At 39.7% G+C, this 137,012-nt stretch overlaps 3 protein-coding genes across 9 annotated transcripts; all 3 read left to right on the forward strand.

The window, feature by feature from the left end:
- Positions 1–6,924: 6,924 nt before the first annotated feature.
- sh3kbp1 (SH3-domain kinase binding protein 1) lies at positions 6,925–42,585 on the forward strand. Of its 4 annotated transcripts, XM_034214124.1 has the most exons (19): positions 6,926–7,146; positions 20,238–20,395; positions 26,096–26,210; positions 27,232–27,338; positions 28,492–28,630; positions 28,863–28,942; positions 30,478–30,567; positions 35,003–35,072; positions 36,195–36,289; positions 36,516–36,611; positions 36,729–36,780; positions 36,874–36,945; positions 38,349–38,484; positions 38,600–38,655; positions 38,798–38,904; positions 39,433–39,564; positions 40,231–40,442; positions 40,538–40,601; positions 40,994–42,585. In XM_034214124.1, exons 1-19 carry the CDS (start codon positions 7,143–7,145, stop codon positions 41,030–41,032), a joined length of 1,824 nt encoding a protein of 607 aa, XP_034070015.1. In that variant the 5' UTR covers positions 6,926–7,142; the 3' UTR covers positions 41,033–42,585. The 4 variants fall into 4 exon arrangements, with proteins under 4 accessions (XP_034070016.1, XP_034070018.1, XP_034070015.1 ...); XM_034214125.1 differs by lacking the exon at positions 36,874–36,945 and having other exon boundaries at positions 6,925–7,146; XM_034214126.1 differs by lacking the exon at positions 20,238–20,395 and having other exon boundaries at positions 6,929–7,146.
- A 2,182-nt stretch (positions 42,586–44,767) lies between these two features.
- map3k15 (mitogen-activated protein kinase kinase kinase 15) lies at positions 44,768–73,203 on the forward strand. 4 transcript variants are annotated; one of them, XM_034213905.1, is made up of 29 exons: positions 44,768–45,152; positions 47,065–47,204; positions 47,474–47,497; positions 49,090–49,283; positions 50,645–50,813; positions 50,904–51,010; positions 51,633–51,803; positions 51,893–52,005; positions 52,218–52,377; positions 52,998–53,148; positions 53,256–53,363; positions 54,057–54,106; positions 54,270–54,365; positions 54,526–54,613; positions 54,704–54,837; positions 55,116–55,243; positions 55,570–55,700; positions 55,801–55,906; positions 58,357–58,514; positions 58,608–58,791; positions 59,854–60,031; positions 60,753–60,927; positions 61,953–62,138; positions 64,601–64,706; positions 64,814–65,075; positions 68,776–68,888; positions 68,956–69,062; positions 69,151–69,227; positions 72,153–73,203. In XM_034213905.1, exons 1-29 carry the CDS (start codon positions 44,849–44,851, stop codon positions 72,244–72,246), a joined length of 4,014 nt encoding a protein of 1,337 aa, XP_034069796.1. In that variant the 5' UTR covers positions 44,768–44,848; the 3' UTR covers positions 72,247–73,203. The 4 variants fall into 4 exon arrangements, with proteins under 4 accessions (XP_034069796.1, XP_034069794.1, XP_034069795.1 ...); XM_034213903.1 differs by having other exon boundaries at positions 44,769–45,152; positions 60,714–60,927; XM_034213904.1 differs by having other exon boundaries at positions 44,773–45,152; positions 60,714–60,927; positions 64,835–65,075.
- A 19,486-nt stretch (positions 73,204–92,689) lies between these two features.
- Positions 92,690–94,729, forward strand: LOC117544802 (C-C motif chemokine 20-like). The gene is made up of 4 exons (XM_034214232.1): positions 92,690–92,885; positions 93,152–93,254; positions 94,234–94,308; positions 94,398–94,729. Exons 1-4 carry the CDS (start codon positions 92,804–92,806, stop codon positions 94,432–94,434), a joined length of 297 nt encoding a protein of 98 aa, XP_034070123.1. The 5' UTR covers positions 92,690–92,803; the 3' UTR covers positions 94,435–94,729.
- The last annotated feature ends 42,283 nt before the right edge of the window (positions 94,730–137,012 follow it).

Consider the following 137,012-nt stretch of genomic DNA (forward strand, 5'->3'; position numbering starts at 1 on the left):
CACCAGATTGATGCATTTAACTTCAATATTTTAAAAATAATCTTCCCGGGGGAGCATGCCCCAGACCCTCCTAGAGGAGGTTAGGTCCACCCCCACCTAAAACATGTTCACATGGATAGGATACTAAATACATTTGCACACTTTTTTGTATGGTGGCCTATGTCCATATGTTTCTGTTTTGGTGGTCGTGCCACAATCGTGCATGTATGCACAAGTCATAGGTGCGCTATACAATAGCACTACACCCTGCAATGTGTGTGAAAAACAATAGACTTAAGTTTACAGCATGTTTTTTGAAGTTGCGTTGGTGTTTGTGTGTTGGTTGTTGACAGCAGTGTGTGCCCCCCCTTGGTAAATGATTGCCCCCCCATTCGATTTGTTCTAGAGCCGACCCTGAGCAGCACCCTCCTTCAGCAGCAGCACCCTCCTTCAGCAGCAGCAGCAACAGCCATGGCTGACATATGAGGCTGACATATGAGGCTGAATAAAAAAAAAGTGCTAATTATTTTTTGAAAAGTGTTTATTTTGTTAAAAATAAACATTTTGGATGCATGACCATGTTTTAGGCTCATCCTTCATTCACTGCTGTAGAGTAGCCTATTCAGTAGGCTATTATTTTTTTAAGACTGAATAATACCTTCGAAGAACAATCATTAAACTAGTGTGTATATTACAATACAAAGGAATCTATCCTAGCATGCCATCAAGCATTAAAAAGTAGCGCTAGGCTAGTTGTACAGTACAGATGAGTTAACACGGAACAGTACAAAAAAAAACTAAGTACAGTCTAACATGTCACATAATGAAATGTTAGTATATCCCAAAATTCAATGAAATATTTATCACAAACGCCACCTCATTTCTACTAGTGCTAGCAGTTAAGTCATATCATACAGAAAAAGCCGACTAGGGATGGCTGACACGGTCAGGTTCAGCAGATACAAACCAAAATAACAATAAAAACACATAATCAATCTAAATCCTGCTTGTTAGTTACCCAGCATCATTGTCATTGATATATAAGCTGCTAGCGATTCATTACTGAAATCTTACCTTCAAAGCTGACGAAGTCGCGCTAGCTAACTAGCAGGCAATGCTAGCAAAATTGGTTGTAACAACCAAGATAAAATATAGATAATTACGCTGTGCATATACAAATGAAGACCAGTATAAGCATCATAAAGGGCCTCTGATACAATATAGACAGTTGACAATTCAAAAGAGTTCGATATTTCAGCAACTTACCTCTGGAACTAATCGACGCGCCGTAATGTAAGTGAATGAGGTCCAACGCCCAAATGACAATATTTTGAACTATTACGATGTCCATACCCCGGAAGTAGGCGCCGCCATTTTTTACAACGGAGTGTCGTAACTCTTATCTCTCTATGGCTCTGGGAGTGTCGTAACTCTTATCTCTCTGGGGCTCTGCCGCCGGCCCTTCCCTTCCGACCAATCAAATCGTCGGAAGGGAAGGCCTGACGTGCGTGACGCTGCGTCTCAACTGCCGTAGCGACAAGAGGCAGATATGAAATCTCCCTTTTACACAATAATATTTGCAAGTATAGAGTAGTGGCTGATGTTTTTAGTCAGAAACAGGTAACCTGTAGTGTACATTTACTACTAATAAATAACTTTAGTGCCGAGTTATTGAGACTGTATAATATTAACGCAGCAGCATCTGTCGGTCTTTTCACTCTCACTTTCCCGCCACATCTGGCTGAACAATGAAACCTAGCCAAAGTAGCTAGATAGCATTAAACATATAGCTGCTAATGCTATCAATATAATGCCAATTGAAGAATGATGGTCACAGAAAAGAGTGTAAGCTAAATTAAGTTAAAATAAATATAATAAAAAAAGAAGATGGGCCTAAAGGAAAATAATTGTCATCCAGGCAGCTAAACTCAAACAATATTTAGCTGTTCAACATTGGCAAAACATATTTATTTAAGTTAAAAAATATTTATTTAGACCCCTTGCTCACATTATGACAATATCTGCTCACTTTGTTAATATTGTCATATACGTATTGGGATCATTTCTATTAATGTGGACCTGAGGGAGGTGACGAGCATAAGATTCACTTTCCTTTTTTATTTCAATTCCAACTTTGCTCATGAAGAATATGTTTCTCTGTTGTCCATGTTCATAAAGCATAAAACAACAGCATCAGAGCACGGTGCAGAGTCTCTAGATGAGTTTACAGTAGTCCCCAGTTCTTATTATACATCCATGTTGTAGTCCGCTGTATAGAAAACTGTAGTTTCCATAGTTTCCCCACAGCAGCAGACGTACATTTATGACGTCCGCTGGCGCATCATAAACACGTTGGATAGTGAAAGTGCAGTCGGATTCTCTAAAGTACCGCAGTCTCTTCTCCTAAATCCTTTTGAATTCTCCTATCCACTATCCCTTAACCCCGTGACGTTTCACTCAGAGGTCAAGGAATAGACGATAGGGTTAGAACTTAGGATCTGATTTTTGGAGTATTCGACAGCAGCCCCGGTTTCTCCAAAATTACCTACCCCACCTTTAAGTTGAAAAATAATAACTGAATAGTAACATCAATTCATGCTTTTTGTTTGTGTCATTCATCATAAAGATGTAATGTATAATGTGCAGAGAGAGACAAACTGTGACAGTGTTTTCAACTCAGGTTTAAACTTGAAAAAGTAAATTCATCAATTTACTCCCAGATGGCTCAATTTGCCCATTGACGCAGATCAATTTACTCCTTAGATGGGGCAAGTTAAGCTACAAGACCGCTTTTTTCATATCAAGTCATATTTTCATGGCCCTTTGTTATAATGCATTATTTATTTTTTTATTGACAGAGGAGATTCTCAAATAAAGATTGTTGTCATTTGACTTCTATACAATTTGTCTTTGCCTAGGACAACATAAGTACAAATTGACTAATCTTACCCCACTCTCCCCTGTCTGCAAGTCTGAAGTGAAAAGTGTTTATTCCTTTTGTTGTGGATTTTCATTCTGATAAAAAAATCTATGTAAAAAACCCTATTTTTCCATATCTGAAAAAGATACAACCAAATCAATGCAAACAGTCAGGATTTAAGTAAAAACCACATTCTTTTACATATTTTATGAATAATCTCTCTTTATTTAATCCATTGTCAGTCGCCTTTACTGGTCTCGGTCAAATTGATAAAGGAATCATCAACACGGCAGAAATCAACAATGTTTATAGTTAGTATGGATTTAACATTATCTTAAAAAGCATGCCATTTCTTCACAGTCCCACAGTCACCTTCTTTTTGTTCCTCACTTTATCTGACCTAGAGTAAAGTTAAATGTATCAAGTAGAGTGTAAAAGTATTGTCCTGATAAAGCTTGATGTCATTGTTTTTTGGAGAATTTATTGAGAGGGTGTTGCAAGTCAGGGGCAGTGTCTTAACCAAATATTAAAAACCATGTCATTGCGCTAATAATTTTCATACAATCCACAAAATAACTTAAATGTAATGTTTCAGATGCTATCAAACAACTACTATTTCCAAGGGAGGATTATAGGTGTTAGAAATAGTGTCAGCACTGCTGAGACTTCTCACTGTGAGCGTGGTTGTGTGTTTCCACATGCACAGTAAGTGGCAACAATTTATTGGGACTTACTGTAGAACATTGTGCAATAGCAACACTGTCCCAGATGGTGTCACCTTAGTACTTTGTGTTAAATGTACCTCTCATCTCTGGATACATCAACCTCCATCTCTGGATGACGAAACAAGCTGCAAATACAGCAGCACAGATGGTATCTAGGCTAAATAGGAGAATGTTTATTATTTATTATCACTGCAACCAAATGGTGCAAAAATCATTAACAAAACAACCATAGACCTTACAAGGATGTAGTCAACATGACATTACCCATTTGACTAAAGTCTTTAGTTTGGCATCTTGGTCAACACTGTTTTTTAGTGTGTGTGAGTGGAGACTGGGTAGATAAATACAACCAAATGCGTTTAGGAATCAAATATTTGAGAATAACTGTTCATGAACTGAAAAGAGTGTACATGGATTAAAGTTCTAAGACCAAAACAAGGACAACACCAAAGTTAGATGTCCAGAACGTTGTCAACCTGTCAACCAATGTACCCCCACCTTTAAGTAAATACAAATGTTTACAATATGGGAAAGTAGCAATTAAGATATTAACTCAATGTTAATAAATTGAGTAGGGTCATTTTCTCATTTAGACTAAATTAGGAATGCACATAATATCTATGGGGGGAGTAAGTCTTCTTCGTGGAGTTTGTCATCATTCACCTCCATGTTGTTGCATGAACATGTTGATAATACAATTGTGGGCATTTTGCATTTCTATGTTAAAGTGGCAGCTCAGCACGAAAAGCGGTGTTTCAAGATTGCACTTTGAAGAAAAACAAATACCTTTTTTCTCAGCCGCAGGATATTGTTATAACCACAAATAACAATAATGATGCATTTTATTTAGAGGCACCTTTCAAAGCACCCATCTTACAATTCATACAATATTCCTAAAAACGTTACAAAAGGGCAGTAATATGTAGGGAGACGGGACAGGTAGCACAACAGTGAGTAGGCTCATCTGAACAGGTGGGTTTTGAGGAGGGGCTTGAATGCCGTGATTGTGTCAGACTGTTGGATGTGTTTGGGGAGGGAATTCCAGAGTCTTGGAGCAGTGCAGCTAAAAGCCCGAGCACACATGGTGCACCTATGGTGATGATTTGGAGTTTATTGAGGAGTTTGATGGGAAGGCCAGAGAGGACAGCATTGCAGACATCTGGACAAAATTGCAGATTTAACATGAAGTAGTTCTTCAGGAAAAAAGCAACTTACTGCAAGAGAAGAGAAAAATCTTGTAAAGCTTTCCATACATAAAGACTATAAAGTTTGGTAACCATAGCCATAGTGACAGCACATACAAATGCGGGATAGAGCAGTAGCCCTAAAACATCTTGTGATAAACTGTGTAGGAAACGTAAAATAGTGAACTATAAACAATTTCACATCCTACATTTCAGGTTTTGCAGCTGTGCAAAGTGGTATACTCCACCATTTGTTTCTTGTTAAAACAACCCTATCATTGTAGATGATTTTAGCCAAAAACTCTTACTTAATTAACTTAACTCAACTATATCTTTAAGAAAAATATTTTTGATTCAGTTCAATTTGTTGCTTTGTGTTAGGTGAGTGGTTACTTAATTCCATGGACACACAACACTTTGATGTGAGATGCTGAAACTAAACCTGTTTAACTTCAGGGCTTTTGCACACCCTTTTTTACTTACACAAAACAAGGAATACTTTAGATACTTGATACATCAACTTGCAGTATAGGCTACTGTCACAGTCCTCTACACATTCAAGGTTAGGCATGTATTATCTCTTTTACGTCACAGATGCATACAGGAATATAGACTACATCCGCTCAAATGAATTTTTTCTGCTCTCTGCTATATTTTATTATATCAGATCTCCTTTGTTGTCTATACAGCAGCTTGTTAGTGACTGTATTCTACCCAAGTGACAACTGATTGTGAAAATTATCTACATTTCTCATCTCTTTCTTTCTCTATAATCACTGCATCATTTCATCTCCCTCTTTTGCAGCTGCCAGCATAATCATTCTCGCCTGCATGTTAAATCCAGAGTGTAAAACAACACTGCAGCAGTGCTTGGAGTGAGTATGTGTGTGTGATGGAGATTGTGTGTGTGTGTGTGTGTGTGTGTGTGTGTGTGTGTGTGTGTATCTCTATTGCTGTTTGATAATGTGACTAAAATGTTAGCAATGTGCATCTGGAACCATTCGTTTTAAACTAAATAAACACTTCATTGCCAATTTGAGGTCGTCAAGTGAGATAACTTCAAGAATGTGTTATCGTGAGATCTTAGCTAGACAGGTGCGAGTATTTGATCTTGAAAGCATGCTACCTTCAAAGGCTGTTGGAAATAATAATATTGTTAGTGAAACACACATGATTAAGCTTGAAAAAAAGTTAAAGACACTGAATGAACTTGTTTCTTTTACTAATTTCAACAACAGAGAGCAGAACAAATTGCAATTCAATTAACATTAATTAGAAGCTTTGTAACATGTACTCTTAAGTATACGTTTAACTCCTGTTAATTTTGTACCCTATGTTTTGCATTTAAAAAAATAAAAACATAAATGTGATAGTTCACTATTAACTTGGACGCATTACAAGACCTCATTTCCTCATGTAGCCTACCTGCATACCTCTTTCATATCCGCATATGACGAACATGTAGGTAACCACCATTATGTGTATATGTTATTACACCGATTCATTCATTCATGTTCAAGAGGTCTGACAAAAATAAAGGCACTTATTAGAGCAAACATGTCGGAAAAGATCAAGGTTGAATATTTTATGAATAATATATCTTGAAGAATATCTTTGGGATTTAGTCTGTTGTTCAGTCAAAACAATAGATTTGTGGAAATGTTGTATCATTAGATGCAGCTCTATTCCAAATACATAGAACTACAAATAGGCCTACATAATTAACACATTAGAATGGCATTGTCATTTGTCCTCACCTGGGGCCAAGACAAAAATGTGGAATGATGTAGGACATACATTTACTTCTTTGTATAGGTTTTTCAGGGTTGGATTACAATTAACAGACTTTTTTTTCTTAAGAAACAGAAGATGTGCGAGTAATTGTTTCACCACCATTTGTGCTCTTGTGGAGACCGACATTTACGCAGTGCACGTGAAGGCAACGAGAGAGAGAGAGAGAGAGAGAGAGAGAGAGAGAGAGAGAGAGAGAGAGAGAGAGAGAGAGAGAGAGAGAGAGAGAGATAGAGAGCCTAAGAGAGACGAGAGAGAGAGAGAGAGAGAGAGAGAGAGAGAGAGAGAGAGAGAGAGAGAGAGATTTGTTAATCAGCGCTTTTCCGTTTTCTAGGTCCTCGCTCTGCCTCCTCTGCCGTGTCACCGGAGAGAAAAGGGGAAGGAACATGGTTTCATCAGACGCTCCTCCCGTTTCAGCACGGCTGTAGCGGATCTATAGCACGAGCAGGAGACTGGGTCTCGGTCCGGCTCAAACCTCACACGACCACCTTCCCCGTTTCCAACCAGCCTGCAGGAGCACTACTAGCACACCGGGACACATAAATGGGTGAGTTGCAACGCAGTTTTCTGCTTCCAATTGAGAGAATGCCCCCAAAATAGCCTCCAGCGCCTCTGCGCATCTGGATGGGCAGGAATAAACGCCCGGTCCAGATGCGCGCTGGGTTCAACCTCTTTCCTTCCTTCTTACCCCCTCTCCTCTACTCCCCACCCCAACTCACCTCCACTCCTCTGACGTCGCTTCATACATGGCCGAGCTGTTCGTTAGTGTCCGCGCGGCTTTGGCGTTTCTCCGCGTTTCCGATGCTTTATTCATGATTAGAAAGCTGCGCGTGGGTGTGAATGCGCGGGCGTGCGGATGCGTTTTGAGGAAAGCAGCGGGTCACAGTGATGAGTTGCAGATGTTGACACGTTTACATTCACTAGCTGTCTGCCCATTGTGTTGCACAGTGTTTGACTCTCTCCAGCCCCCTGTCCCTGTGGAGGAAACAGGCCTGTCTGTGACATTCCTCTCATCATCGCCATCAATTCCCACGGCACCGTGCTCTTCCACACCTGAAACGCATGGGAATTAATTGATTGCCGATATTGTGGGCGATTAATAACTTAATTAAGTGTATATACACATTTGCTAATTAGCCACAGATGCCATGCAGGGGTGAAGGTGTTACTTCATTTTTATTTTCATTTTATTTGGTAGGCTAATCTGTAGATCTACTGTATTAGACATTCCTATGGATATCTTGACAGTGTGTTATTATAAGATTGTATGAGCTCTGCTGCATGTAAACAAGAAATTCACAGCTGGCCTCAGGGGGAACACTCACATGTACATTTATACACAACCGTCAAGGCTGGATGACCAATTTGGAAAATCAGGACATTTCCCCATGGGCCTAGGCCAGATTCACTGTGTGGTGTGTAGTTTAATTAATTGCAAAATTGTCTCTAATATGCACCACTAATTCAACTATTAGCTTAGATGGAATTACAAGGGCCTTTAAATAGGTCCGGCATATTAGCTCAACACTGTATCTAAAAGTAGTGTTCAGTATGTTCCATGTTGAACACAGGGGGTTTATACCTTTTACGAATATAAAGAGGTTATAGGATGCATATGGGAAGTATGATGGTGATGGTGGTTGGGATGTGTCTCAATAAGTGAAGGTAATCCCGCCATAAATTGCCACATTTTCCACTACTGTTTATTCATCATTTGTAACCAATTCAGCTCTGCCATCAATGTATAACGTTTTTGGTGACATTGTTGTTGTTGTGTAAATTCAATCATATGTTCATTATGTAGTTCATAAAGGTTGTAGGCTACATCATTTCGACTTTCTATGCTTTTCCAATTTCCAAACATTAGGCGGACAGATTATTAAAAATCATTGCAGACAAACAATGCTGTCCAGGACAACACAAACACTATCATTTTAATACACAGATTGAAAAATCACTTGCTAATTATAAAGGAATACCTTATTGCAAAACAGTAAAAATGTATTGTTGTATCAATACAAAAATATCAACTTTGGGTCACTTGACTTGAACCTGCCTGAAAATGAAAAACTATACTTCAGGGGTGCCCAACCAGTCGATCGCGATCGACCGGTCGATCGTGGGGAGATTCCCAGTCGATCGCGAGATGTGTCTAAAAATAGAACAACAATATTCTGTTTTATCGTTAATGTCCTGTAACATAACTTCCTGTGCCAGAATAATGCACTTGAACGCATCAAAGCTTTGTGATTGGCCGGCGTGACCCCATGTGTGGCTGGCCGGCGTGGCTGGTGAGCAGTGGGCAAAGTGCACTAGTTTGCTAACGTTGTTCGTGTCAACAGGAGTGACAGTCCGCACACACACAAGACCGCAATTATGGCAGAAGCAAAACATATATAGGCCTAATTCTCACTCCGAGTGGGAGGATGATTATTTTTGTATCTATTCCAATTCAAAGTCCATCTGTCTCATCTGCAATGCGAGCGTGACTTTATCGAAGAAGGGTAATTTAGGAGCGGCATTTCAAAACAGTGCACAAACGCTCCGAGACGGAATTCCCTCCTAATTCTGCCCTACGCTTCAAAAGGGGAGGGGCCTGAAAGGACAGCTACATGCACAGCAGTCCGTTTTCACCAGGCCCAACAACAAGAGCAAGGCTGCTACCATAGCATCTTATCGTGTCAGTCACGTTCTTGCGAAACACATGAAGTCTTTCAAAGACGGCGAAGTTGTGAAAGAAGCATTCATGGAGGCTGCCGATGAGCTTTTTGGGGACAGTAAAAATAACAGTAGCATTTCAACAGGTTTTTGATATAATAAAAACTCAAGTTAGATACCGTTATTAATCTGCTGTAAGTTTTAGTTTGTTTGAATTTATTCATTATAATTATTGTACAAAATGGTAGAAGAATGCAAACTTAAATTGATTATAGTCTATTATCAATTCAGGTTAAGAAACTAGTGTTGCTTGCATCCTATTTTAAAGGCATTTCTTTTTATAATCTACTAAAATGCAACAAAAAAAGGGTTTGATTATATTAATTTTGTCTTTTTTATTGCACGTTGGCAGCAGATTCCTGTGTAGCTTCAGATCTGAGTTGTCTTATTAGTAAGCCTCATTTATACTTTTGTAGCAACACTATTTTTATATAATGGCAAAGAAAGGGTTCAGAGTATTTTCTTTTTTTCCAGTATCATATGTGGCAGCACTGTTCAATGTTTCTTGAAAACATTACCCACTGTAGTGTGACGTGTGAATACACTCCAACTCTGTATCAACAACACTGTCGTGTAACTTCAGTTAAATACTTGTATGTGTGTAGATTAGAAAGAGGTAAGATAAAGTATCTGCAGTATTTTATGAAGTATTAATCGTACAAAGGTCAGTTTTATACAAGTAGAAGTGTGTATTTACCTGGTAGTCGGCTGTCAGTAATGGCTACGCCTCTCTATTTGGACTGGTAGATCTCGGCAGACTGGCAACTTTAAAAGTAGCTCTCGGTTCAAAAAAGGTTGGGCACCCCTGCTGTACATATTGTTGTAATGCATTTAGCAATCCTGGGCCCATTTTAATCTAGTCTAGTCTAAAACTCAGAATTTAAGTCTAAGGATTCATTTTGCAGTGACTCAAATATACACACACATTAAAGAGGCAACCTTTTGCTATCATAGGTAGTCTAACAGTCACAAATACATGTGTTCAAAAGATCTGACTTCTCTGACCCGTGCTTAAAAAATGTTGGTTTGCTGTCACTGGCACTGTCTCTCTCCAGCTACATTGAAAATATAAAGCTGAATACTCAGACTTTGTATCTGGGGGTTGTCCAAAACTTTCCTGGAAAGAGGAATGCTGGAAATTTGAAACATTCAAAACATGTTAAGGGAGTTCAAAGACTGTGTCACAAAACAATTTCCTGCAATGCAACAGAATGATGAGTTGGGCAGAGAACAGTTGGAATTTGACTTTAAATGTGGGGGAATTTGCTGAAGTCTGTGATCTGATCCACAGTTGGAGTGGGTGGCTTTGACTCCCAGTGGGCTTATGTCCAGCGTGAATGTTTTACAGACTGAAAACACGCAGCTGCTCTTGAAATCATCAGCGACAGTACTGAAGCATACGCACAACTAAACACAGGTCTGCAGTAAACCAGCAAACTGCAGCATGGAATTGCAGAGTTCAGTGTGTTTGTATGTAGTTCAGTCTTATCTAAACTGACTGCAGCTGTTCAGTGGACACTACAGATCAACATGGTTCCTATATGGCAGTGTGTTTCTTACTTGACCACTTGAGTGGGAGTTTTGTTTTGTCTGCAGGCTTCAGATAATCTGTCTCTTGTGTTCTCAAGGCCTCCTGTCTATCAGAACACGGCAAACGGAAGACACAACCATGACACAAGTCCTTTGACATTTCAGTTGCAGTTTTGATCTCAAGTTTCAGGACCAATACACTGCTAACTCAATGCAGCTATTTAATATGAAAGGATGGTTAAGTTTAGCAAGTATGTTTGAAATTAGTAATTTAATTATATTAGTATAAGTAGACACAGACCTCGTTGAATCTGATTGTTAAAACAGACCATATTGACAAATCTAAGCTAGCTATAGCTGTGAAGGTACAATTGGATGTGATGGTGGGAAAGTTGGTTAGGGAGCGAATATAAAGCGTGTTTTTATCACACCAATTAGAGCTAGAACATTAAGGTTATGTTACAGTCCAGTCCTGTTAGACCGTTAATTTCGTTCACATGCTTGATCTAAACTAATGTTATTTACTAACGCATTTCTTATCATTTTAGCAACTACATTATGCAGCCATCAGGCAACACCATTCATTATATGTTTTGTTTGTTTCTGCCTGATGATTGTATGCTAAGACAATGCTAATGTTTACCCAGTTTCAAAATAAAAAAAATGTTTATCTGGCTTTTAAGATAATAATTGGATACTTTCTGTTAAAGCTCTATCAGTAATGTTGAGCAGCAGAGGTACTGCAGAGTGAGAGCCTTGTATAGCCTAAAACACACTGTGTTGCTACTGAAAAAAACGGGTGATTTCCAACATTGAGCTTAAAGAGGCCCATTATAGCTTCTGACTTCTGTCTATTCTGTTTCCCCTTTCAAAACGTCTAACTACATTCAAAATGTATTTGAAAAGGTGGGTTCCCATTTTGTTTTTAAACTTTACTTAAACAAGATTATCACACTTGTTGGAGGCTGACTTCAGCTTTAAATGATTAAAATGGGTATAAGCACTGACTGTATAAAAGAAGTGTACGTAGTCACCGTGACGTAGCGTAGCACATTGGCTTTGTACAAAGGTTATAAGACCTTGACTTTTGCATTTTGGCATTTTGGCTAGAATATTAGGAGAGGAGTAGCAAGACCCGATATAATTAGCTTACTAAACGGCTACTGTAGTTACTAGCTAGTGCTGGCCTGGTTAGCAAAGTGCTATTAAAGTTTACGTGATAATAATTGGGATTTTAATTTTTGAAGTTTGCTTGGTCCAAACCAACCTTGCTTTACAATCCAATTTATCTCAATGGGTCCATCATTTTGTATGTTTTGTGTCCATTTGTATGTCCATATCTGTATCGAAGGAGACATAAACACTAGTGATTCAGACCATAAACCTGTTTGCTTACTACAGTTATAGATTAAGTGAGAAGTAGGGTTGTTTTCTAAATACCATCATACTATTAGTCACATTGACTTGGCTTTTTCAACCTGGAGGTTGCCCCTTGGTATTTACAGCAGCAGGATAGAGTGTGTGTTGAGATAATGAAGGAACAGGACACCCAGTTAAACAGTCTGTTTTTAAAATAGTTTTTGGACTAGAATTGAGGTACAAGTTATATCAGGCTTTGGATACAAGGACATGTCTTTTCCTGGGAATAATTGTGTAAGAAAACAAAAATAATTCACCAGACTTACGCAGAGGCGGATTTAGGATTGGAGGAGATCCGGGGCTTAGCCCAGGAGTCGTTGGGTTGGGGGGGGTGCAGGGGTACAGTGCAATTTTTTATAAGTGGGGGGTGGACCGAACATCCTTTAGGGGGGGTCGTCGCCTCCTGTCGGGGGGTCCGGGGGCATGTTCCCCCGGGAGGATTTTTTTTTAAATATTGAAGTTGAAAGCACTTGAGAGCAACATTAACCCTACCTTAATAACACCTTAAAGCAGACAAAAGGCACTGGATAACACTCATTAACACCCTTTAATGAAGCAAACTAATGCCTTAACTCACTCAAATAGTCGTTTACTTATTAAGGTGAAACGAATGTGCGTAGAGTTTTAAACGATGCGGATAGTCTCACCTTGATTCTGGCGCATTGCTTATCGTTTTATAGATCTATTCTCATCCACCATCTTTGTTTGTGACGTAAAGAGTGTAAGAGTCACGTTTCTGAATCGGACACTCTGAGTGGATGCAGTCACAGCCAATCGGAGTCTGATTCAGAGGGTTGCCTGTCAGTTCTGTTGTTATGTGTACTGAAACGAGAGCCGGTATAATTCCACGCGTGAAAACAAAATAAAAATTGGAATACGTTATTTTAGTGTCTTAAAAGTAGACTGAGTTATGAAGGGTTAACGTTACATCTTAGGATAATTTTTAGTCATGTTCTGTATACATACTAACATATAAGGGTATACTTAGTGTGGTTACTCCATGTTTACTAGCTATAACATTAACGTTACATCACTCTTTTTCACTTCTTACTCAGTCAGCCAGAGTGCAGATATCACCATTAGATTAACAAACCTGAAACATCATCCATTTCTTGACTGCTGGTGATGACATTGTTGTCAGCTGCTGATACTGCTGCTGCTGCTGCAGCTTGTGGCGCCGGCTGCTTCAATGACAATAACTTTCTAATATCCATAACTGTATAGGCTCAGGGTCGGCTCTAGAACAACTTGAATGGGGGGGCAATCATTTACCAAGGGGGGGCACACACTGCCGTCAACAACCAACACACAAACACCAACGCAACTTTAATTTAAAAAAACATGCTGTAAAGTCTATTGTCTTTCACACACATTGCAGGGGTGTAGTGCTATTGTACAGCGCACCTATGACTTGTGCATACATGCACGGTTGTGGCACGACCACCAAAACAGAGACATATAAGGACAGAGGGTGTCGTTTTCTCATACTGATATTCTGCACAAACTGTGCTGTTGTATTTGCTGTAAAGTGTCTTTACTGTAGGTTATTTTTGTATTATACTGTATATACAGCACTTTGTCTCGACCAAAAATCGTTGAAAAACGTGCTATATAAATAAAACTTGATTTGATTTGATATGGACATAGGCCATCATATAAAAAGTGTGCAAATGTATTTAGTATCCTATCCATGTGAACATGTTTTAGGTGGGGGTGGACCTAACCTCCTCTAGGAGGGTCTGGGGGCATGCTCCCCCGGGAAGATTATTTTTAAAATATTGAAGTTAAATGCATCAATCTGGTGCACTTTGAGAGCAAAGTGAAGAGATCTATGGATAGCCTACATCTCTCAGCATCCATATGAAACAGAACTGTACACAGATTTACTTTTCTTTATGGATATTTCACTAATCATTCCCCTTTTAAACTGTATTCTTGTGTTACTGTCCTATAGTATTTCATACCCGTTTTTCATTTATTCTCTCTTTAATAACTATAATGATCATATAAAGGTATTCCTCGAAAATACTTACATAAATGGTGACCAAACCGTTTGAGACCCACTGAGATAACTTACACTAAGTGAACTATCTAAACACTGAGAGAGTCCTTACCTCACTGAGCTGACGTTATAAGATCCTCTCAGTCTGACAGGAGAGGACTGTCCTCCACCTTGGTGTAGAAACAGCCCTTTATATCCGTTAGCATAGCTAGCTAACCAGATGCTAACCACAACATTCCACGTTACCGCTCGCGCACTCACAAAATGCGCTCGTGCCACACACACACAGAGCTTGAATGAAACACAGAGACCCATGTACTTGTACTGTACTGTATATCATATTATTTTTGATGGCTTTACTGTATAATCAGTTTAACAGATGAACAGATCGCCACTGGGCTTTCATCTAAACACTCAGCCACGTAATGATAACAAAAAAAAGGTCGGGGGGGTCATTGGTCAAGCAACACACCAATCAGAGAGCAGCAGTGAGCACACCTCAGGCTGTGTTTTATATTTGTATTATTTATTTCTGATGTATTTCACACAAAAAACCTTTAGTGGAAACGTTTTCACTTAGCCTATATGATAAAAAAAAGAAAAAATCGGCAAAGTGACAAGGCTTGCCCACCCTGCGTTGGGGGGGGCACAGTGACTCATTTGGGGGGGCATGGCCCGCGAATGACCCCCCATGACGCCGACGCTGTATAGGCTATTAGCTTAAAACTCGTCAGGCACTAGGAAGGATCACTTCTTCTTCAGGGCAGGCTACGCAGTACGCAGGCTAATGTCCCACAGTGGCTGCCTCTCTGGTGGACTCCGGTACTGCACATTACTCCCGAGACGTTTTCAAAAAATAAATTTATTTTTTATTTTTCAAGTTAAACATCCGGGGCTTTTCAGAAAACATCCGGGGCTTGAGCCCAAGTAGCCACCCCCTAGCGCCGCCACTAGACTTACGTGTACTTAAAAAAAAACAAAAAACGTATGCACCCCTACTGACGTGTTTGCTCTACATTCATAATGCTTTGAAGAGCATTTCATTATTTTCAAATGTTCTTGAATGCATTGTGTGTTTGTATTTATTCCATCATGTTGTGTTGTACATCATACGAATAAATTAAGGCTGCTTCCTTTGTAAAATCATATCCAGTATATATTTGAAGGCTGGGTTTGCCCTCTTCAGGCACAGCTTCACACCAGACTGTGCTCCGCTCCAGAGCCTATTTGGCGTTTACGTTGTGTAACTTGCACCCGTCTTTGCACTCAGTGGTGTAAGTTATGTGGAAAGCCACGAGCTGTGGTCTTCTTCAGTGGTGTATGTGTTGTGTTGAGTGACGTGGATGGGTGGGTGGACTGCAGCGTGTGGTTCTGTTCTGCCACTCAGATGCACTGTAATGTGATTTGCAAGACAACTGCCACAAGCTATCAATTCACCGAGATACTTCTCCTAACTGGTGAGCCTTGTACTTCCACTCTCATGATATGTGCTACTTCCCCTAGACCAGGGGTGTCAAACTCAAATACACAGTGGGCCAAAATATTTTTTTTTAGTCATTTCTAATGATTACATTTTTCCACAGGCCAACAACAGCTTCAAAAAAACAATTCCCCTCAAAGAAAAAACCAAACATGCCCTGTTGTCACAAGACAAAAGTGCAGAAGGAAACATCCATTGAAACTCAGTTTGCTGCTCTGTGAGCCAGATACTTGGCATCTCATCTTGGGTGCAAGTTCATCAATGTTTGGGGTCAGGCTCTGAGCTGAGGAAATCCTCAGGATTGAGTGAAGGTGTGTGTGCAATATAGCGGCGGGCCAGATCTAATAGTAATTCGAAATGATCCTGCGGGCCGAAATTAAATCCACCAAGGGCCTGATTTGGCCCCTGGGCCTTGAGTTTGACACATGTGCCCTAGACACATCAGAACTGTGAGCAAAATGGTATTTGTGCCACGTCACTGTGTCATCTGCAGCTAATCTCTCTTAGTTATGTCACGCCAGAATCATATCCTCCCCATCTGAGCACCAGGCCAACTTGAACTACAGTCGTCTGCTTTGTCTTCTTAATATTGATGTCTTGTGAAAGTCCTGTTCCTTCTTGAATATGTAAAGTATTTTTGGTTGTGGTGGTGTTTACATCAGTATTGGCATATCCAGCCATGCAGTGGGGTGGTTTGTGAACTACCTCTCTGAAAGGTCCCAATGTGTTCAATTTGATGGGCTCACTTCTGAGTGGTTAAACATTACAAATGATGTTTTAGGTCCACTATTATTCTCCATCTATATCAACAGTTTAGGTCAAAATGTGGTTGGAGCAATTTTACATTTGTATGCGGACGATACCGTGATGTATTGTGTAAGTCCCTCCATTAAGGAGGCTGTTGTTAAATTGCAGGCTGTTTTTACTGTAATATTATTCAGACTCAGTTCTCTGAACTAAAGCTTCTTTTAAATGTTGATAAAAACTAAGGTAATGCTATTTTCAAAAGCCAAAAAGACACCAGAGACCGCTTTGGATATTGTTACCGTGCAAGAAAAAAATACTTGAAGTGGTTGCCTGTTATAAATACCTTGGTATCTGGCTTGATGATTGTCTCTCTTTTAAACTTCAGGTCAATAATCTGCTTAAAAAGCTGAGGGTTACCCCTAGTTTCCACCGGTCCGTCTGCGTCGCGTAACGGCTGCGCCGCGGTTTTGGTCCGGCCTCCTCCGGCGTCATACCCTACCGGGCGCATTTCAGAAGCATTTCAGAAGCGGAGCGTCTTGCCTGCCGGCTCGCAGTTTCAGTTGATTTGATCATATTTCCTGGACAGACTACTTTGTACAGACAAAGTTAATAATAATTGTAATATCACAGTTATAAACGACATGAATCAAAGATGTGTTGCTGTATTTTAGTGGTAAAATCATCATAATTATTCTATATATATAATTTACACAGTGCCTGTAAACCGGAGGAGAACGCTGGCATTTCTCCTCCTACTTGAAAGACTACGGAGGGATAGGGTCTGCAAAATGAGTTTGTGTGTGTGTATATGCTCTGAACGTGCCACTTCCTGCCTGCCCGACATTACCTTATGGCTGCGTCGCGTCGAAAAATAGACTTCAATCCTATTTCGAGCGGAGCCCAGCGGCGAGACGCTTCTGAGCCGTAACGCGGCGCGTCTGGTGGAATAGCACCCATTGACTAGAGTGGCCGCGATCCTTGCGGACGCCGCGGCGCGGCCGTAACGCGCCGCAGACGGACCCGGTGAAAACTAGGGGTTACAGCCCGTCTACACTACAGGCGTCAAAAAAGCTTGAAGCTGGGCGTGTCTGAAGCTTGGCGATTTTTTGCGAGACATACAAAGCAATAGCAATGTTAAAACGAAGTAAACTGGATATAAACTCCCCAAATAGGCGAAAACCTACCAGTTTCACCCACTGTCTCTGCCACCTCCCTCCATGCCTGGTTCCTCCGGTTTGTATCCCGGTAAATAGTTCTGGTCGTAAAGAACCGGGTGATTTGCTACCGTAATTTCTCTTTTGGAATATGAGGAAATGAACTGCGGTCTGGCTCTCCCAGCTTGCACGCGGTTTGATTGGCTAGCGTTTGCCTTGTACTGGCGGGATTTGCATAAACGGGATTTGATTGGCTGACGCCAGCTTCGAGCAAGCATCGAGCCTCAAAAGTTGAACATTGTTCAACTTTTGACGCCGATAGACGCTCGCGATGCTTGCAACGCCTTGCCATGCTACCCACAATGCAGTTCGGCGAAGTTTGAAAATATCCTACGTCACCCCATTCAAATGAATGGGCGAAGCGTTGAAAGCATTTTTTGACGCCTGTAGTGTAGACGGGCCGTTAGGCTAGGTTTCTTTTTCAGAAACAAGTCCTGTTTCTCGCTTGAGGCCAGGAAAAGGCTAGTCACTGTGACCTTTTTACCTGTGCTGGACTATGGTGATCTGATTTATATGAATGCACCTGCCCGTATACCTGAACAAGTTAGATGCCGCCTATCACAGTGCACTGAGATGTGTTACTAATTGTAAAGCACTTACTCATCACTGTACCCTGTATGCCAAGGCAGGTTTGCCTTCACTTACTGTACGGAGTCATGTAGGCTACATGTTCATATGCCATGTTGGGTAAACTCCCATCTGCTCTCTGATCACACAGAGAGTTACAGGTAGCTATTGCCTGAGATCACATGACGTGGTCTTGTTACATGTGTCAAGTGCAAGGACTGACTTAGGTAGGAAAGCTTTTATGTGCGCAGCTCCTCTTGCTTGGAACAGTCTTCAAAAAATTATTGAAACAGAGCAATTTTGAAAGCTGGATAGCTTGAATGCTATTTGATACAGTTGGTACTTGTAAATGTCGATAGGTATGTAAATGTGGCCCTGTAAATATGATGTATGATGTCCTTTATTGTTTTATGTTGTTTTATGTTTCATGTGTAACCTACTTGCTGCAGGTCTCCCTTGAAAAAGAGATCAATGATCTCAATGGGACCTACCTGGTTAAATAAAGGTTTGAAATGAAATGAAAACACATTTTGTCTGTTTGTATATTGGTGTGTTGCTCTTTGTGCACGTCATACAATATATGAACAAATGATTTTTGGAAGGAAACCACTGTGTCTGAGTCATAGCTACCCCTTTCATACTGTAGTTCCCATGGTTACCCCACCCCCTAAAACTCCCCCGCCCCCCCTTTAGCTGCCTTCACCGTTTAGACAAGGATCAGGCCTCTGCAGCCAATATGAGTGTTTGCAAGTTTGTGTGTGTGTGTGTGTGTGTGTGTGTGTGTGTGTGTGTGTGTGTGTGTGTGTGTGTGTGTGTGTGTGTGTGTCCAGTGTAAAGGGGTTAGAGTTAAGAAAGCTATATGCGATATCATGACACATTTGTGACAGTACATTTCTACAAGTATTAGCAGCTGCTCGTGCGGCCACGAGGTGTTTTTGTGTCTGTGAATATATGAGTTGGTGTGTGTGAGATCATTTTAATAGATTTTCTTTACAAATAATCCTTGTTTTATTCACCAAAGTGTATTTGACAACATTTCAGTAAGGCGTATTCCGGTTTTATTTCTATGTTTTGTCTTTATAAATTCAGCAACATTTACATTTTCACAGCAAAGAAGCAGCTTTCACTCTTTCAATTATTTAAGCACATCTATTTTTCCTTTAAAAAAAAGATGTATTAAGCTACTGTTAATGAGTCAGCACTCAAGTTCCAGCTGCTCAAAGGGCTTTACACTTCTCTTTTCTTGTAAATATTTACATGAGAGAGTACTCTTCTGTGTTTATCAACCTCATATTCAGCCTTTTGCTGCATAAACAATACAGTTGTACTTTTTTTATCGTCTATCATTAGCACTGTATGGATCAATAGCACACTATAGTTTGCATCAGAGATGTCAAGATGCTTATTTATATAGCTACTTTTATTAGTGTATTTTTTATTCTTATTTTCACTTTCACATGGTTCCACTCATCTACAGTTTGTGACAATAACTCATTATGATTTGTAAGTAGTTTGTTGACTAACAGCAACAAAATACAATATTACAAGGGTTGTTTACTAGGGTAATTTATTACATTACAGGGTTGGGACAGTTAATTTAAAAATGTATTCCTTTACTATTGCTAGTTGCATGTAAGATAATGTAATCAGTAATTGTTCTGGCCTTTATTTGTTTGTGTGCATTTGAAAGGATGGGAAATGAGAAAACCAAAGAGAAATAACAGTTTACGTTATCTCTGTATTGCAGGCCAGAGTAAATTGCATTTAAAACAGACAATCAATTGTTTTAAATGGCTGTGTATGTTCAGCTGTGAGTGTATTTCTCTTTCACTTTCAGTTTTGCATCACTTTATAAGACCAGCAGAATCATTTCATTGAAAACCACGGTCCTAGAGAGTAAAAGTAAAACACATTGTTGTTAACCGACTAATTTTCTGTTCCTCATTCTCTATGTCTCCCAGTGGAGGCCGTAGTGGAGTTCGACTATGAGGCTCAGCAGGACGATGAGTTGAGCCTGACGGTGGGCGAGATCATCGTAAACATACGGCGGGACGATGGAGGCTGGTGGGAGGGGGAGCTGGGTGGACGCAGGGGCCTGTTCCCGGATAACTTTGTCAGGGTGAGTTCATAAAATACCACCTCGTTTTCTCTACTGATTCTTAGTCTCCTACACACTCCATAAGCCCACAATAGGCCCCCCATAAAAACAGCAGAGTAAACTTGCAGTTTCTAGTGTGTCACTGCAGCGTGGGATGTTTCAAAGGTGAGAGTTCAACATGTTTTAACACTTTTTTAAGTGGGAGAGTAAAGGTTGGAAATAGAGGTTGCATTTCGATCATTCAAAGAGATAATGTTATGCTGAAGTTTATTTTGTGGACTTTAGATCAAGGTTAAGAGCACTGCATCAAATGTGTGCGAATAATACTAATAATAACTTTATTTATACAGCACTTTTCAAAACAACGTCACAAAGTGCTTTACATGGATTAAGAACAGGGCGTTCAGGCACTAACAAAGCATGTGGTCAAAAAATCCCCAAATCCCCCCAATAAAATATATAGAATTTCAAAGATAGCAGTAGTAATACAAAAAAAAGAAAGTAAAACAAATAATACATGGATGTCGAGTAAAACAGAGTGGTGTTATCATTAGTTAAAAGCTTTAATAAAAAGGTGAGTTTTGGGGCACTCGTAAGGGCACACCAAGTTAGTGAGGTAACCAGGAGCCAAACCGTCAAGAGCTTTAAAAGTAATCAGTAAAATCTTAAAATCAATTCTAAAACAGACAGGTAGCCAGTGAAGAGAGATTAACACAGGGGTGATGTGGTCTACTCTTCTGGTGTTTGTTAAAAGTCTTGCTGTGGCATTTTACACAAGTTAAAGACGAGATATTGATTTTTGGCCTTATCCAGAGTATAGGGAGTTACAGTAATCGAGACGAGAAGAGATAAAGCATGGATGACTGTCTCCAAATCAGACCGGGAGATGTGAGGGTGAAAGGAAACTTTCAAAAGTACTCCCAGCCTTTCCGAAAGGTCTGTGGAGAACGGATTTCAGAAGCTGTTTAACTATCCAACATGAATTTTTGATAAAATGTTGTTGGCACCTGGTACACAATTTGAGAGATTCCAGGAGATACTGTAGAATGCCATCCCTTTTCTAGCCATGTCCGGTAGACTTGATAATTCAGCCCATTTTATGACTTCCTTTTTCTTCTTTCCTCCTAATTTACTTTGCGTGTCATTCGTATACCATGCTGACTTGTCAGATGAATATGGTTTGCTTTAACTCGGACTGCGCTATACCCTTTCAGTTACAGTTACAAGATGAGAAAAAAAAAACACATCAGATTAAAACACCTTGGTGTTTTCTACCCCCAAAGCGGCAAAGATGTAAATGTAAAATGACTAGGTTATTTATAAGCCATATTTTATGGATCGATTTATAATGTAAGTCATTATGTAAGCAACAATGTAACATGTAAGTGTGAGAGTATAATGATACGGTTTATGGAGTAATTTAACCGTGTGTTTGTGGTGATGAAAAACAGGGAAGTAAGTTTACTGTATCATAGGGGGAAGTAGAAATGTGTCAAAATCATGAGCAGAGAGTACGGTTACATTTAGACTGTAGAAGTCAGTCTATTGTCAGGTGGTACGCCATACAGCCAGGCTTTATTACGGCTGACTGAATATCACGGCTCATTCATTGTTAGGGAGCCGGACAATGGGCCTGTGAAGTCCCACTGGTGATGGAGTGGACGTATGTGTGTGTGTTTGTGTGTTTGTGTGTGTGTGTGCGTGCGTGTGTGTGTGTGCGTGTGTGTGTGTGTGTGTGTGTGTGTGTGTGTGTGTGTGTGTGTGTGTGTGTGTGTGTGTGTGTGTGTGTGTGTGTGTGTGTGTGTGAGAGAGAGAGACAGAGGAAGGCTGTGAGTAATGCAGTAATACCAGACTGGTCTGTCACAAGACAGTAGTTATGGGAATCAGTGACATTAAGCTTTGCAATGCTGATGAATGTGTGTGTGTATGCATGTGTGTTTTTAGGAAGTGGGGGATGTGGACAGACAGGTTTAGAAGGGGACAGGAAGTGATGGTATGCAAGCAAACCCCCTCTGGTGCCGTCATGGCTGCCAGCCAGCTAATAAGATTATTAAATTGAAGGTCATTGACTATAGTTTTTTTACTCGAAGACAGTTTAAAATGTGTTTTTTATTTGCATATTTGGAACAGCTTAAGAGCTATTTTCTGATGGTGAGCTCAGGTAAACAAAATGCTTATTATGTAAGCTAAGCATGGGTGGTATACTTTATAACACATAGTAATGCTGCATGCTACTAATGCTAACTAACGCAAGGTGCATTAACCAGTGTGCAGATACATTGTCAAACCCTAAAGCAGTTAGAAACATTTTTATCTTGCATTTCTATTGCAAACGAATTGCCTAATTGGGAAATGTCAAAAACCACGCAGCACATCATCTCAAATCTGTCAAGTGCATTTAGACACACAATCAGCTGCCCTTGACTACAGTCTGTCACGATAAGGTGCCAACGTATTGCTTCATTTTTGATTAACCAGCTAGATATTCTCTAATTGATTCATACAGTATATGGAAACATCTTAAAGTCAGTGCTATTTGACAAGGTTTTGCAAATCAGAATCCCATGCTCTGAACGGACAGAATGCTAAACACTGAACTTCATTGTTAAAACAATCAGCCGGATTTTTCTTGGTAGTCACTTTTGAGCAATAAAGTCACTGCAAACGTCAAAAAAGTTGAAAACTTTAGCGCAAAGTTGACAGTTTCATTTGGAAGTACACTTTTTAACTACTAATCTATAATGGAAATGGATGGCTCCTAGTTTACTGTAACCCGTCTTTTAATCTATTGTTAAAATTATAGTTTACCATAAAGACAATTTAGTTTTCAAGAGCCAAGAATATTTTTGACTTACTAATGCCAAAGAAAAATAAGATTTACAAGAAGTAAAAGCAGATAATAAATATAATATATATATTATCAAATGGCTGCAGATATGTTCTGTTGAGCATCTTATTAATCAATGTTTCAATAATTGTATCTTTATTAGAAATCTTTATCTGTTATCTTTATAACAGCTTGTTTAAAGCTTTTCTTACTCTGCCAGAGTGACCAGTGGTGGAGTTGCGCAACAAGGATAAGGTTTATAAGAGGGGAAATAAGAGTTTGCGTAATATTTCCTCTGCATTTCAGAATGATTTCTACATTCAAAGCTCTCTCTGTTTGTCTCTAAGTTACATATTATTTTGTAGGGCAGTGGATTAGCTGCTACACTGCATTGTTTTGCTTTATCTCTGACTGGAAGACAAAGGTGAGAGGTCTGGTTAGAGAGGATGCACGAAGCAGAGTTTAGCATTAAAGCAGTGCAGTGTAAACAACATACTTTTACACATTACACAGACAAACACTACCAACCCTGCAGTGGACATTATGCAGGTGTTTCCTGTGCAGATATGATGTATCACGTCATCTTCCTCTCCTCTTTTCAGCTGGGTTTCCTTTGACTGGGTCCCCTCAGGAGGAATTGTAGTAACAAAGTAGTAACAAAGGCATCCAGGAACATTAACAGTTAGCTTTGTTCCTGGTTTTCTTTCTTTATTTTTGCATTACACTCAAACATTTTAATTATTTAAAACAATCAGACTCAATAGATAACAGATGGATTTTAGAATTTATGTTTTACTGCTTTACACAAGGCATAAACAACTAAACACCACCTCTGTTGCACTATAAGGGAATCTGTAGGCTAAACAATGGCTGCTATGCATTTGTGTGTAGGTTGGCTTGTGTCTCTAAGTTAAAAGTGTTGTCTGTGCAAGAAAGTGTCTTAATACAAATGTGTGTCACTTGTTTGCAGTACATAAGGGCATGTAGAGTCTGAGCAAGTCCATCTGCACTCAAACTGCCAACAAATAAATGTTTACTTTTCTTTCCAACTCCACATTATCACTACATTAGCCTACTTAACAAACTACCAAAAGCAAAGTCATGGAATATTTTACTGCAAGCAGAAAGCAGCCAAAAAAAGAAAAAGCTATTTTTAATTTAAATTCAGCTATGTTAATATGGAGGAGAAATGCAAGAAGTCATGTGAATACAGTCATCTTTTAAGTGCTCACATGTTGTGGTTGTAGAGGAACATTTTATATCTTTGGCTTATAATTCATTCATTCCGGTTAGAAGAGGATGCACACGCCCTCTTCGCTATCGAGAATCCTTTCTATGCCAAGTGAAAAATGTGTTTACTTTCCAACACAAACATCTATTTTACTTCACTGTTATGTCAATTCTCCACCTTTGAAGCCTTAAAATGGCTCTTAACCTAAGATAAGCTTCTCCTGTTGTCTAGGAAATGTCTTCCCTTGTCGATATCTTTGGATCTCGGAGGCTCATTAAGGCTTTCACGCCATACCAGGTCATTCAGATACAGAGTGAGGGGTTAGATTATGTGAGTCAGTATACCATTATGCTTCAGTGAGCTGCGTTTACCACAAGGCCAGGGCGTGTGAAACAGTGTCATGATGAATGTGGTGGGGAGATGTGAACCGTCATGTCTATTTTCTTGGTTTCCCTCTCCGTGTGAGTCTCCCTGTTTGTTGTCTCCCCATCTGCCTCCTTGTTGATTCTTCTGTCACTCGGCACATTTGTTTGCCTGTCTCTCTTCAGTTCTCTTGATCAGTTTCACATGCTATCTTGTGATGTGAGTGAAAGTCATGTGGACAGAAGGGAAGATTTCAGCAGTGAGGGAGAGGGTGGTGCTCTGTTTGTGTGTTTGTATTTGGACAAGCTTTACGAGATCTGGCCGGTAGTCTGAAGGTAAACATTGAGGGTCACCTGGGTTACTGACATGTAATACTGGAGCTCAGTACAGGGACACTCATAAACAGTTGTCAAACACCTTGACAATCTTAGGTGTATGCACAAATTATTTATTGGACACTAGACATGTTTTTTCCAAAACTAAATCATTTTTGTCCATTTCCACATTTGTTGTTTACATGTCATTACATCATTTTATTCCTTTGGGAGTCACATGTTTAAGTACATTTTTTTTGTATGTGGGATTAATTTATACCTAATATTAGTGGTCTAATATTACAAGCAGAATCACATTTTTACAAATAAACATTGTCCCTCCCTTTCTTAGGCAATAATGCAACCTAATAGGCCATTGCATTTCAAGCCAGTTACAAGATGTAATACTATTCTTCATTTAAATGTCTATGTTGTTCCACTGTGTTCTTTTTCCAAATAATTTTGTGATCTATTTTTTCATTTTTGTTATTTTGTTTTCAGATAATCACTAAATCAATATATAATATATAAATTACATATTATCATCACGTTAATGTTTTCAGACAATGTCAATGTATTTCATGATTGACCGTGACACCATTGTCAACATTCATCTGAATTAAGAGTTTAAACAAGCAGATTGTCCTGTAAACATATTTTTTTGTTTATTTATTATTTTCAAGTTGAATACCACATTGAAAGATATTATCATTTTAGTTGATCATTACAATGACCTTTTTTCATATTTGTGATTGAATTTTATCGCCCTTTTCATAGTAGCTGTGCTTTTTGTCAAGCTTTCCTCTTATATGTTTGTATATTAATGTTGCTCTATATATTAATAGTATATTAATATATTAATTAGTATATTAATGTTGACTTGGAGATATCTTTACTTTAACATCTAAACTGAATTTTTTTTTTCACCGGAGCACAGTTTTTTTCCTTAAACTCACTCCTCATCTCCTGTTCCTCTCTTATTATAGGAGATCAAGAAAGATGGGAAGAGGGACGGAGGACAGACCAGCATGATCAGATCAGAACTGTCCAATGGGAGGTCCAGCCCTGTGTCGGACCCCAGCGTACGACCGGGCAGGAGAGGTACTCACACACACATTCTGTCACACACACTCATACATGTTAATCTCAAACATAGATCCTATTAGTGTAAGGAAGGATTTGGGTCAAGCATTATCCGTGCACACACTTTTCTCAAGTGCTGTACTTAAGTTCACATTTGAGTTGCTTTTCATGCCACCTACAACTTATAATGTTACTCTGGGCTCTGTGAACTTTTGCTATTTCTTTATGTTTACAAACCAATCAATCCAATTATAGTGAAAATAAGTTCTTAATCCATAGTGAAAGTAATCACCAGCTGCAAACACAAAATATATATTTAGAAAAAACAATTGATCCACCTTTAACACCTTCCAAATAAAAATTATTATTGTAGATAATGCATGAATTATAATAATGTGATTGTATAATATAGACTACAACAGGTGCATTGTGTATTCTCTGCATGAGTACCACTATAAATACTTTAAGTACATCTATATTGAATACATGCATACTTTTCAACACAGGAGTTTTACTTGTAATGGAGAGTTTTGACTCTTGTAATACTGTTTGTTTAGTAAAGGATCTTAATACTTCCTCCACCACCAAATGCACTCTCACTTTAGTAGCAGTGACACTATGTGGACAAAAGAGGAATCACAGGGCTTTTTATCGCCCAGCTGGAGGAATGAGTGAAGAGTAATGAGCAGGCTAATGAGTGTTAGACAAACAACTGCAAGACAAGTGGGGAGAGTTTGGTGTTGGAGACAGTTAGTACTGTAAGCATGTCTCCTAATTCAATGGGCAAATGTCACCTGTCTGTCTTCAGCCAGGAGATATTTTAATAAGTCAGTAAACACCTGCTCACTCACTGTAAGTCATGGATTATGGATAAGTGCGGGAGCCAATCATGATGCATGTAAGGCTTAAATATGTTTGTATGTACTCTTGTTGTGTGTGTGTGTGTGTGTGTGTGTGTGTGTGTGTGTGTGTGTGTGTGTGTGTGTGTGTGTGTGTGTGTATGTGTGCGGTGTGTGTGTGTGTGTGTGTGTGTTTGCAGTAGAGCAAATCCGTAAGCGGAGATGTAAAGCGTCGTTCAGCTACGTGCCTCAGCATGAAGACGAGCTAGGGTTGAAAATAGGAGACATCATTGAGATCATAGCAGAGGTAAGACTCATCACATTTTACTGGAGTCATAATGGAGTTATTCATTTTGAAATCAGCCCATTAGCCTCTAACGGTTCATTCTGCAGGATTTAGTGGCATCTAGCAGTGAGGCAGCAGATTGCAACCAATTATACCACTTTGCTAACCCCTCCCTATCCAACGTGTTAAGGCCCTCTCTAGAAGTTTAGTTTTTTCCTTTCTGGGCCTCTTTAAATACATGGCCGTGCAAAGAGGTAGAGGAACATCATATTATATTTCTGCTAATAGATCTAATGCTCGTTAGACATTTAAGATAAATGTTGAAGAAAAACAAAAAGACACATAAACAGATTTAAGATTTAAAGTGCGATATAAGTTCTACATTTTATTTTAGTTATGTTTTCTGGGAGTTTGTAGAAAATGAATACTGCTTCTTCATATCTTGTTTTATGTCCGGGGACAGAAAACACCAGTCACAGACACCTGAGGTCATTATGTAGCAACACATCAGAAATGTATTTTTTATTTTATGTAATGTATTAAATTCAAATATGTGAGGAACAGAAAGCCATTGCAAAGGTTAGAGAACTGGAGAGATGTGATCTGCCTTAGTAAGGGCTCCAATAGCTGCCTGATTGACTTTTAGCAAGACGTGTGTAGGCACCAACACAGTAATCAAGCCTTGTAAGGATATCGACATCCTCAAAGGATGCACACAAGTCAAATAAACTGGATGTGTGGCCATTATTAATAAAAAAAATGTAAGGCTCTACCGAAATGACCTTTCTCATGACTTCCTGGTCAGCCTGACAAGCTGTTTTCATAGCAGACATTTTGACATGTCATTGAAGGCAAATGTGTTAGTAATAACATGTGATTCAGCTCAAGTTCCTGGTATTGTGCATGCTTGCTCACTGTGATTGTTCACTGGGATGTAATGGAGCCATTGTTACCACAATTAGTTCCACCTTTGCTTTTCCTGCTACGAAAAGTCAAAATGTCTGCTATGATAAATGTATTGTGCTGTTAGTTTGCTCAACGGCCACCTTAAAGCTTAACCTTAAACCTGAACACAAACTATTTAGAAAGTCAGTACGCATATAGGTATCTGTTTAAAGCTCTGTCTTTTGTTTACATCTTTGCTTGTGTTCTGTTTTGTGTCGTGTGTGTTTAGGTAGAGGAAGGCTGGTGGGAGGGACTTCTAAATGGGAAGTCCGGAATGTTTCCCTCAAATTTCACCAAAGTGATCCCGACAGATTCTGAAACTCAATCTGTAGACACCTCGCAGGAGGAGCTGCGCAGCTCCCGCACCAGTAAATACAAAAAATAAGAAAATAATTCAACTAATATTACATTGGCAGCAGCACTGCAGCAAATTAATGTTTTGTTTTCTCTGTGTGTGTGTGTGTGTGTGTGTGTGGTGTGTGTGTGTGTGTGTGTGTGTGTGTGTGTGTGTGTGGTGTGTGTGTGTGTGTGTGTGTGTGTGTGTGTGTGTGTGTGTGTGTGTGTGTGTGTGTGTGTGTGTGTGTGTGTTTGTGTGTGTAGGTAAGGACAGCCCAGGCAGTGAAAGTGATGGAGGGGACAGTCGGTCAGAAACAGGGTCAGGAGAAATCCAGCCTAAGAAGGTAATCTAAAATGTATGATGATTAACAAATGATGATTTTCATTACTGATATTATGGAGAAATCTGAGTCTGTCCTCTTCTTTATTTCTCTGCACTGTATTTTTTGCAAACAACAAAACATTGGAATTATTCAAACGAGTCATGACCATCATCAACATAAAAGTTTGTTTAGGTCTGCTAAAAATGTATTCACTCTATCGTACAGTGTGAACCTCACAGGAAGCGATTTAGTTGGAAATCTAGCCATTTTATTTTATTACAATAGACTATATGAGAAGTTGACAAAGTCATCACCACCCATTGGTTTGTCGGCTATCGTTTTGAATCCTCTAGTTTGGCATTTGGCCATTGCCATCTTTATTTTATGGCTGCTATGTTAGTGATTAATGGAGCAATGTATTACATTGCGCAGTGTGTTGTTTTATCAAGTTTACTGTAGTTAAATAAATAAAGTTGATACTGAATAAATAATACTTCCTCATATGTTTCACTTTTCAGAACTTTTCATTGTTAAGCACATTGAAACTGTGTTGTTGAACACTCGATACAAATAAAGTAATCATTATTATGCTGTGCGCCAAGACGTGATACTTTGCTTGAAGGGTCAGGGTTGAATACAATTAGTTTACTGTTATTTATAAAAAGGGAAGTGAAAGGACGTTATCTGCGTCATCCAGTGTGTTTTGCACACCTGTGTCCTTTTTTTAAGCCAACCATGCCCACAAAGGGTGAACCACGTATTGAGTTGATTGTGATTTATAAGGAAAACCAGCGTAGAACATGTGTGCAAACTGTTTAATAAATCAGAGTATCTTTCTTTCAACCATACTCAACCTTTACACATGAATGCTATGGACAATTTTATGAATGAAGCCCCTGGAGTTTAAGGCTTTTTGATGAGACAAAACAGGAAGATTGCAGCACATGACTAAAAAAAAGAACAAAGGCACTTACTGGTATGAGAGAATACCACCCAACTTTACTAATGTCATATGTTCTTACCGCTATAATTGCCACGTTTCTCGATTATTTGTAATGCTCTTTTATCAGAGGATAATTTAGTTTTGAAGAAATAATAAAAATCGATGTTTTATGTGTCAAACACTTTAAACGTGTAAGCCTGAACAGTGGCGAACAGCAGATGTGGTCAGGTTGAATTCAAAGCGGATAGAACTTTGAATCCAAGCTAATTCTAGTGAAAAGTAGGAATATGTAAAGGTCCATACATAGTCACTTCCAACCTGTTATAATGCACTTCTCTCCAATTGATGGAACTGTTTTTGGAAATATACGTATGGAAATAATGATTTCTTTGATTGCAACTGTATTTGGCTATGACAACTATTTTGGATGTTTTGATCCCATTTAAATCAACTAAAACTGTTGTGAATATAAGCCACCCACAAAGCAGGCTACAGCACAAACGTTCAGGGCCACCAGGGGTCATTGTTTGAAACTGAAACCACAGATTTTTGGTGAAGTGTTCCTTTTTCATACTGCGTTAGCTTTCATTTCATTTCCTTGTGTCACCCGTAGGTCCGTGGATTTGGCTTTGGCGACATCTTCAAAGATCAACCTGTCAAGCTCAGACCACGCTCTATGGATGTGGACTCAGAGGTGGACAAGGTGAGACAAATACAAACACACACACACACACACACACACACACACACACACACACACACACACACACACACACACACACACACACACACACACACACACTTACTTCATACATGTTTTGATACTGTGATCATTGTATTGTTAGCATTGAAGGAAGGAAGTCCAAGCCTTGGCTCCTCCCCTTCCTTTCTTTTAGTTTAACAGCACAGGAAGCGGTTTTATGTTGACACACACATGCACAATCACACTCTAACCCACATACAGACGCCCCCCACACACACACACACACACACACACACACACACACACACACACACACACACACACACACACACACACACACACACACACACACACACACACACACACACACACACACACACACACACACACACACACACACACACACACACACACACACACACATCCTGCAGGGATTTGACAAGCAAAGCAGAAGTGAGAGCTTCACAGGGCAGAGAGAGAGGGAGAGGGAGACAGGAGGGGAGGTTATACAGTTTTTCACTAACATTTACATATTCACACACACTGTCTCCTGCTGCTACCGGAGCTGATGTAGCAAAGCTCTGTCTGCCTGTGGGGGACTGGAAGCAGAGGAGAGGACGGTAGGGTCAAGTTTTATCCATTCCTGTTCCTCTCTTTTGCCTTCTTCACATATTTGAATCGAAATTATTTTTCTCTGATGTTCTTCTCTCATCCTCTGCTTTTCTTTCTGGCTGAAATTAAGCAGTGTTTCAAATGTTGTGCTTTAGCCTCAGTGCTCTCGAGTTAGATTTGGTGTAGTACAAATGGAAGATAAGGAGACAGGAAAGCTAGTATTTGGTGATAAGGATTACAACATGTATGTGTGTGTTCAAAGTCAAAATGCAAAGAGTCTGTCACCCTGCCAAAAAACATGCTGGTGGGGAACACACAAAATACTTCTTGACATATTTCTCATAAAGTTTATGATTATATCATTCAAGGGTCAAAATTACAAAGAAAACAACTAAACGTATTCCGAGGTAATCTGGCAATGCAGAAACACTTTGTTTTATTTGATCTCTTTTTTTTTTTAATCTGCCTTTTTAGAGGTCAGTTAACTCCAATGTTAAGATGTTTACAATTCAGATATCTGAAAAGATTATAAAACTAAAATACTTGTATCCGAACACACGAGAAAGCAGAATAACTTTTGGTGTATATTTGACTATTTTCACAAGAACATATATTAAAAAGTATTAAAAACCCTTTGGTCATCAGAAGACATGACATTTTTTTACAAATCCAGACGTATCCTTTTCTAAACCTTCATTAAAAACCTGCTTTTCTGCATGATGCATAAGGACAACCGAAACTCATCAACTAACTGACTACATGTCATGTTCAGCCAAATGAAACTGAGGCTTAACCAGAACACTTTATGCTGCTTAATGTCAAGCAGATGCAGAAAGTAAGAAAGACAGAATAGACCGAATTATTTATGTAGATGAAAAAAACTATTCGTATTAATACTTTTAAAAGCCCATATTGGTTCACCTGTGGTTCCTGCAGTTATATACAGTACGAGTGTGTGTGTTTGTTCTGAAGGATGTGTGTCAGCCTGTCCTGCTGAGTGGGGGGCTGTGATGTTTATGGTGGGACGAGTCTCTGTGCTCTCTAATGAGGCTCTGGAGGAGGTGACAGTGAACACCTCCATCCGGGACAGAGGCTGACGCTGAGTCATGCCAAGCCATGTCCATTTGATAATTGCATTGATAAGTCAACCGCTTGAGAATTGGGTGTAGATTATGTATATTTTAATCAGAACTTGGATTATTTCAACATATTTCAGCTCTCATTCTGGAATAAGGGATGTTGTAATAAAGGTATTCTGATTCAGTGTTTCCTCCTGATTTCTTTCTATGAGATGAGTCAAAGTCACTCAGTCTTGTGATCAGCTGAGTCTTGTAAAAGAAGTCTATAGTGTGAAATTTAGGAGGGGGAGTCATTCCCTAAGGCAGGATCCTCCACCAGGCCTATTCAATGGTAGGACTATATAAAGAATGTTCCTACATACAAACTGAATAATTATAACAAATAAATAACATTCTTTATTTTTCAAGGTTTTGCTATTCTTTGAGCTGGGTGTTGACATGGTTTTACTTGGATAATAACAGTGGACTGGCTATTTTGTAATTTGTAATTCATCAGCCTGTTACTGTATCTCCCTTAGTAACAGTCCCCCCCCTCACAAACTTCTTGATTTTCTAGTGTACAATAACCATCAAATATATATATATATATATTTTGGTTGCTGTATTCATTATAGTGAATTCAAAATATCCTCTCAGTCTTTAATTAGAATTAGAGTTTGAACTGTGGCTCAAATTACTGTGCAATTATGAATATATATAAGCAATGGAACAAATAACCTGTATTTGATTGGCCAATAAAAGGTTAGCTTAATGTGTGGAGAAATGTGTTGTGTCTTTTAGTATTTGTTATTTGAATTGACTGTGAAAGTTGAATGAGGTTGCTTGGAGTGAAAATCCAAAGAATTGTCACCCTGCTCTTAATAACTTTTTTATTCTCCTTTAGTTTCTTTTATCTCGTTGTGTTGGTTTCAAACTCATTGAGTTTACCGTTTTCGTTTAACCTCACCACTCTTATCAGCATTGTTTCATGGGTGCAGGCAGAAGTATACCTTCTGCTCAGCACTAAAACAGCTGACAAAGTGTAAATATGCAACCGTTTGCTATCACCTTAGCCATGATTTTACAGTCATGTTGTTTTACAATTTGTGGGCAAAAAAAACTTTTCTTGGCTCTGGAAACACTTTGGTTTACAATAATGCCACTCTGAAACAGACAGAATATAAAGTACAGTCAGTTCAGCTGTCGGATCATGTGTGATTTCTATTGCACTAAATGAGACCATTGTTCCCTTTTTCCCTTTGAAACTAAAAGTGTTAATTTATAAAGCCTGTCTGAAAAACTGTCTGGGTCTTTCCAAAAATAGCTGTATCTCTATCTGTGGCATCAAGAAATTCTATTGGTCAGTTCCTACTTCCTATAAGACACCATGAAAATGTGATAGTCGGACATGGAAACATCTCTGTGACGTTGTAATGATGTCTCATTGCTTGTGGCACCACATGGGTCTCATTAGAGAGGAGGAGAAGGGGAAGGGTGTAGCGAGAGGAGAGAAGCTGGCGGGGGAGGTGCTCTGTTTTTTTTTTTTCTCGGGCCGAACAGAACAGAGCACAGCTGTGTCTTCGGGACAGACTGGGTCTTGTGAGTGTGTGTGTGTTTTCCTGTGGAAGAGCCACCCTGGTTCCACAAACAGCGTCAAGGGATCCACTCCAGCCTGAAAACAACGGATCCTTTAACAACCTGCACCACCACACACACACACACACCCACACACACACACACACACACACACACACACACACACACACACACACACACACACACACACACACACACACACACACCCTTCACTACGAAGTCAGCTCTGGGTTTTTTGTGTACTGAATCCAATCTAATTAGCTAGTTAGGTTTGAGCTTTGGGACAGTGCTGTTCACTGGAGTAAAGTGGATGTATCAAATTAATTATTTATCTTTGTCAGTCTATCGTTTTTATGTTTCAGGGGCAATGTTGGTCGCTCTGTTGGTCCACTACTTTGGTTGATATTGAAATGCCTCAACAACAATTCGACTGATTGCATGACATTTTTTATAGAAATGTATGGTCCCTATGAGTCTTACAAACTTTGGTGATACACTGACTTCTCTTTTAGTGCCATTATAAGGTTGATGTTTTCTTTTAAGTGAGATTTGTCATGAGCTTTTGAATTACTATGAAATGTGGTCCAGACAAATATGTATCCTTTAATTTTTCATCTGTTTAGCAACATATTTATAGCTGCACACCTATTTCCTACTCTGCTTCCTAACAATTTCCCTCTAGATCAATAAACATTTATCTTATCCTAATAGTTTAATCTGTCCAATACTTCAATTTAGGAACACACTACCTCCAGGTATACTTTTGTTTAACCAATTAGCACTTGTTTGCATAATAATGATCCAAACTAAGATGTTTGTCATTATCTTGTGTTGTCATTGTCAACTAAAAGAGACATAGGAGCAGCTAACGTGGCTAACACTACTATTTATTGATTATACAGGAAAGACAAATGTCAGTTTTGCACCAATGCTAGTGAGCAAACTCTGCTCTTTCACACCAACCACAGCTGAATCAAACCAGGTCACGATATCCCCAAGAGACCTCTAAGAAAATCATCATGGCAGGCACAGGAAGTCCCAAACTGAAACAGAGTGGTTTACATTTTTTTCAATTGCACCGTTGGTTGCAAAAGCAGCTCTAGTTGTAAGTGCATGAGGATGAGATTTGTTTGTGAAACTAAAGATGTTCTTCCAACTGTCCCTCACAGGCCAACGAGGGCAAAGCAGCAAGTGTTGCCTCGGAAACCATGAAGACTGAACCTGAGGGCAAAGCCAAAGGTGATGTTATAACTTTACTTGTATATATTAATAATTGTAATAAAAACTACAATACAAATCGGCTACATTTCAGTAAGGCATTGTGAGGAAACAAAGGAACTTGTATACTGTAACCTTTATTTTAAGGCATACCTAAGCTATTAGATCACTATACCTTTCATGCAAAAGCTTCCCTTTGTCACAGCATTGTGTTGTTGTGCGCTTATGAAAAGCTATGATGACGGAAACTGAAATCCAGATGCCAAACAATGAGTAAATGTCAAAGTTGAAAGAAAATAATGTGATTGTTTGCTGTTTTATCAGGAAATAGTTTCATGGTCTTCCTTTTTGTATTTATTGCACACAAATACATTGTAAACCAGTGTGTTCAAGCAATGCTTTCAGAAAAGAACATATAAGGGTTGTATTTCATCCTTTCTGCATTTTACAATAACAAAAAAAACAATGGTTAGTTTTGTTCATTCACATATTTTAGTTTTCAAATTAAAATATTGGATTGATTGATCTTTATTTTTATTAATGATGCAGAAATGTGGCTGAAATGGTCAAATATTAGAAGGTTCAGGGGTCAACTTTATTACTATTGAACATTCCAAGTTCGAACAATGTGGTGCGGTTGTATATATCATATCATATTTAAATATTTAAATGAGAAAAAACGAAGAAATGGAAAGAATTAGAACAAAATATGTCAAACTAGCTCTAAAGGCATGAAGAAAATACCAATTAAAACTAAATTATGTTTACATAGAAGATATAGTTATGTATGAAGATAAATAAACACAAGCAAATAATGTACACAGTATGTACAATATTGGTGTACTTTGTGATTTAATGTGCATGAATATTCATTTAAGAAGTGGGAATGAGGGAAGTGAAATGGTAAAACTTCCTATTCCAACTCAAGAAGTATTTGATGTTTATTCATTTATTCAGGGCCATTCTTCCCTCTTTCCTACTTTCTGTTGCTGGAAAATTCTCTAGGTTGTTATTCTCACAAGTTGAAATTGTTTACTTTAAAATATGGGTGTCATTGTGGACAAATCTGTGAAAAACTCCTACTCTCTTGTTTCCGGTTCTTTAGCCGTTTTTGTTTGACTTTATCTTGAAATGGATTTGCAGGGCGGGAGCTATGTAAGGTGCTGTTTCCATATGAAGGACAAAATGGAGATGAGTTGTCGCTCAAAGAGGGGGAAATCATCAACATTGTCACCAAGGTAAATCCATGCGGGGGAGTTTTTTCTTTTTTGTGTATGCCCATACCCACACAATGGTTTTTTTGTGTATTTGGGTAATCACTTTTTTATGCAGGTGTGTCTGCTTTGATTTTTACGTCATTTGGTTGGCTAGATTTGTTTGCAAGAAGAATTTGCATCCAGGTGCACATTAAATACGCTTAGCAAATCTAATTCAGACCAAACTATTTCCTGTCTTTTCGTGCAGGAGTGTGCTGATGCAGGCTGGTGGAAGGGGGAAATCGGAGGACGGCAAGGTGTTTTCCCAGATAACTTTGTAAAGCTGCTAGAAGCGGAGAAAGAGGTAATTTTGTGCACAAATGCAAAAGTTGTCTGTTTACCGTAAGATACAAAGCCTTGAAGTTCTCAGAGACATGACACATTCTTAAAGGTTTGAGAATGTTTCTCTGTGTTTTTCCAGAGACCAAAGAAACCACCTCCTCCCAGTGCTCCATCAGCCAAACACACCACAGGTACAGTAACACAGTACACTTTCCTCTCTTGTATTTGTTGGACTGCAAAGAAAAAAGAAAATCAAAAAAATCTGTAAAAACTCTGACCTATAGATAGAAAGTCAGAGGTCAGGAAAGTTCCTCCTGAGCGACCGGAACATCTACCGCAGAGGGACCAGGATCGAGGTACAGTCTACTGAGACCCTGCTCACTTTCAGCTCATCTGTTCAGCTGGCAATGAACAGATCGCTAACTAACATGCTTAATATGACTAATTACTAAGTTAGCTTCACAGTATAAAAAAAGGATATAATTTAAGGGTTGGAATGTAAGCTTTTCAGTTGTACAGTAAAATAAAAAAATCCGTAGCAGTGTTCTGTTGTAACAATAGCAGCAGAAAAATAACTTGCAACATGTCAACATCTATTTATGTGCAATGAAAACTTTCAGCACTATGGTTTTGGATCTTTCCAAACAATGGGACCCAAACACAAACTTCAGGTTGTTTTATCATACCGAATTATCACAAAACAAAAATAATTTATGGCACTACACAATATTTAACCCCAGTAAGTGCTTATATCTTTACTTTACTTTGCTTTGCAGGGTTGTAAAAAGTACTTACTGTTTAGATTCTTTACTTAATTTAAAGTGCAATAGTCCAGCCTAAATGCAGATAAGTATTATCAGCAACAATGTAGTTTTGACCAACAAAATACATACATAGTTTTAAGTGTTGACGCTGGTCGAGTGGGAGCTAATTTCAAAGGGCCCAAAACAAAAACACTTTTTCAATACTGAGCAACATTTTTGTGGGCTTTAGTGGTCAGAAAATCTGAGATTCTACAAATCATTCAGATCTGGCTCTCCTTCCTGTCCCGGTCATTAGAAAACACTCCCCTCATCTGAGTATCTCCATCAACGGCTTGAAAACGGCTTTTGCAAAGCTGCACCATAATTTTCACAAGTGAATCAGAGCAGACTAGATTTTTGTAAGGAACATAACATATTTAAAAAGAGATTACTCTCCTTGTTTCATTATTGATGAGGCGTTTTACAGATTTTCTTCCAAGGTGACTTTACGGGGATGGCTGTAAAATGAATTGTTAAAAAGGAGCACGCTCTGGAAAACATATTGGCTGTCATTTCTTTAAATATAACTAACTAACTAAGATCAAATATGGTGTATCAACCAAAAACAACATACATAAATATAACTGCCACCGCCCTGACCTGCTCTTTCTGATCCTTTGTGGTCTTCGTCGCCTTCCAATTTCTTTCCTCTTTTTCCTTCCTTTGCTTCTTGTTTAGTTCTTTTAACTCCTGTTTTTGCCTTCTTGGGTGACTCCAGACGTCTATTATACTTCTTTTATCTTTCTTTAAGAACCTCCTTGGTTTGCTTTAGTCCTCCTTGGTCAGATGCAGCTGCATTCTTAATTTCTACTCATCCAATCTCCTCACCTTATCACGCATGCCTGTGTATGAGTGTTTGAGTCGCCATTTTGGCTATTTATGTTCAGTATGTCTTGTAAGTTATTTTTCCCTTTGAACATCCATGTGTGTTTTTATAATTTTGTATGTATGTATAGGTGAAGAGGTGAAGCTTGGAGACATCCCCAAACCCGCCCTCCCATCCCTTCTTCCCAAGAAACCCCTCCCCCCAAAGACAAGCACCTCCTCTTCCTCCCAACCCCCGCGGCGTCCAGAGAGACCGCCCAATCTAGCGTCAGTACACACACACACACTTACACACTCAAACAAAGGCTCTTACCAGAACAAAAAAAAACATTTACTTCTAAGCGTACACAGCCTAATGTTGTTGTATGGTTTACCTGCTCAGGTGTGAAAGCCCCAAATCTGAGGGAGATTCTGCCACTGACAGGTCATATGACACTGGTGAGTTTGACTGACAGGAGTATCTCCCAATCAGATCAAGATATGGTGCCTCAGCAACTGTCAGAGCGCTCTCTTTGTATCATGTGCAACTTTAGCTGCTGGTTATCAGGTGTGTTTGTGTTTCTGATGTGTGTTTGTTCAGATGTGGACCTGGATGTAGTGGTGGCTTCAACAGAGAAGCTGAGTCATCCGACAGCATCGCGGCCTCGAGTCTCAGACCGCCGGCCTCGCTCACAGATCATCTCAGCTGTGAGTGTGTTCAGTCAGCCTATTATTAAATATTGAATTGTATAATATGTGGTTTGTATACACCATTGTGTCACAATCAGAGAGTACTCAGAACATCTTCTCAGGTAAAAGTAGCAAGCAGCAGTATTATTTATACCAACGTTCTTGCAATCAAACTTTGACTTAGTACAACATTATTAACATGCATACGGAAAAATACACAGTGGCCCATTTGCGATAACCTTTAAATAGTTGGTTTATAATTATTGATGCTTCAATGTGATCTTCCCTTTCTGTTTAATATTGAGCTCATGTTAAATACTTAACAGACAGAATATTTGTAAATGAATGACAAAAATGATTCATTTTCACCCCTGAAACAGTTCCAACAACAGGTTTCAATCTCAGAAAACAAAACATTAATGTAACAATTTAATGTTTCTCTATGGGAAATGAAGTCAGCCAATATGATAGATTATGATTGGTCAAACAGGATCTTTAGCCTCAGACAATACACTGAATAAATAAGACCTTCTCCATCTCTTGCAGTCTTCCATGTCCAGTATGGATCAGGAACCCCCTGCAGTGGAGGAGAGGAAGGAAAGAGTGAAGGAGGAGCTGGAATCTGTCCCCTCCAGACCTGTAGAGGTTTTCCTGAGAAAAGGAGTCCCAGCTGTCTCTGTAAGATCACATTTGAGTATTTATTTCCTCCAGCAGAGGGCACCCAACCACAGATTTTCTTGAACCGCTGTCTTTTTATTTTCCTCATTAACAATTTACACCATGTTTTTTTTGCTGGGTGAAAAGTTAATCTATGGAAGGGGATGAGGGCCAAGTGTGAAAAAGCTTTTGAGATCTGCCCAAAAGAGAATTTTTGTTTAGGAGTTTTGGGGAAAAAGTCTCAACGTCTAAATATCTGAATTGTGACTTTAATAACAGAACGTCAAAAGATTATCAGAAAGGTAAAATAATAAATACACATCATAAAAAAAATGTAATAGGCAAGCAAGATTTATTTCACAAATATAGCAACAATGTTAGTTTAAAAAAGTCTTTGTTTTTCAGTTAGGAAAACAAAAACATTTCTTTCAATCATTTCAGAAAATATTAATAAAAACATGGAGTTTAACCATTTAAGAATGCTTTAAACATTTGATTTGCTACAACTTTAAATATCATCTTTGCTGTAATTTGGATTTCTAACTTTAATGGGATCTCTCCCGATTCATTTAGCTAAAGTAGAACCACCGGGTTAGTTTAATTGTATGGGTAAAATTGGACACATCCTACATTCTTAATCACTGATATTAATTAATCAATAATATCTCTGTTGACCTTTGCTTTCAGGGACCTGACAGTAAAGCACCACAGCCCACCAGGCCCTCTGTCCTGATCCCACCAAGCGCCAGCCATCGCCCCACATCCCCGTCTTCCTCCTTGGGTCTCAGCCCCTCTCCCGAGCTTCGGCATTCACCTCTGACCCCCCCGACACTGGAGGAACTCAGGAACCAGCTGAGAGACCTGAGGGCCTCCGTAGAACTGCTCAAGAGCCAGCATAGGTACACCATATGTACAGCATATACCTATCTTTGTGTCTTTCTGAGGACACATGAGTATTTCAGACTCACCCTGCTGGTGTTTGTGTGTATTTCAGGCAGGAAATGAAGCAATTGACCAACGCGCTAGATGAAGAGAAGAAGATTCGTGTTAGTTTACAGGTGAGATTCATGAAAACGTGTTGATAGAACACACACCTAAAACAGATGTATGTGTTCTCTCTTAAGTTTTGTATGACTGTCTGACTCTTTTTCAGGAAATGTATTATTGTATTGTAATGTATTATTATTGAATAATCATGGACTGTTTGGTCTTGAAAAAAGAAGCAACAACAGGATGTTACTTTGGGGACTGCATGGACAATTCTGAGATTTTTAAGAGAAATTGCTTGTTAATTAATTAAAGTTGATTAACAGGTTAATTGAACATGACAATTATGAATTCTCTGGTAAGTCTGCTGTATTCTCATTCAGAAAGGATTTTAAGAGCAGCGGCTCAATGTCTTTAACTGTAAAATCTATGAATTCACGATACTTGTGTCTTTGTTTGACAGATGGAAGTAGATCACATAAAGAAGAGCCTGTCGAAATGAAGATTAAAGCATCACCTTATCACCACATTGGAGGCCAACATTTTTTAAACATTCTCACTGTTGGCCGAGACACTTCAGGCAAAACAAAGTTTGTGCCAAATGGTCATCACGATCAACATCAGCAACTATACAAACCATGGAATCAGCCACCTAGCCCCTACACCGCCTTATCCTGTGTTTACTTCTTAATTATTCTTTTAAAGAGGCTTCTCTTGTTAAGTTTACTGCTATCATGTCAAAGCTTGCTGTGCCACAGGTACTGAATGACTGTATGTTGTAACGGTTACGGAATGATGACAAAGGGGCCCTGTCAGCCTTGCTGATGCTTTTTGTTTCTTATTGTGAAGGAAATTTGGAACTTGACCTTTGTAGCCAGGTTGGTTCATACAACCTCTGTGCTCTGTGTCTACTCTGCGGCCTTCACTCCTATAAATGTGTATTTGGTGTGTGTGTGTGTGTGTGTGTGCGTGCGTGTGTGTGCGTGCGTGTGTGTGCGTGCGTGTGTGTTTGTTTACCATCCATGTAAGATCTGCAGTTTTAGACCTTAAGAGTATAGACTTTTTTTGTAATGTGAGGTTGTTTTGGCCGGATCAAGATTTCTTTAATGGCAAGATTCTCGTTAAGATTTGTGTTGATCACATACAGTTCTCGTCATCATTAGAGTTACATTGTTTGACACTGAGCTCGATGTTTCTATGAAAACATCAGCCATAAACAGCACTGGCATTTGGATACATTTCCCTGACCGTTCTCTTCTTAGTATGATTATCGTAAAAAATCTAGTTTAATACTCCACCTGCTGGAAAGATACAATTATAAGCACATCCTGATTCCTACCCACAATCAATCTAATTAAGTATAATCAACAAGTACTGATACTATAGGTGCTATATAAAGGAATCATTTCACACTTTGGGAAATGTGCTTATTTGCTTTATTGCTGGGAGAAGAAAAGCACATCTCACTGCATGAACACACCTATGATATCGTAATTATCATGTCAAGATTGCCTTCTGGACCAAAACATATTATTACCTTATTTTGCTTTTGCACTTTTGCACCACAACTCCAGAAACCTCAAACCCCACCCCCTCCACAGAAAAAAAGAATCTAAAACCAATCTAAAAAAAGATCAATGTGTATCTGATGTTTCTGGTGCTCTTTTGTCAAATGAAGGGTAAAACACAGGGTTTGAGGAATGTAGTGAGTGAAAGGACTTCACAGGTTAGAGATGAACATGTGAGTGTGCATGTACAGTATGTGTGATAGCATGTACGGCTGTTTGCCTCCCTTCCTTATGCGTGCACAGAATCTATGGCAACCCGTCACTGTGGCCTTCCTGTTTTTGACTCCAAATCTTTCTTTTTCTCTTTCTGTCTTTCTTTCTATTCTTTTCTCCCTGTCTTTCTTTCTTTGTTTCTTATGACAATGAGAAAAACTGCTACAACTGAGTCTTCTAATTGTTTTCTTGACTTGGTCCTTTCTCTCCAGGATAGTGATAAATATATATACTTTTATATTTCAGTGGAATAAAGACGCTATTATGTACTGTATGTGAGCATATGTCATTTTTAAACAATATGTTGGATTTGTCTGCTGGTAAAATATGTTATTTACAGTTATATACGAAGGAGCATTGTGTTCGATTCTGTCTCTCTTCACTGTTTGAGAAACTAGTTCTCCCTATATATAAATATACAAATAACTGTTAGATCAGCATATGTGTGTTTGCTTTAACAAGCACTGAAACCACGACAGAATTTCTTATGAGGTTGTAAACAGTTAAAATCCCTGAAAATGTGTTAAAAAAATGCCATATCAATCAATTTCACTATTTGTAATTCAAAAACATGTTTGTGTTGTCATGTTGTAGTAAAAAAAGCAAACAATTTGAATATTGGCAAGGAATAAACAAAAGAAAAAGGACTGAAAAAGAGGCAGTCAGACATTAAAAATTGGTAAAGTTAATCAGAAACACAAAACAATTGATAAAAAACATATTAAAAGACTTTAACTTAATTGAGGAGTTTGGCTATTAGACTGTTCCAGATGTGTAAACCCTACACGGCCAGACCCATTTCCATCATGTAAGGTTATTAGTATACATTGTTCCCAGGTTGTGACCCAAGTAGTTTTTAAAATATCATGAACAGGATACAACCATCAGTGATGAATTGGTTATATTAACAAAAGAAGGATCTAAAATGGATTGGATAACCCCAGTAAAACCCTGGTCATTCGTGTGAACGAGATGTTAAGGACCATAGTCAGGGGGATACTGATCATTTGGCATACCGGGACAAATTTGAAGTGGGGCCCTTTATCGGTGGGACAGTGGATGGTTAAACAAAACATGTTTTTGTTCTGCCAATCCAGCCCTGTCCTTCTCTTTGCTGGCCTTTAAAGTGTCCCTGTCATACAATCTTTTGCATGCACACTCTCGAAGCTAAAGTAGTGTGCATGCACCACTCTCTAAGCATCTATAAGGCAGATGTTTTCAGTCATCAAACCCACTCTACACTACTTGCTCAGCACACAATAGGATATAGACACAGTTAACATAGGTGAACATACTGGAGCGTGTATCAGATGAAGTGCCTTGTATTTTAAAACAGAGCTAAAAGGAGAGTGAATATGGATCTAACTTTTTCATGTAGACAGAACAAATACAACTCCAAATATGTGTTTTGTCCACTTGATGTGTAAACAATCTTTTGTCCACTGGATGTTTAAACAATTTTTTGTCCACTGGATGTGTCAACAATCTTTTTTGTGGTTGTTGACAATTCCCGACATCAACTTAAAAGCTGATAGTATGTGTTCACAACCTGATTATGTTGCCAATTTAAAGAGATGTAAGAAGCGTGGTCATATCAAATATAAAAGACCAGTAGCTTGTTTGATTGTCATGATACATACGACTAAGGTCGGCAGCTAGTCTTCCTTTGCTTAATCTAATATAATATACATTTAGTGCATTTCCACTATTGTAGAAGCTGCTGTTTATGTCCAGTCCATTTCTAACAAAATACCAGGAACAGCATCAGTTGTAATAACTTGAGAAATATTCGAGTGGTTAACATTAAAGTAACACTGACTGTAAACCTTCTGTGCACCAACATATATATGATAATAATAGCAATATGGTTCTGAGGAAGCAGTTAAACCACTCCAGAAGTTACCAAGGAAGGACCAATGGCACTCAGCCCATTTCAGTAACACGTGGACCTTGTGTCCCATCTGCCAGAGTGTAATATATTGGATTCTGGCCGTCAGTACTGTCTGTCCGGTATTCACGTTCCACCAGTGCGTAAACGATCCTGACCAAAAAATGGATTGGGTTTCCAAAAATACTTGATGAACAACGATAAATACCTGATGAGAAAAAACTGAAATCACGTAGAAACCATGTGCTGATTATTAGTGTGGACAGGAAAATAACTTGGCTGCGAGTAGAGGAGACCAGAAGGACACTACTTGCAGTAAAAACAATCTCAGTCGTCAATACGATCTGCAAAGCCAAAGGAGTATGCTGACTTTTGTATGCATATGTCTCTCCCCGCTTTTTTGCATTTCCTCTCGGATCTAGTCGGATCCAGTCCGGGTGAAGCGGAATTCATGGTGCGAGATAATCGGCAGATGATGTGAGTTAATCAGGCGGAGATGCGGGGGGACACACTCAGACGCGCTCGACAGGTGAGCAACAAGTGATCAAGAGGGAGGACGACACGGAGGGCACAGACAAAATAAAGGAAGTAGCGGGAGGGACAGTAACCTGAGAAGGAAAGGAGATAAAGCAGCTCGTTGGTTCTCGGTATGGACACGGGGCAGAGCGCACAGGTCACCGACATGGGAGGAGAGCACTCCGCCGGGGTAAGTGCGGTGGAGCGGGAGAGGGGCGATGTGCCCAGCCCCTGTCCACCGGCCAAGCAGCGCTCCTTGCGGGTGGTGTACGTCCTGAACGACGGTCTGAAGTCGGTGATGGCCAGCAGCCCGGAGTCTGGAGCTCTTCAGTGTCTGCAGAGAGCCTGCGACTCGGAGAGCGCGCTGCTCACTACCGTCACCTTCGGCCGGCTGGACTTTGGAGAAACATCCGTGCTCGATAGTTTCTACGATGCAGGTGTGTGGTAAAGAAACAGAATGGGTTTGTTTATTTGCAAGTACATTGATGAAGTTGTCTAAGTTACAACTGGGGTAATTTATAATGCAAGAAAAATAAAGGTACTTTTGGGTTAGGCCTATCTGTCGCCAGCTTTTTGTTTTTTTTCAGACACTCTAAATAGGCACTTTTTTTTTCAGACTCTTAATAACCCTAACATCTAGGATTAATGTTTGTTATTTTGAGAAATGAAAAAGTTAATGTGGAGGAGCCAGCTACCCGCTATTAAAAAGTGGCGACAGATAATCCACAAGTACCAACATTAATCACTTTTTTGAGCACATGCACAAAGAAATGCTGGGTTATTTTATCTACCCAACACTGGGTATATTGGGTCATTTTGTTGGGTTAAATCCACAGTGCTGGTTAGTTAAGTGCCAGGCTAAGTTTCAGAGTGCGGGTAAAATGTTCTTTGTGAGAGATCTTATGTCTCCAAAAAGAGAAGTTCTCAACATCCAGCACTGTCAATTGAATGTTAAAATAGTCAAGGCTGTTGAATCAGCAGATATTATTATTATGTATGTGCAACCTGTATCTCTTTTGAGCAGAAAATCAGCAAAGTCCTGTTCGAACATTTCAAGAGACAATATGTGCAATATGTTGGTTTTGTTATTACTATCATGGACAGAAATGAGTGATAGCCTACTTTAATTTCAACATGTGTCATATTATTAAACTCACACCATCACCATATCATGATATTTTCTATAACAACAACAACAACAACAACAACAACAACAACAACAACAACAACAACAACAACAAGAACAACTTAAAATCAAAGCTTCTCATGTTTAGGACATTACAATATCAATTGAGAGTAAACAAAGAGCAACAACATTTATTTTGTTTCTCTTAAGATATGTTTAAGTTGTTGTTTGGTTTAATATGCCCAGAAAAAAGCATGTGATATGTGTGAGAACAAATAAAAGCCTGGTCAGGGGAATAGTCAAAACATTTGACTAGTCGTGGCAGGTTGAACACAGTTGTAATTAATACAATAATGACAGTTTAGCAACATTCCAGTCAGACAGGAGGTTGATCTGCCGTGACATGTTAGATATGAATCTACAGTAACATCTGAAAATTAGATTGCCTCATGAAATAAATGTTTATCACCAGGTTCAAATGTATTACCAAATAGCTGCAAAACTAATGACCTGCCCATTAGCCACAGCTAATAAGTACATTTTAGCATGTTTACACGCTAAACTAGGATGGTGAACATTAGCATGTTAGCAATAGACTCTGTAAGTATGTCAACATGCAGACTTGACATTTTGCCCTGAACAACACTTTATAACTTATCATATAAGTCTCAATATGCTGTTATCAAAATACATATGACTACATTCACAATATTATAATTAATAGTTTCAAGAATTGCTTGAGCCTTTCTTTTTTGTTTGAATTGATAAGTGAAATCAAAGTATGCAAAAGTAATCAGGTGAAATTTCATTCAGTCCTTTTTAGATTCTAGGTATTGATGAAAGCTTTTTCTTCATGTCTGCACACATCTCAGGAATTGAGAATGCTTGAAGCATTACTCCAGCACAGGAAGGAAACAACAAAGACTCCCTGTACTTTTCTTTGCATGTTCATGTAAGATCAGAAAGCTTTAACAACATTTTGCAAGCTTTCTGTGTTTTTGTGGTTTTAACCTTTAACCTCCAATAGGGTCATGAGTCAGACACTCCTAAAGCTTGTGGTGGCTTAGTCTTAAGATCTGATGGATTTTAGAATGGGAATTGAATCCAAGTGTATGTGGTTGAAGAGAAAGGGAATGTTCTGTATTCTCATTAAATTATGTGAGAGATTTGAGTCATGTTTTCATTGTTTTCTTACTACTTTCACATCTCTTCACTTCTCCCAGACATCGCCGTGGTGGATATGAGTGATGTGTTTCGGCAGCCGTCCTTGTTTTATCATCTGGGTGTGAGGGAGAGCTTCGATATGGCCAACAACGTCATCCTGTACAACGACACTGACCCGGACACTGCCCAATCACTGAAGGTACTCACATACATTCAATTCTTGTCATCTCCAGACGGTGTATTTAGAGTTAAATTCTTGTCATCTCCTTAAAACAATGTCATCCACTTTGTTATTTACAGGCTATTGTGCAGGTGTATGTGTTTGTGTGTGCATTTATATTGGTCAATGTATGTGTGTATGTAGCAGACTATAAGCAATGCTGCAAGTGGCAAACAGCTTATTAAAGTAATGATGCAGTGTACATTAACAAGAACACACAACATGCTCTATGTTTTATCTCCTTACAGGACATGGTCGCACAAAAAAACACAGTAAGTTTCTTGGTGTGTGTGTGTGTGTTTAACAGAGTGATTTATGTACGTGCTATTTGTGGAATAATATTTGTGCCGTTCGACCCTCACACACAACTGCATCTATCTACATGCTTTAATTTTCCACCCTCCTATCTCTCTCTCTGTCTCTCTTTCTCTCTATATTCCTCACACAGAGACATACAGTACACCAAAACCCACAATTATCCTGATAATTGATTGTAACCTATGTATTGTGTCTATCTTTGAATGAAGAAGGCCAACCGTTCTCCAGCATTAGGCTTTCCCTGGGTTCAGTTGCCACCAGAATACAGAGGCTCTGGACTGTGCAATAAAGTAGGTACTATGCTGCACCAAGGCATGCTGGGAGATTTCCTCACATGCTAATAATAATAATAACAAACATGGACGAGGGGCTTTAAAACACTGACCTCCCCATGGACTGTTGGGTGAATAACAAGTTGAATGCCTAAACAGTAGTGTGTACAAAACCAAAGAAAGATAAAATGAGTTTCTAGCTCGATGGGTACTAACTATCTCTTCTTAGATGAGATACTTTCTGGTGCTTTGTTCTGCAGAGGACTATGTTAAATTCACAAATCTTGAATTCAGAATGGGCCTTAACTTCAAAGTTATGCGAAATGTTTTTTTTGGGCGCAGAAGGCAGCTGCTTTCATCAGAAAAGCTGTAAGACCCTTTGAAAACCACTGTACATTAACTGAGATCCAGCTGCTATTTTCGAAATAAGAAAATAGTTGATGGTGTTTTGTTGGTGTTTTATTTGCCAATGCTTTTAACATTATTTAAATGTCAGAAAACTATCAAATAACACAACAACAATACTATCAAACAGTTTGACTATCCCCTTTGTTCCTCAGCTCAGGGGGAAGGAAGTAGTTGATATTCATACAAATATAAATATATAATATATATAAAATAATTTAAGGGATTATAGGCATAGTTGCTCCAACACTTGGATTAAGAATTACAGGTAGTTTGAAAATAATGCTGCATGAGTGGTTGAAAATAAATATGTACAAACTGTGCCCAATTGGAATTTTACAATGATCTTAAATTATTGCGACCACTGAAGTTGCTCAGCCAGTCCAAAGAGAGTGAACCAGAAAAAGAAAGATATTGTTCTGCACAAAAGAAAAATTAGGAGTAAAAACCAAGGGGCCATACAAATAGTTGGAAAAATAAATAAACTAATATGACCGATATAAAAGAGAGATATGGTGTTGCAGTGTGTATTCATTGCATTGGTTCTTGCTGTATTGGATAATTAACAGCCTTTTCAGCCTAATTACTTGACCAAACCTATGCTGATGTTGTTATGATATTGACAAAACAAATCCCACGAGTACACTGATCCTCTACCCCTACTGATCCTTCTCATTAATCACTCTTTAATCCCCAATCCCTAAAACCCTTCCCCTTGAGGACTCTATTCACACCTGTCATTAGCATCTGGCATGATTATTATCCGATAATGATCTCTGTTACATTTAAAGCTACTTTGTTAGGCTTAGTGATACTCAAATCTGAATCCTCTTCTCTTTGACAAACATGTTTCCCTTTTCTCCTTCCAGGCATCCAGTGGTAACTACTACTTCATCCCCTACATAGTGACTCCTAACCATGAATACATGTGCTGTGAGAGTGACGCCCAGCGCAGGGCCAGTGAGTACATGCAGCCAAGCTGGGACAACCTGCTGAGCCCCCTCTGCGTCCCCCTGACGGACCGCTTCACCAGCCTGCTGAAGGACATCCACGTCACATCCTGGTGAGACACATTTAAAGGTCTCCTATTATAAAATATTTAGGCATATATTATAGGTCTCAGATATATAAAAATATATTAAAAACATGTCTATGAAGTGTTTTGCTCAAAATACCGAACAGATCACCCATTCTCGCCATGCCTCATACCCCTCTATGTCAGCCCTGTTAGAGAAGTGCTGATTCTGGGTTCGTAGCTTTAAAAAAAGAAATTGAAAAAAGGGGATTATTTCTGAAACAGTATGGAGCTCAAATGCTTTTTTTCTTGCGGGTTTACCTCAAGGTGAGTTCCTTTTTATATCCAGCTTTTTTACACATACTCTCTCAAGTACAGTGTTAGCTCTGACTGTTAGCGATGCTTGCTAATGTAAACAAAGACCATATTACTTCCAAAACACGTTGCGCATTGTTTCTGATAGCAACGTTTCTGATAGGGCCGTGGGTTTGAAGCGAGCCCACATTTCCGATATTACGTCATATCCGTTGTACAACCGTTTTCAGAGATGTGGGTACGGAGGAAAAGAAAGAGGGTTTTGTTTTCTGACACTCTGTGAGTTCCCTTACACACCGGGGACACATATTTATGTATTATATACATCAAAAAGTGCATTTTGCATGATAGGAGACCTTTAAAACCTAAAAGCAATCATACAAAAGAATACGTTTTGTTATTTGGTCAAGTTGCTTCAATGGCCCTAACATGCAGACTCATGACCCTCTCTTGTATCATCCAAAGAGCACAGGATGTTTGATGAGTGAAAATCAGATCAAACATGAACAAGACAAAATTATACAGAAACAATGGAGTTGGCACAGGTCTGCAGGGGACATCGAGTGCAATTTAAGACTTTCCAATACCTAATTAATAACTCTTGCAATGGGAAACCAGTAACAACATGGTGTGCAATTATTTATTTTTATGTAAATTGTATTTGTAGTTATGCAGACACCCTTTTGAATACCCTGATTCTTTTAAAGTACCAAAAGTAAAATTACTCATTCTGTAGATTGGCCCATTTCAGAATAATATATATTATATGTTTTTATTATAATTATTGAATTACATTGTTTATCAAAGCTGGTAAAGGTGATGCTAGTTTTAATTACTTTGTATACTACAGGTACAGGGTAGCTTGTGAATTTACTCCAGGTGTAACTAAAGTCTGATTTAAGTGTTGATTATATTTCACATCATTAATCCAAATCTTTCCAAAAGTAACTAAAGGTTTACATTAAATGTAATGGAGTAAAAGTACCATATATACCTCTGAATGAATCTGAGTAGAAGTACAAAATAGCACAACATTTAAATAATCAAGTAAAGTCCAAGTATCTCAAGTATCTTGTTTATTCTTTTCTGTGCAGTGCTTCATTTAAGGACACCCTGCTAAATGACATCAGGAAGGCCAGAGAGAAATACCAGGGAGAGGAGCTGGCCAAGGAGCTTTCTCGCATTAAACTTCGAATCGACAACACTGAAGTCCTCACCCAGGACATCGTGATGAACTTGCTCTTTTCTTACAGAGACATACAGGTACAATACACACAAGTTAGAGAAACAACACATACATGAATCATATTAAAGTTAAGGGCAAGTGATAATTTCACCTTATCCGACTTTAAGGACTATGATGCTATGGTGAAGCTGGTGGAGACTCTAGAGATGCTGCCGACTTGTGATCTAGCCACCCAGCCCATGATCCAGTTCCACTATGCCTTCGCCCTAAACAGGTACACAGGGGCTGCATTCATCTCACTCAAACACTCAAACCTTTCAAAATATATATCATCATTTTTTATTTTGGTCCTGTGATTTTAATGTATATTTCTTCTTTTTTGTCTGTAATGTCAATTTCACAACTACTAATATGTTATTCCCCCCCATCAAATATTATACAGACATTAAGGTTTTTTATTCTCTTGTCAATAACCTTTTTGAAAACTTGGGATACAATCATTGCAAGGTTTTAGAAAGGAGGTTGTTGTTTTTTATTTTCTTATTTTGCTCTTTACACTTTAACCACATGTTATTATCCTGAAATGTACAGTATATATATATATATATATAAAAAACAAAACACCATAGTTGGCTACATTTTTATACCAGATGTCAGTTTTTTTGAAAATATAAATGTTATTGAACTAAGATCTTCATAATTCAATGTATTATTCCTTATAACTAAAAAGGCAGTGGAAAAGTTATCTAGCAGTAGCAGAAACTGCCATTCCAGCTTTTGACTCAGGTGGAATTCATGTGATTAGGTGTGGTTACATTTGAAATCACAATTGTGGATTTTATTTTCGTATTATTTATTAACATTAATAATGAAGCTATACATCTGTATGTATGCAGGAGGAACACTCCTGGCGACAGGGAGCAGGCTCTCGAAGTGATGCTACAGGTTTTGCAGTCGTGTGAACATCCAGCACCGGACATGTTCTGCCTCTGTGGACGGATATACAAAGACATATTCCTGGACTCCGACTGCAAAGACACTATAAACAGGGACAACGCTATACAGTGGTGAGAACATGAATGCTATAAATGCTGATATTCCTTTCTACATGCTATCAGAATAGTTTTTTTGCATCTAATAATTTACATTTGTGTAGGTACAGAAAGGGTTTTGAGCTGCAGCCAACTCTCTACTCTGGTATCAACCTTGCTGTTCTACTCATAGTCGCGGGCCAACAGTTTGAGAGCTCCATTGAACTGAGAAAAATAGGTAAAAAAAGTGTACTGCATAAACTGCCAAACATGTCCTTCATGGTATAAAGATGTATTTTGGGTTCACTTAAGCTATTTTAAGTAAAACTTGTTCGCTTAAACGGTACACTAAATATATATCATTCAGATTGAATGTAAACAAGATAGCTAGTCTGATGAAATGATCTATATACTATAATATTTTCACACTTATAATTCTAATGTCTTTAGGTGTGCGGTTGAACAGTCTGCTGGGTCGCAAAGGTTCCCTGGAGAAAATGAATAACTACTGGGACGTGGGCCAGTTCTTCACTGTTGGCATGCTAGCTAACGACATCCCTAAAGCTACTCAGGCCGCAGAGAAGCTCTTCAAACTCAAGCCGCCTATCTGGTAAAAACATTCACATTCATAAAAAAAATGTTTTCAGTAGTGTTATGAAACCGTTACAAGTTTGTTATCAGTGTTTTATCTCTGAAAAAATGACTTTTATATGTTTAAAGCTAATATGTTTACCTGTCATGAAATAGACTTTATTTGTCAATAAAATACATGTAATTATGAAAATATTTTGTGTAAGCCATTGTTACATTTTTCATTTTAAAACATTTGTGACAAGGTGACTACAGGAGGACTAAAAGTAAGCTTATATCGGCTAGCTGGTCTAACCATAGACTGTATGGGAAAATGATTACAAAAAAATGTTCCCATTGACTGAGAAAATCTGTTTTAAAATTGTAAATCTAATTCCCAGTAATGGACACTTAAATAGCCCTTCTATACAACATAAGGTCATACAAGGTGTAAAATGAACTTCTAAAGCTGTATCTAGTTCTCTTTATACTGTCCATCCATAAGCCCATCCCTAATGAAAGAAGTCCACAATTTTGACTCTGAAAGAAATGGTTTCTACTTCCTTATATTTACAGGGCAATGAAACCCTCTTGTATCTTTGTTGATGGTCCAATTGGGATGGAGACATTGATCACAGTTAGTGTAATTTGTTCTTCCAGGTATTTGCGCTCTGTGGTGCAGAACCTGCAGCTGATCCAGAGGTTTAAGAAGCAGACAGTGGAACACTCTCCTCAGAGGGAAAGACTCAACTTTTGGATGGACATCATAGTGGAGGCAACGCAGGGCACCACCGAACGACTGCGCTTTCCAGTAATAACCAATATAAGCAAACGCACAAACAAGCTTGATCCGACATTCAGAGACTCATACTGTAACAACCTGTATGGGAACCTTTTTTCTTATTCTTTGTTTTACAGGTGTTGATTCTAGAGCCAACTAAGGTTTACCAGCCATCCTATGTGTCCATCAACAATGAGGCTGAAGAGAAAAATGTCTCTATCTGGCATGTTTCTCCCGCTGAAACGGTAACATACCCTTCCTAACGACTCGGTTTTATCTTTTTACATAATTGACAATTAACTGTCGCTAAGTACCTACACCGGTTATCATGCACATTTTCAATATGAGTACACAACGATATCACAAAGTTATTAGCCTGGATGAGGAAAAAAGGTCGGTCTATCGAGGAAAAAAAAGGTAAATATGCCAGGTGCATTGATATCAGATTTAAATAGAATCAATAAATCATGACGTACATGAAACATGTGACTTGATTGTCAAGCTTCTACTGATGAGACAACACATATTTACTATGCTTCATTACATGTTTTCCCTCTGTGTATTGACTGGTTTTCTTTTAATTACATTTCCTGGCCGTGTCTTTTTCTTGTTGTTTAATGGATCCCGACTGTTTAATCTAAATAAATCCACATTGTGATATGTGCATACTTTAACAGAATGAAAATCTGGATTAATTTGAATTTTCTTTTGCAGATTTAATAAAAATGATAACATTAACATTTGCACTACATTTGCTCAGAGACCAGGCTACTCATCTCAAGAAGGGACCTCACACAGGAGGCTTTCTCCTTATCCATTTTTTCAATAAGACTATGAGTTAGTCCTTAATACTGTACTGTATGTCTCTGTGTTAATTGATAATTATGTCCGAATTTGAACAATGTGAAATGTTAAAACCTTATTCCCTTTGATCACAGAAAGGGATCCATGAGTGGACCTTCACTGCAATGTCAATTAAAGGCATAAGGTATGAATGTTAAGTTGGATGTGAATACACTTCAAAAGTTCTATTTTACATGTTGGACAACTCTGTTAAGCTAAAACCCAATTTGTCAATGTTTATTTGGACTAATTACTATTACAGGTAAACATTTCTAAGCTTTCATCTTCTCTAACTCTTCTGTCTGCAGCATCAGTAAGTTTGATGAGCGCTGCTGCTTCCTGTACGTCCATGATAACTCAGATGACTTCCAGATTTACTTTTCCACTGAGGAACAGTGCGGTCGGTGAGGACACACACCTCTAGATGTGTCTGTGTAGGTGTGTGTGTGTGTGTGTGTGTGTGTGGGTGTTTGTCTGTGCTTGGAACGTATGTATGTGCAACTGTATTGTATTGCCATGTGATGGCCGTGAATTGGAAATACAAATGTTAAAATGCTGTTTCAGGTTCTGCTCAATGGTGAAAGAGATGATATCAGATGGTACGGGGAATGCTGTGGAGCTGGAGGGGGAAGGAGATGGAGATACACTGGAGGTCATAAATATAGCTTATATTAAATAAATATATTAGTCTTTAGTTTTATAGTTTATTATTACTGATTGTGTGTGAATGCATGTGTTACAGTATGAATATGACACCGATGAGACAGGAGACAGGGTGGTGTTGGGGCGTGGCACCTATGGAGTGGTGTATGCTGGGAGAGACGTCAGCAACCAGGTCCGAATCGCCATCAAAGAGATCCCTGAGAGAGACAGCAGGTAGGTGGGTTTGTGTAGAAAAGCTGTAGTGACCCTGATAATTGTTGTTGTTGGGTGGGGGGTTAGTGAGCTTTCAACTGAATTATAGGATTTTTTACTCAGCCCCTTTTACATACATTTTTAAAAACCAAAAGCTAACCTAAGACAAGGGTTACACAATTAACACTGCACTTCTACTACCCAAACTATGACGTAAATTCCATATTTTGCTTTTGCTGGGTACATATAGGGAGAAAAGTATTATTTTTATGGTTTGTAATCTCTCTCTGTGAATGTAGGTACTCCCAGCCACTTCATGAAGAGATTGCCCTTCACAAATACCTGAAACACAGGAACATTGTTCAGTATTTGGGCTCCGTTTCTGAAAATGGGTACATCAAGATCTTCATGGAACAAGTGCCTGGAGGTATGTTTTGTGCGAGAGAGAGGTAGTAAACAATTACACAGTTGTGTTAACTAGTTGTTTTTGCTTTGGAAACCATCAATCCTTAAAAACTGTAACCATACAGTTATATAGGTGATCCCAAATAGAGAGCCAACATTTTTTTAAAGAATAACTTTGTGATAACTTTATCCTGTGAAGGTAGGCAGATATTCTTTATTAATAATGGACAAATTAACATTTCAGAGACCGATGCTTGTGACCTCGGTTACTGAGCGGTCTCTCTAACTGCTTGGTCATCTCCCCGTCTCATGATAGGTTTTGGACACTCCTTCTCTTCCTTTCTCCAGGAAGCCTGTCTGCCTTGCTGCGGTCTAAATGGGGTCCACTGAAGGAGGCGACTATAATCTTCTACACCAGACAGATCCTGGAGGGTCTCCGATACCTGCACGAGAACCAGATCGTCCACCGAGATATTAAGGTAAAAGGAAGCATCCTTTTGAACGAAACCTTTGTATGACAACAGTCAGTGTGTGGTGGTGATTTGAATGTAAACAGCGGCTGTTTTTGTTTGTTTGCAGGGTGATAATGTGTTGGTGAACACCTACAGTGGTGTCCTGAAAATCTCAGACTTTGGTACATCAAAGCGGTTGGCAGGAGTCAACCCCTGTACTGAGACATTCACCGGTAACTTCTTCTTCTTATACAATGACATTTATTGTTGGCCCCTTAGATTTTTTTATTCCTGAGGCAAGATAAAACAAGTTTATTTATATAGCACCTTGCAACACAAGGCAATTCAAAGTACTTTACAAAAATGAAAGACATTAAGATCATTGAGAAATAGTGCAGCAGAAACATATTATAAAATGGCATTTAAAAACACTAATTTAAAAGCAAAGATAATAAAACATGAATATCACAGGTACATGAATAAAAGTGACAGTGCCGAGTGAGATATGAATATATCAATTAAAAGCAGCAGCAAAAAGAAAAGTCTTCAGCCTGGATTTAAAAGTAGTAAGAGTTGCAGCGGACCTGCAGGTTTCTGGTAGTTTGTTCTAGATATTTGGAGCATAATAACTGAACGCTGCTTCTCCATGGTTAGTTCTGACTCTGGGGACAGAAAGTTGACCAGTCCCAGAAGACCTGAGAGTTCTGGATGGTTCATAATCTAGCAGTAGATCAGAAATGTATTTTGGGCCTAAACCATTCAGTGCTTTATAAACCAGCAGCAGTGTTTTGAAATCTATTATTTGACAGACAGGAAGCCAGTGTAAAGACTTCAGAACAGGAGTGATGTGATCCATTTTCTTAGTGTTAGTGAGGACTCGCCAAGCCCCTACAGGCTGAATTACCGCCACCTAAATCTGGTGCACAAAATACATGCATTTATTAGAAAATTGCACACATCTTTAGATAACCAAAAAATACTACTATACAGTACTCTACACTATAGTCTATCAGCAAATAAAGCTTTGTCTTATACAGAATGTAATACAAATAATAAACTTCTCCACTAATGGCTTGAAGAGAAAGAAGCTGCATGCATCATAATACAGTCATTCCGTGTAGACTGTAGAAAATGGAGTCCTTGATGTTGCAGGTCTATAAGTGTTAATATCAAATGACCCTCAAAATGTCAAGAGCCACTATCAGCCTCTATGGAAACACTCATACGCACAAGTGTGTACGAATGTGCGTGTACACGGTTAGTACACATTCATTGGCCATCTGTCCTTCTCCAGGAGCCAGCAAGGTGTGTAATTAAATTAGCTAATCAAGCAGATGCAGAAGGGTGTTTACCTTTCATTAGCAGATGTGTGTGTGTGTGTGTGTGTGTATGTGTGTCTCTTTGTGTGTCTCTCCTCCAACTTGATCTTTTTATAGTTTACATCAGCATTTAGAGCAGATCACAAATCGTCTTTTTTTTGTAACTAGCTGATGCTCAATCTCATCCTCTTCTTCAAAGTCACTGTCAGACTCAGACTTCTCAGAAATGTGATCATCACATTCTAAAACCTCTTCCTCTTCCTCTCTACATCATCATCAAATGGTTCTCTGAGCAGAGAATCTTTTGGCCATCAGTTGTGATAAGGACCCAAACTGGCAGCTTTATTTATTGTGTCCTGCCCCAAATTTGCAGCTGGGATAGAGTGTGACAAAAACAAACAAAAAACACACACACACACACACACACACACACACACACACACACACACAACACACACACACACACACACACACACACACACACACACACACACACACACACACACACACACACACACACACACACACACACACACACACAGAAGGCCCAGACAGGTGCACACACAGGACTTACAATTTCCACACTTTTGTTAGCCCCGGGACCCAAACATCCTGCATGTAATATAAATGTGTAGGGGGGGTGTACAGTGGGTGGTCATTGAAAATGTGTTCTGATATATGTTCTTCACAGAAAATTAGCCAAGGTCATTGAGTGTGAGTTTGAAAAAATTATTTATCATCTAATTTTTCTTTAGATAAATAATGAAAACCCACAGACCCAAACACCATACAAGGGATGATAAGATAAGATAAGATGTACTTTATTGATCCCAAATTGGGAAATGTATTCGTTGCAGCAGCATAAAAAAAAGGCATTGCACATAACTCGAAATTAAAAGAGTAGAAATAAACAATTCTAAAATAGAAACATCTCAAAATAGAAATGAACCGGCATTAGAGAGTAGAAAAATATACAGTTGACCGTGAATAAAAATAATCTATAAACTATCTGACAAATAAAAGACTATTGAAGGTCCAATTTTCAGTTAACACAGGTCAGTTGTTTTGTTATGCAGCAATTTGTCTACAAAGTTACTTTATCTAAATCTGTAGTTCAAGCACAGATGAATAGTTTTGTTTTCAAATGCAAACTTTTTAAAGATCCATACTTTCCGCAATAACTCCAATGACGTTAAATCTGGGTTTGTAACTTTAGATTGGATCCAGCTTTTTTTACCACGTGTCCAAAAACGTTAATTTCCCAAACTATTTTTTTGAGTCTATTTGTTGAGACTAATTGACTGGCCCTCCTTATATTTTGGAAAATAATTGTTTCATGTTGCCATCTGCCTCTCTTTCTGCAGGTACTCTGCAGTACATGGCTCCAGAAATCATTGATAAGGGCCCTCGAGGGTATGGGGCCCCGGCTGACATCTGGTCCCTGGGATGCACCATAATTGAAATGGCTACTGGGAAACCACCCTTTCATGAACTGGGAGAACCACAGGCGGCCATGTTTAAGGCAGGAATTGACTCGTTTACATAATGAGGTTGTCTTTGCAAGTTTTAGGTCATGCTTCTTTTGTGTAACTGTGGCTGTGGTTTTATGTTTCAGGTTGGCATGTTTAAGATCCACCCAGAGATTCCTGAGTCCTTGTCATTGGAGGCCAAGTCGTTTATTTTGCGCTGCTTTGAGCCTGACCCTAATAAAAGAGCCATCACCTCGGACCTCCTCAGAGATACTTTTGTCAGACACAACGCAAAGGGCAAGAAGAGTAAGATCGCCTTCAAACCATTAGGTTAGCACACACATACACACACACACAACCTGTTCAACAGAGCACAGCATGTTGTTTCGTTGAAACTCTGAGAATACAATATATAGTCACTTAAGTCTATCAGATAACCCATTTCTAGAGGATGTTCCCACAGATAAATAGATAACTTAATTAATCCCAAAGGAGAAACTTATTTAGTTATCCCAGTTAATGGTCGGTAAAATAGTCCATGTCTGGTCCAACCTTTGATGATAACTGGAACTGAGAATGGATGGCATAAAGACATTATTCTGGCAATGAAATTACAAGTCACAGCAGCACAGAAGGTAACAGATTTTATATTTAAAAATATTTTTAAGGGCTATCTCCATTTATTTAAAGGGAGCGTAAGAATTATAGGAAAGGGGGGGGCAACGGAGGTGATGATGTGCACCAAAGGGCATCCTGTTTCAAAAGTGCTGATTCTGTGTCTGTAGCTTTAGCTGCGAGGGAGTGCGGTCGTCTTTCAACCAGAAGGTTGTCGGTTCGATCCCAGCCTGTGCAGCCAACATGTCGATGTATCCTTGGGCAATATACTTAACCCTAAGTTGCTCCCGATGGCATGGTGTGAATGTTAGTTCCTAGAGTAACTGCTCTGTATGAATGGGTAAATGACATGTAGCAAGTAAAGCGCTTTGAGGGGTCTTAAAGACTGGATAAAGCTCTATATAATTACAGTCCATTTACTCCCAACACCCCTCTGAGTGATATTTGGTTAAAAATAACACAATGGTGCTCTAGGAGGAGATTCAGGTGATAAGGTGTTACCTTGGTTACTTATTGGCTTATGGTTACACAAGCCAAAAACTCGTTAAGACATCATAAAGTGGCCACAATCTGATCAGCTCATTTTCAGAGAATATTTTCTATAAATGGATCAGGACAAAAAGAGAACCAATCTTTTTTTCTGACACTTTCAGAATCTCTTTACACAGAGCGGACACATATTTATGTATGAAAGACGTGAACATTTGGATTTTACATAATAGGGACCTTTAATGTTTACAATCTACCCTAACCTTTTCTTAATTAATGTTTCTACAGACTACATCCAAAACGTTTCCCTGCCGGTGCAGTTGCAGTGCGAGGCCACCGGGAGCAGCAGCAGTGAACCCGGCTCCGTGAGCCCAGACTGTGACTCAAAGCATGATGGTTTCTTTGATAAGAAGAAGAGCTCCGGCTCTGATAACCTGCTCAAACCACCCATCTCCAACTACTTGAGGTCTGTACGTTTGTTTGTTCGTTTGTATGCAACCATGGTTGTGTGTTCATTTATGTGGGCTCGGTCAAGTTAGATTTCACAAGAGATCCAAACAACCAAAGTTGGGTTTAAGTTTTTAAATATCTTGGATCTTTGTTGTGCCAGCTGCTACTTATTTTCGGAATTTGCATACATAATTAGCTGCTACCATGGCAAATTCCATTTTGTTGGCCTCAGACTTCTTTAACGGTTATGTTTATCTTCAAGATAAAATATACTCTTAACAATATCTACAATATTAAAACTATGTTACTGCATATAAGATCGTTCTCAGACAGTACAGATCATGTGATAAGATGTGAATGAATGTGCATTAGTGTGTATCTCTGTGTGTGTATGTTTTGGTGGCAGGTGGCCTTATTGTGCCCACAGTGTGCTCTGCTGCCTTTTACAGCACTGATATAATGAGGTCTGGTCATTTTACAGCTGGCAGCTGAGCACACAGGCTCCATCACACACGCTTCTTCACGTGCACAGAGATACCAGTGTGTGTACGTACGTGCACAACCTGCCGCACTGAGTCATGCTGCTTCTGCACTTTCCTGGGCACACATAGTAGCCAGGAGAGGATTGTATCTGTAAATAAACCGGACAGCTTGTAACACTGTTGTAAACACTTTTTACATGTAATATTATATTGCAGGGAGATCAGAGAGTGTGTGTGTGTGTGTGTGTGTTGTAGTGTTCCGGATGAGGGTTCTGTCTCAGAGGACCGCAGTGCCCCCCCTTCCCCTGAGGACAGGGACAGCGGTCTTTTCCTGCTTAAGAAGGACAGCGAGAGACGGTCCATTCTCTTCAAGGTCCTCAATGACGACCAGGCAAAAGTCATCTCCAACCTCAGAGAGAACCACATGCAGGTGTGTTTCTGTGTCTGTGACTAAGATAAACACCTAACCACTCTAGGAGCCAGATTCCTAAAATGAAGTGAGGAGATCTTAAATTGCACACAAGATGTTTTTTGATCTGCAATGAAAGAATGAAAGCAACAAAGAACAACAAAAGTTTTAGTAAGAATACAAACTAACCTACAGTTCTCTCTCAATTAAAAATGGGTACATTCGTTCATGTTGTGGTAGTTTATAATGCTTTTTGTCTTGTGTTGCATTATGTTGATGATCTATTGGAAAACGTGTAGTTACTTTACAGTTATTGAAAGTAAAAGAAAAAAGAAAAGCACAACAAAAGACTCCCACACACTTCATTACTTCATAACTTGCAGAGATTATTATCAATGTTCCGGTACACAAACCTTGATTGGGTTATTTTGATATTTAAATAACCTGATAAAGGATGTGGTATGGAAACGTTTCCAATTATATTTTATTGCAAATGATGAAGCAAGTTTGAGGGACTATTTAGCTCTGCATTTTTGACCAATAATATTCTCTTAGACAGCTGTCAAACAAATAGAAAAGGTGCTATTTAATATAACTATGAGCTTTTTTTTGGTGTCAATTTCTCAATTAAGCTCAGTAGAAGGTTGATGAAACTTTTACCAACTCGGGAACAAACAAACAAAGTCAATGATGACAAAATCTCATTAACAATGCTTAAAAAAAAATGCATTTATTAACGTATAATAGTTTCAATTGTTTTAATTATATTTTTTGTTTTATTTTACTTTATATCTTTTTTAACTGTGTTTATGTATGCACCATGTACACCAAGACAAATTTCTTGTATGTGTTAACCTACAATAAAACTGATTCTGATTAAATTTTGACAAGGCAGTGTAAAGCAACATAAAACACAACTTCAAACAGTAATCCTGAAAAGGTGTAAACCGATTAAATTGCAACAATCTGGCCCATACACACTAAAAGACTTGTATTTTTCTGTGTTAATAAGTGTGTCATGTGTATGTATTTATATATTTGTGTAGGGCAGCGAGGAGCTCCAGCTGTCCGTGGAACACATAAAGCGGATCATATGCATCCTTCGAGACTTCATCCATTCCCCAGAGAGGCATGTCATGGCGGCCACCATCTCCAAGCTCAAGCTGGATCTGGACTTCGACTCCACCTCCATCAACCAGATCCAACTGGTGCTCTTTGGCTTCCAGGACTCTGTAAGCAGCGCACACATTCACATCTGAAATGCAAGCTCATACAGTTATCACTGATACAGTATGCTTAAATAAACTGTATTTTTTTTACATTTATCTCAATTTTATTTTATATTCAAAGTGGAGGCGTGTGGCGCAGTGGGTTGTGAGTTGGTGTTCGGATCAGGGGGTCACAGGTTCAAACCCCATGTCGTTGTATCCCTGGGCAAGACACGTCACCCCAAATTGCTCCTGTGGGGATTGCCCACAGTATTGAGTATGTAAGTCGCTTTGGATAAAAGCGTCTAACAAGTGACATGTAATGTAATATTCAGAGAAATTAAGCCCATCAACTAAATTTAAGAAGATAACATTGACATTATTAAATACAAATGTAGATCACTTTCAACAAAATCTCTAAAGAAATGTAAATACCTTGTTTCTAAAGTCTCCAGATTACATGTAAAAAATTGAAGGAAAACATTTATTTTTAAGAAGAAAAATTGTCGCACCACAAGGACATGGCCTTTTCATCTAGAATAAAAACACTTTTCCCCCTAATATTATTTTTAATATGAATTGATGCATACTCAACATTCTGAATGTTATGAAAATGTTAATACGTATTCTTAATTTAGCATTTTAAAAATGCAACATTGAAAATTCTCTAAACATCATTGACGCATATACAATGTAGAAGGGATTTAGCCTGTTTATCTGGTACAAATTAGAAGAAAAAAACAACACCATGCAGCAATGCACATAGATGACAGGATGTTAAAAGACACAATAAAAGGTTTAGTAAAAATATTTTGTTGTAAAACTATAATATTATATAATAGTTTACTTATACATATATTTATATTACTAATCTATCAGCCTTTGCTAAGCTGGTATAGAGTGGTGCAGTGACGAGTCCTAAAACCCGGAAGTGAGTTAGCATTTTACCACTACCGGTTCCCTCCTCTCAGAGTCAATGGGATTTCTCCATAGGATTTTGGAAAATAGCTCGAAATAAGGTCTGTGGTTGACACAAATTTAAGAGACGGATCACGTTTTGTTCTACGACATTACATACATCAGCAGTGACCCCACTGGTGATTTTTGAAGAGTTTACGTGTCTGAAAAACGATGGTTGTTAACAAGTGGCTGAATAGGACTATAGAAGTTGTCGAGGACGTTGTACGTCATTACGCCGAACACGTAAACACTCCCGCTAAGTTTGTTTTCCCTGTTCTGCTTGAAAGCAAGTACCTGGCTCCTGCAAACTGTTAAAACAAAAGCTTCAACTTGTACAATTTTGAATCTGTATTTTTGAATATCGATCTTAAGTTGGCATGACGTTGAAGTCGTACTCGGCTGTAGTTCGTTTATAGCATAATGTTAGCCTTTTGTTTCTGGCGATTAGATTTATGATTTGAAAATGATAAAAGTAGGGTAGACATGTGGATATTATCCGGTTGAACAAAACGTGCATTTATCTAAACAGGTTCGCTTTCCACAGACGATTTTCAAAATTCTATGGTGAAATCCCATTGCTTTTTTGTCGAGGGAACCAATGCGCAGCTTATTTTCAGCTAAATACATTATCCCTGCACCACTCTATTGCAGATGAGAATAATACACAGGAAAATATTTGACATGTGGAAACTAATGAAGGCTGGAATAAATCAATTATGGTAAATGGACTGTACTTATATAGCACTTTTTCCAGTCTTTACGACCCCTCAAAGCGCTTTACATACTACATGTGATTCACCCATTCACACCCATTCATACAGAGCAGTGCCACTTGCTCTAGGACCTAACATTCACACACATTCACACACCGTTGGCCACCGGGAACAACTCAGGGTTAAGTATCTTGCCTAAGGATACATTGACATGTTGGCCGCACGGGCTGGGATTGAACTCACAACCTTCTGGTTGAAAGACGACCGCACTCCCTCACATCCAGAGTCGCCCTGTTCGACCAAATGAAGGAAACAACAACATTGTTAAACGTCAGCTCTTTTCGCTGTAGTAAGGCAATATTTCAGTAACATTTGTGAAATTAGCTTGGTTGAGAAACTTCTGATTATTAAGCAAAAATGTATATGCAGAGTTTTGAGCAAATAATGTAAATGCTGTTTTAAATGAATATGTTGTTCATCAAATACAGAAAACTAATTAAAATAATTATCTTTCTCAATTTAATAATATGAAAACAGCACTTCCTATGAACTTGGCAGTTCATCCAAAATGACCATACATCACATTTAACTCTAACAATAAATTCTGAACATTGATACATATTTTAATATTTTCTAAATGTTGTTTACGATAAGATAATACTTTAATGGTCAGATCAAGTCTGAAATTTGACTTGCATCACAGCAGCTCCATGTGTAACATCAACATAGACAAATATCCTTTTCTATGATTATGGATCATTTGAGTCTAAAAAGTATGTTGTTAGATAACTGTCTGTCTTCGTGATATTCTAGGTTAACAAAGTCTTAAGGAATCATCACATTAAACCCCACTGGATGTTTGCCATGGATAACATCATCCGCCGAGCGGTGCAGGCTGCAATAACCATCCTCATACCAGGTCAGAAGCCTGGCCTGAGCCTCTGCTGCCACCTAGTGGACACATACAGAATATTACATCTCATAACTTTCTGTCTTCATATAATATTCCAATAACTGAATTTACAGTACCACACATGCCTTTGACAGAGCTGCAGACCCACTTCGGTCCAGCGTCAGAGTGCGATGGAGCAGAGAAGGAAGATGAAGTGGATGAAGAGGAGGCAGAGTTTGGTCCCGTTTTAGCTTCTCTGACTGAAGACCCCGTGACGACAGCTGACCCCACACAGTCTGCTGCCAGCACCATAAACACCACCCACTCCCAGGAGCCTCAGCGCTCACACCATCAGCTGGGTGCACAGCTGGGCCGACTCAAACAGGAGACCAACCGGTACATGCTAAAACACACAACATACACTAGGTTGTAGATGGGTGCAGAGATGGCAAAAGTACACACATCCTTTACTCAAGTAGAAGTACAGATACTCGTGTTTAAAAATACTGACAACATTTATTTTCTCAAGTAAAGTAAAGAAGTATGGGCTTCGAAATGTACTTAAGTAAAAAGTACCCACAACTACCAACTGTTTTGTAGAGTAACTGACCTCACTTTATATTATACTGTTTTTCATCAATATATTATAGGTCTCAGATATATACGAAACATGTCTCTGAAGTGTTTGGCTTGAGATACCAAACAGATCATGCATTTTAGCATCCCATAAACCCTTCTGTTTCAGCCCTGTTTCAAAAGTGCTGATTCTCTGTCTGTTACTTTAGATGACAATAAGGGGCCACTCCCCACGCCCCTCTGAGAGATATTTGGTTAAAAAGAACACAATGGAGCTCTAGGAGGAGGCGTGTGGCGCAGTGGATAAAGCCTTGGTGTTGGGGTCAGGGGGTCACAGGTTCAAACCCCACTGCAGTCAGCATGTCGTTGTGTCCCTGGGCAAGACACTTCACCCCAAATTGCTCCTGTGGGGATTGCCCACAGTATTGAGTAGTCGCTTTGGATAAAAGCGTATAATAAGTAACATGTAATGTAATCTAGGAGGAGATTCAGGTGATAAGGTGGGTGGGTGTTACCTTGGTTGGTGATTGGCTAATGGTTACACAAGCCCAAAAAACATTATGACATCATAAAGTGGCCAAAATCTGATCAGCTCATTTTCAGACAGGTTTTTATATAAATCGATCAGGACAAAACGAGAGGGGTCTTTGTTCCTGAAACTTTCAGAATCTCTTTACACAGAGGGGACACATGTTTATGTATAAAAGACTAGAAAAAGTGGATTTTGCACAATAGGTGATCTTTAATATAACAATAATGTCATTGTTAGCTAATGAATGTTTCGCTGCTGAACATTACGTTCTCATTGGTCCCTCTTCTCTAGAGAAGACCAGGAAATGATGGATACACGGATCGTGTTAAAATCTATAGGCACGCAATGATCACACCACCAAACGCAGATTAAAACTAATGTAACACGCCTGTTTTGAACATGTAAGAAGTAGAAAGTACAGGTATTTGTGTTAAAAATGTAAGAAGTAAAAGTAAAAAATTGTCAGAAAAATAAGTAGTGGATTAAAGTACTGATACTAGAATATGTTACAGTAACAAAGTATTTGTACTCCACTACTTCCCACCTCTGACATTAGGTTGTAGATGGGTGAAATAATACAAGTTGTTTTATACACAATCAAAAACAAGGTAAATAAAGTGGTATGGTGCAGTTTTCTTTTTTTAAAACAAGATAAAATACAATGTACTTTATTAATCCTAATTTAAGAAAAAAACGTGTTTTAGCAAAACAATTAATTGCACATAATAACAAATTAAGAGTAGGAGTAAACAATTCTAAAATATAAACATCTCAAAATAGAAATAGTAATAAACCAGCATTAGGGAGTAAGAAAACAATATATAGATGACCAAGATCAAAAATCTATAAATCTATAAACTGACTGACAGATAAAAACAAACTATTGAAGGGCTAATTTCCTTTGATGTTGTAACTTGCGTGTTCCCTTCAGATATTTGAACACCTACGGATTTTCCGACTCACGCAAACACACAAGGGAAAACGGCAGTTGTTTGTAAAGCATTTCATGATGATGCAACCCAACTAGTATCAATCATGTGACAAGAAGTTTATGTAGAGAATGTGCACCAGCCAGCAGCACCGCCCACTTATACATGGGGTGACACTTACACACATTCATGTACAGTACATGCAAATAAAGGCTGGAGTGATGATGACACAGCAGGAACGTGTCAGTAGAAGTTAAAACAAAAGAAAACCTGACCTTTACCCTATTTAACCATTTATAAAGTATACATTTTACCATTAATTAGAAAAAATGAATTACAATTTTTTTATTTTATGGTATAATATGACATATTGATTGTTTAAGCCTGACTGTAATTCCATTTAATTTTGTATGACAAAATTGGCAAAGAGTGCTGGATAAAAGTGTTGATAAAACAATGATGCAGTACAATGCTAAGGCTCATAGAGATTGTTTAACATTAAGAAATGATGATGTTGTCTTTGCAAAAAGTAAAACTGAAAAAGGATATTTTTTCATTTGAAATACATGATGTTATTATCAGCAATGCATTACTTAAGATTCTCATTCATGTTCGAGACCCAAAAGTGCCCTTTAATTTCTTGTTTGGAGATCCCATGAAGGATGTTGCTGCTTTTGTAAAAACATGTATACGTCTGTTTAATTCTTTTTTTGTTTTAACATACCTACCTGGTTTCTAGCTCAGTGGTTCTCAACTGGTCAGGCCTCGGGACCCACCTTTTCCTTTGTCAATAAATCGCGACCGGAAATGTTGAAACACTCAAATCTATTCAACAAAATATCGTGCTGTGATATATACGCTTTTCAGCATACAATATTCATTAAAGTGAAGTACAGTGCATATATCCCTTATCCCTTCACAGAACTAAAGCATGCTTTTAAAAAAGGTTTAATGAGATGATGCAAAGCTGAACTATGCTAACACATGCTGAAAACCCAACCCCAGCAGGGGGGTCTGGAGATTTTTAGAAATACTAACATATAAACTACGCATTCTTGTACACTCTGAGAAGAAAACAAATAAATGTATTACTACCCGACATATTAATAATATTTGATGCCATTGTTTGTTTTTCACTTTGTTCTGACAGCTTGCTGCTCCACACAGAGAGAAGAGTAAAGAGGAGATAGTCTGTGTAAATTACTTTAAATTGTGGGTAAGGGTAGATAGCTCACATTGTTCTGTGACCAGTCAATCATCAAACCGGGGGTCATATTTCATTATGTGTTCATTTGTATCTGAAGTTGTACCCATGGATGTATAAAGAATAGTTCTACCGCAAAGTTATTCTCCGTGGGGACTTCCGGCAACAATCTTGATTCTGATTGGCCAGAAGAAAACTCGAAAAAAACATCAGCAAAGAGGTTTTATTGAGAAGATGATCACTACGTGACAGAAGTTTTCAAAACCGTTTATGGTCTCCGGTACTTCCAGTCCAACGCCGACTGCATGCACAGCGTTAGAAAATCGGGCCTTCAAAAATAAAAGTTAGATTTTTTTTCCAAAAAGGAAATTTCTATAAAAATCTATTTTTTTCATCACACACATCTGCAACCCACTCGAAACGGGTCCGCGATCCATTTTTGGGTCACGACCCACCAGTTGAGAACCACTGTTCTAGCCTTTTTTATTGCGACATGTTCAGTTCTTATTTCCTGGTTGCAGTAGTTTTCCATTTTATTTATACTCTGAGATCATGGTGAATGTTGCTCTCCTTATTCACAGTCAACATCTTTTACAATGTGGAATATTCTACAAAGATACTTTTTTTCTCTTATACGTGTGTAGATATTATTATTGTGGCCAGTGGATTGAATTTTTTCATTAGCTTGTTTTTACGTACAGGGCCTCACCAATTGTAGTGTAATTTTGCTTCTCTAGTAATACAGTATGATTAGCAAGTTTTTATCTTTTTGACAGTTATTTGATGTATCTCAGCCTTTCATACTGCCTGTGAGATCTACTGTAGATCATAATACATGTCTTTTTGTTGCTGCAGGCTGCTGGATGAGCTGCTGCAGAAGGAGAAGGAGTACCAGCAGGTCCTGAAGGCCACACTGCAGCAGAGAGCACACGACCTGGAGATGGTCCGAGTCAGACACAGACCTCCAGGTAAACACGTTGATATATTATCCTTCTGTTTGTTTTTCTTCCTCTCTAACTCTCTGTTTCCTTACAGACATTTCACCTCCCTCCATATTCCACATCCCAGCGGACCACAAGCCGGACAAGGAGCTCACTGATTGGCTGAAAGAGAAGGAGGCAGACGCTGACACCATAGATAAGGTTGATGACGTGACTCTTGAACATCTTTCTATGAGCCACAGCCGTCATTTTTAGCATGGTTTTTAACTTGATGGCTTATGTGTTGCAGTTTGTGCTGGAAGAATACAAACTGACTGACATTCTCAATGACGTTTCCAAAGATGACCTCCACTGTCTACGTCTACGGTATCTACTGCCGTCACAATACAACATGAAAGAAAGGAACATCATATCAAGCTATTTTTGGCAGCCGATTCTTACTAAAAAAGTAGTGGGAATAAATGAAAAGCCTTATCAAACATATAAGTCTTTAAAAGGAAATGACGGTATGTGTACAGAATCTAGTTTGAAACGGTCACATGGAATTTAGGGGCGTTCTTCTCAAGTCTACAAGGCTTTAGGCCATCTGAATGTACATGCTTTAGGGATAAGTCATTCCTTTTCGCAGCACAGGTGCACATTTTTAGGATTGCTGCAATATGGAAGGTGTCTAGGTTGAAAACTGTCCAGAATTTGCACCATCTAAAAAGAAAACCACAAAATACAACAATGGTGGGAAAATGTATATTAAACTTGTTACACAATGCTACATTACTAAAGAGACTTCTGTACCAATCTGTATTCTTTGTGACATCAATACGTTTTAAATCAACAGCCAAATTGGTGATATCTTATATATGGCCTCATTGCCATTTTCATCAAACTAAGGGGAAAAACCACGAAATAATAAAATCTAATTAATAATAGGAGTTTGAATCAGCTTACCAAGAGTTACTCAAGTAGGTTTTCTGATCTGAAAGACAACATATAGAGCATTGTATAATAATCTATCATTATCAACAAACCTCTTTTCTTCAGGCACGCAATGACTCTAAATAATAATGATCACGCCACCAAATGCAGATTAAAACTAAAGTAACTAACCTGTTTTGAAAATGTAAGAAGTAGAAAGTTCGGGTATTTTTGTTGCAATGTAAGAAGTAAAAGTTAAAAGTCGTCAGAAAAATAAGTAGTGGAGTAAAGTACTGATACCAGAAAAATGTACTTAAAGGTCCCATGTCATGCTTTCCGGTTATTACCCATCCCCTTGTGTGTTACAGTATGTAGCTTTTACTGCATGTAAACGGTCTGCAGAGTCAAAAACCCTCAAAGTACACCCTGTAACGAGAAAAACTCTAACACAGAAAATACCTGTCTATGCTGCCCCAGAACGCCTCGTTGGAGATTTTTCTTTTTCCATTTTTTTCTTCCTGAGTATGACGTAATCTTACCCAGGTCCAAATGGACCAATCCGTGGAGCTCCTCACACACACACACACACTCCCTTATCTTTTCTCAGCCGTGATACTCCGCGGAGTTTCTCCGGCACACTTATCTTTTCTCAGCCGCAGCTGCGTGGATCTCCACTCACAGTTCGCCACACACTCACGTGTGTGTGCTCAGGCTGAGTTCAGGCTGAGTTTCGCCGTGTGTCGCAGACCCCATGCAGCAACCAGGAAACGACACCAGTAATACAGCTCATAAACCTGCAAGAGAAAAAGCATTTGAGCTCCATACTATTTCAGAAATAATCCTTGACGTGGTTTAAACAGGATGGCGTTTTTTCACAACCGAATTTAACTGTATCTCTGGTAGAATTCTGATCAGGCATTAGCTCCGCCTCCTCTTCTTTCTTTTTTTTCAAGCTAAGGACCCAAGATCTGCGTTTCTCTAACAGGGCTGCAAAAGAGGGGTTTGAGCAGTATGAGGCATGGCTACAATGGGTGATCTATTTGGTATTTTGAAAAAAAAACTTCACAGAAATGTTTTATATAGCTTTGGCCCTACAATATGTTTTTCAAATATAGCATGATAGGTCCACTTTAAGTAAATGTACTTTGTTACTGTCCACAATCTGCCTAGAAGTATTTTAATGTTGAGCTGTTCAAGATGGTCATTTTAAAATGTTTTAAAAATATACTGTTAGTAGGCTAGTTAAACCAATAATAATGCTACGGCTGCAACTGACAGTTATGTAGGCACATTTTTTCTTAACGCTGTGTGATTAAAAGAATAAACACAAAAAGGATAGGCACACATATATGCTATATCTTGCCCCACTGAAAAGGCACTGCACCGATACTGTTAAAATATTGGCATAGTTCATCCCTGTTCTGCTTGGCTCGAGCTGTAGCATCCATGTAGCTATTTATTGTTTGTATACGCAGTCTGTCTTCTGGTTGTCTCTTTTGAATGACGAATACACACTACCGCCGCCTGCTGGTAAGGAGAGTTATTGCCACTCACGCATGCACAGTTCGTACGTGCTACTTGGCCGTCGGCTGAAGTCTTTGCGGTGTGTTCCGATGAGACTGTTGGTCAAGACGCAGGAGACGTGAGGCGACACAACAGTCGTGTTCCGTCGGGACGTGTTCTTTGGTGTCAGTTTGGTTAGTCTGGGCCTTTAGGACAGAGAGTGAATACACATACTATACAGTATGAGAAAACCAATGTGATTTTGGAACATTGAACAATGTAAATCTATTCTAGTAGACCTCAACAATGGAATTATGATCAGTAGAAATGGCCATGACATGGGACCTTTAAGAACAGTAACGAAGTATTTGTACTCCACTACTTCCCACCTCTGGATGGGTGAAATAATACAAGTTATTATAGTCAAAAACAAGGTAAATGAAGTGGTATCGTGCAGTTTTCTTTTTTAAGATAAGATAAGATGTACTTTATTAATCCCAATTTAGGAAAGAAACATGTTGCAGCAGCATAAAACAAAACAAGGAATTGGATATAATAACAAATTAAAAGAGTAGAAATAAGCAATTCTAAAATATAAACATCTCAAAATATAAATGGTAATAAACCAGCATTAAGGAGTAAGAAAAATACATATATGACCGTGAAGATAACAAATCTATAAACTATAAATCTATAAACTGACTGATAAAAACATACTATTGAAGGGCCAATTTTGTTTGATGTTGTAACTTGTGAATGCCTTCAGATATTTGAACACCTACGGATTTTCCACTCACGCAAACACACAAGGGAAAACGGCAGTTGTTGGGAATGCTTTTGATGATGATGCAACCTCAACAAACCTCTTTTCTCCAGGGGTGGAGTCCTCTGCCGCATCTGGCGGGCCATCCAGTGGCACAGAGAGCGAGAGAGGCTGAGGGGTGACGAACGCTCGGAAGATGATGCATGATGGGATACGTAGATTACAACTCTGGAGGACTCTGTTTGGCAGAAACACGCACACATCAACACTACCAGTCTTGCTTGCATTCTGTTTTTTTTTTCTCTCTCCCCAGTGCCTTATCATGTTGTAGTCTGAAGGTTTTATGTACTGAATCTTAGTTTGATTGTACATCTCTATAGTCACAGACTGGACCACACCAAAGCCCTTTAGTGCAGCCAGAACTCTATATATCTGTTCATGCATTTAAATATGTATTGATGCTCATGCTTGAGAACTTTGAGAAGAAAATCCATTATAGCAATCAGAAATATGTGACACTCCATGCAGTATCTTTTTAGTAAGAAAATGTCATCCCCCCAGTAAACGTTTTGTGTTCAGATTATTCACAGAGAATCACAATGTCCATACAAATCTTTTAAACTGCCCCTGTGGCATAATATATTCAGTGTGATCCACTGAAAACCTCAATACAGAAACTGAATTCAACATGTTAATTGGTTTCAGTCTTACCCCTCCCGATTTCTGTTGACTTGTATTGTTCCTCTATCCGTCATAACAGCATACAGTTGGACAAAAGATAAACCATTATGCTGCAGGACTAGATTCACACGCCTTCTGTTTTGAATAATGATTCCAAGTACAGGCATTGTTCTCTGAAAAAAACCACATGCATAGTATTTTAACAACCACATCTGTAATGTCACATAATCATCAATAATACAAACATGTAGGCAAATTCAATCGAGATAAACCATTTGTTTCTTTTCCTGCCTTCAGAATGATTGGTCAGTATGTAAACACTATGTAAAACGAGAAAAAGGGCTCCAAATGTTCTACTTTTAGGTTGAATACTTTAATAATTCAGTGGATAATTGTTCCAAAACTGTGCAAAGATGGAACAAACAAAGCTAATCTGCTTTTCCTCTTCTGTAAAACCTTATTTAATAAACATATATGTTCTTCTCTCTGAGTACCTCTCTTTAAATGTTGTTTTTTATTCCAGCTCTTATGTGTATGTGCTGTGTATTTCATTGAATACTTAAAAACTACAATAAACCTGAAATAAATACAAAATGTTGCCCCTTTGATGTTAACTTTTAGTGCCAGATTGTATTTGCCAATGTGTGTAAAGTACATTTACTGACCATGCGTTCAGCTTTTCAACACTCTTTTTTCTGTTCTCACGGTCATGGCCTTTCTCCATGGAGATATTTTCTTGCCAGTCACTTCCTTTACCTTAGTTGGAGCAATGGCATCTATAACATTTTTAAATTTTGAATAAAATGATCTACTAGCTCATTTACTGAGATGTTAGCAGGGGCAAGTGTGGAAGAAAAATTCTGAGTAAACATTTCCCTAGTATTTTCAGTTAAATATTGCCTTGTGAACAGAAATAGAGCTCTCAAAGAAAACACAGGAATGATCAGAGAGTGCAACATCAGTCACCACAACCTTAGAGATATTCAGACCCTTTGAGATAATTAAGTCCAGAGTGTGCCCCTTACAGTGTGCAACTCGATTTTGACAGGAAAGCTACTGGAGACTTCTAGAATTGTGAAAGCTACTGGAGACTTCTAGAATTGTGTGAGTATCATTCTGTTTTTAGACTTCTCTGTTTCAGTGTGTGTACTCTGTATCAATGCTCTGTAGTTGATCTGACTGAAATTGTGATTTTAAATCTCAAAACCGCTACAGTATCTGTCAGGCAGAAACTTGGGAACAAGTAATTTGACTGAAACCTTAAAAGTGAACTAACTGACTGCTAGGGTTAACTTTGATTTAAATATTTGTAGAATACTAAGAGCTTTATTGAGTAGGTGTAACTGTATTAAGGGTTAAACTCATAACTTTATAACTTAGGGTTTAATGTAATTGACTTAAAAGACAATCGCAAATCAGGAGGAAGCCAGTCTAGGTTTCCTTTTGAGGGCCACCAGCTGCAGAGAGTTAAGACTGGCAAAGACATTAGAGTCCTGCAGGAGTCACGAGGGAGGCAAAGAGGAGGCAAATCCTACTCTGATTGAGCTAAGTATCGCTGGTGTTTTATTTTCTTTGGTTGTTTAGCCCCTCATGCTATAATCATGTGTATTTTCTCCATTCCTGTTTATGTGTCTTCTCGCAATTATCACTGGCCCCGTGTATCTCGTAATCGATATAACCGGCCTGCTCTCGTCTATCCCACATGCTCCACTGAGATCCAACATCTAGTTTCAGGCGGCCTGTGGAACTGCCAGTCAGCTGTTCCTAAGGCTGACTTCATCTCTGGCTATGCTTCCCTGCAGTCTCTGGATTTCCTTGCTCTCACTGAGACGTGGATTACTCCATCCAACACATCCACCCCAGCAGCTCTCTCCACAGCATATTCCTTCTCCCATACACCTAGACCCACTGGCAGAGGAGGTGGCACTGGTCTCCTGCTCTCTCCCAAATGGAGCTTTTCCCTCTTCAAACTACCTAACTTCACTCCTTCCACCTTTGAATTCCATGTCGTCACAGTAACCCATCCTATACAATTAACCATTGTTGTTCTCTACCGTCCACCAGGCGCCTTGGGGGACTTCTTGGAGGAATTAGATCATCTCCTCCCACACATCCCTGAAACTGGTCCTCCCGCTGTACTTCTCGGAGACTTCAACCTCCAGACGGGGAAGATAGACGAACTAACATCTCTGTTAACTGCCTTTGCTTTCTCACTGTCTCCGTCCCCACCAACTCATAAAGCTGGCAATGTCCTTGATCTCATATTCTCAAGGAACTGCTCTACTTCTAACCTCTTTGTAAACCCGCTCCACACATCCGATCACTTCTTCATTTAATTCTCTCTACCCCTTTCCAAACATAACAAACTAATCTCTTCCCACCCTGCACCTGTGCGCCGTAACCTTCATTCCCTCTCCCCCTCTACCTTTGCCTCATCGTTGCTCTCAGCCCTCCCTTCCTCTGACTCGTTCCAACTCCTACCTCCAAACTCTGCTGCAGAAACTCTCCTCTCTACTCTCTCATCCTCTCTGGACTCTCTCTGTCCTCTCACATCTCGGCAGGCTCGTCAGTCCCCTCCTGCTCCCTGGCTAAATGATGCACTGCGTGCTAATAGAACCGTCCTTCGGGCAGCAGAGCGGAAATGGTGGAAATCCAAACACCGTGACGACCTCCTAACCTATCAGGCTCTCCTCTCCTCTTTCTCTGCTTCGATCTCTCAGGCAAAAAGCACGTTCTTTCAAGATAAGATCCAATCTTCCTATTCCAATCCCAAAAAACTATTTTCCATCTTCTCCTCCCTCCTGGACCCCCCCAAAGCCCCTTCCCCCCTCCTCCCTTCTGTCAAGCGACTTTGTTAACCACTTTGAAAAAAAGGTTGAGGATATTCGCTCTTCTTTTTCTGACTCACCTCTACTCACCGCTGGGTCACCAGACCCTCCTTTCACCCACACACTGACCTCCTTTTCCCCTCTCTCTCCAAGTGAGGTTATTACCCTCATTACCTCTGCCCGCCCTACCACCTGTCCTCTGGACCCTATTCCTTCAAACCTCCTTCAGACTATCGCTCCTGATATTCTACCGTTTCTCACCCATTTCATCAACACTTCTCTAACTTCTGGTCACTTTCCAAACAGTCTCAAGGAGGCAAGAGTAAACCCTCTCCTAAAGAAACCCACTCTCAACCCGTCAGATGATATAAACTACAGGCCTGTCTCTCTCCTCCCGTTCCCATCTAAAACACTTGAACGCGCTGTCTTTAGACAACTCTCCTGCTATCTCCATCAGAACAACCTTCTGGCTCCGCACCAGTCTGGTTTCAAGGTAGGTCACTCCACAGAAACTGCCCTCCTTGCTGTCACTGAGGAACTGCACACTGCTAAAGCAGCCTCCCTCTCCTCTGTCATCATCCTTTTGGACCTGTCTGCTGCATTCGACACGGTGAATCATCAGATCCTCCTTCGCACCAGTGGCGCCGGATTCATTTCAGAAGTGGGGGGGGCCAAAAAGTGCGTGTGTATGTGACATAGCCTACTTGCCAACCCTCCCGATTTTCGCGGGAGACTCCCGTTTTCCTCCCGGGGTCATATTTATCCCGCATTTCTCCCTATTTCTGACTAAATCTGATTTGTTTCATTCTAACATAACGCACCAAATGTTACTGTTTCCACTCGGACTTCAATACAGCTACACCATTGTTTGGTTTCCATGGTAACTTGTCTCTTTAGTATCGCGAGCAAATGAAAGTCTGAGAGGGTATTCAGGAGGAAGATAGTCAGAGAAAACAGAACAAGAATGGACAACTCAACCCTCTGCTCACTCCTTTCCTGTAAATTAAACTATACAGACCAGCCCACACATATGACAGCGCAGTTGCTCATTCCATCTCTTCCTTTTTCCTGCTACGCTCTTGTTTGACAAGCTGAATGTTGACTGGTGTTTGACTGAAGTAAGCTCTGTGAAAAGTTCCAGTTATTAACTCGGTATTTACAAAGCTGTCATCTCCACATTTGGAGAAAGTTACGAGCCGTTTGACAGCAGCACATCTGCATATTTCACAGAAGGCTCGTTTAGTGGTTTTGCAAATAATTAACCACTCTCTGTTTTTGTACCATTCTGCATTGAAGTACCTTTCTCTTTGCCCAAATAAGCTTTTATTTGCCCGTCACAATGTCCCGACAACAAACCTCCATGCAGTCGGAACCAGCCTGTTTCGGTTCAACGATGCCGGCGGCAGCGGTTTTGACAGCCTCTGCGGCCGCAGAGCTGCTGCTGGGGTTCATCTGGCTGCGCTGGTTCTATGGTTGAAGGGCCAGGCTCCGGAGTTGTGGATGTCAGGGATGTGACATTCAAGTTGTTGAATTTCAGCTTAGTTTGACTGTATTTTGTTTTCTTATGCGCCGGTTCTTCTGACATGTTTGCAAGTTTATCTATCTAGGTTAACAGCTGACACACACTGAACAACGTAACACATAACGTAAACAACGTAACAAATAAACACATCTAAGCTTTGTTATTGGTTGTAATGTACATGGATACATTTGAATGGTGTGACAATGTCCTATTTGATTGGATTAAAATGTACATATTCTTCCTGTTATGTCTGCCTGCTGTATTTTACCTAATGCAAAGTGACCTGCTGCTCCATCGAAGTCAGTCGCATTGATCCGAAGACAGATTTTGAGTGGTATACACTGTTGGAAAGAGGAGATTCCTAGCTTTCTAATGATATCAGGATTGTTTTTTGTACTATATTAAGCAAAATATGTCACATTATATAATGACTGTCACCGAGTCATCATTTTGAGAAAAAGGCCTTTAAAGTTTCCTCTTCTCTGGATCGATCTGATTGATTATTAGCGGAGCAAATGATCAATAGTACGGAGGGAAGATATTTTCGTTTGGATTACTGGTCTGGGGGAAGCTCGCGAGTGTGTGTGTGTGTTGGTGTATTGTTGCGTTTGTTTCCCGGGGAAAACTCTCAGGAGAAACACCGGCTGTTGTTATGCTTGCTGTGACGTCAAGTTACTCCGTTCTCCGCTTGTAATTATGCCGTTACAAGCTTCAAAGCTGTATTTATTATCTGAATTTGCCGAAACAAGTTTAACATTCTGAAAGCCAAGACTTTGTTTATTTGAAATCAGATGAAAACAAACTGTAACGGACCCTGCGGTGTTATCTATGATTACTATATGCCTTACATTCATAATGTCAGTGGAGGGAGGGGAAGCGGCGCTGTGGAAGAGCAGAGTGGCGAGTGAGAGGCGATCTTTGTTCTTCCCTTTACAAGCTTAAAAAATGCCTGTAGCTAATAAGATTGAATATAACAATCAAAAATAACAAAATATACACAGCTAGATCAGATGGCGTTCTTTTTAGATGCAACTTTAGAGTAGAGGGGAATTATTGAAACGGGATGTGTACAGTGTTCCGCGGCATCCGCTGCTGCGAAAATGTGGGGCAGGGCCGTAAAGTGGGGGGGCCAATGCCCCCCTGGCCCCCCCGCTTCCGGCGCCCTTGCTTCGCACTCTCCAAGCACTTGGAGTTTCAGGCTCTGCACTTTCCCTCCTCACCTCATACCTCAAAGACCGCACCTACAGGGTTACTTGGAGAGGGTCCGAGTCCGACCCTTGTCAATTAACCTCTTAAGCCCTGAGCCTGTTTTTCAGGTTTCAGGCTCGAAAATGCCACTAACACAACAAAGACTATATCTTCACTTCTAAAAGGGGTAAATTAATAATATTTTCTCTCAAAGCAAGGTTACATCTGTGAGTTGGATTTAGAAGTGTCAGAATCAATATAGATGTTTTTATTTTAAAGTAAATTCAGATGGAACACAGTAAAAACATGTAAATTCTAATGTCCCCATTACTTATAGTGAAAACAACCCTTGAATGATGGGCTAGTAGACTAAAAGCTTTAGGAATCCAAACTATAACATATAATAAGTACCCTGTATCAAGATTGATGCAAAATAAGTGAAATTTGACCTTTTTAGAGAGGTTTAGAAAAATAAAGTCCAAGCGGACTCACCTCTGGGTAATTTGGGAACCATCAGTTCCATTTGAACTTTTTCACTGTAAAAATCATTTTATTACTTTGAATTATCACTATAGGTATTCATACCATCCAAATAAAACTGTTGTGAAAAAAAAATAAAAAAAATAAAACATAGGCCTACTCTGTTATCCTCTGAGCCTCTGAATTAGCCCGAGCCAAAAATGCTAACCCATTACTGCACCGAAAATCACTCCTAGCTCCCTTATTACTTATCCTAGCTGCACATCCAACACATTGTTTATGATCGTAAAGACACAGAATCTAACGGTGCCCACCTCAACACTGAAAGATACAAACTCGCGACGTTAATAAACAAAAACGTACATCAAAACAAATGGCGCTGGCGCTAATGCGTTAGGCTAACATGGTTTACCTTCCTCTTTCTCTGGTCTAAACTGGTCTTCAATGGCATTAAAACGATAAAAACGATGATGTAGTTAATCCATAGGTTAATATCCAATGTGGCTGTGTCCCCTTTGAAATGTTCTGATAATCTATAAGCAATAAAACTGCAATTCCGTTATCTGCTGTCCGCTCCGTGCTCAGAGCGGGTCCTGCTGCAATTCCTGCTTCCTTACGTAGTAAACAATAAGTAAAGTCTCCTGTGTAATGTACTTAAGCTGGCTGGCATTCTTTATACTTTACGCAGGACCATATCTCTGGAACCCATTGGTCGATTTGGGTGATTTACACCTTTTTCTTAACCATTACATCCAATAGAATCGATGGGCAGTTCCCAAATCCACGTAAACATTACCATTGCGGACGTAATAGAGAAGCAAACGAAACATATCTGAAAGTACAAGCCTGGACGGCAAAACTTTATACCCAGTATATTGCCATAAATATGATGATGGATTATCAGTAACAATTTCTACGTGACACAAAGACATTGGATTAACCTTGAGCGGCGTTTTTATTCCATTGAACACAACTTTTGATCACAAATCAAAAAAGGCAAGACGTAATTATTGTAATATTTTTGAAACTGGATGTTGTTTACTTTCTTTTTTCTGGCTGATAGCTCCAGGAATTCGAGGTCGGACAGTGATGACATTACATGTGTGGAATCTGTGGAGTCTCAGCTTTAAATCGTATATCTTGTTTGTGCAGTTAAGATAGTAATAAGGGCATTTCTACCGTGAGTTCTGTGTAAAAAAGCGTTAGCATTAGTTAGCATTTTTTCACTCAATGCTAATTCAAAGGCTTGGTATTACTCTTGTGGTTTTTTTAGCTGACAATTGTTCTTATTGTCAGTTAGCGGAGTTTCTTACCTTTAAAAGGGTATGAAACATTAATAGTTTCATACATGTTAAGAAGCCCTGAGACATATTCTCGTAAAAAAACGGTGGGAGGGGTCCACTGGGGGGACCTTCGGGCTTAAGAGGTTAACTACAGGGGTCCCTCAGGGCTCTGTTCTTGGTCCCCTCCTCTTCTCCTTGTACACAAATTCGCTCGGATCAGTCATTAGCCCGCATGGTTTTTCATACCACTGCTACGCTGACGACATCCAATTAATTCTGTACTTTCCCCGCTCAGAGACCCAGGTCGTCGCACGCATCTCTGCTTGTCTAGCTGACATCTCTCAGTGGATGTCTGATCATCACCTCAAGCTCAACCTTGACAAGACTGAACTGCTCTTCCTTCCGGGGAAATATTGTCCCACTCTTGACCTATCAATCAACATTGGCACCTCTGTTGTTTCCCCGACTCAGACTGCAAGGAATCTGGGTGTGACCATAGATAACAACCTGTCCTTCACTGCAAACATAGCTGCTACAACCCGCTGCTGCAGATACACGCTTTACAACATCAGGAGGATGCGTCCCCAGCTGACCCAGAAAGCGACGCAGGTTCTGGTCCAAGCTCTCGTCATCTCACGCCTAGACTACTGTAACTCTCTCCTGGCTGGTCTACCTGCATGTGCCATCCGACCTCTGCAGCTCATCCAGAATGCAGCTGAGTGCCTGGTCTTCAACCTTCCTAAATTCTCCCACACCACGCCGCTCCTCCGCTGCCTTCACTGGCTTCCGAATACTGCTAGAATCCATTTTAAGACAATGGTACTTGCGTACCATGCTGTGAATGGATCTGGCCCTTCCTACATCCAGGACATGGTTAAACCGTACACCCCAGCACGTGCACTCCGCTCTGCATCAACCAAACGGCTCGCTGCACCCTCGCTGCGAAGGGGACCCAAGTTCCCATCAGCAAAAACACGTGGGTTTGCTATCCTGGCTCCTAAATGGTGGAATGAGCTCCCCATTGACATCAGGACAGCAGATAGCTTACACACCTTCCGGCGCAGACTGAAAACTCATCTCTTTCGACTCCACTTCGAGCGATAGAACTATTAACAAAGCACTTATATACTAATAAAGGGCTGGCTTATCTAAAGCCAGTTGAGTAGCACTTGAAATGTTTTTGCTCTATGAAGCCTGATGTACTTATATGATTCTGTTTTCTTCAAGTTTGTATTTTGTTGGTCGAACGCACTTATTGTAAGTCGCTTTGGATAAAAGCGTCAGCTAAATGCAATGTAATGTAATTATTGTGTGTCACATGCTGAGTCAGTCCATAGTTATCAAGAACACAAAACAGTTCTTTATTCCCTCTGTCCTGGGGGTTGTCAACATGGATGTTAAAATCACCAACAATGACTAGACGGTCAAAGTCAATACACACTATAGACAGCAGTTCAGTAAAGTCATCAAAAAAGCTTGCACAGTATTTGGGTGGTCTATAGATATTTAGGAACAGAGCTCGAGAGCAGCATTTCAGCTGAAGGGCCACATATTCAAAAGAAGCAAAGTTCCCATCAGATGTCTTCCTGTATTGAAGGGAATCATTGAACAAAATAGCAACTCCACCTTCTCTCTTATGCATTCTTTCCTGACTCATAAAACTAAAGTTGGGAGGGGTTGATTCGATAAGAACAGCTGCACTGTTATTTTTGTTCAATCCAAGTTTCCGTTAAAACATACAATTGAGATTGTGCTCAGTGATAAAATCATTGATTAAAAATGTTTTTCCTGCCAAAGACCTAACATTTAATAAATCTAGTTTAAGTTGGTTAAATACACTATCAGTCAGATTTTTTGTGACAAGCTGTGGCTGACATGGAATCACTGCTAAATTTGATAAACTCACACAAACGTTTGAGCGTTTCCGGTTTCTAAGCTGATTCACCGCTCTTAATCTATTACATATCAACACAGATATCGGCAAAGCTACTGGCAGGCAGGGCCCCGGCTTGTCCTGGAAAGAGTTGAGAGTGTCATACGCCCTTGAGCCTGGACCCAGCACATATCAGTTAGAGTTTGCTGCGTTTTGTACATACACATCCTTATCAGGCTTCGGAGACAGCAGATGCTTTCTTGAAGGGGGGGAGGTGGTTGACGTAGGCATGGTGATGAAGACGGGGGAGATAGTGCGTGTCTCTGCTTCGGTGATTGTGGTGGGCGTCGTTGAGGGGCCATGCTGCCAACCCTGTGTGTTGCCTTCAGGCAGTCATTTAACCAAGAGTTAAATGATTTGTGGTCATTGAACTCCAGTAAGGTGGGCGAGGGTGAAAGGGTGAGCGGAGAGTAGAGAGAGCTGGGGGGTGAAGGAAGAGTATCCTCAACGGTGTTGATATGGGGGAAGAAAGGCGGTGGAGACTCCTCCATTTGTGTCATAGGTCTCCCATAATCAAAACATTCCTCAGGCGGATGCAGTGATACTTTTGCGCGATGTGTTGTGTCTTTCTCCTGTTTTGATTCCTCTTGTCGCTTGTCCTTGGCAGAGGGAACAGATTAATGACGCATGCAGTTAAATATGTTAAGAGATAAAACAATTTTACTCCTGACTTGTTCAGGCAAAGTCCATCTGCCTTAAAAAGATGTCTGCGGTCCCTGAAAAAGTTTAAATGGTCAATAAAATGGAGAATGGTCAGTACAGGCAGTTGAAAAGACTGGATATACAATTAATTTGTTTGAACAGTGTCAGTATCTCTCACTATATTAAGGCACATCATTTATTTTTTGAAATGTTGTTTGTAAGGCAGGACTCAAAATAGCAATTTAACTCAAAGCCCACAGTATTACAGAAACATTAAGGAAAGGAAAGCTATTATTGTAAAGTTTAAACAATGTACTATTTTAAGCCAAATGCTATATGCAAATCGCCACCTAGAAACCTCAAGATGAAAAGCATGGATTATTCCTGAAATATTAAGTGACACAGTTTAGCATGCTCACTTTAACCAACTTCTTCATGGAACAAGGAAATAAAATAACTATTGCAGAGCTTTCGTTATCTCGTGTATTCCCTGTTTAATTCTTCCTCAATTAACTTGCCACTGTCTGCAGATGGTGGTAAGATTCTATTTCATCATCACCACGTGCATTATGGGTAAACATGATACTGGCAAAAGGGAAACCACCTGATTAAAAACCTGCTCTACAGTGTAAAACACGAGAGGCCTTTTCATGTGTCAATCATCATTTCACACTGCCTTAAGACATATAATTACTAATAACTCTCTCATACAATGCTTTTTTAATTTTCTTTGTCTCCACTCATGTATGTCATTCGGTTTGTGCGTCAAACATTGTTAAAGTATACATATATCACCTGAATGACGACAGTAGAATATTTAAAGACGTACGGCATGTTTTAAAGATGTGCTTAGGACAGCTTTTGAACTAGTCACACAAGGGTGAGAAACCTGTGTTGACATTTCAAATTACTCACTTACTGTAGGTGAACACAGCATAATGACAGGTTTAAATTAATTTGTGTGGAATATATAATAAGCTGAAAATGACCGTTTGTACTAACTGTGTAATGATGTCCACCTTTGGAATGATCATGGGAATAAATAACTGTGCTGGGGAGAAGACACAATGTCAGAATAGATTATGGATAAAATATGGAGTAGCTTGCTTTTAACCAATTCAGCTCACCATTGTTAAAACAAAAACATGTGTGAATGTGTATGCAGCACCTGTCCCAAACATTTTGTGATAAAGACCTTACGTTGAGACATATGAATGTAATGTGTAATTAATGTATGTCATGTTAAGTTACTGATGGTTTATGTTATATGTTTCATGATTAGTTTATATAATCATGCACTGTCTGTCATTGCCCTTCCTGTGTCCCTTTACCTCTTGTGTAAAACTACAACGGACTATATAGTCCTTTGTCCTGTGCCAGTTCGCTTTGTGTCTTTCGTCGTCAATAGAGTCATCGTTTTAAACCAAGAATCTTTGGACAGTAGTTGTATTCAACAATCAAGTATTTAGTTTCATGTTCTTGCAGTGTGCTTTTCTAAGTTTTGCCTCTATCTAAGTAAAGACTTTTTGAATTTTGAACCTTGTGTTGAGTAGTCCAAGTGTTATGTATGAGTCACGTTCCTAACAATGAAACCAAAATTAGTGATTTGGGCTGTTAGCTCTCGAGGGATTTGGAGAAACATTTCATTAATTATAATTAATCACAAAGAACAAAGGTCAAAAAGAAAAGAGTTATGACAAGTTTCCAGTTTTCTCTGCTCTTGCCTCCCTGAATCAGCTAGCTGATACCCAATCTCTGATCTTATGGCGCGTTTCCACTGCAGGCCTCGCTCGGTTTGGTTAGGCCTTATTAGGCCCGGCTCACTTTAATGCTGCGCTTCCATTACAGTTTAGGAACTGGGGTAGTTACTATAGTAACGCAGTGTAGGCGGAGCCGTGACGTCATCTTCAATGAGCGCCCCAAATAACAACACAGCCGTTAGCTCTTAGCACTCAGAGCTCACAGCTCCTCATATCTGTTCAGAAACTAGACACAAGTTAAACAAGTACAAACCACATACTGCCTGTGTCATGGCGAATACAGTCGCTGGTTTATTTATGTCTGTATAGGCCGTTGTTGTGAGTGTGGACGGTCGGAGCATATATAACGTTAGCTTAGCCAAGCTCCATTTAGAAAACACGCATTTTAAAAGGGTTTTTCGCCTGCCGATTGTCTGCAGACTTGTCAAAGCATTAATTCATGGTTTTTACTAACCGGTATCAGTATGTTGTTACTTCGGCATCCTTTTGAAACGTGTATTACAATTAAATCACGGTAAAATATGTTCATCTTGTTGTAGTTGTAGCCCCTTTGCCAGCGATTCTCTCTCTAGTTTAGCATACTCAGCCTGGTTTCCTGGCCCTCGAACCACGATTCGAGGGCCAGAAAAAAGGTGAAAAAGTAGTCCCGGGCCAAAACTAGGCCAAGTGGAAACGCAACCAAAAACGGGCCCGCACGGCTCGGCACGCTTAAAGCGAGCTACCCGCTGCAGTGGAAACGCGCCATAACAGTCAGGGCTGCTGGTTATAGGCTTCACTATGGGCAGTGTTTTCTTTTCATAAAGTCTATAGCTCTAGCTAACTCATGTCACACATTCATTTCCAGTCGCTAGCAGTAATAACACTTACCAAATGACACAAATGTAAGTTATTCAAAAGAGAAGCAAATGAGGTTTGAATACTTTTAAACTAAAGTTCCAGGAGTTTGCTTTTGGTTTACTTGTATGTGAGAGATATATTTATTTTACCTAAGCTTTATTTTACCTAAGCTTCCATTACCAATACCGACCACAAAGTATTTGGGCTTACACTTTATCTTTAGATAAACATTGAAGATATGAAAAACAAACAGACAAGAGGAAGACAAAGTAAAATAGCAGGAAGATGACAAAAAACTAAATCAACCAAGTAGTTGGATAATCCTAGATTAATTAACATATTGAGAATCATAGTCTTTTATAGCAGAAATAGGAAAAACACCGTGACGCATACCTTCTCCTTAGTCATTATTGAAACTGGAAAAACAAAACCTTCAATCATTCATCTCCTCCTATTGTTCCGATCCCAGTGCTTGGATAATAATCCACATATAATAACAACCACATAACTGCATTATCGTAAACTTGCGTGTGAGAGAATAGTCCCACATTAAGATGTCTGTTTTACAGGAATCAAGAGTCATCATCTCCCTTTGGCATCTCCCTTTGGCATGTTTCACAAATGTCACTAATTATTTTTTTTACAGTTATGACTGCTGAAAGATAGTTTATGATAGTGTATACATTATATCATTTTTGATTTTATTGGTAAAAAGATTATATCTATCAATGATAATTAATTCTAACATTAATCTCAGATCTATTATTATTATCAGTGAAAATAATGTTGTCAAGTAATGGATAATGTGCAGCAAGTCGGTCATTAGCTATTAGGTCATTTCATTTCAAAGTTAAACATTGCCATTTTTCCAAACCATTTTTGTCAGTGTTTAATTAATGTCTGCCTTCTATAATTGTTGTTGATTTCCCTGTCATCCAGCCCTTTTTTTTATGTTTATTGACTTTTCTGCACTTTTGTCTAGGCCTTTCTGTCTTTTACTTGTATTTACTAGTGACAATTCAGTCATTATCCAAGCATCCAAAGTTCCATGCTCCTTAAATATATTCAAAACATTGTAAGAAAATATGTTATTTTCAAGTTTGATTGTTTTTTCACCACAGATGACATTTTGCATTTGACCAGCATTTCTTCAGATTTATATGATTGGATGTGTCCACATGATCAGAGCTAAGCAATATTGTGATATAATTAGTGGTGGCCTGCTATCCATATTCAAATTGACCAATCAGAATCAAATACCTAACCCTAACCCTTCATCCCAGAGTTACAAGACCTTCTCACTACGCTATGCACAACCTCTGCCAATATTATCATACTTGGAGATATTAATATTCACGTCGACTGCCACTTTGCCACTGAGTTTCTGCTACTTCTGGACTGCCTCAATCTCACACAGAATGTTGATGTCCCCACACACGCCATGGGCCACACGCTCGACCTGGTCATCACAAACTCCGCCCTCATCAGCAATCTGCTAGTGTATGACCTGGGGGTGTCTGACCACAAGACCATCTCTATGGAGCTGTCTTTCCAGTCCCCACTCAGCAAGCCCAAATGCTAAATCCGCTTCAGGAACCTGAGGAACATCAACCGGGACACCATGACCCTGGACCTCCAGCATTTCTCTTCCACCAACTTCTCATCAGTAAATGAGTCAGTGGAATATTACAACCAGTCCCTTAACAGTCTCATTGAAATGCACGCCCCCCTCAAAACCAGGATGGTCACCTTCTCGCGCTCAGCCCCTTGGTACACCGGCGTGCTGCGGAGAATGAAGACAGCTGGGCGTGTCCTTGACGTGTCCTTGACTTCCTGAAACTCAACAGCTCCAAGACCGAAGCCATTATAGTTGGCACCCCACACCAGGTTCGGTCATCCACCAACACCACCATCACCTTCTCCGGCCAGGACATTACCCTCTCCTCAATAGTCACCAACCTGGGTGTGAAAATGGACGCCCATCTGACCTTTGAGGCTCACATTAAACAGCTGTGCAAGAACTCCTTTAATCAACTCAGGAACATCGCCAAACTCCGCCCCACACTCTGACGCCGAAAAGCTAGTCCACGCCTTTGTCTCCTCCAGGCTGGACTACTGCAATGCACTCCTCATCGGGATCCCTAACAAAGGCATCCAGAAGCTCCAGTACATTCAGAACAGCTCTGCTAGGATCCTGATGAGGGTGTGCAAATATGATCACATCACCCCCATCCTTAAAGCACTACACTGGCTCCCCGTGGAACTGAGGATCGAATTCAAGGTCTCCGTCCTCACCCACCAGTGTGTCCATGGAACCGCCCCTCCCTACCTCAAGGAACTCCTCACCCCCCATGCCTCCTTGCGGACCACCCGCTCCAGCAACTCCAACCTCCTCAGACCACACAGGACCAAGCTCCGTACTATGGGAGACCGGGCCTTCTGCTCGGCTGCTCCCAGTCTGTGGAATGCTCTCCCTGAACACATGAGAGCACCACAGACCATGGAAGCTTTTAAAAAAGGCCTCAAAACCCATATATTCAATAGAGCCTTTCCCTAGACCTTTCATTTATTACCACCCTTTTATTTTATTTCTTTTTTATTGTTTGTTTTTTATTGCTTTTTATTCATTCTACCGTGTTGTGTACTGTTTGTATACTGTTCATGCTCACTGCTTGTAGCACTTCGGGATTTGAAGTCAAATATGAAGTGCTTTATAAATTAAACCCATTATTATTATTATTATTAATGGCCTTTTGCAGAGTCTCTGATAGACCGGAAACTATACTAAATAATTAATTAATTGGCAGCAGGGTGTTATGTTTCCTCCTCAGTCTCAGAAACTGACACAGGGAGACAAAAGGGATTTAAAGATAATTTCCCCTAGAGTCAAACTCAAAATATTTTAATTATTAACACATAGATAAACAATCTGGCAACATTTGGTAGTAAGACAGGACATTTGAAACAAATAGGCCAAAGTATGGAAGTGGGCCGAAGGAAAGATAAGAAACAAATACCTACAATGACTGCCAAGTTGAGGATTTCTTATTATATGTCACGTACACAAAGAAATAATGAACAAAGCAGGAAAGAATCTTACAGTGCAATAATCTGACCTCTTTGGTGATGCCCTGTCACGGACATTACTGTAAAGAGATATCATCAACACAGGCCAAATAGTCAATTGATACTCTAATGAAACATTGTTTGTAAAGTAAAGGTAACTTCCAATGCTTGAGTAACATCTTGAGTGATTGCTGGCTCATACAACTTTTGTTGGATTTTGTCATTAGGCCTATAAACAATTTGTATACAGCCTATTAACCCCTGGCAACCTTGATGCGAGTCATAAAGCCAGATTTGTACAACAAATGACAAAATCTTGCATAGGGCCTCACGTTTTAGATGGGCAGCCCAAAGACGGGTGTACAACAGAGCTGATCCAGATTTGCTGCCGATGTGACGTAATATCGGGAATGTGGGCTGGCTTAACACCCATGGCCCAATCAGAAACGTTGCTTTATCAGAAACACGTGACGTGATATGGTCTTTGTGTACATTAGCACTCAGAGCTAAGCTGTACTGGAGAGAGTATATGTAAAAAAGCAGGAAATAAAAAAGGAACTCACCTTGTACTAAACCTGCAAGAAAACAAGCATTTGTGCTCCATACTGTTTCAGAAATAATCCTTGAAGTGGTTTGGAACATGATATGGCGTTTAATCACGGCAGCATTTAGACAAGAAGTTGTGGATGTTGCTAAATGATCACAGAAAGAGGTGTGAAGGTGAAGTGGCTGAGTATTGTTTGGGAAACCGTGGGATTCACTGCTGGGTATAGTGATCTCGAACGGATGGTTTGAAGTTTATTTTCTTATGTGAGTTCCTATTAAGTTACACAACAGGTGCTCTCTGAACATGTGACTGCATTGTTTTTCATTGTTTAGAAATGTTGACTTGTGTGGATCTAGCAGGTTACATTTCCTCCCCAAGATCCCTAGATGTTGATGCAAACACAGAAATCATACTTTTAAATTGCCAAATAGGAAACAAATAGACAAACATTTTCACAACACCCTGTATTTAGTCAGTTGTCATAACCTGTTATTCTGGAGCCACAGTGGAGGATAGTTAGCAATATTGGGTTTCATTTGGCACCTCCTAATAAATAATCCCTGTGATGTTTTCAGATTTAGCAACAAATAAAACACAGAAGGGAAATGATGAAAGTATATTTGTGTGTAGCAACAATGGAATGTTGAGCAGAAATCCCACAAAGTCAATCACTAACCAAGCTAAACATTTGCCTGGTCACATTTCAGTGACACGGTAATTATTACCTCCCAAACAAACTATTACCCCCGACTTTTCTACAGTCATTTAATCCTGTGTTGATAAAAAAAATGTTTAGGGCAGCTTTTAATATATTTTTTTCAATCTTGTTTTTAAAGTAAATGAAGCATGAAGTTGATCTTGACGAAAAACAGTACAGGGTCAAACAAGATGTTGTACTCACTGTTCAAACATTCACTGCTGATAGCTTTCATTGCCATTACACTAACACAACAAAGATAAGGTTGCAGCCACTGTTGAATGAAACCTTGGGGCTACTACTACTTGTGTCATTTTGTCACAAATATATACTTAACAGGACTTTTTTTTGGAGAAGGTTATAGATTCTTCAACTCATTCACTGTGAAACATGGACCCATACAGTTAACTGAGGGCATGTTAACACCTGTTGCATAACAGCACTGTAATCTCAACCTGAATTTATTGAACACGTCATAGATACGAATTGTAAAAAAGCTCTTACGGCAGTATTGATAACATACATTCACATTCCTGGACAATCAAACTTTCATGAGCTGTTTCTATTTTAGGCACATTTGCTATTTTTAGCTCCGAAAAGCTGCAGTTTAAAAACCCTAGGTAACATTTTGCAAAATCAGTTCAAATGAGAACATTAGGACATAATGACATGCAGTCAACATGCCGTTGTGTCCTTGGACAAGTGCTCCTGTGGGTATTGTCCACAGATTTTATGTATTACATGCACGTTTTGTTCAGCCGGATAATATCCACATGTCTACCCTACTTTTATTATATTCGACTCATAAATCTAATCGATAGATTTATGATCGATAGATTTATGTTTAGCATAAGTTCGTTCATGATGGCTCACTTCAGTGATAGTGATGACATCGTTTGCAAAATTATTAACCGAGTCATTTTCAAGATTGAGTTCCAATGATAAACTGGAGTGGCAAAGGATCAGCTGCATGACCCGCCATGAAGTGCTTCATCCAAAAGGACAGGAGGATGGACTTTGTGTTTAAGTGATTTGATCATCAAAGGTAGGCCTAAGTCATTTTCAATATGGGCCGCCATGCCGACTTAATTCATTTGTAATTGTTACTTGGCTGTGGGTGCCCTGTCATGAGAGGTGTTTATTCAAACAGAGTTCCTATCACCATTCATTTATATAAATGGTGTTGTTTTGTGTCATTGATGCATTTGTTTTGATATTTCGCTGAAGTATACGCTGAGACGTAATATCTCTTCTTTTTTTTTTCGAGGGGGGGGGGTCAGAGGGCCTAGGTATAAAAGTCACGGCTCGCCACTGCTCAAACTGTTTTTGAATTTGTCAAAGTAAGGTATCAAAAAAAGTATTGTTTGGTGCCAAAACATAAGGTTTAAGCAAAAGCATGAGCAGTCTCTGAATTCCTTCTGTGTTTAACTGTAAAATATGGTTCTCTAAATGCATGGAAATGTAGCTGGTTGCGGTGTGGTTAAAACATAAAAACGATGTATGTTTTAAGGTTGACTGATAAGGGCTTGAATAGTCATCATTAAGTTTGGGATACATTGTATATAAAAACATGTCGCACCCACGTCCAACTGGCTACCTCATTGTAAAAATGCATCACTTAAAATACATTTAGCCACTTTTTGTGTGGATGTTAAATTAATGTTAATTGGTAATGTTGTTGATTGAAGGAAAATATCTCAAAGACAGTATGGGCCAGGGGTGTCCAAACTACGGCAAGGGGGCCAAATGCGGCACGCGGACCATTTTGAATCGGCCCTCAGCAAATTAAAAAAATATGATGTAATACATGAAAAACCATGGGCAGCGAAGGCAAAACCAGACAACACACAACGTAGCTTTACGGAGCCAAAACGGCAAATACGTCTTATCTTTGCTGTTTTCTGATAAAAAGTTGTGTTCAATGGCATTAAAACGATGAAAACGTTGCTGAAGGTTAATCCAATGTGTCTGTGTCACTTTGAAATGATTACTGATAATCCATCATTCCATTTTTGTCAAAAACGGAGATTTCATATAGTGTGTGAGAGCTACAACCCAGCTTCCGGTTTGGGGCATTTTGGCTGCGCATCACTCTATTCACCAATGGTATTGTTTAGATGGATTTTAGGAACTTCGCCTCGATTATTTTGGCTCTAACGGTTCAAAACAGGTGTCAATCATCCAAATCGACTGATGGGTTCCGGAGATATGGCAAATTCAAATCATACATGTAATGGTCATCTACTGTGGACAATACCCACAGGAGCAAATTCGGGTGAAGTGTCTTGCCCAAGGACACAACGGCCTGACGCAGTGGGGCGGGAGCGGGTTTCGAACTGGAGTTCCCCAACGCCCCCTTGATCTGATGACCAAACGCACAGACCACTGCGCCACCCGTCCCCAATCTTGATACAGGGTACTTATTATATGTTATAGTTGGGATTCCTAAAGCTTTTAGTCTACTATCCCATCATTCAAGGGTGGTTTTCACTATAAGTAAGGTTTTTATTTTGGACGGACACTACAATTTACATTTTTTTACTATGTTCAATCTGAATTTACTTTAAAATAAAAAAAATCTGTATTGATTCTGACTTTTCTACATCCAACTCACAGGTTTATCATTGCTTTGAGAAAAAAGGTTATAAATGTACGCATTTTAGAAGTGAAGATATAGCCATTTGTTCTGGGAATGTCATTTTTCGAGCCTGAGACCTGAAAAACAGGATTGGGGCTTAACAGGTTAACTCCCTAGTTTCCCTAGATTGTGTTTCCATAAACACCACAGTAATGTCAGAGTTATCTTGAGGTTATCTTTCTCTCAAATGCCACTCTTTTATTTATTTTGGTTAATTAAATCCGATGATCACTTTTGCAAAGGCTCATTTTACATTATAATTATTTACATTGCAATTATACAGCACATTTCCTAATAAAACGTAGAAGTGTCAAGGAGGCCTAATTAAACTAGCTGTGAGTAATGCCAACTAAACTATGATTATGCAACTTTTGGAGCTAGGGCTGCTAACAACTCTCATTGTAGAAGTCTTTAAAAGTTTTAATCTAGTTTACTGGCTTCTGTTCAATATTTAACCTCGCTCCATTTCCTGGCTCATTTCCACATTCTTAACAATGGCATGGCATTGCACAATCCTGCCGAGCACGGGAAAATCCCAGACACGTCCTAAACTAGTTAAAAGGAATGAGACGTGAAGACTCAGTCACACTCTCACTGGATTCCTCCAGGTATTTTACGCAGGCTCTAAAAGCACTACCCGAATAAGCACTCTATAGGAAACCATGGCAAGCGGTAAAGTGTGTTTCATGGCAACTCTGTGCTCCATGGTCATCATGTCAACCTTTATCGGCAGCACACAGTCAGGTGAGTTCTACAGATCAAGCTACAGATAATACATGTGCAGTTTTTTTTGTGTCATCTCTGGCAAGTGTAGATGCATTTATGAAAGGATAAGGAAACAAGTCCTGTAATTTAATTAGCTTGTGTTACATGAAGTACCTGCAAATTCTAAAGCTCTGAAAACAGGCAGATTTACCATTATATGTTTCAGGGTAAAATCAAGGTTAAAAAGCAAATTATTTAACTTGAAAAATGTTTATAATGTATTTTTGTTCACAATGTGTTTGCAGCGAGCTGCTGCCTGAGGTACACCAGTCGTCGATTGCCATGCCAACGGCTGCTCGACTACACCGTCCAGACCATTAACAGGTCCTGTGACATCAACGCTATTATGTGAGTAAATGATTAAATCTCTTTTCAGACTACAATTCTGCACTTCAGTAGTAACTGCAGAACAGGGAGTAAGTCAGTGACAACAGTCTCACATGGATATTACAAAATAATGTAATTGCACTTACATAAACAATAAGTATTATTATTAATTAATCTGCAGACATGTTTCTAAATTGAATTATCCCTATGACATTATACTACATGATGTGTCAAATAACGTAACATATGTAATTGCTTTCTTGAGTTGTTAATGGTTGGCTTGTTTGCTTTATGACCAAAAATTATTTTTTATTTCATCTGATAATCAGTTAATTGACAAATCATTGTGGCCCTACTTATAAATAGTGACAGTGGGCCTAAGATAAACAAGTTTGGGTGTCTGACATTTTTTAGAAAAGGAGATGTTAGGAAGATATAAACAAGCAAACACTCCGGATAGTGGCATTTTAAATGGTATATATTATATCTTGAATATCTTGTGTATTCCTTTTTTTTCATTAAACATATCCTTCTGTCAGAAGAGCAATGTATGTTACATTCAAACTGCAGTTAACATGGTCATTGATTTTGCTTTCTTTATTAATTATTTTGACCACTAAACAACCTAACAGTATGTGTTCAGATTTTTGACCTTGTTCAAAATGAGCTTTATTGAAGAGTAAAACAGTTTAATCAAATACATCCTGGTTATTTAAGGTCACACATTAGAGGGCAGGCCCCAGACGTGACTTAACAAAGCATTAGCGGGTTAGCTTGTGAATCCCAAGTGCACCGACTTCTCGCTTGTCTTTCCAGTCCAGTTAGATGACTCAAAATCAATCATTATGCGTTGCAGGATTCACCCCCATATGTAACTGTTGCAATATGTAGAGTATAGAGACACTAACAGATTAATATACAACCTGGAAAGGACCTGTTTTTCTGGTGAACTGCATTCATGTTTCTCGTGTTTGATGAAGTCTTCACTTTTTTTCCACAGATTCCACCTCCCAGTAAGGTTTGTGTGTGCTGACCCTTCAAGCATCCGCACTCAGAGACAGATGAAATGTGTGGAGTGAGTATACTCATTCGTCTCTAACTTCAATAAGTACTCTTCCCGAATATTGAACTAAAATAATATTGTGTTTTCATTCTTCTCTGCAGTGAAAGGAGGAAGAAGATCATAGCAAACCGAACCTGAGGGCACGACACATGAGCTGTATACGGAAGTTACTGTATGAAGGATATAACTAATATTTAAAAGCCTTCGTACACCGAAGTAAATTATCATGTCATTTTGTTAAATTATTATATTACATCTTATTATATAAGATTGTGTGTTTTATAAACAGGTAGTAAATTGTACACTGAAGGTGCAGAGCATAATTGAAATATATTTTTGTAAATACATTTTTGTAAAGAGGAATGGAGAGTAAAAGTTTGAATTGTAATTTATATTGTCAAAGGATTAATAAAAATAGAGATGTTTAATAATGCATTTGTCTGAGTTTCATAACATTCATATATGTTACATATATCTGCTGCACATTCTAAATGTTATCCTAGTTTATAGTGTTAAATGACTAAACCAAAGGTCATAATTTGAAATAGGGTGCAAAGAATCAAGATGAACACAATACAGTAGACATAATATAACAGTAGATAAATCACAACGACAAGAGAATAGGGTTGAAAATCAGTTTTCTGATCATTAATAAAGTAAATAGGCATAAACGACAAAAACCCATTTGAAATATAAGATTTAATTTTGTTTTAATAGAATAGATTTAAAATCATCTTATTCCACACTGTTTGATTGTATCATATTTGTTCTACACATTGTTCTAGCTTTTCATTGATATTTAATTCAACAATATCCTAGTGTTTCGCTCCATTAAAGGTCACTTATTATGCACACATATCTGTGTAAAGAGAGTCTGAAAATGAGTGGATCAGTTTTTGGCCATTTTATGATGTCATAATTTGTTGGCTTGTGTAACCATTAGCCAATAACCAACCAACGTAACACCCGCCCACCTTATCACCTGGATCTCATCTAATCGAATCTTATCTTCATCTAAAGTAAAAGACAGAGAATCAGCACTTTTGAAACAGGGGGTTTATGGGATGCTACCCTGCATGATGCGTTTGGTATTTTGAGCCAAACTCTTCAGAGACATGTTTTGAATATATCAGAGACCCATAATATATTGATGAAAAACAGTATATTAGGGGACCTTTAACATTTCCCATAATTTGAAGTCTACAGTTTTTGTATCTCTTGAAACTTTAGGAGAAGTAAAGTCCTGTAGGTTTGAATAAAGCTTGACTGTAAAACATGCATTTTTAAGCGTTATGGGATGAACAAAAACGTAGAAAAGTAGAGAGCTCATTTCGTGCTAACTGCTTTTAAGATAAAATCAAAGAAGTTAAAATAAAGGTTTAAATTCAATATATACATTTTTACAAGAGACAGTTTTCCAAGTGTTGCGGAAAACTGTCAAAGAGTGAAATCAAACTGTGGCATCCTAAAAGATGATCATAATCATGACTATCTGTTCACCGCCCCATTCTAGAAGTGAAAGGTAGGGCTCACCTGCTTATGGAAAAAACTAATTTCACTCATACTTAGTCATAACTTGGTCTTCCAGTTTGTGTGTATGGAAACTATTGAAATTAATTTCCATTTCAGTTAAACCAGTAAGAGCAGCTGATCCACAGTAGTTGGTAGGTAAATGTAATCCCAGAAACCTTCTTCAGGTATACTTTGTTACATTTTTGAACAAACCAACAAATTCCAATACGACTACAAATCTCACATAAAGAGGATTGTATTTCCTTTCCATCATGGTCTGTCCCCCACAGTGAGGAGTAATCTGTCCTCGTTGATATCTTCTCTGTTCTTCAGAGCCTGGTAGAGTTTCACCCAGAACAGCTCGGAATGCTCCTCAGCTTGAGGCCAGCTCAGGTAGGTCTGCCTCTTCAGCAGCTTCCTTATGCAGTGGTAAGCAGACAGCTGAGAGGTGGGAATATCCTCCAGAAACACCAGAACCAGCACGTCCTTCTGCTCATCAAACAGGCGGAAACTACACAGAGGAAACAGACGGATGGAACAAATGTATTGTAATAACCTTTTAATACAAATGTTATGTCAGTAACATATCAGACATTTCTAAAATTTCATTTCATAAAAAGATGAATCAAAAGCAATTATTTTTGATTCTTTCAAAGTTTCAGACTTGGTTTAGGTTTAAGATTATGACACTGTTCATGGTAAACATGGTGTTTGAAATTATGTTTTGCTTGCAGAGATTTGAATGTTTCTGTCATTTTAATAGAGACCCCAACAGTAAGGGAGGCTTTGGACTGCCATGTGTCTTAGCTCAGATATGTTTAGAGTCAGCTTGCATGTTACCTGGCCACCTGGATCTCTCTGGATATATAAGTGTGGAGAGAGTGGATATTATTATCTTAGACAGCTGTCAAACAAATAGAAAAGGTGCTATTTAATAAAACTATATGAGTTTTTTTCTTGTGTTAATTTCTCAATTAAGCTAATTATTTAGTATAACTCAGTATAACTTTTTTTTCATTTATTTATTTTAATAGTTTCAACTGTTTTTATTATATCCATCCATCCATCCATCTTCTCCCGCTTATCCGTGGTCGGGTCGCGGGGGTAGCAGTTCCAGCAGAGAGCCCCACACTTTCTTTTCCCTGGTGACATCAACCAGCTCTGACTGGGGGATCCCAAGGCGCTCCCAGGCCAGCGAAGAGATATAATCCCTCCACCTGGTCCTAGGTCTACCCCTTGGTCTCTTCCCAGCTGGACGTGCCTGGAACACCTCCCTAGGGAGGCGCCCAGGTGGCATCCTAACTAGGTGCCCGAACCACCTCAACTGGCTTCTTTCGACGCGAAGGAGGAGCGGCTCAACTCCGAGTCCCTCCCTGATGACCAAACTTCTCACCTTATCCCTAAGGGAGACACCAGCCACCCTGCGGAGAAAACCCATCTCGGCCGCTTGTATCCGTGATCTCGTTCTTTCGGTCATGACCCATCCTTCATGACCATAGGTGAGGGTAGGAACGAAAATGGCCCGGAAGACAGAGAGTTTTGCCTTCTGGCTCAGCTCCCTTTTCGTCACAACGTTCACAACGCTCCCGCTGCTCCGATTCTCCGGCCCATCTCACGCTCCATTGTTCCCTCACTCGAGAACAAGACCCCGAGATACTTGAACTCCTTCACTTGGGGTAAGGACTCATTCCCTACTTGGAGTGGACAGTCCATCGGTTTCCTGCTGAGAACCATGGCCTCAGATTTGGAGGTGCTGATCCTCATCCCAGCCGCTTCACACTCGGTTGCGAACCGATCCAGTGAGTGCTGAAGGTCACAGACCGATGAAGCCATTAGAACCACATCATCTGCAAAAAGCAGTGGTGCAATCCTTAGTCCACCGAACTGCAGACCCCCTCCCCCATGACTACGCCTCGAAATCCGATCCATATATATTACAAACAGGATTGGTGACAAAGCGCAGCCCTGGCGGAGGCCAACCTTCACCGGAAATGGGTCCGACTTACTGCCGAGGACCCGGACACAGCTCTCGCTTTGGGAGTACAGAGATTGGATGGCCCTGAGTAGAGACCCCCTCACCCCATTATACCCGTTTTTATTATATTTTTTGTTTTATTTTACTTTATGTCTTTTTTAACTGTGTTTATGTATGCACCATGTACCAAGACAAATTCCTCGTATGTGTACATACAACAGTACAATAAAACTGTTTCTGATTCTGATTAAAGTTTGACAAGGCAGTGTAAAGCAGCATAAAAACACAACTTCAAACAGTAATCCTGAAAAGGTGTAAACCGATTAAGTTGCAACAATCTGGCCCATACACACTAAAAGACTTGTATTTTTCTGTGTTAATAAGTGTGTCATGTGTATGTATTTATATATTTGTGTAGGGCAGCGAGGAGCTCCAGCTGTCCGTGGAACACATAAAGCGGATCATATACATCCTTCGAGACTTCATCCATTCCCCAGAGAGGCGTGTCATGGCGGGCCACCATCTCCAAGCTCAAGCTGGACCTGGACTTCGACTCCACCTCCCAGGCCCGGTTCCAGAACAAAATGACTCAGGGTGTATCTGAGATTAGAGAGGGTGCAGTGGTAAAGTGCTACTTTTATAAGTGGGGAGTGGACATAACACCCTCGAAGGGGGTCTTCACCTCCTCTAGGGGGGTCCGGGGGCATGCTCCCCCGGGAAGATTTGTTTTTAAATATTGAAGTTAAAAGCATCAATCTGGTGCACTTTGAGAGCAAAATGAAGAGATCTATGGATACATCTCTCAACACCCATATGAAACAGAACTGTAAACAGATTTATTTTTTCTTTATGGATATTTTACAAATCACTCCCCTTTTAAGACCGAAATGTCTACATGCATAGCAGAAAATGGCATCTTTTTTAATATTCCAGCCAATCTCTGTTTTGAAACCATGAGCTGCAAAATGAGCGCCTTACCCCACTGTACAGGCGAGTTGGGTACTTTTTTAAATATACCTGGGCAGGCTCTGTTTTGCCGAGGTCCTCTGGCACTTGCGGGCCGCCGAGGGGTGGCGGTGTTTGGTGCAACGAAGATGGCTGTGGCTGCTCCTCCTCCGTGGGCGAGGCGGGCAAATCCGCGAGTCGGGCAGGAGGACGTTAGTATCCATGACAGTGGCCGCGGGTAACGTAATGTCCCCATGATCTGAACTGTTATTACCTATCTGTCCGATGGTGTATTGGAGGCGCTGAAGGAGGATGTTATGGCCGACAGTGTCGAATACTGCAGAGATATCCAGGAGGATGAAGAGAGATGGGGAACCAGTGTCAGCCGCCATCAGCAGGTCGTTTGTGACCCTGACCAGAGCTGTTTCAGTGCTGTGGGTGGAACGGAAACCGGACTGGAATTTCTCAAAGAGGCAGTTTAGTTGGAGATGGTCCTGAAGTTGGGCGGCAACTACAATGATGTCTACCAGCATGTCATGCACTCACTGGCTGTGGCACAACAAGTAGTTTGTACAGAATAGGAAAGACAACAGCATTCACCAAACTCAAGACCCATCTCAGCGAGCTCAAAGATCTGGCCCATTTTGGACTCTCTGCCAGCTTGGAAGAGTCTTTGCCAGTCGCAAGAGAATTTGCGCTTCTGCTATATGGAAAAAAGAAAAAGGAAATTGGACTGATGTGCACAAACTTGGATGAACTGAAGTTCATAATTGCATCAACAACAGATGCAGCCTCGGAAAATCTGCCGCCAACAGAGGATGCATTTCAACAACATGTACAAAGAGCAATGTTTCAGAGAGCGATATGGTGCCCAAACCCAAACCCTTGTTATGGAGTCCTGTTGGCAAGGGGTGGATTGTCAGAGATGGGGCCATTCAACCACTGCTATTTACAAAACCCCCAGCACCTACAGAAGTGATAGACATTACTCACTTGTATTGCAAAGATGCAAAGTGTGGAGAGAGTGGAAAGTGCCAGTGCCTCTCTGTTGGCCTTCCCTGTACGGAGTTCTGCACCTGCTGTGCAGAATGTCAAAATGTGTCCCCTAACGTTTCCGAGGAACCTGACGTTTAACATTATATTCTAGTATCTATATACTTGACCTCTCACAGAATTATTTGATGATTTGTATACTGTACTTTGAATTAAGGATCCAGTTTCAATAAATCCTTTACAATTTACACCTATGTTTTAGAGGCTTGCAATTTAGAACTAATACACTTTATTTTATTGGGTAACTCTTATTTTGACTATTTGGTGATGTAGTTCAGCCACCTGGTATTTCCCTCTCCAAATATGATGACCATCAGAGTGAGCATTCTTAACTTATAGGCTATTATGCCACTTATCCCCCATTCGGAATTTGTCTGTATCAGAGAAGAGGTAGGCCTATGTCTAAATAAATCTCATTTGCAATAGAACTGTACCAGATATTTCCATACAACTACTGGTTAGTGTTCAATAGCACCCTAGACAATTCAGTAATGGTTTATTTTTTAGGGATTTCTGTTTTTCTGATAAATGAGAGAAAAGTGATTGAGTCCTATGTTCCTATCACCAAAAGTACAATTTCCGTCTAAACTAAAGCTAAGTTTACAGAACTATAATTCAGTATTTCTTTATTTAAATCATTGTCTGACTATTGGGTGATGTAGGACAGCCACCTGATTCATACCTCAGCAAATCTGAAGAGGAAAAGAGTGGTCATTCTCAAGTTATGTTTTTTTTGTTGTCACCTTTCCCACATTCGACTAAAAAGATACAGATATTTTAGTTAACATCGTGAGGGATTTTAGTTCAGCATCGGCAGCGAGGGTGAATTGGAGGAAAAGTGAGGCCCTCGCGGAGTGGCGGTCTCCCAGTTCTTCCCCAGAACATGATATGGAAGAAAGATGGGCTAAAGTACCTGGGTGTGTTCCTGGGTAATAAAAGCATAGTCCTGAGGAACTGGGAGGACGTCATAGGAAAGATAGAGGGAAAGCTGTCCAAGTGGAAGTGGCTGCTCCCTCAGATGTCTTTTAAAGTAGAGTGTTGGTTTTAAACAACCTTGTGGCATCCCAACTGTGGCACCGCCTTACCTGTGTGGACCCTCCCTCAGGCTTACTAGCCCAAATACAAAAGAAGTTGGTGGATTTCTTTTGGGAAGGTCTACACTGGGTGCCACAGGGGGTGCTGTTTTTATCTAGAGAGGAGGGGGGACAGGGCCTTATCCACCTGGCCAGCCGAACAGCCACTTTTAGGATACAGTTTTTACAGAGGTATCTGACTGGCCCGGCTGATTTGGTGTGGAGAGATGTGAGCAGCTGCATTCTCCGACGCGTGAGTAACCTGGGGCTGGATGCTGCTCTGTTTTTAACTGATTTAAACATTTTAAAGTTAAGTGGGCTACCTCCTTTTTATCAGGGTGTTTTTAAATCTTGGGCCCTTTTTAACCACAAAAGGTGTCCAAAGACTGACTCTCTGTACTGGTTGTTGAAGGAGCCTCTGATTCACAAAGCCAGGTTGGACGTCAGCAGCAGCGAAACACCCGGCCTGACGGTGGCGCTGTGCCGATCCAAGACCCTGTGCCTTCAGCAGCTGGTGGATGCAGTGGGGCCGGAGCTGAGCGAGGCCCGGGCCTTGGGCTCTCTGCTGGGTCTGCACTCTGTCCGGGTGGCCGAGAGGATCCTGCAACTCTGGAGCCAGATCCTCTCCCCTGATGACAAAATACTTTTAAGGAGGACAGGGAAGAGCCAAGCCGGACCCAGCAGACCCTTTCCCGGAGATCTACCTGAGCCCAGGGCTCGGAGAACTGACCGGCCCCCTGCTCAAGGTCGCAAACCAAGGACAAATGACCATCCACACAGTTGACAAGAAAACAATATACATGAACATTGTAAAGACGACCAACAAAAATGCACTGAAGGACAGGGCCTCCACTGTGTGGAGCACCAGACTGGGTGCAGGAGGCGGACTAGGCCCACAGTGGAGGATTTTATACAAACCTCCCATTAAAAAACGTACTGCCGACCTCCAGTGGAGAATTTTACACGGTGCCATCGCCTGTAATTCTTTTATCTCCATTATTAATCCTGCTGTTTTTAACAAGTGTCCATTTTGTGGTTTTAGAGAGACTGTTTTCCATGTTTTTACAGAGTGCAAGAGACTCACGGGTTTCTTCTCTCTTTTAACATTGGTTTTTAGTCTTTTTAGTATAGCTTTTACCGAGAGTGTTTTTATCATGGGGGCTCCATATAAAAAGACGAACAAGGAAAAGTGGCAGCTCCTGAATTACCTCTCTGCCGAAGCAAAAATGGCCATTTATTTAATTAGGAAAAACAGGGTTGAAAATAAGAAAGGGGAAGAGGCAAAAGCGATCTGGCTGTGTAACATCAGAGCCAGACTCTGGCTGGAGCATCGTTTTTATAAACATATTGGAGACTTGGATGCTTTTAAACAGCGTTGGTGTTATGAGGATATTGTGTGTTCTGTGGTGGATGAGGATTTGCACTTTGCACAAGTTTTTAAGACATAGGTTTTAATGTATTCAGTGATTCGTTTATTTTATTGCACAATGAAGCACTTTATTGATCGAATGTATAATTGATCGTATGTAAATAAAGTGTTTTTGCAAATGTCAAAAAAAAAAAAAGTCTTCTTCTTCTTCTTACTATTATTATTATTATTATTGTTATTATATATGTAATATTTTTGACTTTTCATTTTTTTGACTTTTTTTTTCCTTGTACTTTTCATTTTTCAAATGAGATGGCATAACGACTTGACTGAGGGTGCAATGCACCCTTATGAACCCCCGTAGAACCGGGCCTGATTAAAAGTAAGCAGAGGGAACCAAACCAACTGAGACCTGTCTGTCCGCTGCATCTACGCACACACTGTACCACACACACACCAGCGACGTGCAGTCAGGGGAGGCAGAGCCTCACCTGTCATACTCCAATGTAACGGAAAAACAACTAAAGAAAGACTAAATAGTAATAATAATAAAATGTCTCCACTGATCTGTGTTGTAAATGTGATTTATGCATGATTCCAATCGCTTTTTATAGTCAAAATCAGCAAATTTGACGAGCTCCGCTACAACTACGGGTAGCGATGAGAAGTGAGGCAGGGACGAGCTCTGCCTCTCGTAAGCCCACAGTAACTGGCTGGAGCGTGGGCAGTAATTTAAGCGGGCACTTATTTTGTGAGCGCGCTCAAGCCAGTTACTGTGGGGTAAGGTGAGGCACAGATGAGCTCTGCCTCACCTCAAAATGCGTCACCCCACAGAAACTGGCTGGAAAGCGGGCCCTAAGCGCATGCCTGCACCATCTCACTGTATGTCACCAATGTAATGTTTGTAGATCCCTTTATTACATTTATCCTCACCATCCATAGTCTCTAAATAACTTATTTCACGTATATATGATATTTAGGCCCGCTGGTCTCATCATACAACGGCAATGAAAAAAGCACCAGGGGAGGCAGCCATAACCTCTGCCGCACTGAAGCAAGTGAGGCCACAGGTTCTTGTTGCTACTGTTATTATACGCAGGGACGGTAGCGGTAGACACGAACAACATACTAGACTTTTGAAACTACAGGAAGATAAGGAGGACTTTTACAAACAAGTAATAGAGATTGTTGTCCAGAAGGATAGCATGGATTTCATCTTCAAGTCAAGGTAAGACCCCAATTGTAATGAACATGGGATCTTACTAAGAAAGAACAATCCAATATTTAGATTGTGGGTATCCTTTTGTTGAACAGTCTGTTTAAAATGAATCGAAGCATCAGACTAAAAAAGCTTTTGAAAATAACCGAATATTTCGATTAAGAAAAAAACAGCCTAGATAGTTTCATTTATTTTGTTGGCAGCTCATCCCTCAGTTTGCTTATAAGGGGAAATATGAAGGGTATATTTCAAGCTTGTTAGGTATATAAGTTATTGGGCCTTTTTTTTATCAACTAAGATGTGTTAGAAAATGTTTCCAACTTTAATTGACTGAATTTATTTGAAAAGTGGGCTTATTAACACATGAATACTACTGTGTAATATATATTTACATATATATTTAAGAAGTACAATATAAGACAAGCACAAGTTTCATTCTTGGGCCGTATTACATTATATATTTTTAATTTGCTGAGGGCCGATTCAAAATGGTCCGTTTGCCGCATTTGGCCCCCTTGCCGTAGTTTGGACACCCCTGGCCTAGACTGTCTTTGAGATATGTTCCTTCAATCAACAACATTACCAATTAACATTAATTGAACATCCACAAAAAAAGTGACTAAATGTATTTTAAGTGATGCATTTTTACAAAGAGGGAGCCAGTGGGTTTTATAGACGATTTATCCCAAACTTAATGATGACTATTCAAGCCCTTATCAGTCAACCTTAAAACATAACTACATCGTTTTTATGTTTTAACCACACCGCAACCAGCTACTGTACATTTCCATGCATTTAGAGAACCATATTTTACAGTTAAACACTTAGGGGCCTCTCTTACACCTCTCTCTTGCTAGTTTAAGACCAACTTTTCTGACTGACTCAGTTGTAATGTACACGCTCAGTGCTTATGTTTGGTAAGTAGCCAATACAATTGAGCTCAGCTTTTTGCCCATTGCTCTGTGGGTCTTTAAAAGAGGTGTCACCAGGCCCTTTTTGAAGCAGGATGGAAAGAAATGTTCTTGGTCCGGATTAAACTATACCATGGTACGCTTAGTTTCCAGCATTACTTGACAAGGGGGTCTCTAATTGACACTGTATGCATCACATAAACTCATTATAAATCTAACTGATGCTTCATTATTTCCTAGCTGTACCTTTGCTTGAGGCCTTGTATGTAGCAGGCTTTACGAAACAACATTCTAATTGACAAATATATCACCATAATGTTTATTGAGGAGCTCAGCTGAAGTGATGTGACCATTACCATTAGAAATATGTGATATTTCATCATAATACGAAGGGTTAGGGACGATCTTATAGATAGAAGAGTTGCGACAGCGGAAGTCCAAAATGCTTGATCGTCACGTGGTTCATGGAGACTCAGATAGTTCCCGGAAGTTCGTGGCGGGCCATTTGAAGCATTAATAACAGGAGAAAGAAATGCGATTTTTGGTAATTAGTGATCAATAAAGGTTTTGATTTGCAATATTTATATAACATATCGATATGTGTATAGTTACATCAATATGTTTTTAATAAAAAAGTTAAATTAGCTAATATTTGAGGATTAAGATAAAATAAGAAGTACTTTATTGATACCAATTGGGGAAATAAAATAAGGAACAGGGAGAGGCTTGCAAAACTCTGGGAGTTGAGACTCAGGTGCAGGGTGAGGGTCTCATTGCAGGTATTCAGGCTCCATTGAATCCTCCCGTGGTTCTTGTGCTGAAAGAGGGAGACACCAGATCCTATTCCGCCGGTGATCCAGTCGGCCACGAACCCGGTCCGTCCTTGTGCCCGGCTCCCTGACTATGCCCGCCGCGGCCTTAGCCGCTTCTCTGCCTCTGCCTTGCCACCGGGCCGTCCACCCGAGACCACCTCCTGTTCCTCTGCCTTGCCCCAGGGTCGTCCGCCCGAGTCCCCTTCCTGGTCCTCTGCCGTGCCTCCGGGCTGTCAGCCCAAACCCGTCCTCCGGACCCCCTCCACCCACCCTTTTGGAAGTGTTGGACTTTCGTGGAACGTCTGAAATCCGTCCCTTGAGGGGGGGATTGTCACAATCTTAGTTGTCTGTCTTGTCATGATTTTATGTTGAAATTCTGTTCTCCCTGTGTCTTGTCTTCCTTCCTGTGTTTTCCCTCATGTGTCTGATTGTCTGAATGTGTTCACCTGTTGCCCTTGTGTTTCTGCCTCCCCTGCCCAGCTGTGTCTTGTCCTGTGATTACCCTTCTTTGTATTAAGTCTTGTCTTCCCCTGTGCTCGTTGTCGGTTCCACTGTCTTTCCTGTCCTGTGTGTGTGGTTCTGGATATGTGTGGTTCTGGGTGTTTATGTGGTTCTGGATGTGTGTGTGGTTCTGGTTGTGTGTGTCTGTCTCTGTGTTTGTGTCAAAATCCAGGTCCAATGGGTGCAGGGGGGAGAGGGTTCAGCATCCTGACAGCCTGGTGGATAAAGCTTTTTTTAGTCTGGTGGAGCTCGACCAGAGGCTGCAGAACCAGGGTGAAGAGACAGTTGGAGGGATGGGTCTGGTGGGGAGTGCTTTTCGGGTGAGGCGGGTGTTGTAGAGTTTGAGGAGTGTCCGGAGTGAGGCACCAATGATCCTCTCAGCAGTGTTCACACAGTGTTAGCTGCTGAGGGTGCTCTCGATGGCGCCTCGGTAGAAAGAGTACATGATGTGGGGGCTCCTGCTCTCTTCAGTGTGCGGATGAAGTTTGCAAAATGAGTGACATTCTGGAATGCCCTTTTACTGAAGGTCACACAAGACAACACCAGTAATAATAACTAATAAAGCATAAACACTTTAGAGAACATTATAATAATTAATATTAATGAATTGCATTTATTTTTTGCACTTTCCCGAGTGCTCAAATTGCATTACATTACATATATCAGACATGTAATACATTAAATCTGTGGAAAATACCCACAGGAGCACTTGCCCAAGGACACAACGGCATGTTAACTGCATGTCATTATGTCCTAACCCTAATGTTCTCATTTGAACTGATTTTGAAAAATGTTACCTAGGGTATTTAAACTGCAGCCTTTCGGAGCTAAAAATAGCAAATGTGACTAAAATAGAAACAGCTCATAAAAGTTGGATTGTCCAGGAATGTGAATGTATGTTATCAATGCTGACGTAAGAGCTTTTTACAATTCTCATCTATGACGTGTTCAATACATTCAGGTTGAGATTACAGTGCTGTTGTGCAACATACCCTCAGTTAATTGTATGGGTCCATGTTTCACAGTGAATGAGTTGAAGAATCTATAACCTTCTCCAAAAAAAACCATCCTGTTAAGTATGTTATTTCTGACAAAATTACTGGTAGTAGTAGCCCCAAGATTTCATTCAACAATGGCTGCAACCTTATCTTTGTTGTGTTAGTGTAATGGCAATGGAAGCTACCAGCAGTGAATGTTTGAACAGTGAATACAAAATCTTGTTTGACCCTTTACTGTTTTTTCACACAAGACGACGTCAAGATAAACTTCAAGCTTCTTTTAATTGAAAAATAAGATTGAAAAATATATTAACAGCTGCCCTAAAACATTTTTATATCAACACAGGATTAAATGACTGTAGAAAAGTCGGGAGTAATAGTTTGTTAGAGGTAATAATTAAAGTGTCACTGAAATGTGACCAGGCAAATGTTTAGCTTGGTCAGTGATTGACTATTGTGGGATTTCTGCTCCAAACCAATAACTAAATACTAAAATCATGACATAAACCCCCCCCCCCCCCCCCCTCAAGGGACGGATTCAAGACGTCCCTAAACAAACAAAGTCCAACATTTCCAAAAGGGTGGGTGAAGGGGGTCCGGAGGACGGTTTTGGGCTGACAGCTGTAGAGTTATATTTGTATTTATTCATGTTAGCAAACTATGGATAAGCTTAAAATGGGAATAATTTGGGTAAAACTGTGAGCTGGATATGGGGCCTGTTGACATGTGTTTTTGAGGACAAAGGAAGATGGGTGAAGGTGAGAGCATGTCTTGATTTGCATTCAACTTAGAACGAGCTACAGTGGTTGTGATATTAAGAGAGGTCCCTTGGGTTTCTCTGGTGGTTATCAATAGTAGCAGTTAAGTGAATACTGTTCAAACAATACCTGTGTTTGTGTTTTATATTGATTTCTCTGTTTTATCCTTTCATAAATGTAAGGACTACAAATGGCTATAAACATTCTGGGCTGGTTGGAGTAAACAGGGTTTTATTGCTCTGTGGGGGAGGTGTAGGTATGCAGGCCTTGAGACCTTTTGTTGTAAAGTGAGCCTGTTTGGCTTCCTGCTGGCCAGCGTTGCGTCTCCCAATGAGATGACCTGAAAAGATGACCAGCTGACCTAAACCCTAACCCCTCCTTCTTGCTCTGGTATATCTCCGGTGGATCCCTGGCGTTCGGTCTCTCTTCACATGCTGCCTCGAGCGAAAGAATCTCCGCAGCACGCGAACCAGGGCAGGAGTAAGCCGGCATTACTCCTTAAGCATTACAATATAACTGTAATATATCATGTTGTATTGCATTGTCATATTGCCATTAAAGTAGATTATTGTTAACGGTTACTTTGTAGATATGGATTCCTTCCTGTATTATAACCAGCTTCATAGGAACGTGCGGAGATTTGAAAAGCGGACCAGTTATCCCTCCAAATCTCCAACACAGCCCGGGGGACGGCAGAGGACCAGGAGGGAAAGGCGTAGTTGGGACCCTGGACGGAACATGGGCATGGTGTCAGTGGGACCCCGGACGGAGCAAGGGCTGGTGTCGATGGGACCCCAGGCGTACCCCCCAACAGGACAGAACATGGTGTTGGCAGGAAAACCGGCGGAGCTGGGATCGGAACTGGAGCCGGGACCATGGCTGCTGGAGCACGGGCTGGAATCTCACACACCCCCCCCCCCAAATCAAGTTGAACTGCCCCAGCCCCAGTAAAAACCAGAGGTTTATGTGAAATTGTTCTTTTTTTGAAATAATGGTTTTAGTGTGCAATTATAGGTTTTAATTTTGTATTTGTATTCATTTAAAATAAATCAAACTCCCAAAAAACGTACACAGCTTCTGTGTGCTTTTATTAACATTGGAATTTACATTGTAAGCGGCCGCGGGGGGGAGAGCTTTAGAGAGCTCTCTCCTGAAAGACTGAGAGGCTCTGATAACCTCAGCTCAGTGAGGTAAAGGCACACCTTTATATGATCATTATAGTTATACAAAAATATAGGGGAATAGGTGCACCAGCAAAAATCTTGCCTCGGGCAGCAAATTGGTCAGGGCCGGTCACTGCATAAAAGGAAGATTGGCTCATGGGGGGCTGACAAAGAAAGGGCCGATTTTCTACAGAGGTCCTTGAACGCACCGCGGCACGCTCTCGTGGGGCCACGGCTCTGTCATAAGAGGCTTCTCAATACTCAAATTTCCCCTCCTCGACTCCTCGGTCCTCGGTCCTCGGTCCTCCGGTAGTGACCCGGAAATGAATTTCAGCGCGCCATTTTGAAGGACGTCTCATTTCTCTAAATGCACACCGAGGACCGAGGATCGAGCGTCGAGGAGGCTCTCTGGGACGCACGGCCGGACTCATCTCAGCCAATGACAGCTATGCATGCATCCCCTGGATATTATTTTAGAAACTGCTCGCGTTCTCTCTGGAAACATCGCGTCGCGATGTTTCCAGAGAGAACAGCTGTAAGGTCCGTGCAGAAAGCAGAGCAGTGTGTATAATATATATCACTCAGTATAACAGGCCTACTCTCTTTATTTGCTTTAGTTTAGTAGATATCTACAAACAAAGAGTCGATATTTTTCTAAGACCATTGCTTCACATAATAAAATACACAACGGCTTATGCTTTAGGAGCTGTAGGTGTGTGTGGTACAGTGTGTAGGTGTGTGTGTGGTACAGTGTGTAGGTGTGTGTGTTGTACAGTGCGTAAATGCGGCGGACAGACGGGTCTCAGTTGGTTTGGTGTCATCTGCTTACTTTTAATAGGCTACTTGTAAATACAACTTTTGGCCCGTAATTTCAATTCCCCATTTCAGCGACCAGAGAGAGGGGGGGATATATCCAGTCTCTGATTGTGTTACGTTATTATGAGAGTGCTCTCATACTTTAAATTGTATATATTTATATAAATATATTTGTGTGTGTGTGTCTGCATCTGTAGCCTGTTATTGTCTGATTATACCTGTTGAATTATGAAATGTAATATATGAATTCTGTTTATTTAATACTCTTATACTAATCACTTCCTGTATTCCCGTGATAAAAGGGACATGCGCAATAAAACGTGTCACTTCCGTTTGAAGCACAGCTGATGGTGTATGTGTGTATTTATTCCTCTGTCACGTTAACTATGTTCACGGTATTCCTGCCCTAAGATCATGGCATCGCTAACAGGTTATGGGCCCAGGAGGGACCATGGAAGCCGGTGGAACCGTTTGTGTTTCGACGGAGATGAGAAGAACTACGAGTTATGGGAGACAAAGTTTTTGGGTCATCTGCGACTGCTAGGATTGAAGGCTGCCATCCTAGAGGAGCCAGGTGAAGAGGATGAGGCTGATGATCAGAAAAACGAAGATGCCTATGCGGAATTGATCCAGGTACTGGACGATAAAAGCCTTTCACTGATCATGAGAGAAGCAGCGGACAACGGAAGAAAAGCGTTACAAATATTGAGGGACCACTACGCTGGGAAAGGGAAACCACGGGTGATCAGCCTCTACACTGAACTAACGTCGCTGCAGAAAGCCGCTAATGAGAGCGTCACTGACTATATTATTCGTGCCGAAACGGCAATTACAGCACTGAGAAAAGCTGAAGAGACTCTTAGCGACGGGCTGCTGATAGCCATGATTTTAAAGGGACTGCCAATCTGTTTTAGGCCGTTTGCCATCCACATTACACAAGGGGATGAGAAGCTAACTTTTGGTGAGTTCAAAACAAAGTTGAGGAGCTATGAAAGCACAGAAAAATACAATGCCAACTTGAGTGAGGAATCTGATAATATTATGAAAGCGAGTGGCTGGGTGAAGTGGAGAGATGGCCCCAATATCACCTGCTACAACTGCGGTCAGAAAGGACACCGGGCTCGTGAGTGTCGAAGTGCGAGCAGCAAAGACCAGAGACAGTGGTGCAGTTTTTGCAAAAATTCCACACATATAGATGCAAACTGCAGACGCAAAGAGAGAGACAATGCTAAACAAGCAACTGACGTTGAGGACCACTCATTTGTTTTTAAAGTACGTGACAGTCCAGTAACCGGAGTTACACATAAAGGGCTGATGGTCGACACCGGAGCAACGTCACACATAATAACGAACATCGACAAGTTTAAAAGGTTCGATGAGACTTTTCAACCGAAAGACCACTTTGTTGAATTGGCTGATGGGACAAGAACAAGTGGTGTCGCTTTGAAGAAAGGAGAGGCGGAGGTCTGCCTGCAAGACACGGAGGGACGACGAGTGACAGCGATGCTGATGGACGCGCTCTATATACCGTCCTATCCACAAGACATTTTCTCTGTTAAAGCAGCGACAGCCAACGGAGCATCAGTGAACTTTCGTCAGGGTTGTAACCAGCTGATTCACCAGAGAGGTAAAATATTTGACATCAAGGAATATGATAGACTTTATTTTTTAAACACTGTGGACTGTGAAGCTGAGGACGATGCATGTTATGGATGTTATGACATTCAAACATGGCATGAAATACTTGGTCACTGTAACTATGATGATGTGTCACAACTGGAAAAAGTCACTGAGGGGATGAAAATTAAGGGTGGGATTGATAAATCTAACCTTAACTGTGAAGTGTGTACTCGAGGTAAATTTGCTCAGAGTAGGAACAGACAACCAGATGCAAGAGCTAAAGCAGCGCTCAATCTTGTGCACACTGATTTAGCAGGTCCCATTGAGCCAGAGGCTAAGGAGGGATTCAGATACACATTGGCTTTTACAGATGACTTTTCAGGGGCAGTATTTGTGTATTTCCTAAAAGCTAAAAGTGATACTTTCAAAGCCACAGAACAATGCATTGCTGATGTCGCACCTTATGGTAAAATCAAATGTATAAGGTCTGATAACGGTACAGAATTCACCGGGACAAACTTTCAATCGCTCCTTAGACAACATGCAATACGACATGAAACTTCAGCACCTTACTCACCCCATCAAAATGGGACAGCTGAGAGAAACTGGAGAACACTTTTTGAAATGGCAAGATGCATGCTTCTTGAGAGCAATTTACCAAAGAAGCTATGGACATATGCCGTCATGACTGCAGCTGTAATACGTAACAGATATTACAACAGACGTGTAGGACAGACACCTTATTATATGCTGACAGGACGTAAGCCGAACCTCTCGAAAATGAATATATTTGGATCTGTATGCTATGCATACAAGCAGGAAAATAAAAAGTTAGACTTGAGGTGTGAGAAGGGTATTTTTGTAGGGTATGATAAAAACAGCCCAGCATACCTAGTCTACAACCCAGACACTGGTAGTGTTCGAAAACACAGGCAAGTGAAGTTTGTCACAAAAAGTATAGTCGAGCGACATATACAGACTGATTTTGAGGCAAGTGATGATGATTTTTATGAGAAAAGGTTTGTATCCACCAAGCCAGAAACCCAGGGGACTGACTCGTGTCCAAAAGAGACACAGGAGGCTCGAACTGAGACAGATGACACAAACACTCAGACAGGAAAGGGAGCAGAAGGTCAAAATAGAAGCTATCCCCAAAGAGAAAGGAGGAGACCTCAGTATTTACAGGACTATGAATGTAAAGTACAGTGTGACGTATGTAAATATTGACTACTGCTACAGAGTAATGTGTAATGTACCAAACACCTTTAAAGAGGCCATGAATTCAGCAGAGTCAAAACTCTGGACTGATGCTATGCAGGAGGAAATGAATTCTCTTAAGGAAAATGACACATTCACATTGACCACACTACCAGAGGGCAAAAATGCAGTGGGGGGTAGATGGGTCTATACAATCAAAGAAAACACAGAAAAGACTGAGATATATAAAGCCAGATATGTTGCCAAGGGATATAGTCAAGTGGCAGGAATAGACTATAAGGAGACATTTTCCCCGACTGCAAACATGACATCAGTACGAAGTTTGATGCAATTGGCAGCTCAACATGACTTACACCTACATCAGATGGATGTTAAAACTGCATATTTACACGCTCCAATTGATTGTGAGCTCTATGTACAGCAACCTGAAGGTTTTGAGGTCAAGTCAGACACAGATGAAAAGCTAGTCTGCAAGCTGAATAAATCACTGTATGGGTTAAAACAATCTGGAAGAAACTGGAATAAAATGTTGCATGATCATCTCTGTGAGAACGGTTTTGCACAAAACCCAGCTGATCACTGTGTCTACAGTAAAGGAATAGAAAATGAGAGGATCATTCTGATTATTTGGGTGGATGACTTAGTTATCGCAGCTAATGATATTCACACAATTAATACTGTGAAAGAAATGTTGAGCACAAAATTCAAAATGAAGGATCTTGGTAAACTTAAACATTTCCTAGGCATTGACTTTACTCAGGAAAAAGGAGAAATAAAGATGGGTGAAAAGAAATTCATTACAAAAATACTGGAAAAGTTTGGTATGAATGACTGTAAGCCAAGGTCCACCCCATGTGAACAGAAACACAACTTTGATGATGATGATGAAGCTGTTGATGCAACACAATATCGTGAAGTGGTAGGCAGCTTAATATATTTAATGACATCTACACGGCCTGATCTAAGTTGGATAGTCAGTAAACTGTCACAGTATTTTTCAGAGCCAAAAGAACAACACTGGTTAACTGCTAAACATGTATTGAGGTACTTAAAGGGCACAATTAATCAGGAGCTATGTTTTAAACAACAAGATGAAAAACTGAAACTTGTTGCATACTGTGATGCGGATTGGGCAACAGACCAAAATGACAGACGGAGTATAACAGGGTACTGTTTTAGTCTAACTAGCAATGGGCCTGTTATTTCTTGGAGATCAAAGAAACATCAAACAGTAGCTTTGTCGACATGTGAGGCAGAGTACATGGCACTGGCTGCCACAGCACAAGAGAGTGTGTATCTTGTGCAGCTAATAGAGAGCTTGGATAGTGAGGGTCAATATACTCCTGTAAAAATCTTTGAAGATAACCAGGGTGCAATTGCTCTATCCAAGAACCCAGTATGTCGTCAACGATGTAAACATGTGGATGTCAAGTATCATTTTGTTCGAACTGTACTGAGTGATAACATGATAACCATTGACTATTGCCCTACAGCTGATATGGTTGCTGATATTTTCACTAAGCCTGCAACAAAGGTAAAAAGTGAGACATTTGTAAAGTATTTGTTTGGAATGTAAATAACCCCAGAAGTTTCAAACACTGTGTTATTGTGCAGGTGTATAAGGTGTTTACATTTGAATTCATGTTGAGAAATTGTGCAGTATAAGAGTAAGTGGGGGTGTTGAATTATGAAATGTAATATATGAATTCTGTTTATTTAATACTCTTATACTAATCACTTCCTGTATTCCCGTGATAAAAGGGACATGCACAATAAAACGTGTCACTTCCGTTTGAAGCACAGCTGATGGTGTATGTGTGTATTTATTCCTCTGTCACGTTAACTATGTTCACGGTATTCCTGCCCTAAGATCATGGCATCGCTAACAATACCTCACTCTCAATGAATTCAAAGTAAATATGTGGGGGAACAATGTTCAGCTGATCTAACAGAGATACAGCGCTATGACAAAACACTCGACAGCTGATGCAGCTGTTGCCACGTAATAATGAACGGACGTCTCTTTAAAATGACCGCTCAGAGGAGAGGAGTTCTCATTTCTTTAAACGTCTGCTGCTTCCCCTCCTCGGTCCTCCGCTCGCATCTCCTGTGGGCGGGTCTAAGTCTCGAGGAGGGGAACCGAGGAGGGGAGTCGAGGAGGGGAAATTTGAGTATTGAGAAGCCTCTAGTTTGAAACGGACAAGCAGCGGCGGCCACACCGTAGTACACCAAGCTGTTAATTCGGCTGAAGCTGCGGCCAAATAATCGCTCTGATCCGGTGAGGTGGGGGCATCTTGCGGAAGAGCAATGAGCGAGACGCCCAACACACCCGTGTTTATTTGCAGAGGCTCTCTGCCAGGGGCGGCGCCAGGGGGTATCTTGGAGTTGCTGTAGCAACTCCAACAATTGGCCTAGCAACGGCTTAGCAACCCCATTGTTTTGCACTCAGATATATTGCTGCTTACAGATTTCCTGTGTTCCAGCTTAAAGCCTTCTCCTCGCATTCAGGCTGTTTCTGTGCGCTGGTGAAATGTCTGCTCTCAGATTTCTTCTGTGCGCGCTCGGATCTTTTGTGCAACAACCCTGTTGAAATCCCTCAACCAATAGGAAGCCAGGTGTCCTTGCGGGTGCGTTCGCTTTACTTATTAGAGCGTCCCGTAAGGGCGGTTACTCTTTGGTTTATAAACTACCGCCCTCCACGGCTTTATAACATAACATAACATGTACTTCACTTGTTTGATTTACAACTTTTTGGGGGGGAAAGCACAGTTAGTATATATATACCAGCACCTTACATAATAGCTACGTTCAGTGGCGCACTGGGACTAACAACGTGTACATTTGTAAAGTTATTTAGGCAATGTTGTTGGTGGGAGTAGAGACCGCCCCTTCCAGGTGTGTGCGTTTTCGGTGTGAGTGTGGAGGGAGTACGAGACGGTAGGAGTTGTGTTCGAGTGTGGGGGAAAGTCACAATGCGTGTTATACTATTGATTGGTTCTGTAAGGCGTGGCTGTGGCCGTCAATACCAGAAAATAAAGAGAACGTTTTCGACATTGAAGGCTCGTGATCTTTGATCTTGAATAGCGGTGAACGAACGCTACAATATGAACAGGCTCGTGCTTGGCCCACTGGTATTGTTTGTTTATTTATTTTGAAAATTAACTAGCAACGCCGTGCTGTCATATAGCAACTGCTAAGCTAACAAATCCTGGCGCCGCCCATGCTCTCTGCCCAGCCTGCTGCCTGTTGGGAGCAGATGGGCTGCCACGCTCCGCCTTCATGGTCATCACCAGGGGGAAGTACAGACCTGGGCTGCTTCTCAGGTCGACTATTTTCATTTCCTCGCTCCTCGCTCCTCGGTCTCACCGGAAGTTGATTTGCCTGCGCCATCTTGAGTACCGTCCCATGGCTCTTATTTCTGCCGGAGGACCGAGGATCGAGGAGCGAGGAGCGATCATGGAGGAGCGATAACCGAGGAACCACCAGACCATCCTCCGATGAAATCCTCAGATATTCACCCCGCCCCCTTACTGTGTATCGCTCACTGATTGGACGAGGCAGTGCATGCACTGATCTGATGCTTCTTGACATGAGAGCAATACCCCAGCGCAGAGCCGTATAATAGAAGAGTTACGACAACGGAAGTCCAAAAACGGTTATCGTCACGTGGTTCATGTAGACGAGGATCGTTCCCCGGAAGTTCATGGCGGGCAATGTGAATGCACTGATAACAGGAGATAGAACTACGATTTTTGGTAATTATTAGTAAATAAAGGTTTTGATTTGCAATATTTATACAACAAATCGATATGTGTATGTATTTACATCAATATGTTTTAAAAAATAAAATTGAATTTGCTAATATTAAGTGATAATATTAGGATTAGTGTGAACAACTAGTTTACATGGTAGGCTAACAGTGCCTTGGTTAAAGAGCCTGTTGCTGTTTATTTATAGCTTTGAATTCTTTAAAACCAATATTATCTTCTTAAACTTGTATGGTAGTCAGGAGCATCACTTTCTAATGTTTATTGATATATTTAGAGGGAGGGGATCTAAAATAATGCTTTAAAATTCAGATTAGATTAATGTCTACCATTTTCTTAAATGCATGGTAGTTTCAGTAATCCCATGGTAATTGAGGACATAAGTTATCTAAATGACTAATGTCATCTTTATGGCTTTCAGAAAGGACAGGAGACCGACAGGTGACTATCAAAGGACTAGCAGCAGCAGCATGATGATGATGATGTTAAATGTGTTGTTTTAGGAACATCCATTGCAAAGACATGGAATTCAATAAACATTGAATAGCATATCATGCAGTTTGTCTGTGCCTTTTCCTCCGTGTTGTCCTGGTTTGCTGTGCTGCCTCCCAGTCGCCACCATGGTTTGCTGTGCTGCCTGGGGATGCTCAAATCGCTCCGAGAAAGGAGTACGAATGTACGGCTTCCCCACTGACACAGAGCGGAGGAAAAAATGGCTGGCTCAAGTCAGCAGGAGCAATTTCACGACCAACAGCAAAAAAATATGTGAGGTAATTATATACAAACACTGCATTTGCACTTTTTCACAAAACGAAAACCACACCATTGGGAAAGCTTAATGTTTTGTTTAATACAAAAAAACAGGGAAAGGCTTGAAAAACACAGAGTTGAGACTCAGGGTGCAGGGTGAGGGTCTCAGTGCAGGTATTCAGGCTCCATTGAATCCCCCTCTGGTTCTTGTGCTGAAAGAGGGATAAACAGACAGGAGAAAGGGTTATACACACCTATATAGCACACCTATTGGATGGGAAATTGCCTTGGGGAGATAAGGTGTGGTCTTTGTTCCCAACTGAAGTTATGGAACTTTATTATTTGTGAATTTAATAAAGTATGACAAATGGCATCAGTAACAGATGTGATATGAATTTCTATAAAGTTGTCTCACATTCTTGGTCATATTTTATATACAGTATGTAATGAGTATAACATGTCCAGTAAGTATAAAGTGTTTCCTAATACTGTGTATTCAACCACTATGGAATATGTATGTGGGCAGACAAGATTCAGACACAGTTGTTCTGTGTGTGAAGTAACCTCAAGTCACTCCGCAGGCACATTTTGATGCAGACCAGTTTGTCAAGACAAAAAAGGGCAAGACTAGGCTGAGAGCAGAGGCTATACCCACCATCTTCGTGCATCGCCCTGTGGTCAAAAAGAGAAGGGCCCCTGCACCACGATTCACCCCGGGACCTGTATCTACAAAGCCCATAGCTCATAATCACAGCTATAGTGTGAAAGGTGACACAGGTATAATAAGTATGAACTCTTAGTAACAAAAGTAATATTTCTTATTTTTAAGTGGTATAATATTTTAAATGTTCGAACATTTACAGTGCCATGTCTTCTACTTACATTAGTCTCAAAGATTGAGGGAAGAAGGGATGAGGAGACTGAGAGAAAGGAAAGTGAGGGTGAAGAAAGAGAGGACATGGCTAGTGAGGAGAGACAGGGAGGGCGGACACCACCCACTCAGCCAGCAGCCAGTCAGCATACGAGGGAACCAGCAGCCAGTCAGCATACGAGGGAACCAGCAGCCATTCAAACAGATCTATTACAACAATTAAAGAGAAAATTAAAGAGCCAAGAAGGAATCACCAAAAAAGCAAAGGCTGCACTAAGAAAAATCAGGAAGGAAAATGCAGCTCTCAAGAAAACAATGAAAATTAGGGACAAGAAATATAAGAAAACGTTTTCAAAAGACCAACTGAAGGCATTAGGCAGACTCACCACAAAGGGGATGAAATGGAGCAATGAGACAATTAAGAAGGCTTTAAAAATTCGCTTTGCGAGCGGACCAACGGGTTACAAAACTCTGCAGGAATTGAAGATTCCCCTTCCAGGAATAAGGACACTGCAAAGAAGGATGCAATGTGTTAAGTTTGAGCCTGGTGTGTTGACAGAGGTCTTTGATTTCCTAAAATTGAAGGCAGATAAATTGACAGACCTTGAAAGGGAGTGTGTGTTGACCTTGGATGAAATGGCAATCACACCAAGTGTGGAGTTAGACATGATTACAGGCAAACTGTACGGTGATGTGACTTTACCAGGTCACACAGGGGTGGCAACACATGCTTGTGTGTTTATGTTGGCTGGAAACACAACACGGTGGAAGCAAGTAGTGGCATATCATTACACTGGCAATTCTACCAATGGAGCAGAGTACAGGCCAATCATTATTGAGATAATACAGAGGGCAGCATCCATAGGGCTACATGTGCTTGATGTCACCACCGACATAGGTAGCCCTAACCGAGCCATGTGGAAATCCTTTGGGGTGGACCAAAATAAAACATCGGTGCCACATCCAGCAAAACCAGACAGGCAGCTCTATTTCATGCCCGATGTCCCACATCTGGTAACAAATTTAAAAAGTGCCCTTGTCCGTGGGCAGGTCTTCATAATTCCTGAGGATGTTGTTAACAGAGAGAACCTCCCCTCTAACGAGGTTTCTGTGGTCCCCATTAAGGACTTATTGACCTTTCAGGAAGGGATGGCCTTAAAAATAGCTCCCCATCTTTCAGCTGCAGCCATCGAGCCAAGTCACTTTGATAAGATGAAGGTTGGTCTTGCTCTAAATGTGTTCAGTAAGGCTACAAGTGCTGGGCTGAAATACATGGTGCAGCAAGAAAACCGCCCTCTGTCATACCTGACGACAGCGTGGTTCCTGGAGCAGGTTGATCGTTGGTTTGATCTGATGTCATCTCGCCATCCAATTACAGCCCTGAGCAGGCTCAAGATGGAGGAGTACCAAAAGGCCATCACCTTCCTCCAGAACATCGTCCATCTGTTTCGTGGGATAAAGATAGGTCAAAAGGGAGGTTGGAAGCCTGTTCAAACAGGGGTGATAATGGCAACAACATCAATTTTGGCCATACAAGAGGAGATGCTTACACAAGGACACAGGTTTGTGTTAACGTCAAGGTTCACACAAGACTGCCTTGAAAATACATTCAGCTGTGTGAGGTCTAAAAATCCTGTCCCAACTCCAGTGGAATTCCGTCATGCACTGAGAATCATATCTGTGGGGCAGTTCCTCACCACCATCAGCTCTGGGAGCTACCAGGAAGACCACAGTAGCTTTTTGGCAGACTTCCTGGACACAGGGGAGCCAAAAATCACTCCATCAGTCAGAGTGGAACAGCTGATGGCGGTGAACAGAGCAGCAGCACCTGACCTCACAAAAACTGAGAAATGTATTCTCTTCCATCTTGCAGGCTACATCGTCCACAAAATCATCAAGTTTGCCAGCATCTGTGAAAAATGCAAAATTGCAACAGAGCACCATGATGAGAGTCCTTCTGGTGACAACAGCTTGTTAGTGGACTTGAAAGACTTCAAGGCAGGTGCTCTTTGTCGTCCCTCCCAAGAAGCCTTTGACTTCATTCACCAAATTGAGGAACTATTTAGGACCAAGACTGGTTCCTCCCTCATGCAGCTCCCCAACGCAGTGGGTGTCTTGGAGAAAGAAGCTCAGGCCCTCTCCAGCAGGCTTCCGTCATGCTGTGGAGTACAACAAAAACTCGTAAAAAGATTTATACGGCTGAGGCTGAGAATTGAGGCAAAACAAATCAGAAATGACAGAAAAAAAATAAAATTAAAAGATGGCCATTTTGGAAGCAAGAGCCAATCCAAAAAGGTGAAAAGGAACAACAGCAGCCAAGCTACCACATCCAGCAACCCCCAAACAGATCCACAGCTGCAATCATTTCCATTAGCCGTTGCAATGGAAATATTTGGACTAAACATTGCTCTTCCACCTGCCAGCACCCAGCTAACATCACTGCCCCTCCACCCGTAACATCACTGCCCCTCCACCCGTAACTTCACTGCCCCTCCACCTGCCAACATCACTGCCCTCCACCTGCCAGCACCCAGCCAGAGGAGAGCAAACAACAAAAACAAGCAAGGTGTCCCGTCATGTACCTGGAAGTTTGGGTTGGCAAAATGGAGTAAGAGAGGGACTTGAAAAACCTTGGTGGCTCTCTACTCCTGTTGTTACAGTTGTCTTGGTTACAGCTCTCACGTGTTTTTTTGTTGCCATTTCCACATCTTTAGAAAATATGAAATAAAAAATTGAAGTGAAATCAACCTCTTCTCTGGAGAACAAACTTTGATTTCTCTGTCTTGTGAGTTTGCAGTCTTGCTCCTCCACCTGTAACATCACTGCCCCTCCACCTGCCATACAGTAGGTTACTAACAAGATTACTTATATAATACAGTGATAGAATACATGTTTAGTATGCTTACTTATATAAAACAGTAGTATTAAACTTACCTTGTGTTTTCACACTCACTTAAGTCCCTCTCCCTTTGCCATCAATCCAAAATCAGCTGAGCTGCAACATTATACAGGCAGGTAATAATCAACATAATCACAAGGACACAATATGGCTCTGCTAAAAACACTCACTCTTACACGCACCAAAGTTATATTTATCTAATATTTAACTCCCTCCACCCCCGCGTACAATCCCGTTTAGAAGCCCCTCTTCTCTAATTCAACAACGTTGGACCAAATGACATTAAGAGAACGGAATTTACAATTAAAAGGTTGTTCAACGTCTGTTGCTAACTTGCTTCGGTATCCTAGCTTGATCTGTTATCTGTAAACGTTCCCTAAATCTACTGATTTAGGGATAATCCACTGACATCCTTTAATACACATGTTAATTTGAATCAGATGTACTGATAATATCCGCAATATAAATCTTTAAACTTCTTCTTACCTTTAAAAGTCCGTCACGAACGGTTATTATGCTGCAACTCTACCGCTCTGCTAGCCTTGGCGCTAACTTCCGGGGAACGAATGAGAGGCTCCACGATCTGCCATTGCTGTAAAAAAGTGGTCCATTGGAGTGAACGGAGATGTCATAACTCTTCTATTATACGGCTCTGGCCTTCCCTAGCCTGCAGTACCCGCCGCCCCTGCCGTTGGCATTTAAAATGGCTGACACGTTAGCCTGTAGCTGCTCGCCCCGTAGCTCAATCTGTACAAGATCTTCCCTCTCTGCTTGTGAAAAAGCCTCATTTAGCATATCATGTACATTGTTCATCAGGCCCCCATAATAGGATGTGTAGTCTGCTTCATCGTTAGGAGTTAGGACTAAAGACTGACTCAGTTCTGTGTTATTGAATACAGGTCGAGACAAAACACGTGTTGAGGCATTCTGGTTAGCACCCCCACCATATTGTAACGAGGGCGCTGGTGAATCTGATTCATTTGGGTTGTCATTTTGGTTAGCGTTCCCCCCATTTTGCACGGAGGAAACTGGCGATTCTGAGTCACTCTGGATGTCACTGACACCTCCACCATTTTGCACTGTGGAAACTGGTAATTGAGCATTGGCAGAAGCTTTGCTAACATTATCTGCTCCATTCAGATGGAGTACTTCGTCTGCTAGCTTATATAAAAACACTAGACCAGGGTAAGTTTCAGAGTTTGGGTAGCAGTCATTCTAACGTACATCTAATGTTATTGGATTGCTTGTTTCTGAGGGGGTGGAAGTTTAGTTTAACTACTTCATCGTTCTTTAACTCACTGATATTGTCTGAATACTGAGGAAATGACATGTCTCCATATATGAATTCCTCATCACTGCTTAGCTCATTGATATCATTTATATCTTGAAGAAAAGACATTTCTCTATCTGCTAATCCAGCCATGTTTGATCGTTTTATGAAATCAACCCAACAGAAAAAGAAATCAGAAATACATTTTGTCACAGCTGAAGAAACATTTCACACCGCGGTTTTTTTTTTACAATTACAAGCATAAACTCAACATACCGTTCGATACACCAGTAGCCATTTACATGACACCCACTCCAGCTTATTTAGCTGGTGTAACCATGTAGTTGACAGTAGCAGCAATGGTATTCCTCTTGATAATCATTGGGTAGATCTATACAGAAAAAAGACAGAGGAATAAAATAGAGGGGATAAGTATTTTGTTCTTTGATTATATAGTATATTTAACAAGAATTAATTTAGCGATTATCTTATAAAATAAAACCTTAAAAGTAATTTACCTGTATGATAACTCGTTAGGAGTGTGTCTGCTGTAAACAGAAAAACATATCATTTGATTAACTAATAATATACTGTACATCAGCAAAATAGAATTGTTTAACCACACACACACACACACACACACACACACACACACACACACACACACACACACACACACACACACACACACACACACACACACACACACACTTTTGTTCTGTAAAGTCAAACATTATTTTAGAGGACTACTTTCCCAAAGCTTCTAAACCATTATGAATCATAGTGTTAATACACAATATATACACAGAGGTTGTTTAAGGCATTATCAAGTATCAAGCATAATTTACCTACATTTGATTAATTTTGCTGACTTATAACTTAACTTATGTGGCAATATACCTCACCTTTAGCGAGTGGCCCTGCCCTTCCTATATTTTTCTGTATGTGGCCCTCGGAGAAAAAAGTTTGGACATCCCTGGTCGAAGCATTTATATATATATATATATATACATGTATTTAGAGTTTTGGGAAAAACACATCTTAGATAAATCCCCCAGACTGAGCCCTGCCTGGACTTCAGTACGTCCTCTGGACCAGCTTAACAGACAACATCCCTTATTCTCCATTACACTTTACACTCACATCCATTCATCAGTTCTCAACTTCCAATCCCCACTGAAATTCCATTTACTCTCAAAACTAAATATTGTTGTGCCCCTTGTTTGCTTGGTGCTTGTAAATGCATGTAACACATAATCCCAAAAAGCCAATGGAAAGCCACTTCACACATCAGACAAATGAACAACTGAAGAGCTACCCGTGGGACTTTATACTCAACAACTGTCTCTGAATGTCTTTTTAACCTCTAAAAAAATTCTATATTAATTCTGACTTTTCTACATTATTTACATTACAATTATACAGTACATTTCCTCATAAAACATATAAGTGTCAGGGAGGCCCAATTAAACTAGCTGGCAAGCAGTAAAGTATGTTTCCTGTGCTCCCTGGTCATCCTGTCAACCTTTATCGCCAGCACACCGTCAGGTGAGTTCTACAGATCAAGCTACAGATAATACATGTGCAGTTTTGTTTGTGTAATCTCTGGCAAGTGTAGATGCATTTATAAAAGGATAAGGAAACAAGTCCTGTAATTTAATTAGCTTGTGTTACATGAAGTACCTGCAAATCCTAAAGCTCTGAAAACAGGCATATTTACCATAGTATGTTTCAGGGTAAAATCAAGGTTAAAAAGCAAATTATTTAACTTGTAGAAAAATGTTTATAATGTATTTTTGTTCACAATGTGTTTGCAGCGAGCTGCTGCCTGAGTTACAGCAGTCGTCGATTGCCATGCCAACGGCTGCTCGGCTACACCGTCCAGACCATTAAAACTTCCTGTGACATCAACGCTATTATGTGAGTAAATGATTAAATCTCTTTTCAGACTACAATTCTGCACTTCAGTCGTAACAGCAAAACAGGGAGCAAGTCAGTGACAACAGTCTCACATGGATATTACAAAATAATGTTATGGACAAAAGGTGCAATTGCACTTACATAAACAATAAATATTATTATTAATTAATCTGCAGACATGTTTCTAAATTGAATTATCCCTATATGACATTATACTACATACCAATGTGATGTGTCAAATAACGTAACATATTTAATTGCTTTCTTGAGTTAATGGTTGGCTTGTTTGCTTTATGACCTAAAAGTATTTTTTATTTCATCTGATAATCAGTTAATTGACAAATCATTGTGGCCCTACTTAGAAATAGTGACAGTGGACCTAAGTTAAAAAAGTTTGGGTGTCTGACATTTTTTTTGAAAAGGAGATGATAGGAAGATATAAACAAGCAAACACTCCGGAGAGTGGGATTTTAAATGGTATATATTATATCTTTTTTTTCATTAAACATATCCTTCTGTCAGATGAGCAATGTATTTTAGATTCAAACTGCAGTTAACATGGTCATTAATTTTGCTTTCTTTATTAATTATGTTGACCACTAAACAACCTAACAGTATGTGTTAAGATTTTTTACCTTGTTCAAAATGTGCTTTATTGAAGACATAAGAGAGTAAAACAGTTTAAGCTATCCTGGTTATTTAAGGTCACACATTAGAGGATAGGCCCGAGACGTGACTTAACAAAGCATTAGCGGGTTAGCTTGAGAATCCCAAGTGCACCGACTTCTCGCTTGTCTTTCCAGTCCAGTTAGATGACTCAAAATCAATCATTATGCGTTGCAGGATTCACCCCCATATGTAACTGTTGCAATATGTAGAGTATAGAGACACTAACAGATTAATATACAACCTGGAAAGGACCTGTTTTTCTGGTGAACTGCATTCATGTTTCTCGTGTTTGATGAAGTCTTCACTTTTTTTCCACAGATTCCACCTCCCAGTAAGGTTTGTGTGTGCTGACCCTTCAAGCATCCGCACTCAGAGACAGATGAAATGTGTGGAGTGAGTATACTCATTCGTCTCTAACTTCAATAAGTACTCTTCCCGAATATTGAACTAAAATAATATTGTGTTTTCATTCTTCTCTGCAGTGAAAGGAGGAAGAAGATCATAGCAAACCGAACCTGAGGGCACGACACATGAGCTGTATACGGAAGTTACTGTATGAAGGATATAACTAATATTTAAAAGCCTTCGTACACCGAAGTAAATTATCATGTCATTTTGTTAAATTATTATATTACATCTTATTATATAAGATTGTGTGTTTTATAAACAGGTAGTAAATTGTACACTGAAGGTGCAGAGCATCATTGTAGAAGTATATTTTTGTAAAGATATTTTTGTAAATAGGAATGGAGAGTAAAAGTTTGAATTGTAATTTATATTGTCAAAGGATTAATAAAAACAGAGATGTTTAATAATGCATTTGTCTGAGTTTCATAACATTCAGCATATCCCAACCCAGTCTCACGGCATTTCGTGTTATAGTCACGACATTTAATCTATTGATTCGTGTTCACCAACACGATTTTCCCCTTTTTTTCGTGTCACACAGAACAATTTTGAAAGCAATGTATTTCTATTGGTAGTATGTTTCGTGCCTGCAGCGCGTCTTTTTGTCCGTCCGGGTCTTGGAAGACCGGAAGCTGTGGGGTTCATAAAACATGTTCTTACTCAATATCAAGCCACGATTATTGTTTTTATTTTAAATCGTATAATGTCGGACTTTTTTTGTCGTCTGTGAGGAAAATAAATGGGGCTCAGAGCCTCAGAATACTGAAATCTGTATTTTTTGTAATCCTTTTTTCCTTCTAATTTGTTATTATTTTCTAAATAACACACTGTTATTTACTCACCAATAACACACAATTATCCTTGTTTTTATTTATTTGTTTGATTCCATAATCTCAGGCTTTTTTGGCGTCTGTCAGGAACTACATTTTAAAATTAAAATAACCGGAAACAAACGTAGGCCTATAAGGGACATTTCGAGCATCATTGCGATACACATCCACTGAACTGATTACCCAAGATCTTCAGCTATGGTTTAAGCTAGCTGATTTCATGTTTTAGCCGCAATGCATGTAGGGTTCATGCCATATCAAATCTGAAAAACTTTTTTAAAAAAAAGAAAATAATACTTTATCCGAGTGTTTTTGCTTTTCTCTTTGAAAGTCATCACATAACGGCATTGTAATACACGGTTCGGCTGCATTACATATTACAGATCTGCCGTAGTTCTTTATTTATAGAGCCTTGATGAGAAGACCTTTGGAAAAACTGGAAGAAATGCCGCTGAAACTGAATACTTGACGTGCATCATAAATATATCAACAATTAAACATCTTCAATTTCTCTTCACACAATACGTCTCCTTGCAGTATCAACACTAATTCGGCTGACTTTTACATTTGATCTAATTCACAGATAGGTTATATTTACACCATAACGGTGCATAGCTGAAATAAAAGGACTTGTAGTTTTTAAAGATAGTACTGATTTTCTTTGAATATAAGAATGTAAATACTGAGTCTGAAATAATATAGCAATATGCTGTAAAATTATGTGAAAACATTAATAAAACTACACATCTTCAGATGTTGTACATACATAAGTGTCCTACACTAATAATACAAAGTTATTATGGCTGTGTGTACCTTGTGTGCACCACCTAGTGGTTAAAGCACGTTATTGAATTATTGTTTTTTTGTGTTATATTTGATGAAAAAAATATTAAGAGTACATACTTTCATAGGGGGAAAGTAGAAGGTCAATGGTAGAAATATAGAATATAAAAAATTAAGAAGATACTATAAGTGATCTCTACAATAAAACAGTGTAGTGCAGGATGTACAAATATATTAATAGGAGGAGGTGCAAAACAGAAAAACGAATTAACCTTTATTTAAACATTAAATAATACTTTAAATTAAGGTCTTCTTTTAATTAAGAAAAAAGCTTTGGGGGTATCAAAAGATAAATATTAAGCCTGACAAAGTACTTCGTCTAATATATTGCTTTCCTACAATGTTAACTATGTTGAAGCACTTATTTAAACTGATATTATACATATTAATTATACTCTTATGTATGTAGATAGTATAAGAAATGTGCATGATATGACAGTTTAATGGTGGAGGTATACACACATATTGATATATGTCTTGTAATGCACTGTTGTGGAACCTCAGCTGTGACCCAAGTTTTTCATTCATTGCATAACTACACCATAGTTGTGTATATGATATGTCAATAAACCTTAGAAAATCTTGAAATCTTGAAAGGGATGTGCAAAATAGCCATTATACAGTCTTTAATTAACTATTTGTAGAGAATAACAAGTAATGAATATACTTTATTACTCGTTTCCTTTCATGTCAATTGCAGATAAATGTTTAGTCTTCTCAAGCACCAACTATCAAATATCTCTCCTGATTGTTGGCACTTGACAATCACCTTCCCTGAATTTTACTCAGGTGTAACTAAAGTCTGATTTAAGGGTTGTTTATATTTCACATCATTAATCAGAATCTGCAAAGTAACTCAAATAAATGTAGTGGAGTAAAAATACCTGTAGAGTAGAATTACAAAGTAACTATGAGCTGTCATGTGGGTATATATTTGTTACGGTTTGGGAAAGGTAGGACCCAAAAGCAGATTACAAAAAAAAAGGCCAAGGTCTACAAACAAAAGCGAGCTTTATTTCAAAGCCGATCAGCAACATAGCATGGCATGGATAGCACAGAGGTAACACGAGGAAAATACAATACCCAAAACACGGTCGTGACCAACATGGAGGGAGACAGGAAAAAACAAACAATGAACCGACACCGAACACAGGAAGAGACAAGACTAAATACAGGGAGGGGTAATCACGAGACGAGAAACAGCCGGGCAGGGGAGGAGAAACACAAGGGCAACAGGTGAACACAATCAGACAATTTAGACACACCAGGGAAACTAACGACAGGGAGGAAAACACAGGGAGAAGGACCAGACAAGAAACAAGGAGGAAAACATGACAGGGAGAACAGAACAGCAAAATAACCCCACAACTAGACACAACAAAACTCAAACCCTGACAATATTAATGCTGCGCATTATGAACACAAGCGATTTTCACCCATTTATTAATTATATGTTTTACATTTGATAACACCAATGTGTTTAATACTGGCAACTTCTAATTGTGGGAAAAACGAAAACGTTCAATAGAGACGTCCCATAGAACATTTTGCGAAACACAATAGCCAGCATGTGTAGTTCTGGGGGGGGCGTTCGATTACAGTTTTGGATAGTCTGGCGTGGTTTCGTTCCATTTCAAACAGCTGTTTGACGCTCGGCGTAACCTTGGCGTACTGCCACTCCAACATCCAATCCCAGAGCTTGAAGATTAATCACGGGGACAGTAGTCCTAAACGATAGCTGAGGATTATGGGTAGTGTAAGTGTAGTGTCTTCGGCCATCCTAAACTCAGAAATGTTTTTCAGATTTGATATGGCATTAACACTATATCCCTACATGCATTGCGGCTAAAACATCCAATCAGCGAGTTTAAACCATAGCTGAGGATCTTGGGTAATCAGTTCAGTGGCTGTGTTTCGCAATGATGCTCGAAATGTCCCTTATAGGCCTACGTCTGTTTCCGGTTATTATTATTTTGAAATTCAGTTCCTGACAGACGCCAAAAAAGCCCGAGATTATGGAATTAAACAAATAAATAAAAACAAGGATAATTGTGTGTTATTGGTGAGTAAATAACCGTGTGTTATTTAGAAAAGAATAATAAATTAGAAGGAAAAAAAGATTTTTAAAAAATACAGATTTCAGTATTCTGAGGCTCTGAGCCCCATTTATTTTCCTCACACATGACAAAAAAAGTCCGACATTATACGATTTAAAATAAAAACAATAATCGTGGCTTGATATTGAGTAAGAACATGTTTTTATGAACCCCACAGCTTCCGGTCTTCCAAGACCCGAACGGACAAAAAGACGTGCTGCAGGAACGAAACATACTACCAATAAAAATACATTGCTTTTAAAATCGTGTTGGTGAACACGAATCAATAGATTAAATGTTGTGACTATAACACGAAATGGCGTGAGACTGGGTTGCATATCCACATGTTATACCACCCTTTAAAAAAAAATATATATTATATCTGCTGCACATTCTAAATGCTATCCTAGTTTACAGTGTTAAATGAGTAAACCAAAGGTCAGAATTTCAAATAGGGTGCAAAGAATCAAGATGAGCACAATAAAATAATATAACAGTAGATAAATCACGACAAAAAAAATCAGTTTTTTTAAACTATATGATGTCATAACGATTTTTTGGCTTGTGTAACCATTAGCCAATAACCAACCAAGGTAACACCCGCCCACCTTATGACCAGGATCTAAGGTGGGCGGGATCCAGGTGATAAGCTCCCGCCCACCTTAGCACGAAGTATTTGTACTCCACTACTTCCCACCTCTGGATGGGTGAAATAATACAAGTTATTATAGTCAAAAGCAAGGTAAATGAAGTGGTATGGTGCAGTTTTCTTTTTTAAGATAAGATCAAATGTACTTTATTAATCCCAATTTAGGAAAAAAAAGTGTTGCAGCAGCATAAAACAAAACAAGGAATTGCACATAATAACAAATTAAAAGAGTAGAAATAAACAATTCTAAAATATAAACATCTCAAAATTCCAATGGCGATAAACCAGCATTAAAGGTGGGGTAGGTAAGTTTGAGAAACCGGCTTGAGATACACTTTGTTATATTCCATGGAATGCTCTTAACATCCCGATAGCAATGAATATCTTAAGTGCTTTGACAAAAAATCCATAAAATGTCATCTGTGGAAGCCGTAGTACTGTAAAAAGCACGACCAATCATTTAAACCGGTCGGGTAAAATAACTGGATGGCCTACCTGCCTGTCAGCTTTCTATCTGTGCACAAATTTATCTCGTGCCCTCATTGGTCATGTGCGCATTTGTGTGTGTTGGAGGAGGGGCTCTATAAGGAAGTGGCAGATGTTTTCCGGCTGTGTATTTTCAAATTCTAGCGCACTCGAGCTGGTTTCTCCAAAATTACCTACCCCACCTTTAAGGAGTAAGAAAAATATATAGATGACCGTGAAGATAAAAAATCTATAAATCTATAAACTGACTGACAGATAGAAAAAAACTATTGAAGGGCCAATTTTCTTTGATGTTGTAACTTGTGAATGCCTTCAGATATTTGAACACCTACGGATTTTCCACTCACACAAACACACAAGGGAAACGGCTCCAGGGGTGGAGTCCTCTGCCGCATCTGGCGGGCCATCCAGCGGCACAGAGAGCGAGAGAGGCTGAGGGGTGACGAACGCTCTGAAGATGATGCAGGATGGGATACGTAGACTACAACTCTGGAGGACTTTGTTTGGCAGAAACACGCACACATCAACACTAACATTCCTGCTTGCATTCTGTTTTTCTTTCTCTCTCCCCAGTGCCTTATCATGTTGTAGTCTGAAGGTTTTATGTACTGCATCTTAGTTTGATTGTACATCTCTATAGTCACAGACTGGACTAGACCAAAGCGCTTTAGTGCAGCCAGAACTCTATATATCTGTTCACGCACTTAAATATGTATTGATGCTCATGCTTGAGAACTTTGCTTGAGCATTTTGAGAAGAAAATCCATCATAGCAATCAGAAATATGTTTAAGTGACACTCCAAAGTATCTTTTTAGTAAGAAAATGTCATCCCCCCAGTAAACGTTTTCTGTTCAGATTATTCACAATGTCCATAAAAACCTTTTAAACTGCTCCTGTGGCATAAAATATTCAATGTGATCCAAGGAAAACCTCGATACAGAAACTTAATTAAACATGTTAATTGGTTTCAGTCTTACCCCTCCCGATTTCTGTTGACTTTTATTGTTCCTCTTTCCTTCATAATAGCATACAGTTGGACAAAAGATAAACCATTATGCTGCTGGACTAGATTCACACGCCTTCTGTTTTGAATAATGATTCCAAGTACAGGCATTGTTCTCTGAAAAAAACCACATGCATAGTATTTTAACAACCACATCTGTAATGTCACATAATCATCAATAATACAAACATGTAGGCAAATTCAATCGAGATAAACCATTTGTTTCTTTTCCTGCCTTCAGAATGATTGGCCAGTATGTAAACACTATGTAAAACAATAAAAAGGGCCCCAAATGTTCTAGTTTTAGGTTGAATACTTTATTAATTCAGTGGATAATTGTTCCAAAACTGTGCAAAGATGGAACAAAACAAGCCAATCTTCTTTTCCTCTTCTGTAAAACCTTATTTAATAAACATATATGTTCTTCTCTCTGAGTACCTTTATTTAAATGTTGTTGTTTTTTATTCCAGCTCTTATGTGTATGGACTTGTGTATTTCATTGAATACTTTAAAACTGCAATAAACCTGAAATAAATACAAATGTTTGCCAACTTTGTTTTGATGTTACCTTTTAGTGCCAGATTGTCTTTGCCAATGCTAAAGTACATTTACTGTACCTGTTTGCCTTTTACCCGCCTATTATTATCCATAATCGCAATGGATTTTATGACCTCATCTGACTGTTGCCAACAACAACTCCTACCTGTGACAGCAACATTTGGTACTATGATACTAGTAGGATTAAATGGGTGAGTCACGTCAAATTACAAGACCTTAAATCATCAGCTATGCTATCAGCTCTGTGAGGCTGTATTAAGGCACATTGTTGCTTTTAGCTAACTCACGTCATGCTAACATATTTACAGTAACAATTATAATATGCTGTTGTTATTCAGGTATTTTATTACCAATGTTCACCAACTTAAATGAGAGTTTTAGAATGCTAACATTTAATAATTAGCCACGCAAACAATTCAAGCTCAGGGTTATCGGATGTCAATGGTTTGGGAGTATTAAATTACATAAAGCAAAACACTGAACAAACTGTCACATTAAAGGTGGGGTAGGTAAGTTTGAGAAACCGGCTCGAGATACACCTTTTGTTATATTCTATGGAATACTCTTAACATCCCGATAGCAATGAATATCTTTAGTGCTTTGACAAAAATACATACAAATAATTCATCTGTGGAAGCCGTAGTATTGTAAAAAGCACGACTAATCATTTTAGCCGGCCCGGCTAAAATAACTGGATGGCCTACCTGCCTGTCAGCCTTCCATCTGAACTTATCTCGTGCCCTCATTGGTCATGTGCGCGTTTGTGTGTGTTGGAGGAGGGGCTCTGTAAGGGAGTGGCAGATTTTTTACGGCTGTGTATTTTCAAATTCTAGCGCACTCGAGCTGGTTTCTCCAAAATTACCTACCCCACCTTTAAATGTAAAGTCGAATGATAAGTAGGAGTATTATCATTTGTCCTTAGGCCTTGGGGTACATTAGTTAGTCTTTAAAACCAATATTTGTGTACACTAACTAAAAACCACAAATGTGAGCATCATGGTGGCACCATTAAAAAAAGCAATCACCAAATTCAAAGGGATTTATCTTGTGATCACAATGGCCATCCTTTGCCACATCTCAGGACTGGATATACAATGAATTTGTTTTAACAGTGTCAGAATCTCTCACTATATTATGGCACATCATTTATTTTTTGAAATGTTGTTTGTAAGAAATGTTTTTCAGATTTGATATGGCATTAACACTATATCCCTACATGCATTGCGGCTAAAACATCCAATCAGCGAGTTTAAACCATAGCTGAGGATCTTGGGTAATCAGTTCAGTGGCTGTGTTTCGCAATGATGCTCGAAATGTCCCTTATAGGCCTACGTCTGTTTCCGGTTATTATTATTTTGAAATTCAGTTCCTGACAGACGCCAAAAAAGCCCGAGATTATGGAATTAAACAAATAAATAAAAACAAGGATAATTGTGTGTTATTGGTGAGTAAATAACCGTGTGTTATTTAGAAAAGAATAATAAATTAGAAGGAAAAAAAGATTTTAAAAAAATACAGATTTCAGTATTCTGAGGCTCTGAGCCCCATTTATTTTCCTCACAGATGACAAAAAAAGTCCGACATTATACGATTTAAAATAAAAACAATAATCGTGGCTTGATATTGAGTAAGAACATGTTTTTATGAACCCCACAGCTTCCGGTCTTCCAAGACCCGAACGGACAAAAAGACGTGCTGCAGGAACGAAACATACTACCAATAAAAATACATTGCTTTTAAAATCGTGTTGGTGAACACGAATCAATAGATTAAATGTTGTGACTATAACACGAAATGGCGTGAGACTGGGTTGCATATCCACATGTTATACCACCCTTTAAAAAAAAAAAAATATTATATCTGCTGCACATTCTAAATGCTATCCTAGTTTACAGTGTTAAATGAGTAAACCAAAGGTCAGAATTTCAAATAGGGTGCAAAGAATCAAGATGAGCACAATAAAATAATATAACAGTAGATAAATCACGACAAAAAAAATCAGTTTTTTTAAACTATATGATGTCATAACGATTTTTTGGCTTGTGTAACCATTAGCCAATAACCAACCAAGGTAACACCCGCCCACCTTATGACCAGGATCTAAGGTGGGCGGGATCCAGGTGATAAGCTCCCGCCCACCTTAGCACGAAGTATTTGTACTCCACTACTTCCCACCTCTGGATGGGTGAAATAATACAAGTTATTATAGTAATAACCATGTAGGCCTAAACAAATTGAGTGCAGATAGTGCAGTAACAATTTTCCCACCGCTCACGAAGTTGCTGCCGGAGCCTGAGAAACTCCACCGGCGGTCATACGATGGCTTAAGATGCCCTCACGAATGGCCAGATGTTGCTACGATCAGAGCCAAATTTGAACATTTCCTTTATCGTGTGTCCATCGGGTTGTTTTATTGCACAACAAAATCATGTAAACAACCCAATTTGTGTTCTGTGAAACTAAAAAGGATATAATATATTATTTTGAAGGCGAGTTGACAGAAAGTTGTTGTTGCTATGGAAACAACATGACGGAGAAAACTTAATATCTTCTACATATAAAGACGGATAAAGTAAAGAACAAAGTCTGAAAATATCAGTACTGTATCATAGTACTTTAACATAATTGTTTGTGTTACTTTCGTTGCAGTTGTATGTTGTCTTAAATGTAATGTAAATGTTGCCTTCGTGTGTGGTTCGGGGCCATCTTCGTGCGAAATTCACAATTCCATATTCGTGTGTCCATCGGGTGTCAATTTCGGGACAGTGTGACAAGGGCTTAAAGCACTGAGCCTGTTTTTCAGGTCTCAGGCTCGAAAATGACATTCCCAGAACAAATGACCATATCTTCCCTTCTAAAAGTTACATTAATAATATTTTTTCTCAAAGTAATGATAAACCTGTGAGTTGGATGTAGAAAAGTCAGAATCAATATAAATGTTTTTTATTTTAAAGAAAATTCAGATTGAACATAGTAAAAAACTGTAAATTATAGTGTCCGTCCAAAAATAATGTTTTACTTATAGTGAAAACTACCCTTGGATAATGGGTTAGCAGACTAAAAGCTTTAGGAATCCAAAGTACAACATATAATAAGTACCCTGTATCAAGATTGATGCAAAACAAGTGACATTTGACCTTTTTAGAGAGATTTAGCAAAAAAGAAAAACACTTCTGGGGTCATTTGGGTGGATTTTCCATATCTCTGCCCCCCCTTGGTCGATTTTGACGAATGAAATCTCTTTATAACCGATAGAGCCAATGGAATCGAGGGGAAGTTCTACACACACCAACACATGAACAAATAAGGAGTGAGAGTGACGCGCAGCCAAAACCGGAAGCTGCATACACTCTGGTGGCTACCATTAGCAGCTAACTTTTTTGCTCCGATTTTTACATAAAAATGGATTATGGATTATAAATAATTGCTTCAAAGCCACAGATATATTATTAACCTATGGATCAACCAATTCAGCCGAGTTTTTTCTCGTTTTAATGCCATTGAACACGTCTTTTGATCAGATTGACAGCTACGGTGAGACGATCTCCCGTAAAAGCTCCGTAAAGGTACGTGTTGTGATGTCTGTGTTTACTTCCCCTGTCGCGAGTTCGGATCGCTTAGTGATGATACTATACTTAAATAATCTGTGGAGTCTCAGCTTTAATCGGATATATTGTATGTGCAGTTTCGATAAGTAATAAGGGTATCTTTATTTTAATGCTGTCAAAATTATCGCGTTAACGGTGGTAATTAATTTTTTGAATTAATTGCGGTAAAATTTTAACGCATTTAACGCATGCGCAGAATGGCCCGCCCCATACATCCCACCAGTGGCAGCGATGGGGTAGGCTACAGGCATACCAAGAAATGGCTCAGACCCACCATGAAAAATGATGTTAAAGTAAGCAAAATAAAGTCCGCCAACTCGCGCGGAGTATTGCACAGACAGCAGTTAGTAAGATTGATTGCAGTAGCCACTTGTCTGGAAATACCGAAGACTAGAAACGGTTTTGAAAACTTTTGTCACGTAGTGATCGTCTTCTCAATAGAACATCTTTGATAATGTCTTCTGGCCAATCAGAATTAAGATAACGGCGTGGTGTTGTTGCAGGAAGTCCCGACGGAGAATACTTTTGCGGTAGTACATCTCTATATACATCGATACAACATTACATGTTGATAGAAATCAACACGTAATGAAATAAGATCCCACGGTTTGATCATTGATAGGTGTGTGGGCTGTCTTTCATTTTGACACACAGAACAATGTTATAATAAACATACATACATATGATAAAGGGATATATCCGCCTTCTTTCATTAATCTTTCCATTCTCACAACAATATACATAAAGAAATGGCATATTTTGGACATAGTTCGAATGGTGATTAATCATGATTGATATATTTTTAAGCTGTGATTAATCTGATTAAAATTTTTAATCGTTTGACAGCCCTACTTTATTTTGAATTCTGTGCTAAAGTACGTTAGCATTTTTTCGCTTAGTGCTAATTCAGAATTGGTATCAATCAATCAATCAATCAATCAATTAATCAATCAATCAATGTTTATTTATATAGCCCAATATCACAAATGTTACATTTGTCTCAGTGGTCTTCACAGTGTGTACAGAATATCAGTATGACAATACGACACCCTCTGTCCTTAGACCCTCACATCGTACAAGGAAAAACTTCCGAAGAAAACCCACAGTTTAAAGGGAAAAATGGGAGAAAGCTCAGGGAGAGCAACAGAGGAGGGATCCCTCTCCCAGGACGGACAGACGTGCAATAGATGCCGTGTGTAAATTGAAAAGATAATACATTTGCAACATAGGTAGTCCAAATGTTTGGAAATGCATGTGTGTATAATAGGAAGATGAATCCACGAGGATATCCATCCAGGACCTATGATCCAGGACCACAGCCACGACTCAAGATCCAGGGCTCGCGATGCAGGACACAGGACCGCAGGATCATCCATGACTCCGGATCCCAGCGTATATAGACACTAAAAAGAAAGAAATTTGGGGAAGCTGGGTTAATCGGAACATGAGAGTACACAGGTATAGACAGAGAGAAGGAAGAAGTAAGATGTCCCCCGACAAACTAAGCCTATATCAGCAAAACTAGGGGCTGAATCTAATCAGCCCTAACTATAAGCTTTATCAAAAAGGAAGGTCTTAAGCGCACTCTTAAAAACGGATAGGGTGTCTGCCGCCCGAACACAAACTGGAAGCTGATTCCACAAATGTGGAGCTTGATAAGAAAAGGCTCTGGCTCCCATTGTACTTTTAGAGACTCTAGGAACAACCAACAACCCTGCATTCTTGGAACGCAATGCCCTAGTAGGACAGTAGGGTATAATGAGTTCTTTAAGGTAAGATGGCGCCTGCCCATTAAGGGCTTTGTAGGCGAGAAGAAGAATTTTAAATTCTATCCTGTGTTCTATAGGGAGCCAGTGTAAGGCAGCCAGAACAGGAGTAATGTGGTCCCTTTTCCTAACTCTGGTTAGTACACGAGCTGCAGCATTTTGAATCAGCTGAAGCGACTTGACTGACTTCTTGGTACACCCTGTGTTTTGTTTTGGTAAAAATGGTTCATATCTTCAGTTAGCTGAGATTATTCCTGTTAATCTGGTGCTACACATTAATAGTTTCATAAATGTTAAGAAGCCCTGAGACACAGTCTCGGAAAAAAACGGTGGGGGGGGGGGGGGTCCACTGGGGGGACCGCCGTGCTTAAGAGGTTTT

Source organism: Gymnodraco acuticeps, unplaced genomic scaffold (assembly GCF_902827175.1).
Source record: "Gymnodraco acuticeps unplaced genomic scaffold, fGymAcu1.1, whole genome shotgun sequence".
Taxonomy (NCBI): Eukaryota; Metazoa; Chordata; class Actinopteri; order Perciformes; family Bathydraconidae; genus Gymnodraco; species Gymnodraco acuticeps.

Coding starts and splice junctions, on each gene's coding strand:
- sh3kbp1 (XM_034214124.1), top strand. Junction 20,396..26,095: donor TCCCGGATAACTTTGTCAGG/GTGAGTTCATAA, acceptor CTCTTATTATAG/GAGATCAAGAAAGATGGGAA. Junction 26,211..27,231: donor CGTACGACCGGGCAGGAGAG/GTACTCACACAC, acceptor GTGTGTTTGCAG/TAGAGCAAATCCGTAAGCGG.
- map3k15 (XM_034213903.1), top strand. CDS start 44,849: ATGGACACGGGGCAGAGCGCACAGGTCACCGACATGGGAGGAGAGCAC. Junction 53,364..54,056: donor ATGTTTCTCCCGCTGAAACG/GTAACATACCCT, acceptor CTTTGATCACAG/AAAGGGATCCATGAGTGGAC. Junction 69,063..69,150: donor ACGCTGACACCATAGATAAG/GTTGATGACGTG, acceptor TATGTGTTGCAG/TTTGTGCTGGAAGAATACAA.
- LOC117544802 (XM_034214232.1), top strand. CDS start 92,804: ATGGCAAGCGGTAAAGTGTGTTTCATGGCAACTCTGTGCTCCATGGTC. Junction 92,886..93,151: donor TATCGGCAGCACACAGTCAG/GTGAGTTCTACA, acceptor ATGTGTTTGCAG/CGAGCTGCTGCCTGAGGTAC. Junction 93,255..94,233: donor TGTGACATCAACGCTATTAT/GTGAGTAAATGA, acceptor TTTTTTCCACAG/ATTCCACCTCCCAGTAAGGT.